The sequence below is a fragment of the Equus asinus genome, chromosome 10, assembly GCF_041296235.1.
Source record: "Equus asinus isolate D_3611 breed Donkey chromosome 10, EquAss-T2T_v2, whole genome shotgun sequence".
Lineage (NCBI taxonomy): Eukaryota > Metazoa > Chordata > Mammalia > Perissodactyla > Equidae > Equus > Equus asinus.
The window spans coordinates 76994502-77138680 of NC_091799.1; the positions used below are offsets into that span (position 1 = coordinate 76994502).

The 144179-nt window shown below is 36.7% G+C and overlaps 1 long non-coding RNA gene across 1 annotated transcript; it reads left to right on the top strand.

Annotated features, from left to right (window-relative positions):
• Positions 1–52556: 52556 nt before the first annotated feature.
• Positions 52557–97864, top strand: LOC123289614 (uncharacterized). Its single transcript, XR_011506589.1, has 3 exons — positions 52557–52695; positions 95563–95690; positions 97618–97864. It is a non-coding gene; the product is annotated as an uncharacterized lncRNA (long non-coding RNA).
• The last annotated feature ends 46315 nt before the right edge of the window (positions 97865–144179 follow it).

A 144179-nucleotide genomic window follows, 5' to 3' on the forward strand; every position in this document is an offset into this window, starting at 1 on the left:
AAGTTATCTTTCCTATTATAATATGTTATTATTTGTACTTTTTTTCTAACCTCTTAGGAGCTTAAAATGTTAAGTTATATTTAAAATAATTAACTTTGAATTGCTGCTTATGTTATAGTCTCTTTTAAAATTGTGGTGTCAACACAAATTCACAAGCGCTCACAGACAGCTCCTTTATCAAAAGTGGTAATCATTGAGTAGATATGTGTGTGATTCTAATGAATGGAAAACATCCAGCAGGATAGCTTTCTCTAAGTTGTTCTTTTGTTTTTGTTTTTTGCTGAGGAACGTCTGTTGCCAATCTTGCTCTTTTTTTTTTTTTTTGCCTGAGGAAGACTAGCCTTGAGGTAACTTCTGTGCCAATCTTCTTCTATTTTGTGTGTGGGTCACTACCACAGCATGGCTGACAATGTTGTAGGTCCAAGCTAGGGATCAGAGCCTGAGAACCTGGGCCATCAAAGTGGGGCACACTGAACTTAACCGCTATGCCATGGGGCTGGGCCCTCTATAAGTTGTTTTTAATGAGAGGAAAACATACTGTAAAAATTATCTTAAAATAAAATCTTAGAAAGTAAGAGAAAACCAGTTTGGGAGAAATAAACTATGTTAAATCAACTGATAGTATCCATTTTGTTTGCAGGACATGTAAGATGAAGTTTGAAGTGCTCGGCATTCACAAAAACATACATAGGAAACTTCTTACCTGTAGTCCACTTGGAAATGATTAACAGTGGTTCAGATCAGTCTGATGCTTGTCAAAAAACACTTTTATTGATTTCTAATATTTTTCCTTAATTCAAATATGTATAAAACCAGCCTCTTTATCTATCTTACCCAGAACATTTCATCTGTCCAACATTTTTATTAACACCAAAGTCTCTACTCTTTTCTCCATTCACTAGGATTATGATAGCTATTTTCAGAAAATGTGAATTTTGCTCACTTGACTTCCATGGCACTAATTCAGTTAAGATTTTAAAATATATACAACAGAACAAAAGATTATGGCAGATGATTTTTAATCAAAATTATGACCAAATGGAGTATGCTGGATCAAATCTAGAATTCAAACTTACCAAAAGGGGAGAATATGTCTTAAAAGACAAGATAACTAGTGAATATTTGTAACAAAGGTAACTTTCTGACATTATGTGTGTAGGTACTTATGAGCAAAAGCAAAAGAGTAATTGATTCTTAGAGAAAGAGTATGTCTTGAAGCGGGCCATGCAAGTAAAGCCAATACAAATACTAATGATTAAAAGGAAGTGGCCTGTGTGTGACTGCGAATTATTGTAATGCTGTTCATCAATCAAGAAATGAGTGATTTGAGTTGACTGAGGATATTATTTACCTGACCTGGACTTTAAGTTCAAGTTAAACGTTATATATTCATTGATTTGTTTCTCCTAAGGACTTTCTATGGTTTTAATTCTTTGTGTGGGGTCCCTCACAGGGTAAGTGCCAGGTAAATGCTTTCTGAGTAGTTCATGCAATGAATGCCTTTTGGGGACATATTGTAAAATGTTGTGAAATCATTTAATTCTCTCACATTTTAAAGAGGACTCATTCAAAGAGACCTGATTTAAACTTCAGTTCTGCCATGGCTTAACTGTCTGTCATTGGCTGAGTTATTCAACTTAATGAGCTCATCATCTTTAAAATGAAATCAATGATACCTACTTCATAAGAATATTGTTAAGATTAAGTGAGGATGTATATATGAAAAAAACAAAATAATATTCCAGGGCAACATGACTTGGGGAAACTGCACAAGTCTTAAAATTAGATAGATCTAAATTTATACTCGGCCAGTGAGAAATTGAGCTGTTATTGGTTCCAGCTCCTCAGTTACAACGCTATGTAATTATTCATCCATGTTTTTTGCCACGTGACTTGGCAGTGTTTCCTGCTATGGCTGGAATAAATTTCCTTGCCTTTTGATGTTGGATTGGACCATGGGAATTGCTTTGACCAATGGAGTGTTAGTGGAAGTGTCTAGACTGTGAGAGGCAGCACGTGCTCCTGCTTTCTCTCTGTGCTTTTGCATTTGCATGGGGAGAGCATGTTCAAGTTAGTCTGCTGTTTCATAAAAAAGTGAGGAGGCATGTAGAGAAAGCTTGAACCCAACCTGCAAATTGGAGCAGAGTGAATGATTCTAGCTGAGCCACAGCTTTTCTTTACATCAATTAATGATAAATGAATGCTAGTAGTTGCTGGCAAGTGAGAATTTTGGAATTGTTTGTTACCTAGCACTATCTTGGCACTTTTGACTACTCTATGGCCCTATTCAATTACCTTGAATGCAGATTTTATTTTTCCAAAGCTGTTCAGATTGTTTTACATTTAATCTCTTCACATATCTGAAAGGTAGTGGCTATAATATTTTCTTTGTACATTTATGGAAATCCAGGGAAGCAAAATATCTTTAACATTAAATCAGGTGCCTTAGCATAATTTTGTATATTTCCCATATAGCTTGGTATATTTTATTATATTTATTTATATAGAATACAAGTTGATTAATTTTATATTTAATTTATCTCTGTGATGGCATTTACAAAATTTACCTGTGACAAACATGATCCTCCTCTTAAGTCATACTTGCTGACACAAGGCAAGAAAAGACTGTCAAAAAATTCTAGACAAAGTCCTGAAGGTCTCTCTTCATTAGAAGAGATCCAAAGTAATGGTTTAGTTGTGTTGCTGAAATGTAGTGATGGGGCTGATGAGGCGGGCTCTCCATCTTCTGCAAGGCTTGGCCCTCACTTGACAGTGTCAGTTTCCTCTATGGATATAGGGTTGAGATAAGCTGAAGTAAAAAAAAAAGACCCCCAAAAAGAAGGCTAAAGAATACAGATGCTAATTTCTCTCTCACATAATGGCTCGTAAGTGAGTAATCCTGAAAGGGAAAACAACTCTGATCCTCATGGTCATTGGTGCAATCAAGTTCCTTCTAAGACATAACTCTGCCATCAAACAGGACACTGTCATCTTAGCTATGGTTACAACTAAGTGACTGACATGCTCAGGTTTCAGCCAGTGGAAGAGAGGAGAGAAAGCAGAGGCACCCCTACCATTTTAAGGCTCCAGCAAGGAAATGACACATAGCACTTCTGTTCACACATCATTATTGAGAAGTTAGTTACATGGTCACCTCCAACTGCAAGGGGGCCTGGGAAATGTAGTCTCCAGTTAGGCAGCCAAGTCCTCAGCTGCAACTCTATTACTACGAAACCCTGCAACACCTACAATGTGTTGGAAGTAAAACGGCCTCTCTCAACCTCCTTACCTAAAGAGAAACCCCTTTCATTCACACGCTGCTGCAACTTCTATATTGGTCCTAACCTCTAATGTATATTTTTTGGATCCTATGTACAGAGTTCCTATTTCAATTCTCTACTTTTTAGCAGGGTGACATTGGACAAGTTACCCTGGAGTCTCAGCTGCCTTATCTTTAAAACGAGAATTAAAATACTCATCTTTTAGAGTTATAAAATATAATGAAATGTTTGTAGAAGCACTTGGAGCAGTGGCTGGGATATGTAAAGCAGCTAGTAATTGTGTTCTATTGTTGTTGTAGTCATTGCCTCATTTTCGTTATAATTGTAATGGCAAGTGACACTCACGGGTTGGTAAGTACTACTAACACTGTTGTTGTGGAGTGGACTGAGGCCTAGATTCCCACACGGTGAGATCCTAAGAAGGAACTCTCTTTCCTCACTTCTACCTGGTTGCTCTTCACACCATGCCCCGGCACTCCGGGAACACTTGCTGTGTCACATGTTCGATTTGGATTTGGCTAGCATGAGCTTCCTTGGACCCTCACCTGTCCTTGAAGACTAGCTCCTGCCGGTATTGTCCCTCCATTCTCCCCAACACCCCCTCTCCAATGATACTAAAGATGCCCAGTGCAAGCCATATAATTCTCTGCCAAGTGTTCAGTTGAGCCTGCTTGTGACAGGAGATTTCTTCTTGCAGGGCCCCAACAGTTTGGCTTGGTGAGCCCCTGACCACCCCATAGAGTTCTGTGGTCAGAGATATCCCACAGCAGGCCTGTGCGGACAGCTTTACAGTGGGCCTGGGCAGGGCTCACAAACCCAATTTGGCTCCAGATACACTCTCTGTCTTGCCAACATTCTAAGAAGTTGGGGTGGAAGATTGCTTAGGGGACTGCCATCCTCAGTGAAGAGGAACCCAAACTTTTAACTGAAAAGGTTCTTGGCCCATATGAATTCACGATTTCTGGTGGGTGAAAACTATCCTGTGCTTTTGTTACCTGAGTTTAGTAAACATATTCAAGCTTACCACTCCTTTCATCCGACAGACTCACTAGAACTACACTGTCCAAAATAGTACTGGGTTATATGTGGCTGTTAGGTCATGTGTGGCTATTGAGCTCTTTAAATGTGGCTAATCTTAATTGAGATGGACTGAAATTTTAAATACACACAGTCTCGAAGACTTGCTTAACATGAAAAAAAATTTAAATATCACTAAATAATTTTTATATTGATTACGTCATAAGAGCATTTTGGAAATATTGAATTAAATAAAGTACGTTGTTAAAATTAACTTCATTTGTTTTTCATTTTTACTTTTTTAAAAAATGCAACCACTAAGAACTTTAAAATGACATATGTAGCTCAATTATATTTGCATTGGACAGAACTGCACTAGATTTTATGGACTCAAGCTATGTAGGCATATAAATTTCAACTCTGTTTGTGTCCCAGTAAAGCTGAGAATAATTTCAAGAGGTACTATTGACCATAAGCGTTTCTTCTTTATGATTTTGATCAACAATGATAAAATTGCCAAAGTCAGCTAGTTTTAGTGAAGAGTCTTTACACACTTCATCTTGCATTGGCAAATTACGTTTCTACTATGTGCTTTCTCTTGAAATTATTGAAATTTCTGAAAAAAATTAATTAATTAAATAGTGACTATGTCTAAGAGAGTCTTAAGAAGATTCCAATTAGTTGAGGATATTTCTTTCCAGTTACTTTCTCTTCATATTCTGATTGATAAAATAGCTACCTTGTCAGATTAAGGGTAGGGGAACTCACATGTCAGAGAATCTGGCTCTGAACTGAATTCCATTAGATAAAGAGGGGTCTGTACCAGTAGGCTATAGCTGTTAAAGATTAAACAATAGGAGTATTATTCCATCAAGTTTTAGAAACTTGAGTTTGTTTTATATGTCTGGATCAGTCAGGATACAATCAGAAAAGCAGAACCACTAGGAGCTATATTCATTCATTCGTTTATTCATTCACGTATTTTTATTAAGGGATTTATTACAGGGGTTTGACTTTATGCAATCATGGGAGCTAATTAACAGGCACTGTGAGGCTGCTGTCCTTGTGTCTGATGCTAAAGCTTGAAGTCCACAAGGATAAGGGAAGATGCATATAAAGTGGAGGAGAGTAGGAGCATGCTGGAACCCACAATCATCAGTTTTATTGCTTTTCACCTTGATGGCATGGATTTCCTGCAGAAGCTGGGGCCCTTCATCATGGTATTTATCTGACTTAATCCATCTGCTTAAAATTGCCAATTTTTAACCTGATGCAGTATTAATACACACACACACAAACACACACACACACACATACACATGTACACACATGAGCTGGAAAAGCAGAAGAAGAATTCAGCAGAAGGTGGAGCAGTTGCAGGCCTGAACTCTGTCTCATACCAAGAGGTGAGCCAGAGGACAAGTGAAGATTTGTGTGACTTATAACAATGAATGCTGCTTGACTTCCATCCTCCAAATCTGAGTCTCTCTGTGGCTCACCATCATTGGAAAGATACAGGGAAGGCAAATCTGGGAAACGTAGCTCAACCTAGCCAGGTGGGACAAAATTCAAAGCCACTAGAGGGTCTCTTCATGTGTGTGTTCTTGTTTTCTGTGCTCTTCAATCTGTCTTCTGTACATAGGGACATTGGGTATATGTGCGTAGCCTTTCTTGTCTTTCTCTCCTTCTCTTGTGTGTGTTTTGAATATGTTTGCGTTGTCTCCTTGGTGTATTTTTCTTTGTTGCTGTTTCTTTGGGGCTCATTTTTCTTTTTCTTTGATGCTGTATCTTTCCCTTCCTGTATCTTTGCCTCTTGGCGTCTTGCCTGTCTGCCTCGCTCTCTTTCTCTTTTATGACCAAAGGCTAAATTGCTTTAAAAAATAGTTTTAGTCCACTTAGTGAATATATTTTTATGGTCTCTATTCTTACATTCAAATAGACTACGGGGCAACTTAGATTTCTTTCTAGAAAAAAAAAGAAATCAACTTAAAAAAAAAGTTGAATGGCCCTAGATTAATGTCTTCTGTGAGTAAATATCCCTGGTAGAAATAGTCTAATCAATATTAAAAGTAATTGATGCCAAGCTTTAATGGATGCCTTCAAGCAGCTCTGACAGCTGCCATGCATCACCTCTTACCACCACAGCAGTTGACCAGTACTCTGTCTGGTTTTTAAAGGGTATTTATCACCCCATTTCACTATTTTGCTTTTTTCAGGTTGGAGATTGCTTCATGCATGACACAGCAAAGAGCCACCTCTAAATTTGAGGGATCTCTAGAAAGTATTATTTTCCAAAAATTTTTCTAGGGACCTTTTCAACCATCATTCCTCTGTATCAATTATCAAATTATTAAACATAAAATTGCCCACATGGATGTTATTATTTTGTCACACTCCCATGTGGAGCAGATTAATGGGATATTTTCCTTCTGTAGTCTAAATGCAGGGGAGTGTGAGCTTGGAGAAAGGGTAATTTGACAGCATCAAAGTTGCTTAGTGTGCTACTGGGGTCATTAACCAACAGGGAAGATTTGGACTTGCTGGAGAACAGCAGAGATCAGTGCGATACTTGGGTGGAGAAATAAATGTCAGCAGATAGGCAAATGGGAGAGTACAAGCAAATTTTCTCTGCTTCTTAGATTAACTAGGACAGGCTGTCTACTGTTGTGTATTTTCAAAAGATCTCACATCTGAAACTTCTAATTAGTTAGATCTATCTGGAGCTTGCCTCTCTACGTAGGTAGAGGCCCTCTCTGGTCAGGAAAGGGCAATGGAGACCTCACTCCAGGATGTAGGACCATTCATGACAGCTGAGCTTTCCTCTCATGCACACATGAATACACCCACACTGTACACACATACCCACGCACAAAACCACATTGTAAAATGATGAGTTATAATTATAATATTGATGTCTGACTTTGGTATAGAATTTTAGGATTTACAGAGTGTTTTCTCATATATTATCTCAGAATGAAGAGAATAATAATGGGAGTCAGTGACCACAAGTAGGAGGAAATGGGGAGAGTGAACAGGAAAGAACAAGAGAAATAGATAGGGAAGAAAGTGCCTGTGGGTGGGAACCAGTTGAAAAGTAGAACATGGAGAATGGCAGTTAACCAAGGGAACTTGGTATCTCATCACTCATCTAATCAACCCATGAAGGATGACGATATTTTCTGTAAATGTGCCTCAGTATCTTGAAAACAGATGCAGTGGATTGGAGAGTATTGAGATTTGAGTCTAGAGTTCAAAATTAGTTAAACACATTTGGAAAAAGTTAGAACAAAGATTTCAGAGAAGGACAGCTATGTAGGCTGCTTTTACTAAATCTGTGTGAACTGTGGCCTGAAAACCAACTTCAAGCCTTGCAGAGTTTGGAACACTGATGAGGGTCCGCATGTGTTTCATACAGCTCTTTGCCCATGGGGAAGCAGAGCTGGACAATCAGGTGGTCCCCTCATACGGCATTCAGCATTTTGCAAGGGTGGAGCAATTTAAGCAGCCCCACCAAGGGACCTGATGCCCAGCTACGCAAAAACCAGAATAATCTAAACTGACCTCACTAACACGCCAGTCATGTGACTTGGGCTGGGTTGGCTTGTGTGGTCTGAACGGACATCACTGTGGGTCCTGCCACCTCGCCCCAGAAAGCTGACATCAAAGGGCAGAGAAAAGCAACCACCAGTCCTCGCAGAGGACTCACATTTACTTCCCAAGGATTAGTTCTTGTATAGATGAAACCCCCCCCTTTTTTTTCTAGTTTATGGTGGTTATATCAAAACGAGGATGATTTTGATCTTAGCAATGAAGTTGTTCTCCCTTCTCCAGGGTTTCCATATTCTGTGCTGTTCTCTTCAGTGTCTCTTTCCAGGCATCCTTGACAAGTAGAATTGGGATGTTCAGAACGATGAGCTTCATGTGACTCTTTCCAGATTTACTGTGACCTTCTCCATAGTGTGGGTACCCCTGATGCAAGAGAGAAGAAAATAAATAAAAACCACGTGCTTTCAGTTCTGACTCTGCCCCTCAATACAGGCATTATACCTGGGCTTCTGTTTCCTCATCTTCAACACCAGGTGATCATTCTGGGTTGTCTCCAAATCTGCTTATGTTTTGATATCATGTGACGGAAACAATTTTAATGCCTTCTGTAAGAACCCACAGACTTTCTTTTTGTAATAAGCACGTGCTTCTTTCCTCTAAAATTACTAGCAGATTGGTTCAACATTTTGAAGGCTGCCAAAACAGGAAGATAAAGCTTTATTCAATTATGAATAATTTTGAAGAGCTTTGGGTGTGTCTCTTACAACAGGTCAGCAATTCCAGTATGCTGTCCACTGACTATCCCTGCAGGAATGTGTAAAAGTCAGGCCATGTGAAGCCTGGGGATCAAAGAGAAAGGCCAGGAGACAAACTGCCTTCCATGTTGGTGGGTGAGGGCCAGAAGGCTGGTAGGACCAACAGGGTAAAGATGGTGCCACAATCATATCTTCTTCAGTTTGAGACTCCCAGAAAGGAGCTCTTAGTGGAAGACAATCTTGGACCAAATGGCCTAGGAGAGACACCTGGGAGGTTTGTAATGTCTTTCACTAATGTAAGATGCCATGAATTCCTTTAGTATCACACATTAGGTTGTGTCTTCATAAATGCTTGATTAGGTCATGTCTACAGGCAAAACTCTTAGTTGAAACTTACAAAAGAGAGTAGAAAAAGGCAGAAATATTGTTTTTCATTCATCTCTTTATCTTCATGATGCTAAGGAAGAATATATAACCAACTTTAATCTTATGTGACTGTTTATTTGAGTACTAACCAATATTTCATGTGTAGGCCTTATTTGGATTTGGTTTACATGTTCACTCTTATATCATTCAGTTTAGTGAGAAGACACAAAAGTAAACTGAATAGGCATATTCTTGAATTATTGTTCTGTGTTATCCATAATCATATTTCTGTTGTTGTTTTTCTTATACTCATGTTCATTATACAGATTTTGAAAGGTACAGAATATAACTTAAAATCATATTACTAATAGTTTCACCCCCAGAGGCCACTGCTATTAAGATTAGGAGACATTTCTTTGTGGTTGTTTTCTTTGGCTAGGTAAATCAGAACGTTATTATTAGCGATTCTTTAAAATTTTAAAATGGGCATGATTCTTATTTCCTCTTATTAAAGAGGCCTGTAATAAGCCAATATTGATTCTCAGCTATTTTCTAAGTAGACCAAACTTGGCTTTGCTGTCTCTAACATTCTCAGCTTTGCCCTCCTGACTTCTCCACTCCAAGGGCCTCATGTGGTGGCGCTTCTGTCCACCTTCCCCATTTCATCGCATCAGCTACCGTGCCTCCATTTGGCCTGTTGTTCCTTTGTAGATACTCTCCCTCGCACTCGGCCCATACAGCAATCTCCACCTTCAGTGACGCATACATCTTCAAATAGGCTTTTCAAATACCTAGAACCCATCGACATCAAGAATTACTCATATGGCCCACTGATAGATGAGATGGATTGAGAGGTCCTCAGATCCCACCATATTGTATTTAGAGTCCTTAGATGAAACTCCAGAAGAGATGATGAGAAAATGTTCACAACATTGGTGAGTCAGAGAGGGGCCCCCTCCCTCTATCCCTGTTAGAGTTAACTAAGCCTTTAATTATAAGTTGTTTATGAAGATATCTTATTTCTATCTTGGAATCTGTCTATTTTTCTCTTGTTTCTCTTCTATAAACATTGTCTTCTCTTCCAGCTGGGTCTCTATATGTTCCAGTCTAATGAAGGGGTTTAGCTGGTAGCAGGTCTCAGGTGAGACTGTTCACAGGAACAAGGTTTAACCAACAAATCTAGGCGTCACCCTTTCCCTCACCTGTCCACCTCACAAGCACGCACAAACACATACCCTTCTAATCCCTCAGCAAGTCCCGTCAGTTAAGATTTGAAGCCATATCTATAATTCAGAGCACAGTTTTCTGCATCTACTATCCCTGTCCTTGTCCAAGCTCCTGTCGGGAAAAATTGTGAAAGACTTTGAAATGAGCACAAAAAGATTACCAGATGTCTTGTCTAGCACATTTTCCTCATTATCTGTTCCTTCCATAGTCTTTCAGCTATTTTACAACTGTTTTAAATTGTAGAAAACTGATAGTAATGCAAGTGGTTCTTATTCATACAAATGCAATTGATTATTGCCCTATGGATATTGGCCAGTTTTGCATCTACTGTATTTGCAATTCATTTCAGCATTTCTTATTGCTAACGTACGTGTGTTCTTTGACTTATCCTTTGAATTAGTTGTAACATCTTACTGTTTTCCTCATTAACTAATGAATTAAATCCCATCTTTGACTCATGGTTTTATGTTAAAAATCACTGTCCAACACTATTTTCAATTCTTTCCTGGACTGTATCTGTCCCCAAACTTGATTGTTTTCTCTTGTTCCCTCTTGCAAATCTTTCTCCATAGAGCAATTTGAATGATCTCTTTTAAGAATTGAAATCAGACCATCTCGCTTCTTAGCTGAAAAATTTCCAAAAGCATCCTATTGTTTTTCTAGTGAAATCTGAGCTCCATTGCATGGTTTACAAAACCCTAAAGGATCTGGTACCTGTGTTCTCTCCAACCTAGTCTTATACCCTTCCCCTGATTTTTCACCATAGTTCATCTAAACTGGCCCCATTTCTGTTCCTGAAATTTATCAAACCTTTTCCCATCACAGGACCTTCACACTTGCCTATCTATGCCACGTTTTATCTTGGACATTTGCCTGGCTGATTCAGTTTTGTTTTTTAGGTCTCAACTTTCCTCTTAGGTCCCCCTGAGACCTCTGGTCTCATTTCCCTGCTCAGATAAGCTCTCCTTGACTAATCTTTGTAAAACTAGCTCCTGCATTTAATATCAATTTTGTAGTAAAACTGGCTCCTGCATTTACTATTTTGTCCTATTTATTGTAATCTGTATTGACTTTACTTATTCCTTTATCTCATCTCTGTTTGACACCTCCACTAGGAAGAAGAGTCAATGAAAGGACAAAATGTATGGTTATATTATCTGTTTTATTACCAGATATATTTCCTGTAGCAAAGAGTGTTTGTAGAATAAATGAAAAATATGGGCCAGGAAATGCTGGAGGAGGAAAAAGTCCATGAATTTCAGAGGGAGAAATCTGAGGACAGATGATTGAGAAAATAGAGGCTCTACCAAATGGCTAGTTGTAGTCAGATGAATGTTAACAAGAGAAATGGTGTGTTCCATGATGACCAGTGAGCCAGGTGTAAGTGTGGGTATATTCAGGAACAGGAACAAGTAAGGATGCAGTGCCCAGATACCAGTATGATGCTCTTTGGAAGAGTAGATAATCCATCTCTTGTTGACTTGTAAGTCAGATATATTTAGTATAGTGTTCTGTCCCTTGTTGTCTTGGGGCTTAGGTAGAAGTTCAATAATTAAGAATTCCCAATCTCACTAATGTAGTAATTTTATTATCCTGGTTTCTAGAACATTATTGGTAATCAATTAATGCTGGATGAACATAGAATGAATGAATAAATACCTTGTATGTGAATATAGTTTCTAGAAAGATAGAGGCATAGATAAATAAGATGCTTTGATACACTGATGATAGTTGTACCGACATGGGAAAATGAAACGTTGCTCTGAGAGTAGTGTGGTTAGAGAGAGCTCATTATCCTGCACTGTTTCTCTTATTCCAAGTCCTTTTAGATCTTGTTTTTCTCCTCAATCTCATTTCTCCTTTTAATCACTTTATTTTTCACTATGGTCTCCTATTTTTTCTGGGTACTTTTTACTTTTTGTTGACATTTTTCCGTCTTCACCTTCTCTAGAGAATGAGTATGGAAGGATCTCCAAGCACCAAATACACCTCACTAGCTCTAGTGAAGCTTTTGAGAATAACGTATGCATGAAGGGCCATAAGTTGATGATGTTGGCCATACTGATGTTTTTAATGATGAGAGTGACGAGATCATTAAAATATTAAAGGCTCCAGGCCATGAAAATTGGGCATTGACCACGAAATTAAGATTATTATAGGTAATGGAAGAAAGGTGATGTCTGAGCTTGGATTCTCCAGAAAGTAAAGCCTGAACCAAAGGCAGAAGTGATAGTAGTTTATTGAGGAGTGAGATCCAAGGAGGTGGAGACAGGGCCAGGTAAGCAGGGAAGAAGAGAGAACAGAACAAAGATGCATTATAAATTTGAAGTTGGCCATTGCTATAGGCAAATAGTTGTTCGAGCTCCCAGGTTTGCCTAAAGCGGCATATGAAATGCTTTTCAAGGTTACCAGCATAAAAGGGAAAGCAAATCCATCAGCTTACATTCCCCATTAGTCAAAGGTTCATCCCACAGCATGATAATTTTTCAGCATTTTCAAGTTGCACATTTGTGAATGCCAAGAGGACTCCCATTGGGGTCTGCTACTACAGTATCATTAAAAAAGCTCCTGGGCAGAAAGTAAGTGATGCGTGGCCCAAATCTGAGATGAGGTGCATCAGGGCTCACCAGCGTGAAGCTAGGTGGTCAGAATAAGAGACAGATGAGGGCAAGAGAACATGAAGTGGGGTAAATAAACGTTTAAAATACAGGGGAAGCAGCAACATAAAAAGAAATAGAAGAAGAAGAAGACAGAAGACAGAAGACAGGCAACAAGACAGAGAATGATTAACCAGCTGTGTGACCTTATACAATGCAATTTACTTCTCGCAACCTCAGAACCTTTGACTGTGAAATGAATTAACATTGGCTGAATGATGGAATCAACTGGTGATCCTAAAAAACAGTAATCTCTAGGTCCCACCCCCAGATTTTGTGATTTAATTTGTCTCTGGTGCAACCCAAGCATTTGAGATTTTTTTTAAAAAACTACCTAGGTGATTCTAATATGTAGGCAAGATTAAAAATCTTTGTCTAAAACCTGTAAGGGTTCATCCACTTCTAACGTGTTATTATTCTATCCGCTGTTTTAAAAACTTCTAAGGAAAAATATTCTCCAATCATCTTCTTCAGTTAGATATGTTTTATAAGAGCTTTCAAACTCTGTGTACTTATGCTTATATTCCTCCATTTGCAAATATATCTCAGTTAAGCAGATTATTGTGGTTTTCTCAATTTTAGGCCAATTATAAATTAAACTAATTGTTTCAATTGGCCTTTGATTAATATGTTTTTGTTTCTCCAGAATAACTCTGTTGCAATTTCTACTGGCTGCGTAGTATAGTTCTTCAGAACGTCTGCCTGAAGATCTTTCTTCTTGCCAAATTCTTTTGGGGAAATTGCTAACTGGAAACTCTTTTTTCCTATTTTGCAATAATTGGACTGATTTTCAGTTACTCTTCTCTAAAAATATGAAATACTAAGTAGATATAAAAATTTAAAAAATATAAATTTATGTAAGATACAAAGAAGGGAGATACAAAAGATGCCCATGCATCTACTGACTGTTTTGGAAAAAAGACTATTATTAAACTAAAATTTCCTGTGGGTATGCCTTTGCATCCTAACTTATTCCATTACTACCACTCAAAGGTAGCCACCGTCATGAAGGTTGTGTGTGCATGTGATTGAGAGAGAGGTAGAGAGAGAAAAAAAGAGATAAAGATGGGGAAAAAAAAAGAGAGAGAGAGTGAGAGAGAAGGAGAAAGAGAAGATTCCTGCATGAGGCATTTGTTACCGTTACTAAAATTGATATACACAATTTTTCTCACATTTTAGACAGAACTCGATTACAGATGGAGGAAGATTGGAAAATGTAGTCTACTATGTGTCCAGTATAAAAATAAAGTGGTTTGGAAAACACGTGACATATTCTCTGCTATACAATAATACTTTGATGAACATTTAAATTGTTTTCTTTTTATTACAGTTGAACTGCTATAGACATTCTAAGTCTCTCAATGTCCACGTGCAAGAATTTCTCTTGTACAGTGACTTTTGAATCTTTTCTTTTTTTTTACCATAACTCCATGGAAGAAAGGTATTTTACATCTTCTTCCAATGTAAACATATGCCCACATAGATACTTGAAACTGGGGGAGAGTTTTCACCAAGAAATACTTATCCATTACTTGTTAAAGAAATTTACCAGTTTGGAGTTCTCAGTTTCTAGTATTGTTTCCAACCTGTGTAAACTTTAACACTAATTCTTCTCGCATGGAAAGAACTGAAAGCTAATGCTGAGATGTTAACTGTTTTTTCCTTTTAGATTCACCAAACTTTTCAATTATAGCTTTTTCACGAAAAACAAGTCACTTATTTCAAAAAATTGGATTTTTCACATTTCTCTCTTTACCAGGGTCGTCTGATCTCTTCCCTGAATCCAGGTGAGGCCATGGATGAACCAATAATCCAGATGGAGGGGTTTACTCATGTCTGACGGGCAAACACCAACTTCATGATCACAACCTGTTTTATTATCAGGGTTTTTTTTCTTTCAATTTTGTTGTGGGTAGGAGAAATACCACATGGCTTTAATCTGAATTTCTTGTGGAGCTTATAAGGATAAGCTTTTTACTTTCCAAATGTTTGTTGACCACTGAATGTATATATGGATGTATTTGCATGCATGCGTTTTTGTTTAATTGTAAATTTTCTATAAAGTCTTTTGCTACTCTCTTTTTTATTAAGTGCTTATATTTTTCATATTTGAGCTCTTTTTATAAACTTAACCTTTAATATTTAAATGCAAAAAATACATTTTATTTTATATACAATTTCATTATATATATTAAATAGAATGTGTATTTCTTCACTTATAATTACTATGATGGAGCCTATAATTTAAGAATGCTAATGAGGAAGTAATATGGAAGATCAGTTGGACGGAAAAGTGAAATTTGATGCTGAGACAACTTAGCAAGTTTTCTCATTAATCCATAAGAGAAGGTAGTAAAATGTGAACTGTAGAAGAGAAAAGAGGAGATACTAGAAGCTCAAGTGAGTTTTTTCCAAAAATGTAGAAGATTTGGCAGTTAATTTATCGCCCATGGGAGGAGATGTTACTAACGTTGATTCTAAGTTATTGTGTCTGTTGCCTGGGAGGAAGGTGCTGCCAAAGAGAAAAGTGGGAGTTGGTTCAGGGAGGAGTTTTATAGAGGAAACGATTGACTCTAGAGATTTAAAAAGGCTGAAGGAGCAGGAAAAATTCCCATAACCTTAGAGGACAACTGATACTAAGATTTTAATATATATCCTTTTAGACTACTCAGAAGTATACTTTACAAAGTTGATATGTTATTTTAGGTAAAATTCTTAAAACCATTTTTATACCTAATATGAGTAGATCTTCATGTTAATAAACATTTTTTATAAACAGCTATTTAAATATGTGCAGAATAGTCTTATAAATATACCATTTTCTCGCTTTGGGATAATTTGATTAATTTTAATTTCTTACTGTTATTTTTTAAAAGATCAGCATAATCTGAAATGTTTTTGTATATAATCTTTCAATTTCTGATTATTCCCTAGAATAGAGTCTCAAAAATGTTATTACTGCAACAATTATGTTTGTGTTAACCTATTTGTTATGTGGCTTCTACTCCTTGAAGAATTATGCTAATATATTCATTCTCAAGCAGTGTATCAGAGTGCCGAATTACCATACCTTCTACATTGAATACTTGCATTAAAACAAATAGGCAAAAGCAAGAAAACTCTGCTAATTTAACACAGTGAAAAACAAAACACCAGCATCACGTTGATGCTTTATTACTTTTTTCATCCATTCAAATACTCTGGGCTTTTAACATTGTGTGCATGTGCATATGTAGAAATTGTTTGTTTATTTTGACACTCATTGAGACTCAATATTTTTCAATCAATTTATGTGTTTTATATTTATCAAGCTTTTCTACTTTCACTTTAATATTTTTTGCAAATACGTCTCTTAAAGAGATTCATGTTTCAATATGCTGATTTTACGGAATTCTTTATTATGATTAAAATACTCATCAAAGAAGTAAATCAGTAGGAGGTTCAAGGGATCCTCAGGTCAGAAGGGAGCATTAGGCATTTGAAGCCCCATTATGGTGGATGGGAGCATTTACAAAGGAAGTGGAACGATGCCAAAGCTGAACGTTGCCTGTGGATTGCCTAGAGTCTGGTAAGCACTTAATAAATATTTGTTGACTGGTTGTTCTAAATCCTGCCCAGGATTTGTCTTACATCTATCTCTTCTTTAGTTAAGATAGAGCAATGAATTTCTATTCTTCAATGAGGGCAAAGCATTTTGGTAATTTACAGTTAGGTAAAAATGAGAAATCTTTCTGACTCCATGCTTTGAGCCCAAATGGTTGCTGGACTTAGATAAGCTTTGGTGGATCATGGCCTTAGCCATATGTCTTTTCTATGTAGTGTTAAAACTTCCTGGCATAGTCTTGTTTCTTCGTATAAAATAGTATCTGGAAGGGGAACCACTGGCTTTTGAGGCTGGGCAATCCTTTAATGACAGTACCTCCTGAGTAGAAGAGGATAAGTGGAACGTAACCAAGAGAATTTTATTAGTGAAGCCAGTAGCCTTGTGGTCTCTCCTACATTGAACTGTGTTTGAAAGAGATAAAATGGTCTCAAATGGTTATATCTCCTTATTAACAGACTGCTCTGCTGAACTTGATGGAAAATTCTGGTTAGCATGATGAACCCAGACTTTCTGCTACTGAATAAGTTCCTTCTTAGATATGGACCAGAATCTATCACTGACCTTCTAAGATTTCGGTTGTGGCGGGTGATTTCCAAAAACCCTAGTTGTGTGAGATAAAAGTGATTTCTCTAGTATTTTTGCCATCTTTACAATTGATTATACACCTAGAAATGGCTGTAAATGTACATTGGAGGAGTACATTAAGGGATGCAGGCTTGGGGACAATCCAATGACAGAGGCTTGATTTCACCACCTACTATGGTGACTTATGCAAGTTATTTTCTCTCTTTAAACCAGAGTTTCCTTATTCTTAAAATAGAGACTGTAACCTTATGATGCTGTTCCCTTTAGTGTCAAAGTTCTTTCATCCTGCAGGCTTTTTTTCTCAACCCTGGGCTTCTGCAGATCATTCTTCTCTGAGCCTCTGGGTCCCCCAAACCAGAGCGCTGGACGTCATCTAGATCTCCTGCATCTCATATACAGGCTTTGGGGAAATAGAAGTGTTGTCACATCCTTAACTATCTAATCGTTTCCCTTTTTGAATGCTGTCCTTATGGTACTGTACCATATTATACAAGGCACCAAGCTGTGTAGGGGACTACTCCCTCACAATGTGGGCCCAATTTTTTTCAGGTGCCCCTATCCTTATTGAGAATTTTCCACAACGTGCCCCCAGACTCCTATAGATCCCAAAAGGGGGAAAATGAAGACGGTAGTATTTGCCCTCTTTGCTTTAACTCTCCATAATCTTCCTGAATGTCTCAGTGTTATTCTCCCTTTCCCCTCTACCCCATCTTTTCCATTTCTTCCCTAGGCTTCTGTATATCTCTCCTATACTCTCCTCTGAGCTCTTTCTACCTGTGTTTTCAAGTCAATCAGACCTGTACCCTGATAATCAATTATAGTAGACTAAATCTAGAAAATCAGTTTATATTTTCAGTAATACCAAGACTTCAAGCCCTTCATTTGCTTTAGATTTAAAATAATCTCTTTCGAAATTGAATCTGACTATTAGCTCTTTGTCTTTGAATTCTTGCTATAAGAACATTTATCATCTTTAAAGCACATGAATGCCTCTGACTGACTAAAAAAAGGTTGGTACAAAGAAATGGAAAGAGAAAAGCATATTAATATTATTGAATAATTATCTCCATTGCCCTTTCTTAAGTTATTATAATAAATGAAACTTCTATAATTATTTACTAAGATTTCAAATTTCGAAACAAATTTTCAATGAAAATGATAAAGTTCTATTGTCATTAATTAATGCACACTGGCTTTTTGACAAACTTACTGTTATCATATTTGATTTTAAATGTATCTGTGCAACTGAACATAATTATTTTTGGGGGGGTGAATAACTTTCCTGAAGCTTTTTTATTATTATTAAATCAGCTATATTGACATATAGTTTATAGAATCTAAAATTCAGCAATTTTAAGTGTACAATTCATCGAGTTTGGGCAAATATATAGAGCTGTGTAACTACCACTACAAACATGATATGAAACACTTTCATCACCCCAAAACATTTCCTTCATGCCCATTTGTAGTCAATACTCACATCCTATCTCCAGCCCCTGGCAAGCGTCAATCTGCTTTCTTTCACTATAGTGTGGCCTTTCTAGAATTTCAGTAAATGGAACTATACATTCTGTAGTCTTTTGTGTCTGATATATTTCATATAGCGTGATGCATTTGAGATCTATTCATGTTGCTGCATAATCATTGGTTTCCTTTTTTATGCTGAGCAGCGTTCCCTTCCATGGGTCTATCATAATTTGATGAGTGTTTGGGCTGTTTCCAGTTTGTGGCCATTATAAATAAAGCTGCTATGAATATTCAAGTATAAACTTTTGTGTGAAGAGATATTTTCGTTTCTCTTGGGTAACTATCTAGGAAAAGGATTACTGGGCAGTACGGCAGCTGGGTGTTTAACTTTTAAGAAACTGCCAAATGTTTTCTAAGTGGCTGTTCTATTTTAAATTCCCACAGTGATATATGAGAGTTCCAGTTGCTCCATATCCACACTAATACTTGATATTTTCAGTCTTTTTAATTTAAGCCATTGTAGAGAGTATATAGTATCTCATTTTGACTAATGACTAATGATATTAAGACCTTTTCATGTGCTTATTTGCTATTTGTAATATATTTTTATAAAGGATCTGTTCAAATATTTTGTCCATCTTTTATTGGGTTCTTTGTCTTCTTTGAACTGCCCTGTAAGTGTTGTATACATATTCTAGGTACAAGTAATTTATCAGATATGTGTCTTGCAAAATGTCTTCTCCCAGCCTGTATCTTTCCTTTTCATTTTAACATGTCTTAAAAAAAGCAAAAGTTTCTCTTTTTTTGATGAAGTCTAATTTGTCAATTTTTTTCATTATATGATTGATTTTTTTGTATGTCCTAAGAAATCTTTGCCAAATCCAAGTTCACAAGAATATTCTTCAATTTTTCTTCTAGTAGTTACATAGGTTCCCCTGATATAGTTAGGTCTATGATCTATTTTGAGTTAAATTTGGTAAATACAAAATTAGGGTTGAAGTTTTGTTTGCTTGTTTGTTCTTTTTTGTTTGTTTCACATGGATAGCCAAAATTTTATTGGAAGGACTATCCTTTCACCACAAAATTACCTTGGCATCTTTGTTGAAAATCAATTGTCTACATACATGTTGATCTATTTCCGGACTCCCTTTTCTGATCCATTTATCTTTATATGGTTATCATTATACCAGTATTACACGTGTCTTGACTACTATAGATTAATAATATGTCTTGAAATTGTGTAATCATTTACATGATTTATCCTTCTAGCTTTGTCCTTCTTTTCCAAATCATTTTGGCAATTCTGCATCTTTTGTATTTCCATATAAATTTAGATAGAACTTTCTTGTCAGTTTCTACAAAAGTCTTGTTGAGATGTGAATCGGGATTGTGTTGAATCTTTAGATCAATTTGGGGAAAACTAACATCTTAACACTATTGAATTATTCTATCCATAAACATGGCTATATTAGTCAGCTCAGGCTGCCATAGCAGAATACTACAGACTGTGTGGCTTAAACAACACGTATTTGTTTTCTACCAGTTCTAAAGGTTCAAAGACCAACATCAAGGTGCCAGCAGGTTTGGTTTTCAGTGATGCCTCTCTTATTGACTGGCAGCCAGTTTTCTTTTTCTGTTTCCTCACACTGCCCTTCCTTTGTGCACATGTTCAAGGGGAGGGCTGTGGGAAAGAGAGAGAGATTGAGAGAGCATGAGCTCTGTTGTCTTTTCCTCTTATTATAAGACACTAGTCCTATTGGATTAGGGTCCTACCCTTCCAGTCTGTCAAATTACTCAAACATCCAATCATGTCTTCCTATGGGAACCAGAGGTCACTCCTCCCTCTTGTTACTACAAAGTTAGCCTCCCACAGCCCTTGCTTCTTCATTCAGTTTCCAAGTGCAACCGTCATGTAGTCCTGTGTGGTGTGCTATATCTTCCTCCTCTGTGCTGTGATTATATATGACTAATAAACTGCTGTCCATCTCATCTTTCCAATGTCAGAGCTGATGTGTTTGGTCCTCCGATAATCCTAGGGTAGGAATCCCTCTCTTACTAATGAGGTGAAGAGGAGGTGATCAAAATAAGAAATATAGTTGGTAGTTGATTTTAGTGTCTCTTCTTTGCTTATGTGGTAGGATAATATATAAGGTTATGCATTTATATGTGTTCTGTCTCCTGTCCTGTCTCCATTTTCCCTCCTTCTCTGGTTTTTATTTTCTGGAGTCAAGAATTCTTCAGGGCAGAAAGCAAAAGCTGTTGGAAGCCAACCTACTTCCTCATGTTCTGTGAAAGTCTGAGTCATAGAGTCGAAGAGAGTGAGCTAGGGTACAAGACAGTGGACTTGCTTGGAGGACAGCAGGGATTGAAAGAGAGACACTGCCTTGAGAGCCTATAGCTTTGAAGTTCACCTACAGACTCTGAAACTTAGTCTGATTGCCAACCTCAGAGAATATTCCATCCTATTCTCTTTTAGTGTGACAGGGAAGCAGTAGTCATTGGTTTAGATGGATGATGAGGGCTTGAATCAGTATGGAGAGGTGACCACTCTTCCTGCATAACTGAAACTGTCACTGGCCCAATGTTATAAATAAAGGACAGATTTAAATTGATTTAAGGAAATTAAAAAGACGTGAATTTCTTGAATATATGAGTTTATGATTTATATCTTTTAAAATTGCCAGAATTGTTTCACATGCTTGGCCTGAGCAATGAATAAGTGGTCACTGGCCATTTTGAGTGAAAGTCTTACAGTTCCACAGAAAGGATAAAATAATAAAAGAAACTCTTGGTGCCACCAAATTGGGGGATTCTATGTCCATTTGTCTCGTCTCAATGAGTGCAAGTCTAGAAATTAATGTGTTGCCATCAACAGCTTCATCAATCAATACACCAGGGTGTTGCCAGGTGACACAGTCTGTCCAGGCCCCCACAAACTGGGATCTAATTTTGGTGATGCATAGAGCGTCCTTGTTATAACAGATATTGTTTTCTTTATAAGTATGAAAACTTCTCTGGTTCAAGTGACAGGTTGTTGGAAATATTACTTTTGTTTTTGGCAAAAGAATGTAAGGCCTAGGCAGGAGGGAATGTTTCGGACACTCAGTACAGAATCTCATCTTCACAGAAGCCAAGTCTACTAATCAACAGAGACAGTTACTGTTTGTCACTACCTTGAGCTGCTGCTTTCTTAGTTTGGAAAAATCTTATCAAACAGCAAAAAAGCTAGCTAAACAATCATAGAATGCCCAAAGGAAAACCCTGGGCAGTGTTTTCCCTGGGGCTTCTTTCTATCTCCCGTGGCTACCTCTTCTATATCTGAGTAAAATTAGGGATAGCAAGTGAGAAATTAAATGCTCCATTATAAAAAGAGAAAATTATACTGGTATTTTAGGTTTCAAAGCCATTATGAAATGTGTCGTAGAATGAGGTACAAGTATTAACATCCATTTGATGAATTTCCTTTCCGTCTTTTACTGTAAAGATCATCTGCAATGTTTGTGAGTCGGAAAGGCAGCTTTTGCTCTTCATCATCCCCCATCCCTCCACTGCATCACATAAAGTAACATTTTTCGCACTCCCTGAAGACTTTCCAGATTAAGGCTCATCAAATTGTAATCTTTGATGATCTTCCTACAAGTGTGAAGAAAATGTGACAATTAGGTGGATTATCTGAGAGCATTATATGTGGTAAGCCTGTCATTGATTTTTAAGTTAACAAAGAGTATATTTCCAGAAAATGTGAATGCATACAACCTACAAATTATTATATTTTAAGGCTCCAAGATAATTTAGAGTTCATAGTCGTAGTGAAATGAGCACTGGATGAGGAGTCAGAACACCTGGATTTGTGTCCTGGTTTCACCATTTCCTATCAACGTGATCTTAAGTGTATTTTCTATAAGTGTCATTTTATGCATCTGTACAATGAAAATCCAATCCCTGCCTTTCTAACCTCATGCATTATTGTGAGGATCCAAGAAGATAATGAATGAGAAGATGCTCTGTAGTTAGTGAAATATTCTATAGACTTGAGTTCTTATCTGCTCCAAAGCTGTCCTTTTACAAACGAGGAAACCAAAGCCCTGGTTTCTAACTCATCCAAAGGCAAATAAACAACTCTCAGAAATAGACAGTTTTAGTATAATATTTCAGAAGCACCCCGATAAGCCCTCTGAATATTCTCCACTCTAGATTGTATATTCTTGCCCCTACACCAAACTTCTCTGTTTATGTAAAAAGTAAGTAAAAGATCTATCATTTTTACAGTGGTTAAGTAGGTCTTTCATACCGTGATTGCTTCCAGTTGTCCACTTGTACAAGAGGAATGAATTTTAAGGGACATATGTGACTTTTAGTTGCAGGCATAAACACACTTAATTCCCTATGCTCTCTGAATATAGAGAAGTCACGTCAGGTTGCAATAAAATATGGGAGATGCCACTGCTATGATTTTATGTAATACTGAAGAAGTTTTCTTTTTACTTTATTTAATAGAGGAGGATCTCTCTCAACTCTCTTTACTGTTAAATCTATAGTACTTAGAACACTACTTAGCATTTAATAGGGTTCAGTGGGTATTTGTTGAATAAATGAAGTCTGGCTTTTATAATGAGAACCAAAACAGGTTACTATTACTGAAAGTCATTCATGTTTATTTGGAAAGGATGTGGTTGATAGATTCAAATATATTGAATAGCAATAATTTTATAAATGATACCAGGAGATGGATAGAAAAAAATTCTTTCTTGTGATTTCCGTTGTTGGTGTCTATCAGGTGGAAGATGGAGTGGGGAGAGAAACACAAGCAACAGTGATAACTCAAGTTTTATAGAGAAAAAGAGCAAAACTTTACCCTGTAGGCCTCAGGCAGCAAAGGATTCCTGAAGGAGGTGAACATATGGGGACATATCTATCTTAAAATTGGTAATAGAAAAAATTATAGGAGATTGTTTCTGAGGCAAGATCTTTAAACAAAGAAAACACAAGGACTGAAGATATGAAGAAGCCCTGGAGAGGAACACATGCAGAATTCTAAAAAGAAGAATTTCACAAATGTGTGGTTTTTTTTATTCCAAAATTCTTCTGTTCTCTGCATGAGCTCTCCACCAATACAAAAAGGCAAAGCAATAAGTTACTTTCTTGGCTTCATGTTTTTCAGCAAATGCCAGGGTTTCATCTGATAAAGAGTATGGCCTTTGAAATCAAATTCTGGCTCATCTGGGTACTCAACCTTTTAGAAACTCAGTTGTCTCATCTCTAAAATGCAGATAATAATGAGTTTTGTTAAGATAGTTCAATAAATAAGTACCCAGGCTAGTCACTTGACATGCAATCTTTCCTTTTCTCCCCCCTTCTCCCTTCCCTTCTAATTGTCGTCTTTCTTTTTCTTCCTCCCTCTTCTTCTGCTCTTTCTCTCCCTCCTTGAGGAAAAAGAAACACTTCTGTAGTTAAAAGGATCATATATCCTCTGAGCACTAAGGGAAAATTTGTTTTAATCATAATTTATTCAATGTCAAGATCTCTAATATTTCCTTGGGTCTCCCTTTATGGGGAAGCAAAAGCAATACATGATGCGATCCCTTCACAATATTTTGGGGGAGTCAAGATTTATTCATATGACACAAAGAGCCATAGCTAAATGATAAAATGCTACATTAAATATAGTCAAACATCACATAGTACAAAGAATAATTTCTGTGTCCTAGTGAGGAAGGAAAAAGATCGACTGTACCTACCAGCTACAGTTAAGAGAACTGGCACTATCAAGCCAAGGCAATCTTTCTGGAAAATACGCTGCTTCTGCAGAAGAGTGAGGGAGGCATTTTCACATGACTTATTTACACCATGTCTGTATTAGACTATGGTCTCATCTGTGTGCCACACTTATAAATAAAATAAGATCAATTGTTATGTTAAGTAGATATTGGATACTGGAAGAGGATATATTAATTTCCAAAGAATTTTCTTAAAAAAATTCTCTGAGTTCTTAAGAATGTAAATTTGTTCAATCTCAAATTTCTTGAAATCTTACCCAATTTGGGAACAGGATATTTATAAGATATCAAAAAATTAAGGCTCCTCATAGATCCAATAAGGGGTTAATATCCAAAATACACAATGAACTTATACAACTCAACAATAAAAAAAACAGACAACCTGCAGCTGGCCTGGTTGCATAGTGGTTAAATTCACACACTCCGCTTCATCAGCCTGGGGTTTGTAGCTTCAGATCATAGGTCATATCTACACACCATTCATCAAGCCATGCTGTGGCAGCATCCACATACAAAAAAATAGAGGAAGCTTGGCACAATCTTCCTCAAGCAAAAAGAAGAGGATTGGCAACAGATGTTAGCTCAGGGCCAATCTTTCTCAGCAAAAAACAATAGCAACAAACAAGCTGATTAAAAAATGAGCAGAGGATCTGAACAGATATTTTTCCAAAGAAGATGTACAAATGGGCAACAGGCACATGAAAAGATGTTCAGCATCACTAATTATTAGGGAAATGCAAATCAAAACCACAATGAGATATCACTTCATGTCTGTCAGAATGACTATTAATAAAAAGACAAGAAATAAGTGTTGAAGGCAATATGGTGAAAAGGGAACCCTCATACACTGCTGGTGGGAATGTAAACTGGTGCAGTCACTATGGAAAACAATATGGAGACTCCTCAAAAAATGAAAAATACAACTATCATATGATCCACTGTTCTACTTCTGGCTGTTATCCAAAGAACATGAAAACACAAACGGGTAAAGATATATGAACCCCTATGTTCATTGCAGCGTTATTCACAATAGCCAAGACTTGGAAAGAGCCCAAATGCCCATCAATGGATGAGTGGCTAAAGAAGATATGTTATACATATATATACACAATGGAATATTACTCAACCACAAAAAGATGAAATCTTGCCATTTGTGACAACATGGATGGACTTTGAGGGTATTATGCTAAGTGAAATAAGTCAGACAGAGAAAGCCAAATATTGTATGATTTTACTCATATGTGGAAAATAAAACAACAACAACAAACAAACAAACACATAGATACAGAGAATAGATTGGTGTTACCAGAGAAGAAGGGGGTAGGGGGAGGGTGAAAGGAGTAAAAGCGTACGTTTGTAACATGGTGATGATGGCAACTAAACTTTTGGTGGTGAATAGAGAAGTTGAAATATAATGATGTACATCTGAAGTTTACATGTTATAAACCAGTGTTGCCGCAATAAAAAAATAAATTTTAAAAAATTTTTAAAAATTAAGACATCTCTGGAGAGAAGAGAGCAAATCAAATATAACCCTAGAGAGATAATTTCCTCAGTTTTAATCTTCATTTCCCTGTCCTTCCTCCAAATTGCACACTACTGGTCAAAACTTGTCAGATTAGAATTCAACCTCCCCCCCTTGGGAAACTTTTGCTATGTTAAAAATGTAACCGAAAATGAAAATATGACTTTCATGTTCTGTTAGTTTCCTATCTCTGCTACAAAAATACTTGAGTATTTCTCCTGCCCACCCCCCCAAGGGTGTATCATGCTTCTTCTTGGGGAAAATTGCAGCTGCCACAGCATCCATCTCTAGGGAAGACATTTAGAGATGCGAAGGCGCTTACTGGGTTTGAGAACATCTTGCTAAGAGAGATTACACAAACTACGCAGAGGTCCAGTGCGCCGAGATCCCGTTATTGGGAGAAATTGAAGCACATGCACGCAGACCTTCTCTGCCAACTTAGGCTAGTTTTTGGAACATTCGTTTTTGTACTCCAAACAACTAAAAGCATGGGAAGCAATAGCGACAGGAAGAAAATATACATAATTTGCACTTATATGACATTTATTTATACCTTATGCTTTAATATTCAAGCATGTGAAAATTATTTTGGAGCCTAAATAGTGTGCCCTATGAGTCAGCTTTCCATGGGGGCATTGTAAGAGGATCCTATGAACCTCATAAAAATACAGGTATGGGATATAGACACAGTGCAAAATAAAAAAAATAAATAAGTTACTTAAAATGTCAGGGGACCCATAAAAACAGATGTTTCTGACTTAGGGATTATTATTCAATTTGCTACTATCATTACTTTATTTTGTAATGTGGATCCAAATGCAAATCATGGGAGTGTCAACACTTTGTTAATATTTTGGTGGTAGATGAGTTGGCAGCATGTGGCATCTGGTTAGCTTGGGGAGAAGCTAGTGGCTATACTTCTTATTAAGTGGCTGCAACTTGACTTGCCACGGGGCTCGCAGGCATTTTTAAAACTGAGTTACTTTCATAACAAATGCCAGATGCCAGCTAGATTTATAAACATGAGCTGGGTTTCAAATAAATCTGGTTGGACATGAAAATATTAATGTGCCACATTGGAAACTCTGTGTTCTACCCATTTAGCTTTCCAAAGCTTCACACGTGCAGTTTAAGGAATGAATTCCTGAGGCTCTGGGGTAGGGAGGGAGCAGTGGGAGCTGGGAGCAGGGTTCAGAGGGCCGGAATGGACGGGGCAAGTCAAAGAGGCTGGAGTGCGAAGAGGGAGTTTTTTCTTGTTTCATTTTAAAACATAAAAAAGACTTTGTGATCCTGAAGGATCATTTTGATGAAATGAGGAGGCTTTATCTCCTATTTCTCTTGATGCCAAATGATAGTGGACTTGAGTCTATAAGACAGGAGTTGAAGACTTTCGTTTTTTACAAATGATGTCAACACTTCACCTTTTTGGGCCTCGGTGTTTGTTTCCACATGGAAAATGAAGATAGTAATTTTTCCTACCCTACATATAGTTCACAAATTATAAAGGGTAAACTGAGATGAAATTGTAAAGGTTTTATCACTCTGATGATTCTCTGGAATGGGATGCCATTGTATTCTCCATGGATATCTATTTGCTTGCATTGTTATAATATATTTTGAAATATTATTTATATCCTTAGCCTTTCATTTTAGATTATTGCCAAAGTGAGATAATGTATGAGCTCATCATTAAACCTGAGTACGTGCATCCTCTGCTTGTTTTCATATATGGAAATAATTGAATAGACATTTAAAGTGGAATTTTACTGCACAGGGAGATGAGTTATTGTAAAAAAAAATCCTTCTTCATAAAATGGTACACTAAGTGTTCTATATATGGTGTAGTATTTGAGGACATCAACTAAACCATGTTCAAATTCTGATTTTGCATTTTGTGGTTTGGTGACCTTGAGAAAGTCATTTAAGTACTCTGAGCCTCGGTCTCTATATCCATAACATGGGCTATGTTTAGAGGATAAAAAGATATAATGCATATAAAATATTTAGTATAGTTCCTAACTTATAGAAAGCATATTATAAATGCTAGCTATTAACACTGGCTAGTATTTAGAAGACTGTTTTCCCCTAAACTTTCAAAAATACTCTGATTGGCCAACTGAATAAAATATATAATCAGCATGACGGCTTTGGTGCAAAGATAAAGAGAATTGATAAATATTTAAATGCAATGTTTATCATTTCTGCCCATCTATTCTGCTTACCACTATGTTTCAGTGTTTCAAAGACAAGTAGGTCACAGTCATTATATGAGGAAGTTCGATGTGCTTGGGAGTACAGCATGAGGCCCAATGACTACAGTGCAACTAGTGTTCTGAGGGAGCTGTCATGGAATTTCAGAGAAGAGACAGCTGAGTCTTATTCAGCACTATCATGAGGCAGGGGTCGGAGTTAAGTGCTCATAAAGACTTCCCGGATTAGAGGATGCTTGAGCTGAGCTTTGAAGGTAGGAAGGGGTGGGAGATGATTTCTAGGCAGAGAAACGGAATGAACCAAGGTGCAGAAGCCTGAAAAAGCCTGGCAAGTTCATCATAAGTAGGTGTCAGAATGCCTCATAGAAGGTATTGCTTTGGGAATGTAGGAAAAGAACAGACTATCCAGGAAAAGAGACGCATAAAAGGTTGTGGGTTCTGTCTTGAAAGCAGATCTTTGGCAAGATGATTCTGATGATTAGTGAATGAAAAGAAGGGGGCGTGGGCAGAGCTGAAATAACAAAACACAACAAAAGCCCAATAAGGACATTTTTGCTGTAATCCAGGTGAAAATGATGATGACGTGAACAAAGGTGTAGCAGACGAGGTGAAAACAAGTGGCAGAAGGAGACAGATGAAGGTGATAGAACCAACTGGCATGTGAGGAAGGACAGAAGATGAAAGATGACTCACAAATTTGTGGCTTGGGCAACTCGGGGCACAAAATAACACAACTTGTTCCTTAACAACCTTCAGGAATTTTTTTTCTGATTTCCTCCACCATCTACGTAATTGATCTAGTGCCTAAAGATTTAAGAAGGTACTGTGTCTTAAAGCAATTTCCAAGAAAACGTGCCTCATTAGATATCAGGTTCAGAAATCTGAGTAACACCTTGCTTCATCCATCCAATCCCAGGTACATTGGTCATGTTCCCTCCACATTAAAATTCAATTTGATCATTCTTTTTACATAAAAGTACACCTAAACCAAAAATGTTTGGGGTAAAAACTATTTTTTTTTTTGAATACTAAGCCTGAATTTAAAGGATGTAGGTAAAACCTTCAGACTGGTGTAATATAACACTTAATCTGATCTTAGTCCAGTTTTCTGCACCTGTTTCCTCACTTGTAAAGTAAGTATACATTGGTCTAAAATTTTGTTCTAAACTATTGGAGCATAGAGAACTCTTGGAGAATGTGCCTCTATTTCCAAGAATATGAACATACCTATCTATAAAAAATATCATTCAATTTCATAGGAGATCCTGGCTCCTTCCTTAAGTCTGCTATGAATTTCAAAATAAAAACCTAAGAGCTAGATGATATATGAAGTCTTTCCTAGGAATAGGAGGGAGAGAGAATGGATGGAGGAAATGATGGCCCTATTCCTATTGTGTTCATTACTATGATTATATAATATATTATTAGGATACGTTATTAATTATCATGTTAATTATTATTATTGCCTTGATTTAGAACACTGAATTCTAATGCAAAATGTATTGTCAGGTTAACCTAACTCTTAGTGACTCAGCCAATTGCTTAATATGGCTCTTTCTTTAACTTATGTCTTAGGGTAAAATCTATTTAGCATATCTAAATTAAAACATAATCAAACCAAACCATTCCTTCCTTTCCATGACAACAGAAGATTCCTCTTCCCCACTTGGATATGCGTATTGTCTTAATAGCATTTCTAACAAAAGCATCTACAGCATTTGTGGCAGGTTGTATTGGTGGAGATACACATTCAGGCTGGGCCAGAATTGTGTTGGATGTGTAAAAAAAGACGTTGAAAGATGCTTTTCATATTGTTTTCTAACTTGATTAATCTGTCTCTACACGTGATTATTTTAGTTACAAATAATAACTGGAACGGTCAGATTGGAAAGATGGTCAGCTCTTGACAATGTAATGCCAGAGATCTTTGAGTTGGTTTTTATGACGAGAAGATGGAGAAATTAAAAAATATGCCTTAAATGTACACTTGTGTTTTCATTACTGCTTAACAAAATAACGATGTGCATTTATTTTTCTCTCCAAAGCATCTAGCTATGAATCATTTTCCAACTTGGGAATTTTCAAAATTGAACCACTTTTAAACAACTCATGTCAAGTTCTTATTTGGTTATTTCTTGAGTAGACTACAGTTTTCATCCTCTCAGTAAATCTAAAGTTAGTTGCAAGTTTGATGTGATATTTGACTCTTGAATAAATGTCATAAACAAATACGGTGACAGAATTATGTATGAATTTCAAAAGTTATATTTAGTCCAAGATTTCCACCAACTGTTTTAGCAAGTTTAATACATTGTGGTTTTTAGTTTAAAATGGAAAATGCACTTGGTTTCTCAGGATTCCCAGTATTTAAAGCAGTTGGTGAATCAACAAAACAAAGGAAGAAAAATCACGATATTTATGAGGAAGATACAATGTACACAAGAATATGAAAATCACCAAGGAAATAAAAACTATTTCGAAACAGCACTTTATATTGAGTGATCTAACTTCAGGTACAAAAATAAGCCATTTGATACGGTAACACTTCCTTAATCTGAACATGTATGTGTTTGTGGAATAACAAAGGTAAAATTTCGCAAACACAAAATTTAGTGGTTAAGAGCCGTGGAGTCAGGTAGAGATGGATTCACATCTTGGCTCCATCTCTAACTGTTTGAGTAGAAGTGGGCAATTTACTTAATCTGAGTCTCAATTGTCTTAATTGTAAAATGGAGATAACATTGCCCCTTTTTTATGAGATTGCTTCAAGGATTAAATGAGATAACGTACATGACCCTCTTTTAATGGTTCTATAGGACTCAAATGCTGTTGAATGGTCTGCTTCATTCCTCTGTCCCTCTTAGAATGTAAACTCCATACACACAGAGACTTTATCTATCTTGTTCACCATTGCATTACTTAGAACAGTACATGCACATTGTGAATGTTTTATAGATATTAAATCAATGGATTAACCTTTAATAGCAGGCTAAAAGGATTTTGTATTATTTTCTGTAGCAATGAGAGCTACTGAAAGTTTTTAAATGTGATGAGGGCTAAAGAGTGATGGTAGTGAAGTAAGATATCAAGGAATGTAAATCTGAAGACATCATTTTAAATATGTGGTTGGGAGATGAGATGGGGATCAACATTACTTAGATCTGATTTTGTACAACTTTGGAACAATAAAAGTGAGTTTCCACAATCCTCACCCTAAAATAAGTAGCTCCACCTTAAAAGCCATGCCTTTTTGATTTGATACTTTACTATGATCTCACTTTTCCTAAAATCTCACTTCAAGATCTAAACCTCCAAACCTTTCTTACTAATTAGAGAACAAAATGGTGGCATGGGAGGGGCATGACTGCTGTTGAACAGAAGTCATCACTGACTCATCAGTCTTCCTACCTTTGAAGAATGAGGGCAATGCTGAATGGCATTTCTATATGCATGTGGTCTTACTTTTGAAGTTTGCACATCCAGCCTGTTCCAGGCTGGCCCTTATTTGGTTTGGACTTGTGTGATCAAAGGACAGAGGAGCCATTTCCCATCTTGCTCATGCATCTGAGCCAAGGCTGAAGTGCCCTTGAGATTTCAACAGGCTTTCTGAATTTTGTAAAGTTATGACAAGTTGAGGACAAGATGAAAAATGAGCCATGCTGAGTAATTGGCCTTCTTATTTCCAGAGTTGCTCAGTGAAACAGAAATATATGTAATACTGCTTAGATACGAAGCTAAAGGTTTTCAGCTACTACAGCAGATATACACTGGTAGGAAACAACAGCTCTTCCTTGTTGCTATATTTATCTGAATAGAGATCTAAAATAGAGACATTTTTTTCCCCGCCAGTAAACCACATGGGCCACACTCTTTTGGAAAATACCTTCCTTAACTTAACCCATTCTGCTACTAAGTCCTTTTCATCCTTTGCATCTCTGGAAAGAGACTTTTACAAAATCCACAATCCACTGTGTGTTTATAGTTTGTTTTGTCATTCCATAGTTTGCTATACATTCCTTGTTCTGTTGACATAAATAAAAGGCGGTTTTCATCTCTGAGCTCACTTATGAAATCCCCTCAGCAATGATCTCCCACCCCACAGGAATCTCCTGTCCCTTGATACTTTGACTTTTTCTTCACTAATCATCACCACCTCATATCCTCACGTCCCTCCCTACCCAGATTAGATTTCATGGAATAGCCCCAAATCACCTCCTCTCAAGCTATCTTCACTCTCTTGCCCCCCCTGCCTCTATTATACTCATCAGAAAAAATGTCACCTTAGTTAAACCTAACAGTCATCTGCTCTACCCCTGCACCTGAGCAGCTGACAATTCTGGAGATAATCTCACTCCCATGCTGAGTGGCCCTACTTCAAACATATGACCGCAAATATCAGGTGGCCATTCAGCCATGTCTGGAAAACCCACTGCATTTATATTTCTCCCACCTACCTAGGTCATTCTTTTACACATCTCAGTCTTTCGTCTATCTCTACTATCTCCCTTCTTCTCATTCCCAGCTGATTATCTCAACTGATAACTCAGTCATTGCAACATTATCCATTGGGAACATGCTCATCTTCCTTCTACAAAATCTGTACGCTACTTGCCTGCCTACTGCCTCTACACACTACACATACGTAATGGACAAAGCGTCTCTCCTTCCCGCAAAGACCTCCTGCCCACCTGGTATCTGGATCCCATCCTCTCTCACCTACTCATTGACATTCCTGCAATTGTCTCATCCCACCCCTCGTCTCTTCCACACAGTCACTTTCTCCTTCTCTACAGAATCAGTTCTCTGGACAAACACCCCTTAATAATCTCTTCTTCCTTGTTCCTGTGGAGTCTCCAGCTGAAGCCAATTTCTATGCAACCCTTAACAGAAAACTTCTTGGAAGAGTTGTCTTCAGAAACTTTTGTATTTTGCACTTCCATTCTTCCTTTCATGGCTCCAATTTGGAAGTGAGATGACCAAGTCAAACTTACATGAACGTAAAACTTTAATAAATTTTGCAAGTCTGCCTTCCATAAAGATTATATTAATGTATATTCTCAACAAAAAGGCTCATTTCCACTATATTCTTGATACATTAAAAGGGTTAAAGAAAAACCTTTTATCTCATAGTGTGGCAAATGCTCTGTAGTCTTGTATTGGATTTAGAAATATTTTTAATAGAAATTAAATTAAAACTAGGAAGGATTCACGTTAAAATGTCTTGCTTTACTTCCAATTTTATTGTATTTGTGATTGCAATATAATACTTGGGGGATAAAAGACAGTAAACTAAGTACACAGAATTTGTCTTCATTTTCTTCTATACAATTCTGAAAATAATAGCACAAACTCAAGAAAGAGTACCCGCATATGTTCGGGCCCCTATCTATCTGTATTCTTCAACATATTCCCTGAGTTTATGGACTTAGAAATTTATAAATAATTTTCTTGAACAAGCATAACTAATTCATCTTCCATCTAGTAGCATGAATGCTAATGAACACATATTTTTGATATTATAATTCCTCAAGAAGTTAAGTATAAAAAATATAACCAAAATTAGCTTACCATGTTGATATTTTATTTCAACATGCTTCAACACATAATTCATAATTGTATCTGTCAACCCACAGATAACATGGGTCCTTTTAATGCGTTTAATAAATTTTTCAATAATCCTGGAAGGCATTAACTCAGTAAAAAATGCAGCTTTTCTTAGCAAATTGAAAGCTGATGGTAGCATCTCTGAAGCTTGTGATCCATTTTTTATATCTAATAAATTTGACAGTTTATTTGTTTGGACAAATAATTGGACACAACTGCTGAGAACAACCTTTTAAAACAAGTTGAACTCTTATCATCTTTTATAAGTAAAAATTTCATAGTACAAAAATCCAGCCTTGGAAGGTGTTTAATAAATGATAATATTAGTTTCAATAATTTATAAGTTTTAAAAGTTCCTTTTTGAGACTTATTGAAAATTTTATTTTCTATGCATTGGCTATTTCAGAATGCCAAAGCACTCTCAGAAGGACATATATTCAAGTTGCAAAGTAATGACAATTAGTGACAGTATGAGTTTTCAGAAGGTTCTCGTGGCCAAAGCATTTGGTCATAAATCTATGGTGACCAATATTCTGATGAATGTTTTACAGCTCTGAAGACAACTGATACACAAATCACATTGGAAAAAAATTTTTAAGTGTGAAAATTTTAAGGATGAGAACATGAAGCAACTGGAATGTTTAAATTTGTTCATCCACTTAGGAAAATAGTTTTTAATTATTGAACAAAGTTGAAGAGGTGCATTTTTTCCTGTTATTCAGAAACTCTGTCCCTAAGGATACACTCACAACTGCTTATTTGTACTAAGATATGATGACGAAGATTCTGTAGCAGTACCACTTGAATATTAAAAGAAATTAAAACAAAAAACAAAGTCCATAAAGAATTGAAAGAATAAGTGAAGTTTTGAAATTTTGATCCATTATAGTCACCATAGAAACAGAAATATTACATAGCAATGGGAATGAATGCAACATAGCTACATACAAGATAAAAATTAATTAATATCAGGGTATATTTTATAGCCAAAGTGCTAATTTCACAAGGTTATATAGAATATAATCCATTTACATGGATATTAAAAATATGCAAAATAAAGAAGTGTCTTGTTTAAGGAACAAATGTTCATGGTACTACTCTAATAATAAGTGAGAGGGAGATGAACACGAAATGTAGAATGGTGGCAGAAGGGAGGGAAAAAATGGAAGAAAACAACCAAAGTGGTACATATTCAAGTGTTTATTGTATTTGTACTTTATACCTTGCATATAATTTGTAAATATTACTTTGTGGTTATTTAATATTTAACTACAATAAATTTTCATGAACTCAGTTGCACACTTTCAGAATTAGCCTTTGGGGAAAAAACATTGTTTTCTATGTACATCTTGGCTCAGTAAGTTTGCTGCTTTAGTTAGAGCTCACTTGGAAACCAATTTAGCTAACTCAAAAAAGAGGTGGGATACATTCTAAAATTACTAATATCTCATGCAAATTCTGTTCAGCCAGGCTTTAGGGGGCCTAGAATTGGGATATAACACATTGGGGAGGGGGCACATCTCGCTCTGTTTCTTCCTTCTTCTACTTGCTTCCTGTCTCCTGCATGTTCTCTCCTGTGGAGCTCTTGCGTCTGTCCCTTCCCCTCTGAGATCAACTTCCTCTGTTACCTGCAGTTTGCTTTCTCAGCGCACTGACTCAGGCCCCCATCATTACATGCCCTTCTCAAGTGTGCCTACTCTAGGTATCCACAATCTCTCTGTTTCCTAGTATAATTCTCAGGAAACAGAATCTAACTAATTACTGGGTAACTATCATTTTGGCTGACTCAGAGACAGTTGCCTACCATTCATTCAATAGCTGTGACCAGAATGCAAGTGGCTGGAGCGAGGCAGAATGTCCACCCAACAGAGGCTGAGGTCTGGAGAAATTTCCTGAGAAGAGAGTGTCGGGTAGGACAGCCAGTTGATACACTGACTCAACGTATTACGTTGAGTCTTAAGCAAGTTTCTCCATTTGAGGTTTGTGATGATTCCAATTGGAGCTGAATATTTTCAAGGATAAATAAACATTTCCTTAATGGATGTTGTGGTCGCCTATCGTTTCTGCATTTCTGATGTCTAGGGTGATGTTCTGATACTCCAAGAACTTCAACTAGATTAGGAGAATGGAATTGGATTGTCTTCCACTGAGATGACTAGTTCCCCAATGAGGCATTTCAGATTTCAAAAAGTTGGCCAGTAGCACATGCTTCCTCCCTAATATTAACCTCTGCTTTACCTTTCCTTTATATAAGTGGGTAGTATGATGAAAGTGGTAAGTTCCAAAATGTCTTTCTCTTCCCTGTGGGCCAACTAGATCAGGCCAGTTTAATGGGAGGGATTGTCCCTTAACTCATCTCTATATGTTGCAGGAAACAGAAAGGACCAGTTGAAAGAGCAGGGGTGGATGAGCAGCAGCTACTTCTCATACTAGATACAAACTCATTGTATCATAGCACGTAGCCTCCTGTGCTGGACATGTGCTTGGAGACTCTCAGGTCACATTCTCCCTTCTGCACTTTTGCTATGTATTTTTGCGGAACAGGAGTGTACTGACTGCATTTACCAGCCTTCTATGTCAACTCAATTCCTGTTAGGTTCTGCCAATAAGAGGCACTAGTGGGAGAAGGTAGAGGATGGGGGTGAAACTTCCTGTTTCACGATTCAATACTGTGCCAGTTACATTGGGAATCGGGTGACTCTTGACTATAGGAATCTGGGTAGAGTTTGCACCTTTGGTAGGTTGCAGCTTTGATGGACATGACATCTCTTCAGCAATCCAGGAGTGACTGTGACAAATGCCTCCAACAGCACAGCAGCAAGTGCAGGCAAATGGGCTCCAGTCCAGTGGTTTTAGTAACTTCACATCCCAGAGTGTCACTCTTCTTCTTTTCTGCTTCTATTGTTCCCTCCAACCCCATTTTACTTCCTTTTGCTCTTGCTCTTCCAAAACCTACGTAGCCAATTCCCTGTGTTAAACTCATGTTTTAGAACTACTGGGAGTATTTTTCTTTACTAAACTCGGACTGATACACCGCCACTGTCATTTCCTGTTCTGGTTAGACTGAGGCTTTTGCAGGACCACTTTGCCCTGGTCTGAGAGCTGAAGCCATCTGTTTGCAACTGAGGATAGGAATTTGTGTGCAAAACTAGAAACTGAAGAGTGCTTCGTTGATGTGGCCTTCTCAGTGCCACTTTACTCTTTAAACAAGATGAATTTCTAGGAAAAGAGAAAGCCATGTACACGGCGTATGTATATTCCAAAGCAAATGGAGGGCAAATATTTGATATAAGATTGGTGTTAATTCTTACAGTATGAGGTTGAGTTTTCAAAAATTCAGATGGAATGGATTTCATGGAACGCTTATTTTCAATTCCATGAAATGTGATTTCTTAGTAGAATGAAGATTAAAATGGCTAGAAGGCTTTGAAACTCTTCATAATTTGGATATCTATGGTAAATAATATTATTTTATGAAATTGAATAAATAATATTATTTTATGAAATTGAATTCTGAGGGCATTATAAAAAATGTTTCAAAATTTGACCTTGAAAAATGCACCACTTCAAGACAAGAATCAATGATTTGTGAATGACCTTCCTCTAGAGCGCTGACAATCAGGCATACAATTTATAAATGATTGTCCCTATTTTTGAATAATCCATTCCAGGGCTGTACTTCAGACTATTTTTAAAATCTAGTTCCACTTAAGTTTGTAAGCACCAAATCCCTTCCCACCACATATAGTAGGAGTCTCATACACAAAGGAAGGACAAGTTGTAAAATCAATCCTTGAATGTGATTTCCATCTCATTTAATGTTTTCTACCGTCAAAAATTTTCATATATCTTTCTATTTCTGCTGGTCAAATGAGAATAGGAGAAATTATGACAAAATACTATTTGTGGGAAAGTGTTGAACAAAGCATGAAAACATGGGTGTTACTGTAGCTGGTACCTACTTCTCCACTCTTTTCACAGAACCGTCCAAAAATAGCATGCATGAGGGTGTATTTCCAAAGGGATGCATTTGTAAAGACGTTCTGGAATTCCATCCAAATTCATGAGAATCATTAAAGATAAGAGATTTCTGAACACAAATGCTTCTGAATTTCCAAACATCGTACTTGGAAGAAAAACTGTCGAGCTGTAAAAGTCAGAACTGTAAAAACTGTGACATGAAAAGTGAGAGCCAATGGATAAAAGATAGCCTAACTTGGGTCAGTGGCAAGAAGCAGTGGCAAGACCCGTTAAGTACCATTAAATAAATAGAATTTCACTGGATTCAGAGTCAAAACAAATCAATAGGAACAACAACTGAGATCATTAAAACCTTCCGGAGTGGTCACATTCTTCCTTTAAACTTGAGCAAGCCAAAACTAAGAAGCCAAAAAATCAGGGAGAACTTGATCTATCACTTTGGTCTCTGAGAGTAGCAGCTGTGCTACCACAGTTTAGATTTTGGACATGGGCTAAATAGTGTAAAAAGACAAATGTCACATCTCTGCCATCCTCCCCATTTCCCGCCCCTAAAATCACTTGTTCTATGCTATTGATGTGAATTCATTCTTGCTGGAGATGCTCAGGGAAGATTTCACAGAGATGGTTCTACTTGAACTTGGACTTTAAAAATATGTGGAACTTGGACAATGTGAGAAGAGGAAAAGGCAAATGAAGTAGCATACACTTAAAGGGAAACATGAGTGGCAAAGTTTTATGAGAAGATACTGTGACTGTTTGGGAAGCAGGAAGTACCTGAGAGAGGCAGAAACAGAAGATAGAAAAGGCTTAGCTTCTTATTTGGGGGTCAGGGCATGGAATTTGGGACAAAAAGATAAACCAAGGATAACCTCAAGGGTATGTTAGCAGCGCAGGGATCATGAAACTCTAGAGGTCACTCTGAGCGTTAATAGAGTTTTAGGGTAAGGAACAAAGAATCTGCTGTGTTAGATGCACTTCCTGAAGGGGAGTATTCTAGATAAGTTACTCCTTTTATAGTCATGGCCACGTGCATTCTTTCTACAGCAATAAACATACATAACACAATGTAACTGAATGAACATGGAAAGTATAAGACAGAGGCCAGAGAACTGAAATGGTGTTTGACTTACCCATCTACATGTTCCAAATATTCTGATTTTATCAAAAGGTGGAAGAAATGTTTTTGAATGTGGAAATGCAAGACCATCAGACTATTTATGTCAAATCATCAAAACTCAAGAAGAGAAATGGCTTCTCAAATCATACCCTCTTACATTTATAATCACAACACTCAAATGCACAGCCTGCTGCGTATGTTTCTTTGGAGATAGGAAGGGTTTACAGTCACATTTTCCTTTCCAAGTCAACAATGGTCTTTCTGAATGAAAAAGCAATTTACTTTTTGTGCCCAATGAACTTCTAGGAGTTTAAAACATGCCTCAGGCACACACTTCTAAATTTTTAACTATCACCCAGAAAAAGAAAGATCTCTATAGGTGAACTTTTGTATCATGTAATGACCTGAATGTCCCAGCATTTTTAACATCCTGGCATGTTACAAAAACAAAACACTCTTTCAACATTCTTTTCCGGTTTAGATTTTCATTTAAATTCTGGAAAAATTATCCTGGCAATCTACAGAAACCGTACTCCCTCTCTCTTTGGGTTGAAATAAACACCAGTCATTTCTCTTCCATGGAAAAACCAACATAGATTTTCCCTGGTCAGTGAATTTCAAGAGCTCTTTTTAGCTATTTGGCTTTGTTCTCCTAAATCAAATATGCCATTTGTTACTAAAATTAACCATTACTTATCATTGGATTGACTAAACCAATTAACCCGGCAGAAATCAAAGTAGGCTAGATGCAAATTGAGTAAAAGCTAACATAACCATCCCATCTTTTTTTTCTGAGAAAAAGGAAAACCAAATTGTCAAAAGTCACTTTCAATCTGAGTTATTTTTTTTTCTATTGGAAAAAAAATCATTTTGTTTTCACATGAACCTTTTCTTTTGCTGGCTTATTCTCTCTACACAGAGATACTCTTATGTCATTCAATGCAGACATGCGTAGTCTCATGTCTCTTTTATTTCCTCTTTAATGCTATATCTAGGTAGTGTTGTATCCCACAGTTTTTTTCTCCACTACATTTTCCACATGTATTTCAGTGCTTTTAAAAACAGTAATAAAGGATTGGGCCTTTATTTTTGTGTATAATTAGACATATAAAATTCTTTACAGATTCTTTGTATCTTTCTCTTTCTCCCTAGTAAATGTAATTTCTCTGAACAACTAACTGACTTAACCATCTAATTTCAGAACCCACCTAATGATAAATATGTTCCCATATATACATAAAAGTGAATAGAAAACCAGTATATTTGTTCCTCTTTCTACCTAGGTAGGTACAGGTCTATGTCAAGGTTCCAAGAGTTTTGAACCAAAGAAACTAGGCCAGATAATAGGAGTGCAGAGACTAGGGATCTGTTTCTTGGCCCTAACACCGGTGTCTTTGTGTCACATCTTAATATCTCAGCTGGTACAGGGAAGTGATGAGCTGAACTAGTTACCATTCCGCTCTCATGAATGATTTACTTCCTCTGTCAGTGGAATTAGACCGTGAGCATCTCAGTTTCCTCTTCCGTGTTCCGGCAATAACAGAATAGCTGCTTCAGCAAGTACTTGGTACTGTGAATGTTAATGAAGGTTCATAAAACACTTAGAGATCTTTCAATGAACAGTACGACTGAAAAATAAAGTGGTACATGACTCAGGCAGGCAGGAGTTGTAAAGTGTCATTTGGTGCATTTCCCACCTATCCTCTTTTGCTTTCAGGGACTAGTACTAAGGCAATTCCATTGGTTGTTACAAATTAAGCTAGAAATGTCATTGAAAAGTTCTTCATATCTTGATAGTGGTTATCTGAGCTCCTAGAATCTACCTCTGAGGCTAAAATTTATAAATTAGAGGACAGAATATCCTTATTAACTGATACTCCCAGAATTACCAAGTTAAGCCTAGCTATTAAGAAAAATAATTTTAAGAATTATCTCATTTATTCAAAATTTGATTGGGGTTATGAAAAATTGTTGGTTAATCTTTGCAAGCCACTTGCTTAAGCTTCCTTAATTGTATTACTTCCTACGTGTAAAGCTTGAATAATATATTCATTAGAAACGACTACTGAAATTTATTAGGCATATACACAATTAAAATGTACCTTTTAGGCATTTGAGGCAGAAGTCTGTAATGGCAATTTTAGGAAAGCTGCATTTGTGTTGTGGTTAACCATTTTTCTATAGAATTTGAAAAATTAGAGTAATGAGATATTGAGCTTTAAATCTCTTGATGGGTTACTCCTTATATAAAAATATTCCTTTCAAACTTGAGAATAATTTAGATAAATTTATATGAAAGAATATTGACCAATCAGAGAGAAAGGTCTATTGCTATACAAATTTAGGGTACTTTTTTATTGTGCAAAGAGACTTGCTATCAACAAAAATGAGAGTACCTTCATTTTAGGAGGGCTCAACCTTTCTTGACCAGTATCGCCACCTCCTTGCTGATGACTGTCACCTTGGGGTGTCCAGACTGCCCACCTCTCCCTGTTCTGCACCAAATATTCAACTCACCATGAACATCTCCGCTTGAATGTGTCACATACACCTTTATCCATCAGGCATAGGGCTAGGAACTTAGAGCTTTTCCTAAGCTTTAGGACAGTTTGATACTAGAATAAAAAGTCACGAAAATACAAAAAAGAAAACTTCAATTTCAGAACAGTATATGGCATGATGCCAACTATCCCAACAGCCACAAACCAAATATTATATAATTAGGTGAATTGCACTTGATGTGAAATGAGAATATTTTAGATTTTTTGTTATAATGTAGGACATGATTTCCAAAAATAAGACTGTCTTGTGTAAATAAATGGCTTTAAATGGCCTTTGCTCAAACTCAAAGTGTCAAACAATTCTCAACTTCCTTCTTCACAACGTTGTTCTCCAACATAGCACCACCAGCAATCTGGTCCCCAGAACCAGAAAACTGGGGCCACACTCCCTCTTCGTCACTCCAAACATTCCCGCCTCATCTCCCCGGAACACAATGCCTTCCTCCCTTCTCTCTGGTCCTCCTGTAGTTCAGGTCCTCATTTTTCCTAACTCGGAGTGGGACTCCAGGTTTCTAGTCTCAATCTCTTTTGCCCTAGTAGTTTTCATCCTTTACTATGTGTAAATAACACAGGGTGCTTTTCAAAAGTGTGGATTTCTAGGCTTCATCTCCCAGTTAGTTGGTGGTTCAGTTCATTTTGGGTGCAGCTTGTTTGTATTTCAAGATGTTCCTCTGGGTAATTTTGACCCATACTCTGAGAAACACTGCAAAATTCCTTATCCAAAGAGTAATTAGAGCTTTTTTCCCCTAGAACTTCTATTTCATTCTTTTGGCTTAAAATAATGCATTGCATTCAGAATAAAAATCTATCTTCTCAGGGGCCAGCCTGGTGGCGCAGTGGTTAAGTTCATGCACTCCATTTCGGGGCCAAGGGTTTGCCAGTTGGAATCCCAGGTGTAGACCTATGTACCACTTATCAAGCCATGCTGTGGCAGGTGTCCCACATATAAAATAGAGGAAGATGGGCATAGATGTTAGCTCAGGGCCTATCTTCCTCAGCAAAAAAGAAAAAAAAATCTATCTTCTGAGAATGATGCTCGAAGCTCTCTGTGCTCCAACCCTTGTGCATATCTCACCTTAGTTTCCCAATATGAACCATACTTATTCTATTTCACATATTCTTAACCTGGCCAGCACCTTCTCTTCCTTCAAGGCTCAGAAAGTGCTATACACACCTAGATGTCATTCCTGACTTTTCTAGTCTGAGTTAGGTACCTTTCCTTCAATAGCATCCAATGCATATTTCTACTGACCTTAAAACTTTTGGTTGTTTAAGTCTTTGCCTTCTAACGTAACCTATGAGCTTCTGGGCATTAGACACCGTTTGTTGAATGTTTAATCAGTAGTATCTAGCATATAGCCTGACAGGTACTAAATTCTCAATAAATTAAGTGAAATTGAAGAAAAAATAAAAGTTAATGGGGTCCTCCTGCTTTATATCATTTTGTGCTTAGAAAATTTACAGCAAAGGAACACTGGCCATGGTCTATTTAGCTAGATTATGCCAAGATGACTAACCCCTAAATCTCAGTGGTTTAACACAATAATAGTTTATTTTTTGCTCATATTACATTGATATTGCAGGTTGATTCAAGCCTTTGCCACATGTGGCCACACAAAAACCCAGGCAGAGAGATGCTATGACATCTCAACATAAGGCATCAAGGTTACTTAGGCAGCTTCTCTTGAATGTTTTAGTATGCATGACCCATGTCAGTTTTTTCATAATCTATAACTTGTCACACACACTGCCTAACCTTTCAAGGAGAGGAAGTGTGTGAGAGCACATGGATGTTTGGTGGGGAGTAAATATCTCTGACACAGGACCCTATGTAAGGAATTTAAAATCGTTCTCGAATTAAGCCCACAATTCTACTTGGAGCTATCATTCTTGAGATTGACTGTCTATATCATTTACATGCATGGCACAGTCCATTGAAAATTGGCAATCAATGAATGAGAAAAGTCTCAATTTGAAGGCCTTCTAAATTATTTCATCTATGAAGGATTGTCAGAGAGGTAAAAAATAGTGTGATTACTAATTTCTCTGGTTATTTCTTTATTTAAAACTGATTGGATTAATGAAATCTGCCAGCAACTTTTTAATCAGTTCTGTATCTTTCATTTTTCATTCAAGTGAAGTTTACTGGTCCTATTTTTTGTGTTTAATTTGTATACCTTTGTGTGATGAAGTATGAAGTGTATACCAGCACATTCAGTTCATCAATAGGAGGCTCTTGGGTTTCTTTCAAATCTAAGTGGCCTTGTTAATCCTTAGGTGTAGTATGCTGGGAATGGCCAATACAAATAGAGGCAATTTCCAAAAACTTGGGATGTATTTCCTCGAGGTATGCCGTTTGACTAATTATCACCTGTATTATAACTCATAGGATATTCAACAGTTTAATTTTATAGGTATTTAAGGAGCTAGAGCTCTATATTTATCAGAACTGATTTTAAATAAAATAGATTTAACTCCTTGCCTGTTAAAATGTAACAATTCCTGGGAGCTTAAGCAGGTGGAGTCACCGTGCTGAAGTTCCACCCACATATTACAGATTAATCTTTTGGGGAATAACAGCACAATGTACCAAGTTTCAAAGAATGATGCAAATTGGAACTAACAGTTGTCAAAGGCATTAATAAATGTCCCGTCTGTTTTTAGCTCTCCACTGGTTGTAATTCAAAGAAATTTTGTCAGTTGAATTGAAAAATGAAAGAGGGAGTTGAGACAGCATTAACTTTAACTTATTGAGTCAACTTACCATCAATTTTTGAACAGAAATGCAGACCAATGCTGTAGAGGTTAATGCTGTTAATTGTCACGTGTGTTCCGTCCTCCCTGAATGAAGTGACTATTCTCAATCCACTCCAAATTATGAGGGAAAATGAAGAACAAGCCAGTTAGAGGATTTGCATGTATGCTACCAGCAAACTAAAATTGGAAAAGACATTGATTTGAATGATACTTTCCTAAAGAAAAGAACTCTCTTAAAAAAACAAAAAAATGATTATATTGCCCATCTTAATGATTATTTCTAGATTGTTTTACTCATCTTTTTCTTTTTTCTTTTGAAAAAAGGGGGAAAAACTTAAGATCTGGAGTTAACATGAAGAGAAATCAGAATCTTTCTTTTGACAACTTGGTAAGTCAGTTTCAGAGGCAGGAAGAAACAGCGGGCCATCATTCTTAATTTATGGCTACACTTAGTTCAGTGCTTTCAAATTCCATTCCAATGTGTTCTGAAATGTAAGTTTTTCTCATAGACAAAGCTCTTTTATCAAGTAAGTGTGAGTCTTGCTGCATGTTCTATTTAGAGAGACATAATATTCATTTTCATTTTCAAGAAATATTAAAGGACTTCTTTGGTAAAGAATCACTTTTAATTTTACTTAACCCAACAAATACAGTTTCTTTTTTGGTTTGGTTACATCTATTTATACTTCCCAGAGCACAGCTTTCAAATGAGGCTCTGCTGTGTGCAGTCAAGTATGTGTGTAAGCGGTGCAATGGAAATTACCAGCAGACCCATTCTTCCTTGGCTTGCGGTCCTCATAGGTGAGGAGTTTGCAGGAATGGACCAGTTGTTGCAGCGAATGATTAGATGTGGAAACAGAATCAATATGTTCTGGGTTTCCATCACTACTCCATCACTTAGTACGACTCAGTTTAAAAATTAATTTACTGCTGTAGTTTCTGAATTGTCACATGGAAGTGGTCCAGCCCACGCCTACTGCTCAAATAGCAGGGTAGGAATATTACACTGAGGAGTTGATATCTTGTTTAACTTGGCATCACAGGCTAACTGACTATCTGAATTTGTACATTTATGGTACTTACAACTAAGGACCCAGGTGGTTGTCCTCAGTATGAATAATCTCATACAAAACTGCCTGCCTGCTTCTCCTTTTGTTCGAAATGAACTTATCATAATGTTCTTTTGCAAAAATCTCTTTTTATTCACAGGAAGTATCATTTGAGTCAACTATTACATTCAGGCTGGTAGTTTCAAGAAAGATACGCTAAGACTCAAATATTCATTAATGTAGTGGGGACCATGTGTCTTTCGCTGTATTCTTACTTCTTGACTGTGATTTTGATGTGGTTTTTAATGAATAAAATCGAGTTACCCTTAATATGTATGCCCACATCCTGGATATGAATATGTGTAAACTGATTTGATCATTAAGTCAATCTAACTTCAATATATGAAATCCAAGGGGATAATTAAAATGGCCTAAGTGGAATTAAATGTTACATCTATCTCTAACACATGAGGACAAAGAAAACTTGAAAAGACCTAGACATGAGTCACTTTGTAAACAAATCATATAATCTGTGAACCCTCTGCCCTGAAGAATTCTGTTATGGACTAAGAGTTTGTGTCACCCTGAAATTCATATGTTGAAATCTGAACTCCCAATGTGATCGTATTAGGAGGTGGGGATTTGGGGAGGTCATTAGGTCATAAGGGCAGAGCCCTCATGAATGGGATTGGCGCCCTTACAAAATAGACCCCAGAGAGCTCTCTTCCCCCTTATACAATGTGAGGACACAGCTAGAAGACAGTCATCTATAAGCCAGAAAGTGATCCCTCACCAGACACAGGATCTGCCCACACCCTGATCTTGGACTTCCCAGCCTCCAGAACTGCGATAAATAAATTTCTGTTGTTTATAAGCCACCCGGTCTATGGTATTCTATTATAGCAGCCTGAACAAACTAAGACAGATCCTGAGTGCTATTTGAGTGTAAATAGGAAAAAACTCAGGGTGGTTTTCACATTTTTCCATAATGATATCGTAACTGATGCCATCCTTTTTTCACATGCAAGGGCATACACATAATTATGACTATATTCTTTAGTATGCTCACGTCCTTGAGGGAAACAACATGACTGTTATTTTACATCCTGACAATGTGCTTGTGTATTAAAGAGCTCTACTAGAGATGAAGTTGGAATCAAGTATTTGCGATTGAAGACCACTAGAATAAGTGATTTCTTTCTTTTGTTTCCAAGAGAAAAGATGCAGAAAAATTTCGCCTGACTGGTTGCCATAGGAAAGTTTTAACAATTGCTTGGTTAATCTATTTCAGGGTTATCATATCAATCGAATTTCATAGTTAAAAAAAGAACAAACAGTGAAAAGCTTGCTGTTTTGGTGCAGAAAAGAGAAGGAAATTTGTATGATTTTTTTTTCTGTTTTAAGAAGTGGTGTACAATTTGATAATAGAGCATGGGAGTCTTATTGCTCCCGTCTCCCAATTTCTGCACATTTGAGACAAACTTTCAAGCAATACCTATTGCAGAGCTTTTTACGTTAGCTAATGGCCTATCAACAACTATTGAACTGTTTAGGATGCTTCATAACTGCATATTCACTGTCATCCAGCCATGACTTGGAGCTGCATCTTAAATTATTGGGAACCTGTACAAGCAGTAGACAGAAATCAATTAAAGTTCCTTGATTTGGAATTTTACTTGTATGACTAATTTCTTGTATTTCTATTTTTGCTTTTTGATTGCTTATTAATTTATTAACAACTTATTTCTTCATACAGTCATCCGACAGATATTTATTTAGGGACTGTTTTGTACGAGTATTTTGTGCCAGGCCTTAAAAATTCAAAGAAGATAGCATTCTTGACCTCTAGTAGCTTCCAATCAAGTGGGGAGCGAGAAATGTACAGTTACTGTACCATGTGAAAAGGGCCAGGACTGTGGAAAGCACAGGGTACCCAGGTGTTAAATTCAGGAATAACACATAATTCATACTAGAGGAATCAAGAAAGACTCTTCAGAGGAAGTGAGGATAACCTTAAGTAAGCTGGGAGGGATGGCGGGGGAGGAGTGTGAGGTAGGAGAGATGCAAATCTAGGAAAAAAATGAGTAGGGACTGAACTGGAGAAGAGAACAGAAAGGTGAGGTTCCACTCAAAATCCTTGGTGACCAGGGCATGAGGTGGAGAAGTTGGTGAGCAAGATACAGAGGAGCAAGGTAACTCTCAGGTTGCCATACAGAACATGACTCCAAAATCCAATTGATTCATTCATTATGGCTCCCCAAAATGGCTCCAAGAATTGTTGAACTCAGTCACGGCTTCAAGTTCCTTATGGAGTCCTAATTAGAATGAATTTACTAGTTCAGTTCTGTAAACTGATCCAATTCTGTACGTGTGTTTATAAAAGCCCCAGGAAGATGGTTCATATACAGAGCTGGAAGGTAATGAAACTAAGTTATTTTTAAAATTGTTTTCAGCTAATTATAAAAAGCCTGGTGGAAGAATGTTCTTCCTTGTTTTGAAGATCAGAACTTCTATTGCAAAAAATATGGTTGATCAAATGATTTGCATAACATTAAAATCCGTATCAAAGTTTTCTATCTGGGCTTACCTAGAACTCCAAGTATAAAGAATACCATAACATGTGGCCCTCCACTAAGAAGTCTTTGGTTTTCACTGAGATAATAAAGGGTCAAAGTTTGAATTAGCAGCAACTGAAAGAACATCTATGATCAGTACATCTCACTATGGAATTTCTTGATTCAGTGCAAATTTTAATCCATGACTTGATAAAATTCTTTCCTTAATCCATTTATCAAATTTGCAGAGTGAATGAGAGATCATTGAATTTACTTTTAAACAACAGAAGAAGCTTCCCATATCCTTTATCTTGTTTGAGTTTGCTTTTGCCGGAAAAATGGACATCAGTATCACATTCTCACAGAAAACTCCAGAACACTACACTCTAGCCAGAATTTAACAGAAGTATAAGAGTTACCTGGAAAACTAACTGAAGAAGTTTAAGACAAAGTCATAGGATGTCTGTGCCAATAAGATGAAGTTGGCAAATATAACATAGCAGAAGAGAAAATTCCAATATCCCTTTAAATGTGCACTTATAGTGTCTTTCAATTGGGCAGTTAATTAAAAGCTAACTCCCGTCCAACTGTACATGAGACATGTGATTTGCCTTTGGTAACTTGCTCAAGTCATAAAGCGAGATCATGGTGATGAGGGGAACATTGTTGTAAAGTTCCACAGTAAGGTTTTACCCATAAGTTATCATTAATATTGCTTTAAAAAGTGACATGTAAGAGTTTGAGGTCATTAGTTATCTTGCACTCTTAGTTATCTTGTTACGTATTCCCTTATCTGCTAAAGAAGTTTCCCAAACAAAAAAACTTTACCTTTTAGTATATTTACAATAATGTAATGTCATATATTTTATTCCTAATATTTGTTTATTGATGAACCAAGAAGGAAAATATTTAAACTTGTAGCCTTCAGAATTATAAATCTCAAGGCTTTTCACAAATCCTTGAGGATTATAAATCTCATTTATTTTCACAAATGGAGAAACTGATATCCAGAAAGACGTCAGATCCAAAATCATACTGCTAGTAAGAGGGCTCTCCACTGCTGGATGCAGGACTCCTGAAATCCAGAACTTTACTTTTCTCACCACTCCCGTGCTTCTCCTTTTTTTGATACAAGAAGCTATTTCCTGGAGCTCTGATGAAACATTACCAGATATATGTTGCTTCGAAACCAGAGTTATTTGCTTTGTTTGGCCTTTGCATTGTTTCTGAGGACCCCAAAATGCTCAAGACCAGATTGGCTTCATGGCCATTTCTCTTATTACATTATATTGATGCACCTACATGAAGAGCGGTGTAAGTGCCTACATAACCCTGTTCTCTAATAAAGTCTGATGTTTCCCTAGTCTCTGTTTTCTCAATCAGTCTGTAATGTAGTGGTCTATCATCAGCACATTGCAATGTTGTGGTCCCTTACCAAAAACCTAAAGAGAAGGTCAAAGGTGAGCAAGTCCAAAGGAGTCCATATAAAATGTAACGTGAAAACATCTTATCTTTGCATTCAAAGCTCTTAATAACCTGTTCCTACTGGGCCTATCCAGGTTTACTTTATATAAGGCATTAGATTCTCTTTGTTACTATTGGAACACATATTTTCAATGTTTTTTCAGATAAATAGCTTGCTCCCCACCCCTGCTTCATCCAATAAAGTTACTACTATGAATGTCCTTGCTCCTTCCATTTTATACCCTGAAGCCAACAATTTATACATGGCCTTACCTTGTCCATACCCTTCCCTGACTCACTCGTCCACATTTATCTCTTCCATCTCTGAAATTCTTAAACGTTTTATTCTCAGCACCACAATCTGAGTCTTAGAACATCTTATACCTGACACTCAACTCTGTTTACATAATTTTTAGATATATGTCTTATTCTGCAACTAGTTTCTAAGGTCTTTGAAAACAGTTGATGCTTATGTGTCATTTGGTTTCTCCTTAGATAGGCCTGTGGTGTTAGGGCTATTCACACATGCTTCTTCCCCATTTGGGCACATGATAGGATTGCACTTCCTTAGGCACAGCCTTATGACTTGCTTTGGACAATGAAATATGAGAGAAGTGATGTATGTCACTTCTAGGCATAAGCTTTGAGAGCTAGTGTGTAGCTCACTTCCTTCCCATCCCCTGCCATGAGACCATGGAAGTAGATATGGAGACAGAATCTCCATCAACTTGGATCTTTGAAAGACTACAGTGGTAGAGCTTACTGTTGAACTGTGATGGATATGTTCTCTAAGAGAGAAATGAACAGTCCCTTTGATATACCACTAGGATTTGGGCATTCTTTGTTTCTGTGGTGTAACCTTTGATATGCTATCTGATTAAGCATCCTAGATAAGTGGCATACCTGTTGTGGATATCCAGTAATTCTAGATAAGTGGCATACCTGTTATGGATATCCAGTAATTCTAGATAAGTGGCATACCTGTTGTGGATATCCAGTAAATATTTGTTGAGGGAAGAACTGGAAGAATTAACTAGACACTATAACTTATAATTCATTTTGGAAAAGTCTTGGTGATAACTAGTAAGCATAATCAGGGATACCAGTGAGAAAATAAAAACAGCAAAAAGAGGATTTCGTGCTGACATACAAAATAAAGCTTAACAATTTCCATTAACTCTGATTGACCTTAGAAGTACTGAGAGAGTCTGGAACAGCCTGAAGTTGCAAATACTTGATGTCTCAATTCCTGGAATATTTATTTCTAAGGCCAGTTAGGAAATGGGGAGGAGGTAAGAAAGGAGAAGCTGGAAAGATGAATGTTTGACAGAGCTGGCAAATTGTGTGAGTGAACAAATTGAACATAGATTTAAAAGAAAAAATATTGGTCTTACTTTGAGGCAGTCTGAGATGTGCTTGTACATATATGTATTGCATGGTTTTAATACATATACATATTATATTCAGAAGCATGACAAAAAGGAAAGGAGGCGGGCTGGCACGTGTTTTATGAAAATTCTTTCAGAAAGATGATGAGAAAAAAAGTAATGATTTGGTTATTTAGATAACTCATACAAAAACTGTAAGTGACATCATCAAGACAAGTTTTGTCTTACTTGCTGTCATCTACATTTTGCATGTCGTTTTCAAATAAATTGCATGTGTTTGTGCAAGGGGAAATCCTGGTGAAGTCCTTAAAAATAATGTGAAACACTGCAATATTCTTTCAGTTCCCTGCACTTTCCACAAATACTGATTGCCAACTTACTCTGGTCTAAGTAGTATTCTAAAGCAACTCTTCTTACATTTTAACATGCATAATACTTTTGAGGAGATCTTGTTAAAATGCAGCTTCATATCCAATGGGGTGGGGACTAAGACTCCGCATTTCTAACATATCCCTAAGCGATGTCAACGAAGCTAGTGTGCACCACACTTTGAGGAACAAATTTTTAAGTAAAGCATCTCAGGTTGCCATTGGTCTGCCTCAAGATACTACTTCCCTTGGCTCTCTGAGAGGTCAGATCTCACTGAAGCCAGTAGCCACTACCTGAGTGCCATCATCAGGCAATCTTCAGAGGTACATTCCATGGTTATTTCATGCAGTTTGTATAAGAAGCAAAGTCCAGCACTCATGAATTTATCCAACTCACTGAGCCTGGCCAAAGAGAAAATCTATTTGGACAGTGAGCTAAGAGCTCTTCTCTACTCCTCACGAGCATGGGACCCACTGAACTGATGGAGAATGTGTGTTCCTGATACCCGTGGAGAAGAATGTGCAGCTCAATCTGCAGCCCATCAGGGAAGGGAAAGCAAAGAAGCCAGATGAGGACTCCAAAGGAGCAGAGCACTAAGTGGCACCATTGAATATTGTTCTTGCATATGGCAGATACTTGTGCTCATTTGTGGCAGATACACCCTTGCAACAGCAGCCTGGTTAGCTGAAGGATGACTGCTCTGATGATACATACACATTCTGCAAATTAAATTTCTTTGTTATTCTGAAATATTGAATATGAAAAAGTTTGAACATTTGCATTATAACAAGATATTCCAATACTGTCTATTAATGAAAATAAGAAAGATCTGCTAGTTGTTATAAATATATTTCTTCTGTTGCAAATTTTTTATCATCTTTGTGAAAAATTTCTTATTGACACTATCAAGAATTTGAAGATATCATCATTAAAATGTCATCAGATGTTTCGCTGTTATTTCAAGCACAAAGCTTAATATAAGATAGTATGTTCGTGAAAGTCAGTTCATGGTTCTTATCAAAATTTTATAAAGATTTCATTTGAAAACTTTACATGAGTTCAATGTTTAATGTTATTTGTAGTATTTGTATCTTACTTGTCTTACCATAATTGTATAACAAATATATTTTTTCATTAAGCCCCATGTAGATGTACCAAATCCTCTCTAATTTAACCAATTGTGCCAAAAAAATTTTATCATTTTTATGTATCCTATAATGTCAAAAAGTTGGAAGGCAATATTATTGGGCCTCTAGCAGGGAATGAGAAAAAGTCCCTGTTCTCATGAAGTTCTCATTCTCGTGGGAGGAAAAGAAAATAGTGGTAAACAAATGTATAAACAAGAAAAATATCTGAGTTGTGCTTTCCATAAAGAAATATAAAATAGATTGTTCTCTTAGGCAGTAATGGTGTGGCTTCTTTCAATTTGTGATCATGAGGATCTCTGTTAGCAGGTAACATTTAAAGGGGGATCTGAAGACCAAGGAGAAACCAGCTCTGTGATGATTAGGGGGATGGGTATTATGGTAGAGGGAACAGCCAGTGCCAAGACCTTGAGATCGGAAATACTTGACTTGTCACAGGAAAAGAAAGGCCAATGTGGTTGCAACATTGTAGGCAAGAGAGAAGCAGAGAGGAGGAGCTTGGAAAGATCAGCAGGGGTCAGACTCTGTGGAGCCACAGTAAGGAATTCATCCTGAGCATGACGGGAAAACTATTGAGGGCTTCCATTGGGAATGTGACAGCATAGAGCTATGTTAAATGCATGGCTGCTGGAGCCAGCCTGCCCGGGTGCAGATCTCAACTCCACCATTTCCTAGCTATGTGATATGGGTAAGTTATTTCACTTCTCTGTGCCTCTGTCTCCTCATGGTGAAATGTAGATGACAATAGCGTCAACCTCATAGAGTAGCTGTGAGAATTAAATGAGTTCATATTTGCAGACCACTTAAAACAGAGCTTGGTATGTAGAGTTCATATATAAGTGTTTATTCAGTTAAGGAAATTAAAATCTGATTTTTGTTTTTAAAAGATTATTCTGGTTCCATTGTGAGCAATAGATTGTAAGGATATGAGAGAACCAGGGAGACATATTAGAAGGCTATTCAAAAGAAATTAGGCTGGTCTAGGGTGGAATTGGGGGTAAACTAGAAACAAATACGTATATCTACATATCAATGGTATGGAGGCTATAGGACCTAATTGTTGATATATAGTTAATATTATTGAGGTCTTCACGTATTTCCCAGGTCCAGATGAAAACAAGTGAAATGTTATGGCAGGAAAATTTGATTTTGTTGATTTTGTTGGTGTGAGTTCTTTTCCTAGAACCAAAATCAGGATGTGGCAGAGTCTGTCTAGATCTTTTTAAAAAATCCAACTTTCTCTCCCTGAGAACTGAGGAAGGCTGTATTTCCCAGCTTCCGATGAAGTTAAATTGGGTTTATGAGACTAGAGCTGGCCAATGGAAGGTGGGTGGAAGTGATATATGCCACCTCCAATCCTAGACTCCAAATTTCCCTGGAGACATTCAGCTACATCTCTGTTTCCATACCCCTATTCCCAGAGCCACACCATGGGAGAATCTGGGTCTGGATCCCTGAGTCATCACTGAAGAGTTGCCCAGAAGAGTAACCTAATTGACATCAGACTGCGAGGTGACTTGGAAATAAACATTTTATTGTATTAACTGAGATTTTGTGATTGCTTGCTACTGCAACTACTGTTGATTATCCTAGTTAAGGTTATCACATGGTTTTAGCAGAAACTAGTTAAAAATTTAATTGAGTTTTTAAAAACCAGGTTGGAAGAGAGCTTTTGATGAAAGTCTATATGACATTTACTTTTCAGTGCAGCTTTTCTAAATTATCTTTTCTAAAACAATAAAAAAAAGTCACTGCAGACGAGTATATCAAGTTTTGTGTTAGATATTTTGCTTTGGTAAGTACCAAGAGGAAGAGTTTCATCCTCAAGGAACTTATAATTTGGTTTAGAAGAAAAGAAATAACAATAATAAAAAAGTCACCACAACTACATAAAAGATTCATTATAAATAGGAAGTATAGCTATTGAGTATTATAGTTGCAGAGAAAGAGATGAGCTGCTGTAGATCAGAGTCTGTTGTGAATATTTAACTTTCCACAATGCCTGCAGAGAATAATTAAGGAGATGGATGGCAAGCAATGCAAAGCGATCAACACAAAGTTAGACAGCATGGGGGGAACAGTGTTCATTAAAAAACAACTCCCATCAGAAAGTAGGGAATTTAGATTCCTTTTACTTATTTTTCAAAAAATGTTTTTGTTTCCAAGCCAACAAAATATACATTAAAATATGCCCACAAAATACGCTGCTCACTTCTTATTAAGACTCAATGCATTACATAATCATCTTTGTTCCTAAAACTTCTTTGTATAATAGCATTTGACTCAGGAATTAAAATATTAGAACACTTTTAACAATGTATTACATATGCTTTACTATATATTGTTAGATTATATGTAAATGTATATATACAGTTGCTATATATTATCTAACATCTTTTTAAAAATTCAATTAAGAAAAGTTAATATTTTCTCTAGCGAATTATTACATCTAAAGCAACAATTTCTTTATAGAATTCTTTTGATGAAGTTCTTTCCCCCCCATTCTGATAGCATACAAATTTTATTTATTACCTCTAAAAGAAGATAGCTCAGGATTGACAAAACAAAATATTGAATGCATAATATCATAACTTTCAAAAATGACTTCCTCTCAAATTTTAACAGTTCTTAGGTATGCATTTCTTCTATAATAATAAATATAGGCAACTTGAGTTGACAAGTTTCCCTTCACAATCAAAATGTGTTGTTCCATATCAAAATCTACTGTATATTTTCCCTTAAGGAATTCATATGTAATTCCTTTTAAAAACACTTATTTCAAACCTACAAAAATATTGGTTTAAAACTCTGAAAATCAACAGAGAATATGCCTAGGAAAACTATAGAAATTCAGGGAAGGGAAAACTTCTTAAAAGGCCCACACATATACTCACTTGACCAGGAAACCAGCACAAAAACACCAGATAGAAAAGGGCATAGTCCATTAGTAAAAGAGACTCACTTGCTAAGCTCTGAGTGCATCTCAGAGAGGCAGTAGGTGGCCAGGCCCATCCCTCAGAGACTGAGACACTGGCGGCAGCCATTATTATGACCTAGGCCAGCGGTGATGACAAAGACACTGGCAGGCACCATTGGAATCCATCCTCTAGCCTGTCAGCACAGAGGTCTACTCTGCCCACTAGTACATGCGAGGCAATCGAGCACAGCCAGGTAGCACAGGCAGCCTGGCCCGGGGACCAGCCTCACCCACCAGCAAACCCTCAGCAGACTTGTACCCCTGGGTCTCACACATAGCCACACAGGTGATCTGCCCTGCCTACCAACACCTGAAACCCTTGTGTGCTGCTACACCTGGGGCCTGCTCCACCCATCAGCATACCTAAGGCAGCTGTGAAATACAGGGCCATATAGCCAGTTCACACCAGAGGCCAGCCCACCCAAAAGTGAGCTGGCAACAGCCATGCACCGTGCAGCTAGCCTTGCCAGAAGCCTGCCCCACCCACCAATACATCTGAGGCAGCCAAACACCACAGGGCCATGTAGCCAGCCACTCCAGGGGCCTATAGCAGTTATGTGTCCTGGACCTAACAACCAGCCACACTGAGGTCCTGACTCACCAGCAAAATCACAGTAGTTGTGTGCTACCAGACCTCACAGCCAGCTGGGCTAGGGGCTTGCCAAGCCCAATAACATGCTCATAGCAGCTGCACATGACCAGGCCTCACACCCAGGTAGCCCAGGGGCCAGCCTGACATGTCCAAGTACCTGCAATAATAATAACAAGAGAAAGGCACATGCAGCACACACAGGGGACACCCCTGGAGCATTTGGCATGGGTAATGAGAGAGGAGCACACTGCTGGGCCTTATAAGACATCTCCTACATAAGGCCATATTACTAAGATCAGGAGACATAACTGATCCACTTAATACATAGAAATAAGCATAGAGAAGTAGGCAAAATTAGGATACTAAGGAATATGTTCCAAATAAGGGAACAGGACAAATCCTCACAAAAAGAAATAAATGAAACAGAGATAAACAATCTACTCAGTAAGGAGTAGAAACTAATGGTGATAAGGATGCTAACTGAACTGGGGAGAAGAATAGATGAACACAGTGAGAACTTCAACAAAGAATTAGAAAATATGAAAAAGAAACAGAGCTGAATAATACCACAATTGAAATGAAAAATTCATTAGAGGGAATCAACAGCAGAGTAGACAACACAGAAAAATCAGTGGTCTGGATGAAAGAGTATAGGAAATCACCCAAGCTGAACAGAAAAAAGAAAAAAATTAAAAAGAATGAGGACAGTCTAAGGGACCTCTGGGACATAATCAAGGGTACTAACGTCCACGTTATAAATGTCCCAGAAGGAGAAGAGGGAGACACAGGGGCAGAGAACATATTTGAAGAAATAATAGCTGAAAACTTCCTTAACCTAAGGAAGGAAACAGACATCCAGGTACAGGAAGCACACAGAGTACCAAACAAAATAAGCTCAAAGAGGCCCATACCAAGATATATTACCATTAAAATGTAAAGAATTAAAGATAAAAAAGAGAATCCTAAAAGCTGCAGGAGAAAGGCAATAAGTTACATACAAACGAATCCCCATAAGGCTATCAGCTGGGTTTTCAGCAGAAACCCTACAGGGTAGAAGGGAGAGGCATGATACATTCCAATGACTGAAAGCAAAAAACCTACAGCCAAGAACAGTATACACAGTAAGTTTACTATTCAGAGTAGAAGGAGAGATAAAGAGTTTTGCAGACAAGCAAAAATGAAAGAAACTCATCACCACTAACCTGGCCTTATGAACTTCTTGGTGACCATAAAACAAAACCTATAATAAATGCACAGAAAATAAAGAGAAAGGAATCCAAATATAATACTAAAGAAAACCATCAAATCACAAGGGAAGAGAGCAAGAGTAGAAGAAAGGAACAGAGGAGAACTACAAAAACACACAGAAAAAAAGTAACAAAATGGTAATAAGTACACATTTATCAATAGTTACTTTAAATGTAAGTAGACTAAATGCTCTAATCAAAAGACACTGGGTGGCTGAAGGGATAAAAAACAAGATCCATATACTCACTGCATACAAGAGACACACTTCAGACCTAAAGGCACTCATAAACAGAAAGTGAAAGGATGGAAAAAGATGTTCCATGCCAATGGAAACAAAAAGAAAGCTGGGGTAGCAATACTTATATCAGACTAAACAAAGTTTTAAAACAAAAACTGTAACAAGAGACAAAGATGGACATTGCATAATGTTAAAAGGACCAATCCAACAAGAAGATATCACACTTGTAAATATCTATGCACTCAACATAGGAGCACCTAAATACATAAAGAAAATATTAATAGACATAAAAGGATAAATTGACAGTAATACAATAATAGCAGGGGACTTTAATACTCCATATACATCAATGGATAGATCATCCGGAGAGCAGATCAATAAGGAAACATTGGCTTTAAATGATACATTAGACCAGATGCATTTAAAAGATAGATACAGAACACAACATCCAAAACCTGCAGAATACACATTCTTTTCAAATATATCTGTACATTCTCAAGGATAGATCACATATTATGCCACAAAACAAGTCTTATAAATTTAAGAAGACTGAAATAATATCAAGCATCTTTTCTGACCACAATGTTATGAAACTAGACATCAACGACAAGAGGAAAAGTGGAAATGTCACAAATATGTGGAGATTAAATAAAATTCTACTGAACAACTATTGGGTCAATGAAGAAATCAAAAGAGAAATCAAAAACTACCTGGAGACAAATGAAAATGAAAATCTATGGGACACAGCAAAAGTAGTACTAAGAGGGAAGATTATAGCAATACAGGCCTACCTCAAACAATCTAATATTACACCTAAAGGAACTAGAAAAAGATGAATAAATGATGTCCAAAATCAGTAGAAGGAAGGAAATAATAAAGTCAGAATGGAAATAAATGAAATACAGACTGAAATGACAATAGAAAAGACTAATGAAGCTAAGAGAAGCTTCTTTGAAAAGATAAACAGAATTGATAAACCATTAGCTAGAATCACTAAGAAAAAGAGAGAAGGCTCAAATAAAATTGGAAAATAAAGAGGAGAAATTACAACAGGTGCCACAGAAATACAAAGCATTACAAGAGAATATTATGAAAAGATAAATGCCAACAAATTGGATAATCTAGAAGAAATGGATAAATTCTTAGAATTATACAACCTTGCAAAACTGAATCAAGAAGAAATGGAGAATCTGAATAGACTGACTACTAGCAAGGATATCAAAACAGCAATCAAAAATCTCTCCAGAAACAAAAGTCCAGGACCAGATGGCTTCACTAGTGTATTCTACCAAACATCCAAAGAATATTTAATAGCTATCCTCCTCAAACTCTTCCAAAAATTTCAAGAGGAAGGGACACTTCCTAACTCATTGTACGAGGCCAACATTACCCTGATATCAATACCAGACAAGGACAACACAAAAAAAGAAAATTACAGGCCAATATCACTCATAAACATAGCTACATATATTGTCAACAAAATATTAGCAAATTGCATACAATAATATATTAAAAGGATTATAAGCCATGATGAAATGAGATTTATTTCAGGGATGAAAGGAATAGATATGATACACCACATTAACAAAATGAAGGATAAAAATCACATGATCATCTCAATAGATGCAGAGAAAACATTTGACAAAACCCAACGTCCATTTATGATAAAAACTCTGAATAAAATGAGTATAGAAGGAACGTCCCTCAACATAATAAAGGCCATGTAAGACAAACTCATGGCTAACATGATACTCAATGGTAAAAAACTGAAAGTTATTCCTCTAAGAACAGGAGTAGGAGAAGGATCTCGCTACTCTTATTCACATAGTATTGAAAGTCCTAACCAGAGCAATTAAGCAAAAAAAGAAATAAAAGGGGTTCATATTGTAAAAGAAGAAGTAAAACTGTCACTATTTACAGATGACATAATTTTACATATAGAAAACCCTAAAGAACCTACCAAAAAACTATTAGAAATAATAGATGCATATAGAGAATTTTCAGGGTGCAAAATCAACATACAAAAATCAGTTGCATTTCTATACACTAACAACAAAATAGCAGACAATCAAGAATACAATCCCATTTACAATCAGAATAAAAATAATAAAATACGTAGAAATAAATCTAACCGAGGAGGTAAAAGACCTGTACACTGAAAACTATAAAACGTAGTTGAAAGAAATCAAAGAAAACACAAAGAAATAGAAAGATATTCCACGTTCATGGATTGGAAGAATTAACAGAGTTAAAATGTCCATACTTCCTAAAGCAGTCTACAGATTCAATTGCAATCCTTATCAAAGTCCCAGCAACATTTTTCACAGAAATAGAACAAAGAATCCTAAAATTTATATGGAAAAATGAAGACCTCAAATAGCCAAAGCAATCCTGAGAAAAAAGAACAAAGCTGAAGTTATCACACTCCCTGATTTCAAAATATACTACAAAGCTATAGTCCTCAAAACAGCATGATTCTGGCACAAAAACAGACACATGGATCAATGGAACAGAATTGAGAACCCGCACATCTACAGACAGCTAATTTTCTTTTCTTTTTTTTTTCTTAATAGATTGGCACCTGAGCTAACATCTGTTGCCAATATTGCTTTTTTCTTTTTCTTCTTCTTCTCCCTGAAGCCCCCCGTACATAGTTGCATATCTAGTTATAGGTTCTTCTGGCTCTGCTAGTGGGATGCTGCCTCAGCATGGCTTGATGAGAGGTGCTAGGTGTGTGCCCAGGATCTGAACTGACGAAACCCTGGGCCACTGAAGCAGAGTATGCAAACTTAACCACTCAGCCACCAGGCCAGCCCTGACAGCTAATTGTCAAAAAAGGAACCAAGAACATACAACAGAGAAAGGAAAGTCTCTTTAATAAAAGGTGTTGGGAAAACCGGACTGCCACACTCAAAGCAATGAAAGTAAACCATTATACTACACCATAACAAAAATTAACTCAAAATGGATTAAAGGCTTTAATGTAAGACCTGAAGCCATAAAACTCCTAAAAGAAAACATAGGCAGTGCACTCTTTGACATTGGTCTTAACAGTATCTTTTTGAATATCATGTCTCTTCAGGTAAGGGAAACAAAAGAACAAATAAACAAATGGGACTACATCAAACTAAAAATCTTCTGCATAGCAAAAGAAACCATCAACAAAACCAAAACACAGCCTACCAATTGGGAGAAGATATTTGCAAATCATATATCCAATAAGGAGTTAATATCTAAAATATATAATGAACTTATACAACTCAACAACAACAACAAAACAACCTGATTAAAAAATGGGCAGAAGATCTGAACAGATTTTTTTCCAGGGAAGATATACAGATGTCCATCAGGCAAATGAAAAAGATGTTCAACATCACTTGTTATTAGGCAAATTCAAAAGAAACCACAATGAGATATCACCTTACAAGTGTCAGAATGGCTATTATTAAAAAAGACAGAAATAACAAGTATTGGAGAGGATGTGGAGAAAAGAGAGCCCTCATACACTGATGGTGGAAATGTAAACTGGTGTAGCCTCTCTGGAAATCAATATAGACAGTCCTCAAAAAGCAAAAAACAGAACCACCATGTAACCTAACTATTCCACTTGTGGGTATTTATCCAAAGAACACAAAAACACGAATTCATAAAGATATATGCACCTCTATGCTCATTGTAGCATTATTCACAATAGCTAAGACTTGGAAACAATCTAAGTGGGTATCAATGGATGAATGGATAAAGCAGATGTGGTATGTATATACAATGGAATACTACTCAGCCATAAAAAGATGAAAGCTGTCCATTTGTGACAACATGGATGGACCTTGAGGGTATTATGCTAAGCAAAATAAATCAGACAGAGAAAGCCAAATACCATAAGATCTCACTCATATGTGGAAGATAAAAACAACAACAACAATAAACACATAGACACAGACAATAGATTTGTGGTTATCAGACGGGAAGAGGAGAGAGTAAAAGGGGTAAAGGCGTACATATGTATGGTGATGGACAGCAACTAGATTTTTGGAGGTGAACGTGATGTGGTCTACACAGAAGTTGAAATATACAGATGTACACCTGAAATTTACACATTGTTATAAACCACGTCACCTCAATAAAAATTAATCAAAGAAACAAGAACTCTTTTTATTTAATTTAAGTTGGACGCTCTTTAAAAAAACCCTTTGAATTATTTTTTACAAAAACAACAAAAAAAGTGTTGCAGTATATGATAACTAAGAAATACATGAAAGGAAAATATTTACAAATATGTGTTATCTGGCTGGTAGGAAATGCTAAAATATTTAAATTACATGGAATAAGTAAGACAAAGCAATCTAGTCTCTGGTTTGGAAAATAATTTAGATATTTCCCGTAATCACTCAAGGAAAACCTCAGAGGATAATGCACAGTCAAATTTCTTAAAATTGTCATTTTCATTTCTCTCAAATATCTACACATAAAGTAACTTCTTCCAAAATCTCTTTTCTCCCCCATTACCTTATAAAATGCAGAATACTCCCACCCCCACCAAATTCAGCTGTCTCAAGCTCTGTCCTTTCATTTAGTGCCGTGTCCATCTGAATATCTGCTATTCCCGCCTTCCCGCATGCACTTGGTAGTCTTCTCTGCCTGGACCAAGCTAGTTCATTTAGTTCTTATCCACACCCATTACCCGGCCCTGCACAACAAATATCCATCAGCTGGGCAAGATGCAGTCTACAGAGTCTGACCACTGATTGGAAAAAAGTTAAATCACAAATGTAAAGGTGAATTTTGGACAAATGTCTTATTTTTACTTCAGAACATGTATAAACTTTTAATGTAATACATAGGAAACCTTCTTGAAAAGAATAAAATAATTTTCCTTATACACCTGAGTCAAATATCATCTCTTAAACCAGATGTTAATAGCAAAATATATTTTGAAAATATACTGCAAATATTAAACTATGTTTATCCATGATAGTCATTATCTTTAATTTTTATACAGCCTTCCCCAACCCAACCCCACAGTAGAGAATTTTTGTTTGTGTCTTCCACCTATCCATTTCTTTCTTTCTTTCTTTCTTTGGCTAGGAAAGATTTACCCTGAGCAAACATCTGTTGCCAATCTTCGTCTCTCTCTTTTTCTTTTTTCTTCCCAAAGCCCCAGTACATAGTTGTATATTCTAGTTGTACGTCCTTCCAGTTCTTCTACATGAGCCACCTCCTCAGCAGGGCTACTGACAGATGAGAGGTGCGGTTCCACTAAGGGAAGCAAACTCAGGCTGCTAAAGCAGAGCGTGCCAAACTTTAACCGCTAGGCCATCAGGGCTTGCTCCATATTAGAGATTTTTGGGATCCAAGTCTCAATATTCTCACTGAAGCCCTGCCATTGAATACAAATAAACTCATTCTGTTTTGCTTTGCAACTGGCTTTTTTCTGTATAAAAACATCTTCGCAATAAATTTAGTTGTAATAACTCTTTAAAAGCAATGTGAATTGGGAAATAATTTACATCCTTTTTTGTAATATATCCCTTTCTAAAAATATATAAACTTTCTAGGATTTTGCCATCACTGCTAAACATGAAAAGAGTTTTGCATGGACTTTCAATTTGGACTCAAATAAAATGTGGTTAATGTTAAATTATTACTTAACATTACTTTTTTCTTGATCAAAATAAGCTATTTTTGAAGAGGCAAAACATCTTACATATTCATGACTGCTGACATAGCCATTTAAATAGAATAGAGGTAAATTATACACTTCCAGAGAACTGAGTTGAGACTTTGTTAGATCTAAAAGTTAGATCTTTGTTAGAGATTTTCATTGTACTTAGACCAGAATATAGAAAAAGACGGGTAGAATGGACACTCAATGAGAATTCAGGAAACTTGTGTTCTATTCTTGGCTGTTATAATAAAATATGTCTCACTAAGAAAGTTCCAGAATCATGGTTGGCCTCAGTTTTTCATCTCTAAGTTGAGAAACTAGGCTGAATGATCTTCACATTTCTTTCCATCTCTAACAGTCTATGTATCAAAAGCAGAATGCATTGAACTTTTTGCTCAGTGCTTTCATGTGATGTAAAATTTGCAGTGTGGCCTTATAATAACCTGCGGACAGTTGAATGCTCTTGGATTCAACCAGAATATGCAATTATGACTTAATCTAATTGCCAATTGTAGATACAGTCACTGAAAGAAAAGTTGCTCAGTTATTCACATAATTAGTTTAACTAAATATAATGCCAGCTGAAACTATGCTTCATCAATACCACAACCCTATAAAAATCAGGATAAAAGTATCATCCTCTGGAAGATGAGCCAGAAGCTGCATTTCTAGATTCAAATCAATATATAGATTTAGATATACATATAGATAGATATGTACAGATTCAAATCAATATATATGTAGCTCCAAATCAATAACTTTAAGGGACAGTTCTCCACCTGCCTCCACCCTTCTGCCCTCTCTCTCTTTCTCTAACCTTCACTCCCTCCTTTTTTCATTAATTTCAAACAGCTTTTATGATCTAAATCTAAAGTGGAAATTTTGAATTTTCTTCATTTCATTCCCACTTTCATCATACTCCCTAACAATTTCCCATAGAATATTATTTTATAACATATTTAATATATACATAGTATATAATATCTATAATATATACATACTATATAACTATCTTTCCTTTTCCTACCTGCTTGAAAAATATCATTGTGATTCTCATCCCTTTCATGAAATTCCTAATAATTTTGTGACTATTTAACCCTGTCTGTAATTAACTCTGACTCAGACATCAAGTGTCTATAAAAATGTCTCTTAGACTCATCATGCTCCACTTTAAAATCTTTGACACATGTCCAAATTCCTACATTTATCATCCTTTGGCTTGAAGAACCTCTGTTACCTTTACATCTATGTATCATTTCTTTCATTTCTTAGTTTTCACTTGTATTATATGAATATATGTACCATTTTCACCTTTCCAATGAGACTCAGTGTTCTTTGAAAGCAGGTGCATGTCTTATTATCTTTATACCTGAGTCCAACCACTTCCCTTTCCCAAGACCCCTATACATGGCTGGAATGAAGGGGAATATTGTGGAGAAGGATGGAGGAGGGAGGTATGAGGGTTTGGAGAGCTTAGAGAACTGAAGTAGAGGCCAGAACCTAAGGTATTATGTCGCTATGTTTCTTGAGTATGAACTTCTCCCTTTGGGCTTAGCTTCTTGAGTATGAAAGGTTTTGGGTAGCAATGAAACATTCTAAACCAAGGAATCACATGATCAAGTATGTGCTTTGTAAGGGATGGAAAAACAAAGAAGCAGACTTAAGATAGGCAGGTCAGTTAAGAGCCAGTAATAATTTGTGTGAAAATTGCCAAAAGCCAGAATTACGACAACGACAGCAACAGTGGAAAGAGATGATGGAATTGAGCGCTTCTAAGGAGATCAAATTCAATGTTGTTTGTCAAACTGCAGATTGCTACCCATTAGTAGGTTGTGAAGTCAGTTTAGTGGGCCTTACCAAATACTGTTTGTTTTTATTTATATTGTTCACTTTTGGATCTTCTATATTTATTTAAATATTAATGAAGTTATGTTTGATATTTACTTCATTATTTCACTTTATCATCCACAATAAGGATACACATCTTTTATGAAACTTTGTTTCATTCATATATGTGGTGTGTGTGTATTTATATGTGTGTGTGTGTGTGTGTGTGTACTAGGTCACAACAGAAAATGTATTTCAGAGACAGAACATTACGAAGGCTGAGTTAAGAGAATGGGCTCTGGAAAGAAGTTGCCTGGCTTTGAATTCTGACTTCTTTATTTATTACCTGTGTGACGTGGGGAAAATTACTTAACCTTGTCTTGCCTCAAATTCCTTATCTGTAAAATGGGGGTAATAATGTCTATTTCATAGAGTTTTATAAAAATTCAATCTGTTAATATTTGTAAAGCTCTTAGATCAATGCCTTATTCATACTAAGGGCTACTTAAATGCTAGCTGTAATTTTTACTATAGGCAACAACAAAAAAAAACAAAAACAAACCCCCCCCCCCAAAAATAAAAATACTGATCTGGAGAACTTAGTGATAGACTAGAAGTGAGAGGTTAATGAGAGGATTACGAATAGGCTTAGCTTTCAGCAGAGTTCTCGGCAAGATATCTCAACTCATAGTTGAAGTCATAGAAAGAGAGGAGTTCATTCAAGGAGAGTGTAGAAACAGCCAAGTTTTTTCTGAAGAAGATTGAAAAAGAAGAGCTCAGAGATGAAGGGAAAAAAATTAAAGGATGGGGCTGGCCCCGTGGCCGAGTGGTTGAGTTCGCGCGCTCCGCTGCAGGCGGCCCAGTGTTTCGTTGGTTCGAATCCTGGGCGCGGACATGGCACTGCTCGTCAAGCCACGCTGAGGCAGAGTCCTACATGCCACAACTAGAAGGACCCACAACGAAGAATATACAGCTGTGTACCGGAGGGCTTTGGGGAGAAAAAGGAAAAAAATAAAAATAAAAATAAAATAAAAAATAATTAAAGGATGGATGGAATTGAACCTAAGGCAGAAAATGGGAAGAATTGGAGTAGTTAGCAATCTAAGAAAAAGGAGTGGTCTGTAGCATCAAATGTCGCTGGGAATTTAAGTAAAATGAATAGATGATTATCTATTGGCTTTTATAAAACAGTGGTTATTAATAAGAACAATTTCTTGGGGAGAAATTGTTCTTAGAACAAATTGGGGAATTAACTAATTTGACTGTTAAATGTATGGGAAAAAAGTAAATTGGTCATATTGAGTTTCTGTTTTCCTTTAGATTTGTGCAGGTAAAGTAATGGTTTGTGTTTTATCCTATGAATTGCATATAAAGCTGAGGAAATGGGAGCCACAGGAAGGTACTGTAGGTAAAAAATGACTGACTATCAGTGATTTCATATAATTTAACCTATTTAATGATGACTGCATATGGCAAGGCAAACAATGACAGACTTAATTTATTTTATCCCAATCCTTAATTAGGATTCCATGGGAATCCTGAAGGGCAGAGCACTGTTGTCTGTGTTTGTGAGTGTGTCTATGTTTTGGGGGCGAAGGGCAGTTTGACAAAGGCCACTCTTTTCTCATCGTTACATCCATGTGAGACAGTAGGGAGACCTGGAGAGGGGGAGGGGAAGCTAGGATCATTTTCCTGATGGACGTGCTCTGGAACCCGAAGAACCCTAGGTTCTTCTCAGACTGACACTAAATTTTGACAGGGAAGTGTGTGCGTTCCTGTTTCAGGGCCAGTGGTAGGATCAGCAGGTGAACAGAGTGATTATGCATACGAAAGATGGAAATTATGGGAAGTAATCAATGTGTGATTTTCCTTCTCTAAGAAGCACCTTTTCCCCTTTCTTATTCTCTTCCTTTGGGGTTCTCTCAGAAGACTGCCACTGCTGGGCTTGAGGAAGAGGGAGGGTCTGGCCTTTACTTTTAGAAGGATTCTGTTTGATAATCTGGATCAGGTCCACTATCCATAATTCCCCAACATTATACAATTTTTCAGTAAGGCATTACACCTATGAAAATAAGTCTCGCAGGAAATACACCTATGAATTTGCCCTAGGAGTTTTTTGACTTAAACAAAAACACTTAAAAACTTACAAAATCAGTCTCCTGTTGAAAGCAGAAAACATAAGAAAGCTATAAAAAACCTTCTAAATTTTTCTAGAAGCAGTAGAGTTCTGAAAAGTCACATTTTTAATGATATAATATCAGAAACATATAGATTAAATTTTACTTGATATATGTGAGAATTTATGTATAAGAAGAAGAAATGATTTTAGCAAAATGTAATTTGAGATTTTAACCATGATTGATGGTCGAGACAATGTACAAAGGAACCTACCTATCTTCCTTCAATATATAAGAAGTTCTAGCTCAAGGCTAAATTTATATTCAGAAAAATTATATTGGTGTAAATTTAGTCTCCAGCTAAAGCTTAACTTCTGATGCGCTGGGAGCAAACAAGTGAGCAGATTTCTTTCTTGTCCCTTGGCTGAATCTGGGTCGTACCTTTGAGGGTGGTGGTGGTGTAAGTGCCTGTGGGTGAGCATGCGAGTGGGAGGGACTGTTCGCTAAGCTTTTAGACCCTCAGCTGTGTGCATAACGCCCTCTGCTGGTCACTCAACACGTGAGTCAAGAACCTTCTATACAAAATGAAGTTGAAAAATATTATCCTTGCAGCCCTAAAATAAGCATTCAATTCTAGACTGGGTATTAAACTTATTTTTCTAAGTCCAAATTATAGTATTAAAGGGACCAGGGGTCTTTCGTTTGTGATACCTAATTTGATTTATCACATAACTTTGGCTATGACTAACGCAAAGATTTATAGCATCATTATAAAAGTTTGTTATGGGGAACTACAACCTTGCAAACAAATAAAATGAGAATCAGTTATTTGAATAATAAAAATATAATGCTGAATTTCCTTTGAATATCCACTTTTCACAGGGACATTTAAAATTTTTAAATTGTTATTCTACTCATATCAAATACTTATAATAATATTTGAGCACACAATTTGGAACTACCTCTATTGGAAAAAAACAATCTAGCTCTCCACATACATTATCATAATTCTTACATGGGGCAAAGCAAAAGCCCAGGAAACCAAACTGAGGAGCTAAGACGGGTTGAGAAAGGATGTCATAGCATAGAGAAGAGCTTCTTCAATGCCTCCTGCCTCAGTGAGAACTGGTTTGGGCATTGGACCAGTATTGAGGTTGCACGTGAGTAGCAAGTACTTCAAACTGTGGGGTTCAGTTGGAAGCACCGATGAACATGAGTCCTATACCTGGAATCTATTCTTTCTGCATCTCTCTGCTTCCCTCTCAAGGAAGCTTGAGGCAAGGCTTCTGAATTCCCCTGCAAGGGGACAGTTGATCAGAATGTTCTCCCATTGCTTATTACAAGTATAAATCATATGTAACTCAGACACTTTTCATTAAAGACCACAAAGAAGGAGAATGTATTCTGACCCTGCCCCTCTTGAGGAAAGTATTAAATTTTTTTGTCTTTAATCATAGAAGTTAACATTGATCATAAAGCATATATTGAAGCTAGGAAAGGAGAGAGCAAGGATTAACCACTCACAGTGGCCTACAGATGACGGATCTTACTGAATGCTGTCCACCTCTCCAGTGTGCATACATAACCACTGTTTCAACTGTTAAAGAATCTTCCAGTCACACAGTGGAGGGGGAAAAAGCCAGAGCAATGTCAGGCAGAATCATGAGAGAAAAACAGCACTCTAGGCTCCATTCTGACCACAAGTCCCTGGATATGGCTGCCACTGACGTGAGTGAAGGAGATTCATGCCAGTAGAAACAAAGTCAGGGTCAGGCAGATGCCTTAACACCAGTTAATAGAGTTGTGGTAGGGAAGTCAGTCACTCAGTCAGTCAACATTTTCCTTTGCCTGTAGTGTAAAAACAAAATCAGATAATACTGATTATTTTTAAAGAAGAAATGAACAAGGAGAAGCTGTGATGTCCATCCTTCTAAAACCTGGGATAGGACAGGGATATACTCACACACTATGTGGTGTGGATGTGTGTGTAAATGTATATGGGAGCATGGTTATACACACCTACACACTTGTAACAGAAACATATAAACTCATAAGCAATGTGTCCAGAAAATCTTTGGGCCTCATTTCCTTGTCTGTAAAAAGAAGAGGTTTAAGCTAGTTAGATGCAATGTCTCTTGTAAGCCCAACCTTCTATGAGTCCGTATATTCAGCCAATTTTACTTGTATATAAAAATGTTTTGGAAGAAAGAAGGGGAAATTTTGGAATTGGCAGAGTGATGAAAATCAGCCAAATCTCCCACAAGGAAGTTTCATGAAGGAAATGGATCTTGTTTAAGTAGATGCTTATCTAAATTTGGCACCTAGTACTTGAGTTATCAGAATCCAGATAACTGATAGAAATGTTTTCTTTGAATTCATTTTTCCTTTTTTTTTCTCAATTGGCAAGGTCTTAATAGAATTTTGAAAGAGAGGAGGAACCAGGCTTGAGAGAATTGGGATGGGTATGACCACAAAGGGAAATTACACAGTTTAACATTTTAGAGTTGGAAGGTCGCTTTCATTAATAAATATGGTTTTCTACCCAGGCACAAATCCAGTCCTGAAGAGTCTTGATAAGTCTTAGGGGAAATTCACGCACAAAGTAGGATAATGTCATAGATGTTAAGTACTCAAAAATGAGTAAGATTTAACCAGATAAACACAGATGAAAAAGAAACTCTAGCAAAAGGGAACACCACGGCCAAAGGCAAAAGGATATAAAAAAGCATGGTGGTGAGGGGACTTTACAGGCATTTCCATGTTATGAGAGCATTAATTGGGAGATAGGGAAAAGTGGCAAATGTGACTGAAAAGATGGTAATCATGTCACATTCTATGCCAAGCTAAGAATCTTGGCTTTACTTCATTGTCAGTAAGGGTTTTAAGCAAACTAGTGGTACAGTTAGATTTGCATTTTAAATAGAGCAACCAAGGTGCAGCATGGAGGGTGTATTTGAAAGTGGCAGGACTAGAAGCAGGCTCTTTCACTAGCCAGGTGGTGACTCTTAAGTAGGAATCTAGGGCAAAGTAGAGGTGATAGAGGGGAAAGAGGAAATAAAGAATAGAAATTTTCGGAAAATGAAAACAGGATTTTTCAAATTGTTTGCTTTTGAAAAATGATAGAGAAGATCCTCAGATTTTTGGTTTGGGTAAACTTTAACATAGGGGAAACAACAGGGTGGTGGATGAAGGGGGACATCCTTCATCCTGAGTAAGCAGATGGCCTTGGACATGTTGAATTTGGGTTGCATGTGAGCTATCCAAGTGAGTAGGCCTAATTGATGTCATGTTTAAGGGAGAAAGGGGCAAAGACAGAGAAATTGGTAATTACCATCAAAGACTGAATAGTACCTAAACACAGGGTTTGAATTATTAGGTAAGATTGAGTTTAAATTTAATAGAATTTAATTTGTATTTACTTATTTTTTTGTCATTACCCAATAGATAAGTTTATGAAAAGATCAGGCAAATCATAGGCAAAACATACACCTTTTATTTTTTGGTACCTATGAATTTTGTGAGCAATTTGATTGCCCCTACTACTTAGTAAAAGCATTTAGCACGTTGTAAATGTTCAAGTAATGGTGACTATGAGTAGTATCATAAGTTAGGATTTAACATCAACTTGGGATTGGAGGAAAAAAACTGGGATGTAACAATTCTTGTTTCTTCCAAAATCAGAGTCCATAAAATGCCATGTGCAAATTCTGCAAATAATTCATGTTCTCATAATTAGGTGTTTGGTGGAGTGAGAATGAGAAGAACAGCCAGACCTGGGGTAAGAAGGGAGGACATTTCTGAAACAGATGGATTTAGTTGGTTTCAAAAGCATTACAAAGAAGCAAATGGAGAAAGTCTGGAAAAGCAGGTGGGGACAAATTGAAAAAGGATTCATGTGAAGCCAAGGAGTGTGGACTCGATCTTGGAGGCAGTGACTGTTTAAGCATGAAGAGACTTGAACAGATGTGAGTTCTTCTGATTTTGGTTACGGCATTTGCGTGAAGAAACATCGAAGCATGGAGAAGTTGTAGTCATAGAGGAGCAGTTAAGGGCCAAGGTGACAGGAATGGAGTGGGGGTGTGATGGAGGAAAAAGCTATGACAAAGGTTGTCTGACTTGATGTAGGGATTGTGGAAGACAGATTTATCTGCAATAATCTGAGACTTCTACCTTGAGATACAGTGGGCTTTTCATGGTGTATATTTACTTCACTTTCCTCAAACTTTGCAGTGAAATATTTAATCTATTCTTTTTCCTATGAGATAGGTGAATGATTGGCACTTTTAATCTCTGTGTTCCTCATTACTAGATAAACTCAAATCATGTCATTGTTCTCATTGATTTTCCCTTACAATATTAATTTTGAACTAAATATTGTTCTCCTCAGCATATGATACTTATTATTGGTTTTTTATCATCTTTGATTCCATTAACATCATAGGTGACACTTTTCTTTTGGTTGCGATGCTTACATTTATTAATATTTGTTTAATGCAGATACGTTCCATAGTGACTCTGAGTGAAAGTTAGCAATATTGGGAACCAGCCCTGATGGCCCAGGGTTAAAGTTCAGCCCCCTCCACTTTGGTAGCCCAGGTGCTGGGGTGCAAAATCATCCCACTCATCTATCAGTAGCCACGATGTAGCAGCTCACATACAAGAACTAGAAGGACTTACAACTGGAATATTCAGCTATGTACTGGGGCTTTGGGGAGGAAAAAAAAAAAAAAACGAGAGAAAGATTGGCAACAGATGTTAGCTCAGGGAGAAACTTCCCAGCAAAAAATAGTTAGCAATATTGGAATAATTAAGAGTTTTAAAATAAACACACTCTATAAGTAGTGATTGTATGGAACTGCTATAAGGGTGCATGATTTGTTTTTTATTCACTGATTCTTTGAAATTTTATAATCTAGATTTAGACAGATTCTGTTGACTGAATTCGGCTTACACGCTCGTGTTTCTCACTGTTTGAAGTCTAAGTGGCTCTGATATATATATATATATATTTCATACATACATACCAGTTTCACATTATGGATAACAGCCCAGTAATTTCCTTCACCTTCTGGAATTCCCCAAATAGCCTGACAAAAAGTCTTGCTGCAATGTTTGTATAGCCTTTAAACGAGTTCCATTTTAAATTGGGGTTAAATGCTTTTCAAGCACAAATATTCTTTAGTCATGCAAAACCCATTTTTCAATGAATTCCCTAGAGATTCAGTTCTTAAACTTTTTGTCTCCAAACTTCTTCATGCTTTTTACATTTTTTCAGTGCACATTTTTAATGGTTGACTCAATAAAAGATAGCTGAATTTTCCTATCTGCTCTACATTCAATCTGTTTTAATATGTTGTTTCGTTTAAGTACAGGGAAAAACATCTGGCTTTACACAGATATACAGCTGAAAAAGGGTAATGCATTTTAATAGACTTTTCAGATAACTGTGTATATCCTTTCATACAATACCAACACTTGACAAGGAGTAGTTTCTCGAAGATTAGTTGCAATGCGGAATCTGAAAACATCACGCTGTACTTTCCATACTCTGTTAGGTGAAAATCCATCAGACTATCTTGCACTCTGAGTGGATCTTTTATCCATGCATGATTCAGTCACAGCATGCTTTGGTCATTTGGAAAATATTGGTTGACTGAGTTATGAAGATCTTCCAAATGTGGATTTCATGATTAAATATCATCATATGTCATGTAGCCTCTGGAAATCTCCACTGTACACTTGAGTGAGAGTGGGTGTGAAAAAGGCAAAAAATGTTTGACTGTGATAGGAGAACCTCTGTAAAGGTTTAGGAACCCCTAAGGGTTTGTGGACCACACTTTGAGAATTAATATTCTACAAAAATTGGCTTCCTTTTAAAAACGAAATGAAACTTGGCAAAATTTTATCTTTGGCTCATCTAGCTTCTCTCTTTTCTTGCCATTTACTAATAAAATGAAAATAATAGATGTTATTAGGTTTAGGAAGCCTACTGGAAGATATCTATGAAAGTCGAGTGCATGTGCCCATGCGTGCGTTCCATTTCTCATGATCAAATACCTCATGATTCTTGCATGAATGAGTCAAATCACCTAAGTTATACACACTCTCATTTCATCACAGCAAGCCTAATAAGTATTATTATTCACGTGTTCTTACAATCATATGTGAGAGATCTACTGTGTAAGAAAATAATTTTCTTTAAAAATATGGGAAATGTAGAGAATTCAATAGCCTATGTGCAGAGAATAAACATGAAAGAACTAAGACAAAATGTATAATTATGACTCCTGTAAATCTTTTAGCCCTTTAGACTGTAATCTAACTTGGATATAATTGACATGGACATAGTTAAATTCCATTTTTTAATTCCTTTTCTTTGGAGACTAACTATGAGCTCCGTACTGAATAGGGTACGATAAGTTTCAATTGTCTAATATCTTATTTAATTCTTAGACAAATATAGAGCATTTACTAAGTATCAGTTGGCACATAATGTTAAGTAAACTAATCATTCCAGGAAACTAGCTATTCATTTTGGTCCTTTATTGATTAGCTTATATGCAAATATTGAATGATTTTTAAAAGCATACCCACATGTATAGGAACTGAATTATTAAATGAGATTTTTTTCTCTCTGAAGCAAAACAACAGGTATAAAGTATGTATGCCTGGTTTTTGGTTTACTGTTCTGAAAACAAGAGACTCATATATTCATTACTAAAGAAGTAAATTTATCAAACTGGGGAGAAAAATGTTTTCTATAGTTTTCAGATGGGGTCTATTTAAAGCAAGACCTCATTTCTTGCATAGTCTTTTGGAAAACATTATATTTTAAACTGCATAGATCTTCCCAAAAGTTTTGAGACTCATTTAATCTAGTGATTTGCAGACTTTTGGAGTTCCTGGACAATAAAATGCACTTTGATACAAAAGAAAAAAAGAATTAATTTTATTGCTGACTCCTTATTTTGCCAAAAAGGACATTAAAAACTAACAAACGAGAAGCAAACAAAAACCTATTGCATATTACTACCATTAATCATAATGTAAAGAACTTCTTAATACCAAAAATGCAAAAAGACAGTATTAGATGTATGGAAAATTCGATATATTTTCTTTATTTCTCTCAGCTCTATACAAACCTTATTATGAGAACTACTCCTGGTGTTTGTAAATCACTGATCTAATGCTCTATGTAACTAATCCAGATAATGAAATGCCTTCTACTTTAAAAGATCATTAGGGAAAGCTTTCTAGAACAGGTAAATCTTTGACAAAAGGAAAAGAAATTAATTTTTAATTTTTTTCCCATTTTTCTCCTGCCCTTCAATTCTTTCTTTGGATGAGGGGGAAAAGGTAAAAATATTCTGCAATTATTCGTCTTCACAAATGCTTATTTTTATTTCTGGAATGTTCTTGTGCTTTTTGTGTCCTTGGAAAACTCCCATGCATCCTCAGGTACTCAGCTCATGTATCACCTTCTCTAAAAAGCCTTCTTTCCTCTCCTTCATATTAGTTGCCTCTCTTCTCAGCAAGTTGTGTATAGCTACATAACAGCAATTACACTAAGTTGTCATGATCTGTTATTCCTGTCTGATAGCTTCTGACAGTAGTTGTCAGATGCAGCCAATTTATGTTTATTGTAATTTTTTAATATATTCAGCTTTAATTTTACATCTTGTTTGGTGATTTCTGTTTATCTAGCTTTTCTCATGTTTTTTTTTTTTTTCTCCTTTCCTGCTTTCTTTTGGAATGACTAAATTTTTAAAATGCTATTTCCTCCTTTATTAGCTTGAAGTTATAAACTATTATTGTTTTGTTGATTCTCTAGACAGCATAATTTACAAAAGTCTAAATTTAATTCATTTCTCCCCTCTTACAAATTACAAGCTTTCTGGAATACTATCTTCATAAATGTTAAGAAGGGAGTACACCATATTAGTTTTATCTTGTATTTTAACATCCACGATTAATCATTACTATTTATTGCTATTATTATTTTACAAAAAAGTTGTTTTTTGCTATTTCCCATGATTTTACAAATTATATTGCTTATCTTTTTTTTAATATATTATTCCTTTCTCTTTGCTTTCATTCCTTTCTTCTTCAAGGTTATTTTTGTTTGGTTGAAAAGTGTTTATTTTATCTCTATTACTTAAAAATAATTTCAAAGTACATATGTTTCTAGTTAGTCAAGTATTTTCTATTTGTTCTTAGAGGTATTACTCTACTCGTTCCCAGCTTTCATTTTATGCCAAGATGACAAATATAAGTCTGTCTTTTATTTTTTCTTTCTCTTTTGCTCTTTTTAGAATTTCCATGTTCTTAGTATTCTTCAGATTCACAGAAATGTGCTTAGAAATACGTGTTATTGTATATATCCTACTTGGGATTCACTCTGCTTTAAGAATCTGAAGACTCTTGTCTTGCAGCCATTCTGCAACGCTCTCAGTCATCAATCCCTTTGAATATTGAATTTCCCCGTTGTCTCTATCTCTGTTTTCTCATTTTCAGAACTCCAATGACACCTTTATTAGGTCTTCTCTTATCTTCCATTTAATACTTTCCATGTTTTTATCTTTTTCTGTTCCCTCTGAACTTATTATTCTTTCTCCAGCTACATCTTATCTGCCATCTGACCTATCTAGTACATTTCACATTAAAGTCATCATATTATTATTTTAGAACTAGAATCTCTATTTTGTTTCTTTTCAAACCTGGTCTTTTATAGAGTAATAAACAAATGAAGAAGAGAAACAAGCATAGTGTTTAGACCCTGAGGACCCCCCCAAACTCATTACTGGTTTGTGCCTGAAGGAACACTAGAGTCTGGTGGTGGTGGTAGTGGTAGAGTGGTGGACAGAGGAGGATAGATCAGTTGTGAACAATAAAAACACAAGCCCTGGTTTTATGCATTACCAGAGAGGGTGGCCAGAGCCAAATAAGAAGATGATGGGGGTTTCCGTGTGTTCTCTAATAAATTTTATGTGTGAGCAAACTTGAAGAATTCTCTAATGAATGCCCAGAAATAACCCTGAAGGGTGGCATTTACAGGGAAATGATGGTCTCACAGTAGCAGGCAGGAGTGAAAGTTAGTGGGTGGGGTATTACTATTAATATGTGCTTATTTAAAACTCCAGTTATCATGGTCTTGGAAAAAACGTTATAAAACAACACTTAAGAGAAGTTTGGAGAGTGACTCTGGACAGTAACATTAACACTGCTAGAGGAACAACAAACTAGTCTCAACAATTTGTGAACCTGTTAAGAGGAATATTTTGTTATTAGCTTATTAATATGATTTCACTAATTTCATTGGTGATGGAATCCTGGCTGAATCTTTAATCTCCTATACAGAGACCTCATCTTCCTAAACCTCCCCTCACCCTCACCATGCCACAGTGGCAATCAATAGTGAAATACTCAATCAAATAGCTATTGTTGATATGTAATACACTATAAAATTGATTTGACTATTTCAGCTGAATCACTGGTGATTTTTTCCACAGACAAACTCATCATGACATTGCTGTATACATATATACTGGAGCATAGATCTATATGTAGATTCTAAGGAAATTTTCTCTCTCTCTATATATTGCATTTAGGTTACCTTATGAAAGGAGAATTAAGTCAATGAGCAAAGTAGGTTTGGGAAAAATGATATTCATAGAATAGTTATGTACTGATCAAATGAATATTAAAAAAATGTTTCTATCAGCCTGAAATCTTGCCTAGGCAGGGATTTGCGTCTGTATACAGAAGTTAGAGAAGTTTTGGGTTGGCTTTGCCAATATCCATAGGTAAGAACTTCTAGGACTTATTCTTTCCGTGAAGGAAATTCAATAACATTTAGCAATTCAACTAAACAAAGATTGGTAGATAAGTTCTTTTTGCGCTGAGTCCCTCTAGTCTGCCTCTTTGTCACATAATCTTCAAAAGCACTCACTCATCATTGATTAATTTCCTGGAAAAGGCATTAGTCCTCTATCTCCTGTTTTCCAAATGGATAGGATTCTTCATATTACTATGAATTATCCTACATGTGTTGCAGTGTATTTTGTTTCATGTAATGCAACATGGAATGTTAAATTATCTCCAATAAACAATAAAACTCAGGTATCAAATGTATAATTTCATATGCAGAACAATGTTTAATAAAACTGAGCGCCACAGGTTTGTCTGAAAGACTTATTACGATCCAGTGGAATCTTTCAAACCACTGGTAAAACTTGAAGTTCAATGACAATCAAATGACTGAGTAAAATAAACAAAAGATGAGGGAAAGGACAATAGCAAATTGAATAGTTTAACATCCTGGGTCAAATTTGAATACAGTAATGCTAAGTTTTTTCTTTAGCGCTAAAAATGGTATCTTGTGTATTTTTCTTTCTTCTTTTTTTTTAATGAATTCTTTAAGAAGGTACATTTACTTAGTGCTCATGAACTACTTTTGGCTAAAGATACATGCCATGTTTGGGGTCATTTAGGATTGTCATACTCCAGTCAGACAGCTTCCTTCTTCCTCTTATCGCCAGCCATCCTCTATTCTTTCTGTGGTATTTACCAATGTGGTTAGAAGCAATTATTTAGAATTTCTTGCCTATGTTTTGCTTCCTGGTTGAATTTAATTTGTTACTGGTATTACATAGTGAACATCCCCAAATGTAAACAGAGTTATGTCAAACTGCCTTGAAGTAGCGACAGAAAAGGCTTTTACATTTATTTGTGAGAGTTGATTAGGCCAACACTTTCCCGTCTACCAAACACTTATTCATCATTGTTTCTGCTCACATTCATTCCTATACTTTAACACCTCTTTGTTTTCCCAGTTGTCTGTGGGCCTCCCTTTCTCTGAGCACAGAGGTTCTCATTTCAGTATTCATTTATTAATCCATTCATTCAAGCAAACCAATATTAATTGAATGCATATTATGTTCTAAGCATAAAGATACAGTGATGGAAAAGACAGATATGGTCCTTGTCCCCAGAGGGCTTTCTGATTCAGACAACTCAGTATTATTATAATTTTTAGATACCATGATTGAGATGATGTGAATGCACACAGTACAAACATTTAAACAGCCTAGGAAGAGCCAAGAAGTCTTCCTGTTGTACGTGACCACCAGGATAAATAGGTAGAAGGATAAGTAGAAGTTACTTATAAGTTCACAAGGCAAAAGGCGTCAGGTGAAACTAAAAGAATGTTCCCAGTAGTTGAAACAAGCTATGGGAAGGCTATGAAATAAAAAAGAATATGGTAGGTTTGAGGAAGGAATTTGGTAGGACTGGGAATAAAGTGCATGAGAGAAGATGTTAAGAACAATAGGTGAAGATCTAGGATTTAAGATTAATTAATTTATTTGTTTTATTTATTTTTCGCTTGAGGAAGATTGTCACTGAGCTGAGATCCATGCCAATCTTTCTCTATTTTACATGGGACGCTGCCACAGCGTGGCTTGATGAGAGGTGCTCAGTCCATGCCCAGAATCTGAACCTGTGAACCCTGGGCCACCAAAATGGAGCTTGTGAACTTAACCACTATGTCACAGGGCCAGCCCCTATGTGTGTGTGTATATATATATATATATATATATATATATATATATATATATATTTTTTTTTTTTTTCCATTTATAAAGAGTTTACCATTTTAAAGAGACTCTATCCTAAGAGCTGGGAGAAAATATTGAAATGTTTTAAGCAGTATACTGGTAGAAACTATTTGATCTTTAAGAACAGTAATCAGGCTGCAATGTGTAAAGTGATTGGAGGAGCCATTACCAGAAGTAAGGTGATTAGACTATCAAGAGTCCAGGTAAAAAATGACAGAGGCTGGAGTTAGGCCAGTGGAAATGGAGAGGAGGGGAGAGTAGGAGTAATATTTAAATATTTAAGGAATAACATCCACAAGATAAGTAGGCAAGAAGGAAGCAGTCAAAGATGATAGCCAGATTTTTGTCTCAGAAAACTGAATGAATGGACAATTTATCAATTGTCATAGAGAACAATGAAGAAGCACAATTGGAGGGCATGGAAATGTATAAATACAAATTTGGTAATATTGATTTTTAGTTTCCAGTGGGCTACTTTAGCGGAGCTCATGGATCAGAATCTCAAGACACATCTCAGTGTTGAAGAGACATGTTGGCATTAACCAATGCACATGCCACTAAATATAGAGGCTGAATGAGGTGAGATGCCTCCTGGGGTTTGTGGAGTAAGGGAAAATAGGTTTAGGATTGACCCTCAAGGGACACCAATATTTAATGGATGGAAAGAGGAAAAATATTAAAGATAATTTGGGATAGGGCAGTCAAGAAGGAAGGACAAAAGTCTCAGTGAGAGGAGATTAAATTGTTTCAAGAATAAGGCAGGGATAACACCATGTGTTGTACTAAAATAAGACCTAAAAGTATTTCATGAGTATAAATCAGTTCAATTTTTCTTTCTTAGGGAGAAAGCACTGTTATTGAAGTGCAAGTGGCACTGTTCAATTTCAAGAGTAAAAGTGTAAAATTCACACAGAACCTAAGACAACATTATCCATTCAATAGACGTTTAAAATATTATTTCTACCAGCAATGTGTAAGAGTTCCAGTTCTTTCTTGTTATCACCTGATGTGGTCAGTCTCTTTAATTTAAGCTGTTCTAATAGATGTGTAGTAGTACTCATTGGGGTTTTAATTTACATTTCCCTAATGACTAATCATATTGACCATTTTTCATGTGCATATTTACTATCCAAATATCTTCTTTGGTGAAGTGTCTGTTTAAATATTTCATTCACTTTATTTATTGAGTTGTTTGTTTCTTATTGAATTTTGAGAGTTTATATATTCAGTGTATGTCATTTATCAGATATATGATTTGCAAATATCTTCTTCCAATCTGTGGATTATCTTTTTATTCTCTTAACAATATCTTTTGAAGAGCAGTTTTCAACTTTGATGAAATTAAATTTATTAGTTTTTAAAAGTTTACGGATCATGGTTTTGATGTTGTATCTAAGAAATTTTTGGCTGACATGTTAGTGGTAATGTAAAATGATACAATCACTTTGGAAACCAGTTTGACAATGTCTTAAACATTTAAACACTCACCTACCATATGATCCAGCCATTCCACTCCCAAGTGTTTACCTAAGACAAATGAAAGTGCATGTCCACATGAAGACTTGCATGTGAACACTCATAGCAACTTTGTTTGTAATAGCCCCAAACTGGAAATAACCCAAATATCCATCAACAGTTGAATGGATCAACAAATTGTGGCATGTCCATACAATGGAATATTACCGACCAATAAAAAGGAACAAATTATTGATACATGTACCAACAGGGTGAATATTAAAATAATTACATGGAGTGAAAGAAGCCAGACAAAAATTTGTATGATTTCATTTATATAAAATTCTATACAGTGTAAACTAATCTAACAGAAAGAAGATAAGAGGTTTCTTGGAGAGAGGGGTGGGACCAGAGAGGGATGGGGGGATGATTATAAAGATGCATAAGGAAATTTGGGAGGATGATCAAATATGTTTATAGTCTTGACTGTGGTGATGTTTTCCTTGGTGTATTCATAGGTCTAAAATTGTACATGTACAGTTTATTGTTTGTCAATAAAATCTCAACAAAGCTGTCAAATATTACTTTTACACTCCAACATCACAAATACACCAACTGAACTGAAAAAAGTAAAAATACACAAAGCCACACTGCCCATTCTTGTGATTTGATCAGATTGTTTACTTGAAATCAAAACATCACCAGTTTCATGAATTTGTCCAGTAATTTTTCACTTGGGGTAAGAGAACTCTGAGAACTGATAAACAAGCCTTGAGAATGTGGTGGCAAGTTGCAAAATGTGTACCTTCTGCCTTAAACTCTCACACACCAAGTTGAAATCACTGCCTTCAACAAAAAAATACTCCCTAGTTTCAAATTAAACTTCCAGGAAACAATATTAAATATACTTTTTTTTTTCTGGATAAAGATCTGTTTTTTATGGATTTTGAAAATTGATTTTTTTTTCTTACTATGTTTTGTTTTCTAATAAAATTTTCCCAGAAACAGATGTCTTAACAAAATCAGCTATTGGAAACACTTGAAAAATGACTTCACATCTGCAACTTCTAAAACATATTTTAACATTTCACAACTCTTTTGAGTCCTTTGATTTCTTGAATGGAGTGTTTTTAAAAGAAACTTCAGCTCAGTTTTTTTCATTTTTAACATTCGTTGTGACCTTAGCACTTCCAATGCCATTTTTAAAAGATTTGTCACATTTTTTTCTTTTGATTCCGGACATATAATTTAAAAATATTAAATTGCCAAAGTGTATTTTGCACCGTGGGCTTGAATTTATTTTATGTTCAAGTGAAAAATAATCATTATTTCTCTGATTAAAACTTTTTAACAGTTTTGTATAAAGCAAACAATTCTCTCCCTGGTCCTGAGGGATTGTGACGAGGAGGAGTAAATAAAGGAAATCAATCTTTTCCTCTATGTCCGCCCTTATACCAAGCCCAGGCCCCTGTGGGAAGGTTTATAGAAGAGATGTGAATACTTTCATCCCTGGACCTCCAGTGGAGAAGGCTGCGTGTCCTTCAGAGAAACCCGGCCTTTGTTCCATACAGCAAGGAGTTATAGGATGGAGGTATGATGACCGTATATTCCTGTTTGCCTGGAACAGTCTTAGTTTACTTGACTTTCGGGGGATAATTATCAGTAATTGTCCCTTTTTCTCTCAAGATTATCCTGGTTTGAATGATGGAGTAGCCCAGCCTGATCTCCTTCACTGGGCTGGTTCACCTAGCCCCCTGTAGTCACAAGGCTGTTTGCTAAAAACTCACAGCTGGTCCTTCCCAGGAGAATTGACCTCAGCTGAATGAGATCCAGTATTACAGAGGAGGTTATGCTCCACTTCCCTACTCTCTACCCGCTGTCAGCCTGAGGCTGAAACTGATTAATGAGGCCAGGTTGACTCCCTTGTTCAAGGTAGGTGGGGGGTGGCCCAGTAGTATAGTGGTTAGATTCAGTACACTCCACTTCAGCTGCATGGGGGTTCAAATCCAATGCATGACTTACACCATTTATCAAGCCATGCAGTGGAGGCATCCCACATACAAAACAGAGGAAGATGGGCATAGATGTTAGCTCAGGGACAATCTTCCTCACCAAGAAATAAAAAAGAAAAGGTAAGACCAACTCTATGATGCAATTTGTGCTCCAAACTCCCCATGGAATCAGAAAAGCAGTTTCTAGCTAAGACCACTTCCTATGTGGTTTTGGTTGTTTGCTACCTTATATTGCTTCACTTACTTCCTTTCTCCTGAGAATTCTTGATCAATAAATTATTTATACAAGAATCTCCAGCGGTGCTTCTAGAGAAGTTCACCAAGATAGTGCTGGAGTTGGTGCCAGGAAGCAGGCTTTAAGGATGGGACTCTAGAGTTAGATAACTCACTGGCTGGGAGACAGTGAGAGCCCACCCACTGGTAGTAGGTGGAAAGCTGATAGTCTGTGGCTTGCTTCGGCTTAGTGATTGCTAAAACTTTCACCTGTGGTGAACCTAGATAAGATAAGTGGAAGAACATATCAACGTCTATGATATTTGAGAAGTATAGGGAAACTAGTAACTGTAAGTGTTATTGGCATTGAGTAGCTATTTCTAAACACCATTTGTGTGTTGGAAAGAGAAATGACAGGCTCAATCTATTTATCATGAATTTAAAGCAAAGTATGAAAGTTAGAGAATCTACTTGGTAGTATTTAAAGAGACTAATCTTTTGAAGCCAGAGCTGAAAACAAGACACAGTACTTGACTATAAAAGAGGCAAATCTATTCTTATCTTACGAAAGTGTCCTTCACCAGTCACGGCTATGACAGAGAGCAAGTATGATCCTGAGACTTGAATGGGCCATATTTGGCCCAGATGCACTTGAAATCCTCGAATTCCCTGATTGCCCAAATCATCCAGATCTGCAAAATTGCCCTTGTTTGAAGATAAAATCTCCTTCACTTAAAGACCATTCAGAGTCCCCCAGTGAGGTAAGTGCCTTACCAGACAATATTCTTCTTCAGCATCTACCTTCATACACTCCCATGACCACCAGGATCCACAACTAGGGTCAAATCTCAGGATGATCCGACTAGGAAAGTGTCAGGTCTGATAGGGAAGAAGAAAAATTATACACCAAAGAAACTGTAAAATCTGGCTAGCATGGACTGGCAAGAAACTCAGCTGTCAACATAATCATATTAATCGTTGTGATTTTGGAAGTGTAAAGGAAAGCGTGGTTAAACAAACGAACTTCAGGGTATCTAAAGATTACTGATGTTTTGCACTGTTTTTACTACAGTGTTTTGTTTCCATTTTAGCAACAGTATTTTTACATTTCCCAATTGTGACTTAGACAAAGTAAACTTCCAAGTCACTTTTAAGATCTTACCAATAAATGAAAAATTTAAACATAGTAATCTATTTGATAACTTTAGTTATATTTTTATCAATGCCTATTAAAAATGAAAATTACTTTATTCAAAGGAAATCGTAGTTAAATATAATTTTATGTCTGAGTATATTCTCCCAATATTCTATTATTTTAATATTCTGAAGTTATTTTAATCATATCAAATTTGAAGAAACTTTAATTCATAATTTGTAATTGCTCTGAGGTCCTGAAATCTGGAACCAATTAAGGGGTCTCTTTTCCAGGATCATAGTCAACATATTTTCAAGAAGATCCCTGAAGGTTAGGACTATATAATCAGATTTTCATAAACTGTGTCCACCTGATAGAGAAAATAATCTGATATATTTTTAATTTGATTCAAAAAGTATTTAGCTGAATGCTAAACATATTATCTCCATATATATTTCTACAGAGTGGTGCCAGATAATCATTTTATGGATAAAGAAAAAATTTAAAATATTTCTTGACTAAGACAGCCCCATTTGGTCTAGAAAGTTCAGGTGGAAAGTTCAGACGGTGGTTGTGTGCTTTGTGTGCAGATTGATATATTAAGGCATAGAGATAGGAGGAGAGAACAGCATATAGGCCATTACTGTGGACCTTTCCCATGAAGAGTCACCTTTTAAAGCAGTAAAAGCTGTGAGAACCTCTTCAGCCTGCTTGACAGTACAGTAGTCCCCTTATCTGAGGTTTCACCTTCCACTGTTTCAGTTACTCCTGGTCAGTCCAGAAGCAGGTGATCCTTCTTCTGACCATTCCTCTACAGGTCAATAGTAGCCAAACACTATGTCACAATGCTTATGTCCTTCACCTCACTTTGTCTCATCACATAGGCATATCATCATCTCACATCATCACAAGAAGAAGGATGAGTAAAGCACAACAAAATATTTTGAGAGAGAGACCACATTCACATAACTTTTATTACAGTATATTATTATAATTGTTCTATTGTATTATTAGTTATTGTTGTTCATCTCTTACTGAGCTTAATTTATAAATTAAACTTTACCATAGATGTGTATGCATAGGAAAAAACATAGTATAAATAGCGTTCAGTACTATCCACAGTTTCAGGCATCCACTGGGGGTCTTGGAATGTATGCCCCATAGATAAGGGGGGTGCGACTCTAGTGATCGTCCATCTATGATCCTTGATTCCTAGGGCTTCTTCAGCAGAATGTCAGTGGTCATATCAGTTATAAAGACAAGGCAAGAGGCAAGGCTCTAGGCTCCTCACTCTATATTCAATGCGAGCTTCCTTTTTATCTACTGTATACATTGGGCTTCTAAATAGGATTACATTTGAAGAGGAAATAATTACATTTGAAAATTATTGCCTTAGTTGACAGCTGGTTGAGAGAAAGATGATTATAGATTTTTGTCCTAACTGATTTTATCTGCTAAGGTGGGTCTTTTGTTTGGAGGAGCAAGTTACCTCATCACCACACCTTAGTATCACTTTCGAGGACCCCTGTGTTGTATCTGTCTTTGCTTTATCTTCTACTACTTTCTGTTGCGAACCTTCTGCTTTTTGTCAAGTTGGTGTCCTGACTACCCATTGCCAAACCCGTGCTTACTCTCAACTCTGAAATCCTGCCTGCACTGATGTTCTCACGTGGAGCCCCTTCCAGGTCACACAGGTCACTTTCTTCTTGATAGCCTATCACATATATTTCCAATACTACCTATATCCAATGATCCACCATTTTCATATATTGCTTTCTTAATTTTGATTAAAGAGCAGCATGCTGGGGCCAGCCCAGTGGTGCAGTCATTAAGTTCACACCTTCTGCTTCTCTATAGCCTGGGGTTGGCTGGTTCCGATCCTGGGCGCGGACATGGCACCGCTTGGCAAAAGCCATGCTATGGTAGGTGTCCCATGTATAAAGTAGAGTGAGATGGGCATGGATGATAGCTCAGGGCCAGTCTTCCTCAGCAAAAAGAGGAGGATTGGCAGCAGTCAGCTCAGGGCTAATCTTCCCCCCCCCCCGCGACAAAAAAAAAAGAGCAGCCGTGCTTTGTCATGTAGACTGGTGTACCCAGAGCAGACACTAAATAGGTAGATATTGATTGGCTGATTGCTGTATTACACCTCTTTCCATTTATTCTGAGACCCTCGCTTCATAAATTAGGTTAGTAGATCTTCTCTCTTTTTAAAAACTAAATGCTAATTTTGCAAACATATTAAGGTTACAGAAGAGCTGAAAGTACAGCACAAGAACTTTTACTCTGAACTATTTGAGGAAAAGTTGCCAACCTGATATCCAATCACCTCTAAATATTCTAGTGTGTATTTCTTACAAAGGTGTTCTCCTACATAATCATAATGCAACCACAAACATTAGGAAATTGACACTGATACACTTCTACCATTTAAACCTTAGATCCCATTCCAGTTTTGCCAATTGTCTCAACATTGTCTTTTTTAGCAAAGGTTCCAGTTCAGAATCATGTGCTGTATGTTGTTTTCATGTCCCTTTGTCTTTATGACACTTTAGAAGATTATAGTCCTGTTACTTTGCAAACTGTCTGTCAATTTGGGTTTGTCTGAAGTTTCCTCATGATTTGATTCAAGTTATGCATCTTTGGGAGGAATATCACAGAAGTGATGCCATGTTCTGCTTATTTCATTCTGTTATGTGGCACATGACTTTATTATTTCCCAGTATTAATGATATATACTTTGATCCCTTGATTAAGGATAGTATCTGCCAGCCTTCTCCACTGTAGCGTTATTCTTTTTCTCTTTTTAATTAATAAGTGTATTATGGAAAGGTATCTTTAACTACGTAAATATCCAGTTCCTTATGAAAGATTTCATTTGTTCCTTTAGGTAGATTGATATGGACTCATGGTTTCCCATTTTATTCAATCGCTCCTGAGACATTACTATCATTATTTATTTTGACGTTCAGCTTGTTTCAGGTTTGTCCAGTGAAGACTCTTTAAGATGACTTCTGTGAACTCCTGACACATCCCTATCATTCTTTGAGTACTTCCTTGTTTTCTGGCATAAAATGATGTTCCAGATTTATCTTGTATTCTCCTTGCCCAAGCCCTGAACTCAGCCATTTCTCCAAGGAACCCTAGTTCCTCCAAGTGGAGATTGATAATTAGAAGCCAGATTAGAGTGGAAGGTTTACTCATGACTATTGGGCTATCATTGCTTCCAGACTATCTTGGTGGACAGAACAAGAGTCGATGTCTATACATCCATATGTATTTCATATATATGTGTATACGTGTGTGTATATATATCTATATCTGAATCTATGTATATAATGAAAACCACAAATTTCATACTAGTATCTTCAATTCCAACTCAAAACCACAAAGTTCATTTTGCTTTTCTCCAATGCTGTATTTGCAACTCCCTTCTCTCACAATACCAATCTGGTCTCCATTATCCTTAATATATTTAATTTGCTTAATATCCGTGTATGTAACCAATTTCCCATTGCTGTTTATATTGCATTCCCTGCTCACAGTTCTCTGGCTCTGATTTTTTACACTGTCCCCTGCTACACACACACTCCTAACTGGGCTCATGCTCTGATTTCTCTCACTCCAGGCTACCTCCAGATAGGCACCCTCTTCACACTGTTTCATCTGCACTACTGGACATCTCCTCAACACAATTGTCCTCTGACACCCACACCTAGCTCCCTCTCCATGTGGACACCTCCCTTACTGTTTGGGCTCTGTCACCCCACATCAAAGCCTTTCTCCTGTGTGATCAGCCTCATCTCTCCACCTGGACTCTGACACCTAGTGACAAGCTGCAAAGATCCCCTCCTCATCCTGCTCAGGCTCTAAAACCCCAAGCCAGGTCACCCCTCCATGCGGATTATTTCCTTCTCAGCGTGTTCAGACTCTTGACTCCTCACTCCAGGCATTCCCACCTTTCTCTTTCTGTTGGGCTTCTATAGCCTACGCTGGTCACTCCTGACATGTACCTGCTTGGTCCTCAGCACTCTAGACCCTGCGATGCCTCCAACTAGACACCTAATTTGTCCTGCCTGACTTCAGGGCACTGGGATTGACTTGTTTAGAAAGGAGAGAGAAAGAGGGAGAAAAAGGAAGAAGAAGAAAGATGTTTGATCCTTTTTCTTACTTACAGTCACCAAAATTTTCCTCTTTCTATTGTTTGTCTTTTATTGTCCAAAGAGTCACTTTCAATTTAATTTGAGACTTTATCCCATTGGTTTTTCCAACCAATGATCTCAACCCACACTTCTCTACTACGTAGTCTAATTAGAAAGTCATTGCACTTGAAACTCAACACACTGAGTGTTTAATAAATACTATTTTATGTAAATTCATACCGGTGTAAGAAATTATTAGTTCAGCACCATAAGCTCTGATTTGCGTACACTTATTTAGAAGTAGACTCTACAGGAATTGGTAATATGTATCATTATTTTATTCATTTTTTTTCAGGTTGTTATTATATAACACTGCAATAATACTCTAAAAGTAAAAAAAAATAATACTTTAAAAGTAAATATGGTTTTAATGAGCATATGACTGTCATCCCCCCTGGACTGACTAAAGTCATTTATTATTTGGCATTATCTACTTATGTCCTTTTAGTAGTGAAATGGTAAGCTTCATTTTGAAAATTAAAATAAAATATAAAATAAAAATGTAAATGTGACACAAAAGGCAGTCTTCTGAGGCAGGCGATATTCCTAAGAATGTTTTTTTACTAACTGTGTTTATTCATCATATAATTACAGTGGAAAAAAATACATACATAAAACCATAAAGGTTCATAATACGGTTTTCATGGCGTTTAAGGAAGTATTTGGGATTCTGATATTAGCACATGTTCCATCCAGTCCAGTGTTTATTCATGTCAGAAGTAACAAAGACACTGCATTCTACAAAGTTTTCCATTGTCTGGCACAATTACCCTGTAGATAAAGCAGAACTCTAATGCGATAAATTAAGAAAATGAGGATGTTTGAATAGATACGCTGCTTTAAGTAGCAGTGATATGATTACCTAAATGCATATAATCTTTTTAATGGAAAGACAACCTTTGTTAGCTTCCTCTGCTACGAGTGAACAGGATTTTTTTCTGACTAATTTTAGTCAAAAATAGTCCAGCGACTGGCTGAGCTCCAGTGGCTGAAACAAACCAAAGATTCCAAGCTATTTGAGTTGCATCTGGTGGTAAAAGTAATAAGATTTGCTCCACTAGATGTAGGCATTCTGTAGGAATGAGTGGTGAGGACAGGTGCTAGTTTGGGGTACATTCTTTATGTCAATCACCATGGTAACTATTTTATATTTTATTTCGTTTACTTCTCAGACAACCCTGAAAGAGAGTTATCATTCATCTCAAATAACAGCAAATTAAAAGAGAAGTTAAGTAACTTGCTTGATCGTTGTATTTTATAATAGATACTGTCTGAGGCATACAGAGAAAACAGTGTAAATGGCAAGTCCTGGGGTTTGGAATATGGTGGTCCTGCGTCAGAGTCAAGAAAAACTTACTTTCTTCCTCAACTTTCCAAGACATCATTTTCCTTCCCAAACAAGCTTATTGTGATAATGTAAGAAGGTTTATAGACCTTCAGGAATTTAGGCAAAACTAGAGTCAGAAGCTATATTTCTACTTGAGTTTGCATATAAGATTTCTTCAATCAGGAAATTGGCTAAAAACAAGAAATGATGTTATATGGACATAGCAGAAATTCACTCAGAATTTAGTTATTAAATTTCCTAATTTATATTAATAAAATTTCCCCTTTAATATTTTCCTGATCTAGAAAAATGATGACATTTCATTAGGATTACAATAGTAAATGTAAAGTTTTAGTTTTATTTTATTGTCTTACATGGCCAAAATTGTAAACATTTTCATTTTATTCAATATGGCCTTGATGAGTTTCATTATGTTTGCCACTGATCCTATCTTAGTGTCAGTGATGATGTTTGATACATGCATGATACTGTCTTTTAAAATGTTGTTAATGATAATCTCACCTGGACTTAATGGTTATGCTTCAACTTTCACTTTACTTCTTCCAGACTCTTCTTTTAAACTGACAACACCTAAAGCTATCTCTAATTCAGCATCCTAGGATCAAATTGTGAAATTAATGTTAGTTAAGGAGATATATCCAAGAGCTTCAAAGGGAGATGAAATTATTAGAGGTGGAATAAAAAGAAGAGATGGCCGTTGTCATCTGTGTGCGATTTTTTTGTATTTTATCTGCTTGTGATTGTCTCCCCACCACCCATCTATGCCAACACGTACTCACACAATATATCCATACATAGACACACACACACAAACACACACACCACGCTTGGATACCTGCTTTGAAGTCCCCTAGATTTAGCCATCAAGTTGCCTGGGGCAAGTCACTTGCACTTCCAGAATTTAATTTTATTCCATTTGGACTAAAAATTTATGGTTAACAGAAGAAAGAATTCACTAATTCATATTTTGGTATTATAGGTATGTAGTTAGAGACATTCGAAAAGCCTAAAAGATTTTTGCTTGCAATTTAATTTGGACTTTAATAGCACAATTTAATGAAATCAGAATTTAGGGGTGAAAGTTTGACTGGTTTAGTAAACATTGATTTTATGAGATATGACAACATATAGAAAGTGTCCAAACTTATCTAGATGCCATCATTTACCTCAATTCTCAATCTGATTTGACCATGACAGAATAGATATGCTCTTGCTGCCAAGAAAGCTCTGTTTAGATTTCTCCAAAGAAGATATACGGATGGCCAACAGGCATATGAAAAGATGTTCAACATCATTAGCTATCAGGGAAATGCAAATCAAAACTACAATGAAGGATCACCTCACTTTGGTCAGAATGGCTGTAATGAACAAAACAGGAAACAAGTGTTGGAGAGGATGTGGAGAGAAGGGAACTCTCGTACACTGCTGGTGGGAGTGCAAACTGGTGCAGCCACCATGGAAAGCAGTATGGAGTTTCCTCAGAAAATTAAGAATAGATCTACCATATGATCCAGCTATCCCACTGCTGGGTATTTATCCAAAGAACTTGAAAACATAAATGCATAAAGATACTTGCACCCCTGTGTTTATCACAGCCTTATTCACCATAGCCAAGACTTGGAAGCAACCTAGGTGCCCATCAAGGGATGAATGAATAAAGAAGATGTGGTATATATACATAATGGAATACTACTCAGCCATGAGAAATGATGAAATTTGGCTATTTGTGATAACATGGATGGACCTTGAGAGCATTATACTAAGTGAAATAAGTCAGCAGGAGAAAGTCAAATACCATATGATCTCACTCATAAGTAGAAGATAAAAACGACGACAAACAAACACAGCAACAGAGATCGGATTGGTGGTTACCATAGGGAAAGGGAGGGGGAGGGGAAAAGGGGTGATTAGGCTCAGATGTGCGGTGATGGACTATAATTAGCTTTTGGGTGGTGAACGTGATATAATCTACACAGAATTAGAAATATATTACGATGTACATCTGAAAGCTATATAATGTTATAATCCAATGTTACTGCAATAAAAAAATAAAAAATAAAAAAATAAAATGCAGATGTAAGTGTAAGGGGTAAAATGACAATATTAAATCAAGAACTTAAATTATGTAGAAAAAAGAAAGCTCTGTTTAAATGTGTATGCATTAAAAGATTAAATTTTATGACTACCTTTTGTTTTTCCTATTTGGGAAGAAATATCCTGTGATTCTGTAACTCAACACAGTAAATTTATTTAATTATTTCTTAGATGCAAATCCTCAAAATGAATCCCCAGTGACGTATCATACTACATGATTAAACAACTTCAAAGGCACTTGTTGAATTGATTCTCCTTTTGGACTCCCTATACTTGATGATAGTAATGAAAATATCGTTTTAGTTATCCTTTGAAAATTATCAACCCTCAGGAAATAAAAAAATAAGAAAGTATTGAAACACAAGATAAGTATATCCACATAAAAGTAGTATAGCTTTGTAAATATATATAATATTGATTCTGCTCTAATCATTTATTCGTAACAAATATTCCTGAAGACAGGATCAGTATTACTGATTTTTCCTTTTGCCTCAGGCTTCAAGATGACTCAGCAGGGCATTATTACTGATTCTATCTTCATTTAACCTTTTGATATTTTGTTTATCATGTCTTGTTTGGCATTCATTGGAAAGCACATTGCATTAAAATATTAATTATATTTATTACTGAGGTAACTTCAATTTTCTTAATCTCCTCCACTCCCTGTTACATAGATCCCCAGTACTGAATACTGCCATTATTGATCGTCACACTTGCATTGAAACACTTGGTCCTCTCTATTATTGATGACTACCTTCCTGGTTTCTTGCAGGCATTTGAATTTGTGATCTCTGGTTTGTTCAAAATTCAGGAAGTTTCCTATTCCACAGTGCAATCTTGTAACTGGTGCTTATGATTGATCTCATGGTTTCTTTGTTCTAAGTTCTATCGGTGATATCTACCAAGTTTACTGGATAAGCAAAACAATTTTTCAGAAAATTCCAAGTATGTCTTCTTCTTAAGAATTTGCGGTGGACCTTATATATCATACATACCAGCAAAAAGATGGTGATATGTTTCCATGGAAATACAACTTCCACAAAAATTCTTCTATGTTACCTTTTCACTTGGATACTTAACCACTGAAGATTATTCTTTCAGGAGTTTAATGGTTTAACTTCTTGAGATTTCTAATGACTAATTTTAATGGAGATTTTAGAAAAAAAAATCATTGCATAGCTGTTCAATAAGCTGTGAAGTAATAAAGAACCAGCATTTCAATAAGTTCTGTTGTATTAATTACTTGTTCTTTGATATTTTGTCTTGAAATGGCCTCACTGTTAGACTAATCACCTTTGGAACAATTGATATGGAGATAAGATGGTGTAAAATAGATGACGTTGATATTTCCTATTTGCATTGTAACTGAGTCCCTCACTTTCATCTCTTTTTAACATCGATTAATATCACCTGCCACCTCCACAAACTCACTCTACTCTGGTGAGCAACATGGTTCAAACGTGTCATTTTCCACAGAAATTAGGAAAGGAGATATTTAAATGGGGATAAGGTCAAAAGCGTTAGAACTTTAACCTCTAAATGCTTCTTTCCATTTGAATTTCATATAAAGAGGAAGGATGTGTGCCGGTGGGCTTGTGAGAATTCATAAGAAGGGTTTAAAGTGGTGCTTAACCTTAGACACAGTTAAGGAAACCTAATTCCTCTCCAGTAAAATAGTTTAAGGCACTGTGGGAAGTCTGGCCCATAAAATGCACTCTGTCTTCCTTTGGGATGTTCTGAAAACTCACCAACCAACATGACAAACAGCAGGACTTGCAGTGATTGCAAAATACACGGTTGTATTTTAAACCACATATGCTGAAAACTTTACCTCCTTTAGTAATAAAAAAGTAGTAATTGTTCCTGGACATTGAACATTATATTTAGAATATTTTTCTGCACCTTAACCTTCTTTCTTTCTCTCATCTCTACTAACTATAAAGACTCCTAGAGTTACCTCTGACAAGGCACCCAGTTTGATAACTAATTTATGGTGGCGTCTTTCTGAAATTTAACTTGTAAAAATATTAGATATGTTGGTCACTTCTTCCTTCAACAAAGGTATTTTTTTCAATGCTTTGGGTTACTTTATACAGTTGGTTTCCCTTTGACTTCCTTGGTTAAACTTGGTTGTTTATTTTAAATGTGATCTTTCCTTAGATAATAGTTCATCAGAATTTTGTCTTAGGCTCTGCTCTCCACCACTTCCCTTTCCTCCACTCCCCTGATTTCCCCACTGTCTACACTATCTCTTGGCAATCCGATTCTCATGGGCTATATGTTCATGACTATTTAATCCTAGCTCTGGCTCAGAACCCTCTCCCTGGATCTAGCTATCAGCAGCTGTGTACAAAAATCTCCCCTTGGATGTACTGGGAGCACCCACATTCAACCCCACTGTGTTCCTCCTCTGAGTTCTTCCATTTTAGTAAATGGCACAATTCAAATGCCCACTTTCTCAAACCAACAACCTGAAAGCTATCCTGAATTCTGTTCCTTAATCGTTCCATCAAATTCTATCCTTTTTGCTCCTTGATAATCTCTCAAATGGTTCTGCTTTTTGTAATTACCACACCACTATTTTAGTTTTGTCTCCACAGTTTCTCAGATTACTAGAACAGTCATCTTACTCTGAAACCAGCAAACAGTTAGCCATTGATGATTAAGTAGCTAGGAACTAAAGTTTTTTTCCTTTTTTGCAATTACTGATTATGGCATTTAGCTGTCTAACCCACCCGTTGTTGACTGTGCTGCTTAGGCAATATGCTATCTGACCCCGACTAGGCTCCTATAGATAACATCTCCCTGGAGCCTGGGTCACCATGGTAATGGGTGTTTGAGCTGTTCGTCAGGGATTAGAACCCCTTGTCCACTCCAGGCCAGTTGGGACCACCAACTCATCAACTGGCCCATGCAGACGTCTGATAGGCCACCTTTTGATGTCAAGAGGCTAAAAATTCCACCCTCAATATTATGTTAAGCGAAATAAGCCAGTCAGAGAAAGACGAACTCTATATGACTCCACTCATAGGTGGAAGTTAGTATATTGATAAGGAGATCTGATCGGTGGTTACCAGGGAAAAGGGGGGGTGGGGGGAGGGCACAGAGGGGGAAGTGGTGTACCCACAACATGACTAACAAAAATGTACAACTGAAATCTCACAAGGTTGTAATCTATCATAACATTAATAAAAAAAAAATACATACAGAAAAAAAAAATTCCACCCTCAAATCATGCTAACACCACCATTTTGTGAGCATGAATCCTATGAAGAGGCATAGAGTCTTAAATACGCTTGTGCAGATCATCAATTACCTCACCTCTCCTCACCTCCAATCACCTATCTCCACGTTTCAGACCACCTTGCCCCCCATCCCATAAATATGCCTGAGTTCCTATTTTCCGGGAAGCGGATCTGGACTCATGCTCTTGCCTCCTCATATGGCTGCCTTGTGATTACACCCTCTCGCTGCTGCAATCTTGTTGTGTCGGCGTTTGGCTTTCAAGGTGGCGGGCAAAAATAAACCTGATGCAGTAACAACTCTAGCCTCCCTGTGTTGATTCTTGTCACTCTCCAAACCCATTTCCACACAATACCCAGAGCAATGCTTCTAAACGGACTTCATGGAGGCCTTCCTGAACTTGGAGGGTTTCCAGCGTTTGCAAAATACACTCTTGTATTTTAAACCAGGTATGCTGAAAACTTTATCTCCTTTAACACCTCTCAGCCTTATCTCTTCTATCCATTCAAGATCTCCTTATCTCCTACCTGTCAAAGCTACAGCCAAACCTATTGTTCTCTATCACTTCCTCTAGGCCTTTGGCCATACTCTTCCCTTGCTAATAACATGCTCTCCGTCCCTCCTCCCTGGGATAACCTCTACTTGTCCTGTAGATTCAGCTTCAGAATCCTACTTTCTGGTGAGAAACCTTGACCAGTAATCTGTAAATGCCTTGGCTGGCCCTCCTCTCGGCACCCATAATACTATGTGCTTCTTCTTGTTATTTCTTTGTATCTCCCAGATTTCTTGTCTGCCTCTCCAACAGAAGACCATAAGAGTACAAGACAGGAAAGCTTCGGGCAGCAATTCTGATCACAAAAATAAACTCCTGCCAAACTGCTAGACGAAAGAATTTGAAAGACAGGATTCTCAGAAGACGACCCCCAGGAATGACCCCTAACCATAGCTGGGGCTCAAAAGATTGTGTTTGGGGCCCTGCTGGAAATGTTATGTATTTGTGCTCAGCAACGGGTAAAGCCAACTCACATGTTGTGTTACATCGTACAGCACTTTTTTAAGCATTTTGTTCCTTGATGATTGTTTTGAAATATTTGCCTTGTTCCCCTCATTCATTCTAAGCTCCCTGTGGTGGAAAACTTTAATCTCTACCAGATATAACATCAGAGGTCAGGCTCCAGAGTCTGCGAGTCAGATTCTAGACCTAGCAATTACAACAACCCTATGTGAACATGTCAATAATGTGACTACAAGATGGTGATCAGCAATATAAATGGATTATAACTGAGAAATACAGTTTTGGGAGAGCCTAAAAAATTAAATTGGTATGTTTTAAAGAAAATGAATTTGAAGATTTGATATTGGGAAAAAATTGAAAAGGATATAATAACGTTAGAATTAAATTGCACATATTAGTTTTAATTCATGATTTTTAAAAATAAATGATCTTTTTGGTGTTGTGACCAATGTGGTCCACCATGTTAGTAAGATCCTGACCATCACTGGTGTTCACTAGGAACAATCACATATGGATTCTTTGGCCTCCATATTTGATCTCTAACACTATTCTCCCTTTATAGGAACAAAGAATCTTTGGAGAGTAGCTGATTCCTTGTCTTAGGCTGAGGAAAAATCGACATGGATTTGAAAATCTTATTTTTGCTGGAAATCAAGAGTGCTTTCAGAAAATCTCAAAGAGTACAAAAAGGTAAGACAGTCAGCTTGAAGTGCTCCCAGGTCACTTTGTGATGGTTGAACACTCTAAACAGGATAATAATTATAGTTAAATGGAAAGCTGAGGTTGTGATATGAATCATAATGATGTTTTAAAGAGAAAAATTAATAGAGCATTTTGCAAGGTTGTTATAATAAAAAAGAAGGATGACTATATTAGGATACACTTAATCTAAAACTTATTTTTAGTGAGCAGAAGAGTTTTAACATATATGGAGATTTTGTATCTTTTATTAAGTATGTACCCATTTATAAAATGTAGAGTCAATCTCTAGCTGTTAGATAGGGTTGTGAAAGGTTTTACTCATCAGATACCATGTAAAATGGCTGTAGAATTCCTGGATGTGCCAGATATTTAAAGCTGTTGTTTTTTTTTCTTTCCTCATTGGTGCATTTGGGAGTTCCTCCAAGGCCCATGCTGAGAACATTAAGCTATTTGTGTGTGTGTGTGTGTGTGTGTGTGTGTGTGTGTGTGTGTGTGATGTTGGTTACCCATCTTCCTCCAGCTAGCTACTTCCCTCATCCTTAGCCCTGCATTTCTGGTGTTCCAATAAACAGAGACTGTCTCCTTCAGGGTCCCATTGTCACCAGGTGCCCTCCCTCTTAGGCAGTATTTAAAATGGCTCCAGAACTGTTTATCATCACCTATATGGCTCTATAGGAAATGGCCATCCATCCTTGCCTTGAAAAATTTGGGAGTAGGGACTGCCCGATGCAGCCACCATTGCTTTCTCCTTTGCTTCTGCTGCTGAAGCTTCTAGCCACCTATTGCTCACTTGTAACTTTTCTGACAGGTTTAACAGTAAGCCACAATACCCCCCTAACTGCAGGTAGCATATGGCAACCTCTCTGAGAAATCCCATTGAAACCCCTCTCTCTTGACTTGGGGCAAAGGAGGAAGCACACTCAACTCCCCCTCTTTGCTGTGCTTGATAGGACCCAGAGCACAGCTGTGTCTTAAGAACTCCTTCTCACACAACTCACCAACCTTTTTCCCATTTTCAGTCTCTGAATCATTTTTATGTCCTCAATCTGGGCAAGGTCTGTAACGTGTTCTTCTTTGACCATCCTTTTTGAATGACCATCTATCTCCCACCTCATTTTGGTATTTGAAATCTATTGCCTTTGGGAGTCAGACACAATTTCATTTTAATATCCTATTAGACACAAATGTTTCCCATAATGCTAGCACATTGAGACAATACCAGGGAATAGCAAGGGATTGGGTTTTGTAACACTGACCAAATAAAACTTTAAAAAAGTGATTCAAAGAAAGGCACCAGGATCAAATTCATTATGAGTATCTCAGGTTTGCATCACTGTGATCCTATGTGGTGACCCTGAATTGACTGACTGGCGACACAAATCACATACCCTTGGCAGGTTTGAGACAATATAATTGTGTGTGTGTTGGGGGCTGGTGAAGTCTCACAAGACTGTTAAAATCCAGAACGGTATTGAGATATGTATTATTGTAAACAGCCTAAAAATTGTAAGGGCAGAAATAATGAAGAAATAAACCTACAACATTGATAGTTTTAAACAGTAATGCATTTTGTAATTATTATATTTGTATATGTTTTGCCTGCCATTTTAAATGTTTAAGAAAAATGGTCATGGTAAATTTCCAGGTTTTCTTAAGGACGTGGTTAGTGGAAATTGCCAGCTTTCCTCAGTATCTGTTCTCACTTTCTTCTTCTTTTTAGTAGAATCTTTAGATTTTAAGCTGGCATGTGGCTGCCCACCTAGAAACTACATTTCCAGTCTTCCTTGCACCCAAGTGGAGCAATGTGATTAAATTTGAGTCAAAAGCATAAGAAAAGATTTATGTTTGCAATTTATGCATCATCTTCAACTTGAAGGCAAGCTACTTACCATGGACCTCTTCTCTCTTGCTGCAGGCTGGAACACAGATGCACAGTGACCCAAGTTCTGTCACATAGCAATGGACAATACCCTAGTCCTTGGAGAAGAGAGGAACTCATATCCCTGAATGGCCTTGTGGAAGAGCTGCCCTGTTAGCTAGAGCAGGTGGAATGTCATATGAGAAAGAAATATACCTGTATCTTAATTTAAGCCGTTGTATTTTCAGATCTCTTTGTTATAGCATCTTTGCTTTTACCCTTAAAAATATAATAGAATTTAATTAATTAAGTGTTCTGGTTATCTGTTGTTCTATGACAAAACTACCCCCAAACTTAATGGCTTAAAACAAAAATTTCTTATTATCTCTTGTAGTTCTGTGAGCTGATTGAGCTCAGGCAAGGTAGTTCTCCCATGGGAACTCTTATATTGCCATCAGATAGATGCCAAGACTAGAGTCATCTGAAGGCTCAACTGGTTTGGCTATCCAAGAAGGCTTACTCATATGCTAGAAGTTGGTGGTGGCTAGTTCAACTAAAGTTGGTACTGAAAGTGGAGCACCTGTATGTGGCCTCTTCATGTAGCTTAGGCTTCCCACAGCATGAGGTCTGGATCCCAAGGGTGAATATTCCAAGGGACATAGATGGAAGTGCCAAGGCTTCTTATAAACCGGCATTGCAAGTCCCAGAACATCACTTTCACTACATTCTACTTGTCAACAAGGACTCAGTCCAGTTGACATTCAAAGGGAAAGAGATTAGGTTTTACCTCTCAATGGAATAACTAGCAAAGAATTTCCAACCGTCTTTATCCACCGCATAAACCACATGAGAACTTTTTCCCCAGAGATTCTTTCTAAAGGTTTTTTTAAATGTCTTAATAAATTACTTTTCTACATCAAACCTGTTATATATAGCAAAGTTTAATAGATTGATCATTAATTACACTGCAAACAAAGTTCATATTCCTCTTCACAACACAAGTGAGTCATAGACATTAAATAATCTTAGCAGCAGTTAAAATGATTAACTTTGTATCAGAGGAAAGTAAAATACAGGGACATAAAATTATATGAATGAAAACCAGAGAGCTCCTGTCAGGGAGAACCTGCTACTATTAGTTAACCTTTTTAAGAACTATGTGCAAGACATCAGAATAAGTACTTTGCCCACATTATCTCATTTACTTCCCGTAAAGCCCAATGAGATATATTCTATTATTGTTTGTACAATTGCATAATTGTACAAATGCATATTTACAATTGTGCGGAAATTAAAACTTGGATTAAATAAATTGTCGAAAGTCACAAAGATCAAAAATGGCTGAACTCAGTCCAAGGTGCTGGGGCTAAACCACAAGGCTACACCTGATTCCTACAGCTCTATTTTGAACAAAGATTGTCTTGTGCGCTCTCCTGTATGGTAGTAACATGATTAAGGAAGTTTCTGCTTTGTGTGTGTGCGTTTTTTTAATATTGACTTTTCATATCAATATGTGGGTACTTTCTTCCAGTTCTTTCTTATGAGTAATAGACACATTGAAGTTTTTCAATGCTTCCAATTATATGTTGTACTTTTTAAGATTAAATTTATAAAATTTAGAAATAATTATATAGAAAAAATAATGACCCATTATTTCACTTTCAAGAGCCAATTATTATTTATGTCTTAAACTGTTTTGGTTCTTTTTCCTCTTTCTGTTTTCTACATTGTTTATTTTGCATTTACCGTTTTGTGTCCTGTTTTGTATTTTTGTTTATCATATGTTAAACATGATCTAATGTTATCAAAAACATTTTAAATATCATATTAAAAACGTGTACTAAGTAACATTTCAAACATACAGAAAAATAGTACAGTGAACTCCACGTACCCATTACACAGCATCAAAATGACTAATATTTCACTTGAAATTATTCCTACTTCTCTCTGCTCCAATGACTATATCATTTCATCTAAAAATTATTTTCAATATTTGAGTGTTTTTTAATCTCATTACGAACCATATTTTGCTTATTAAAAAATCTGGTTAAAATTGGAATCTTATCACGATGTTCCTGACTAGATTATCCACACTGTTCTATGATTATATTAAGAAAAAAAAGGTATCGGCACTCTCATAGGAACGTCTGTGCCATATGAGACTTCCTCTAATTAACTTCGATGCTGCTGAATCTTCGACAAGATTCTCCAGCATGCACGTGACACACTGACGTAACAAATATACCAGATTAATGAAAAAGCGAAGATCTGGTATTAATCACTTTTGAAACCATAAAATCCACAACTGGTAACTTTGAAGACACACAATAAATTGTAGAGAGAAAGACAGCTGAGAGTTCAGAGGCAAGCATCAGAAAGTGAACACAGCCTTCATCCGAAAATATTAACAGCTCTGCACTGAAAATCCTTCTTTTCAGCATAGACTCAATTTGTTTTAACACTTTCTTTGGCCATCCCCTTTGCCCAAGAGAGTATTTACCAGGTTGATTTATATCTTTTGTCCACATGATGAAGCTAGTGGAAAATGCCTGCCCGCCGAAGACTGCCTCAGAGAACTTGCTAAAGTTTTCTCAATAATCCTTTGGGAAACAAAAGCATCAGTAAAAATAATTTAGAAAAAAAAAGTCTCTGTGCCAAGAACCAGGGATTATTTATGAAGTAAAAGAATGTCTTGGAGGCAAGTGCCAGGACACCTGGTTCCATGACCATAAGCAAGAGTTTGTCAACAACACCATTTAAAAACTCATTTCTAAAAGATTTACAGCTCAGCTGATTCAGTTCCCATGGGTCCTAATCTGACTTCCTAAAAAAGGGTGATCTTAAATAACATTTGCCCATCCATTTGAGCTGAGGACTTAAGAAAAAAGACAAAAGTAAAGTACTTTACTCTGGAGCATATTTACTCTTTCTACATTAATTACCTTTTTGTAAATATTAACAGCTCTGCACTGAAATACTGGAGACACAAATCAGAAGTTATTTTTGTATTGTTGGTACACTTTGCATTTAATTCTCACCCTTTTTCTCTTGGCAGTCCACCAAGTACATAAATGTTAAGATTGTGCTCATCATGTCGCATGTATTCATCAGTATTATTTGATTCTTAAGATTATTATTAATAAAAAAATAATATTAGTTTTCATTTATTGAATGCTTATCATGTGCCAGGCACTTTATAAAATTTACCTCAAGTCTTCACCCCACCATCATGCAAGGTAGATGTTACTGCTCCTTATAGTAGATAAGTTCACCGAACATCAGAAACATTAAGAAACCTGCCTGTGGTCACCCAGGTACTTGGGTTTGGCGGAGCATGGTTCTGTCTGAATACAAAGCCCATCTGTTCTTGACTATTTTCTGAATGGGTGATAGAAGTAGCTTGCTCTAATAATATCCAGGTCCTCATGCTGCTTTTACTATTGAAATATTCTTAATTTCAGTTATATCATTGGCTACTTTGAGTGGAAAACTGATAATTTGACTAAAGTTTGTTAAACTGTGTCTTTATTTACAGATACATAAGAATTTAATTTAGAAGCATCTTTAAAAAAGTTTAGCTCAGGGACTGGCCCAGCAGTTAAGTTTGCATGTTCTGCTTCAGCGGCCCAGGGTTTGCCAATTCAGATCCCGGGTGCGGACTTACGCACCCCTTGTCAAGCTACACTGTGGCAGGTGTCCTATATATAAAGTAGAGGAAGATGGGCACGGATGTTAGCTCAGGGCCAGTCTTCCTCAGCAAAAAGAGGAGGATTTGTGGCAGACGTTAGCTGAGGGCTAATCTTCCTCAAAAGAAAAAAAAGTTTAGCCCAATGCAAAAAATGTTCTTTATTCTTTCAATATTTTATGTTTCTAAGTCTAAAATATTCAATATCCCTGTCCTCTGCCAGAGGAAGACCTGGAACTTAGTAACTATCATCTGAAATCTCCCCCTAAACTGTCTTTCCATGTCTAGAATTTTAATTCCAATTTTCTAAAAGCGAAAAAAGTTTAACTATTCATAGTGATTATCACTTTTTATAAAAAAAACTAATTATTTCACTTGCCATTGCTCTTTGCATTTCTCTTTGAGTTCATGGTTTTACTGAAGCACTTCCTCTGGCGATTCTTTTTACTGAGGTTCTGTGGGTATCAACATCCCTCCACCTCTCTCTCTCTGAAATGTCTTGGTTTTGTCATGAAAAGTTTGAACCGGTTTTGGAGTTCTAGATTGACCGCTATTTCCCCTCAACATTTATGGTTGTTACTGAGAAGTCTACTGTCAATCAATTGACTTTTCTTTATAGGTAAAATTTCTTTGCTGGAAAATATTCCAGAGGTAACATTTACTAGTTTTTGCTTTTCTTTGATGTTTTGAAATTTCCCTGCAATGTGTTTAGATGTAGATTTATTTTATTTACGCTCCTTGGCATTCTGATATTCACTTTCTATCTGAGAAAACATCTTTTTAAAATCCTGAAAAACACTTTTAATGTTGCCTTCTCATCAACTCTTCTTTTCTCAAAATCTAGAACTCCTCTTAGGCATATGTGGACACGTCTCATTCCAGCTGCCATGACTATTCACTCTGCTTTCAAGTATTCAATAAATATTGTTATCTCTCTCTCGCCTTCAGTACTATCATTCAGTTTAGTGGTTATTTATTCATCCTCTATTTTATTTTTTGTCCATTGGCTTTCTTTTATTTCAATGTCAAAAATATTTTTTATCCCAGGATTTTAAAACCGTTCTTTTTTGTTCGTTTTTGATTCATAGCCACCTGCTTTTTTCCCCAGAAAACTTTTATTCTTTTTTTTAACGAATATGGTTGATATCTTTTCTCTGTTAAGGTGTCACATGCATTTGGTTTTTAGACTGCTGTGGTATTTCTAATTCGTCAAGAGTAAATGTCCTATGTGCAAAATGTGTAAAGTATCTTTCGCGATTTTAATTTTCCTCCTGCAGTATGGGATCTTTAACTTGCTAGATTGTTCCAAGTCTTTCTCTTTAACCCCATTCATGTCCCTATTTCTCCACACCTACTGGTCTTTCAGTTGTTTCTACTCAGCCAGTTTTAGATGCAGGTCTTAGGTTGGTGATTGGCCTGGAAATCTTTGTTCCCTTCCCCACTGGGTCCTCTCTCCTCCTTTCTCTTCTGACACTGGTCCATTGAGATAGTGATTTTGGTTTTGAGTCTGACTATATCTTTTAAATATCCAAATGAGATGAAGATGTATTTAATATTATTTTAAAGATTTAAATCTATTCAATTAGATTATCTTTTCTAAAAGGAAACAAAAACTCATAAAACATCTTGAGCAGAAATTTGACAGTGACACGTTGATTGGAATCATAAGATCACACCATGTCACAGGAAACCCTTTCATTTTACAAAAAATAAAGTTCAAATTCAGAAAACGTGTGACATACAATGCCGTACGTTTGGTGAGTGGAAGATAGAAAGCTATAAACCAATTTTCTTGATTTCTCACTTCTCTGCTACATTTACTTGATCCTCCTGTACAAAATACTCGTTGACTTTTGCTGAGAGTAAAGACTGACATTATTTTCATTGGCAGAATTAGAGAAATAGTTGTCTCAAAATATCTTCAATTATAGATTAGTGGTGGCCCATAAGGCTGATGTAGCCTGTACATTCATTTGTTTGGCCCACTTACAGTTAATATTTCATATGGTTTCTACTACTGAAAATCAGAGATTAAACGGCAACAGCAACGACAAGAACAACAACCAGACTGCAACACTGGGAAACAGTAGGTCACCTTCTAGTCTGGGAATTACCACTGAGATGAGCAGCTACGGTGTCCATTCAGTTGGAGGGTTGTTCCCAGTTCACCAGTCCCCATCTAGCTGCCTTACTCATTCATACCACTTGTCATATCCCCTGAGTTAGTGACACCTGATCTAAACACTCACAGTGCTGTAAAACCATCACTAGATTTTCCTATCTTTGGAGTAAAACACAAAGTCTCTTTTACAACCGTGCCTTATGAATATCTACCATAAATACCTTATTACACGTTAGTTTTATCAGATTAACTATTTTCTAGCAAAGCAAAATAGTTTTTAAGCAAACATATTTCCGAGCACTCTGGGGAGTACGGGCAGGTGCAGGAGTCCTGCAGAGTTAGACAGCAGCAGAGAGGGCTTGGGCACCTGGGAGCAGAGGGCGAAGAGAATTTGGGAGCCAGACAAAGAGGGAGCAGAGGTTGCTGCTGGTGCACGTCACTTTCTTCCTAATTGTGCTGGGCACTTACCTTAAAGCCTTTGCGCTACCGCTAGACAACCTGAGGCCTATGGCATTCCCCTGCCCCTTTCCCATCAGGGTGTGAGTACTCGTGGGACTAGGGGTCTCTCTATCATTGAATTCTGGGTTAATGCAAACTACTCTTGAGCTGAAGAACTTCCTCATTCACCCTCGGTACCTATATAGCTGCCTCCCTTGTTTCAACGGGGGCAAACTGACTGTTCAGTATTGAGGGAATTATAATGCAAATTGGACAGCAGCCAGAAAAATATCACTCTAGTGGTAGCTGTTTAAAGAACTGCCCTGTTTGCTGCAGAAGTAATCAATAAAAAGAGTTCTAAAATGATTCTTTCATCTTTTTCTGTGTAACTCTAAGTAAGACCTTGCAATCACTGATCTGTTCTCTAAGTTTCCGTTTGTGCAGTCCAGGTCCTACATTCAGATTCTGAACGCCATCAACTAAACTTGGCTATCTTTAGCTCATTATCTTGGAAAACACCAGTCTGAATTATAGTATATGTGTGTATATGTACACAGAGAGATAAATTTCCACTGATATCCAGTAATATTTCTCAGAGAGTACCCAGAGAACGTGCAGGAGAATGTAGAGGGAGTTTTCTTCATGGCTTTGTAATATACTGCAAACCATGTTAAGGCTTCCTTGTATTGCCCTTACAGCATTTTATGCTTACACGCAGTGTATTAGTTTGCTAGGGCTGCTGCAACAAAATGCCACAGATGGGGTACTTAAATAACAGAAATTTATTTGCTCACAGTTCTGGAGGCTGGAAGACCAACATCAAGGTGTTGGCAGGTTTGATTGCCACTGAGGCCTCTCTCCTTGGCCTGTAGATGGCTATCCTCTCATTGTGTCCTCACATGGTCTTTTCTCTGTGCTTATATAGCCCCGGTACAGCTTTGTATGTCCAAATTTCCTCTTCTTATAATGACAGGAATCAGATTGGATTGAGGGCCCACCCTAGTGACCTCCTTTTAATTTAATCACCTCTTTAAAGTCCCTATCTCTAAATACAGTCACATTCTGAGGTATGGGGGAACACAATTCAGCCCTAACACCAAACATTTTTCATTTGTTCACTTGATCTCTCTTTCACTAAAAATGTACTTCAAGGCAAGAATCAAGTCATACTTCTCTTTCTGTTCCTTGTATCTAGAACTTTTGATTCTAAAAAAATATTCATGGAACTCAACAAGCTCAAGAATATAGCTGTGATGTTTTGTGGCTTTTCAAGAAATTTTTTCTGGTACTAACATATTTGGTTAGGAATGATGGGTGCCAAGGGACTTATCTCCAGCTAAATTACTCTTATAAAGAAATTCCAGATCTACACATATATTCAGGGATAGCTGAGGGATATACTTTTCTATTTAAAATGAGTGGAGAAGAAACAACACAAGGAAGGAAAGCATGACACAACATGTAAGGATAAATATATATTGGGAGAGGCTGTCATTTAGTATATAAAATAAGCCACAAAGAGCTCGTAACTAACTTAGGAACAAAAAGTTCAAAAGTTTAGGAATCCTTAGTAACAAAATATGGACAAAACATGTATCAATGAGAAGATGCTAACAAGTGCCACCAGGATTAACACAGACCAAATTCCACTGTGGTTTACAAAAATGCCTGTGGGTTTTGGTGACCAAAAGCGGTGACTTCATTGAGGAGACTAGGTTAGAATTGGGCCTTTAAGGATAAAGGGTATAAAACAGCACAATTTAAATGATTGATTCCAGAATATGGAGATCAATGATGGTGAAATTATCAGGAGGCAGTTGAAAACAAAAAAATTCACATAACTCTCATAGCACAAAACTTGAAATTATTTTATTGACTAACATATTGCCTTTTAAAAAATGTTCTTCCAACTCTGAAAAATGATCTTTCATGAACATTTCAATGATAGCATAAATGAAGTCTACCCAGCATAAACTCAGTGTTTCCACTGGATAACGAGCTAATTAGTTACAACAAAATGACTTATCCCTTTGTCTAGCTGTCATTGGAGTTAAAGTTCTGAGATTAGGTAATAAATTATCAGCTGATGGGTTTATTTCCTCCAGATAACAAGCAGGGAAGAAAAAGAGGAAATGTAATAACACTTCAGATATCTTGATGTCAGTAATCTACTATTCTAAGCTTATAGGAAAATTCCCGTTAGCTGATAATTGGCAAGTAGTTTATGTCACTTTATCCTATACACATTCCATGGCATTACTCAATTTTTTCCTTATCTTTCTAGTTCTAGGTGTTGTTTCCAATTCTTCATGGCCTGAATGACAGTTTATATTGTCTTCAGCAGAAAAATCAGCCCAGACTTTAGGTAAACCTCCTGGAAAATGCGTATCTATCAGTTGACTTCGCCTGCATTTCTTTCCTTCTTTGACTTAGTATAGTTTGCATTCCTCTCATGTCTATCTTAGGGGATATACGTCCTAGCACGGAATGCAAATTATGAGTGAAGACAGTTCTAAACTAGTTTCCATTTGACATTGTTTCATAACAGATTACTTTGATTGCTTCGAATAGTTTAAGACGTGTGCCTTGGGACTCAGGTTTTAACATTCATTTATTGTAGTTTTCCCAGACTTTGTCATAGAAAATAGTAACTCAGGTTATTCTAAATGTTTTACTAAAGGTGAATTGCAAGCTGATTAAGAGGTAATTAGATTCTATGTATTTACTGCATGCTTTCGTATAAGAAGAAGTTGAAATCCCTTCCCTCTGAATGCTATTCCTTGGTGGGTTTGAACTCAGATCCATTCCTTGTCCTACTTCCCCTCTGATACCATGCTCTGCTCTGTATTTTAGGAGGGCCCAAGATGACATTCCTCATTCATGTGTCAGATAGCTTCTGGATGGGTTTGGCTAGTGGGAGGCACTATCAGGAGATTGGAAAGCGAGGTAAGGGATAGTCCAAGGCATTTCTTCACCTCTCTCTTTGCCTAAAATAACATTTCCATCTGTACCTGTGCCTCTTCCAGACTCCAGCTCCCACCTAACAGGCCACCTAGCTTCCTCCAGGTGACTAAACTTCCTTGTTCCAATAATCACATCTATCCCTTTGTCCCAGTTTATGGGTGGTAGCAGCTTCTGCTATTTCTAATCTCAGGGTTAGCACACTTTCCTCTTGTTTGGAGTCTCAGTTCTATCTATTAAATCAGTGCCACTTCTATTTTAACTATTTGAAGTGATTATCTTTTCCTGGTTGGATCCTGACCGATTCATTCTATTTCCTCTTTCTTCAGCTGACAATAGGTAAAATCACACAGTCCTCTTACTTATCACACAACGTCTGTTGTTATTGTCACTGTCATGATCATGAAGTATGTGTATTGCTCCACAGGGCGCAGTGCTCAGTGCTGCAGATGGATCGAGGTATAAGACCAGGTCCGAGTGGTGGAAATGGCAAGAATGGAAGGAAGATGCCATATTGGGGTTCTGAGCTCACAGATGGCCCAAACTATAGGTCTCGTAGAATGAAGATACTAGTGAGGAGTGCTGGGGCCTCTGATTTGACAAAGCTTGAGGACATCACTTCTTTATTCATTCACAGACAGGTATAGCCTCTAACCAAGTGCCAGGCTCTTTGCCAGACACTAGGATGAGACACTCAGCAAGACTAGGAACATCCAAGATGCAGTCAGGGCTGCATTCCTTCAGGAGGCTCTAGAGGAGAATCCATTCTCTGTCTTTTTCAGCTTCTAGAAGCTACCTGCATTCTTGGCATGTAACCCCCTTCCATCTTCAAATCTAGCAATCATATCACTCCAAGACCTCTGCTTCTTTGACTCTGACTCTCCTCCCTACCTTTTTTAAAAGGATCCACATGATAACATGGGGCCAACTTGGATAATCCAGGATAATCTCCCCATTTCAAAATCCTGAACTTAATCACATTTGCAAAATCTCTTTCCACATAAGGTAACATATTTACTGGTTTCACGGATTAGGATGTGGCCATCGTTGGGGGGATCATTATTCTGTCTACCACACCCCTGATCAATAAGTGAATTTGAATTTTTTCCCAACACCTGTCTATTTAGGAAAGACTTTTCAAAGTCAGAGAGGCAGTGAGACCCTCAGCAGAACTGATGAAACCACCAAGTTCCTGGATAATCAATGGAAAACTTTTATTTGAGAATAATTTTGCAGCATGTATATATTTTTAGGAGGATTTCTCTGAAATTCCAGTTCAGGTGACCTTATAGCAGCAAACAAGTGGGCAATAATGAGTCGTGGTAATAGTCTCTTCTAAGCAACTGGAAATAGGTGCATGCTGTATGTGAAATGAGGGCAGCTCTGGGATCTTCCAGCAGCGGCTGGACACACACACTCTGGGACATCACATCCACAATGATAGTCATTAAGTAATGCCCGTTCATACATTCAAAGGATAATGGCACATGCATGAAAACTCCATGTGAAAGGATATTTCTAGACAATGAATTCACATATTCTAAAGAGCTCTTCCCAATTTCCCATTGACGATTTTGAGCAGAAAAGTTGAATTTGTGGGAGATAGAATGTAATCAAAATAGTAAGGAATCAGAGGGATGTTTCTAACCAGAAAGAGAGAAGGGAAATGGATGCTGTGACCTCCCTGTGTTTGGGTCCCATGTGTGCAGTGAGTTATAGGACCTCTACAGGGGAACATTCTGGGAAAGCAGAAGACCTTTTTTGGGGAAAGACATTATTCCACAAACCTGAGAGCATCCTACATTTCCCAGCTCTGTTCAGACAATCAGTTAAAGCCTGGTTTCAATTTTATTTTTGTTCATGATGTCCATTTATCATCTTCCTCACACTCCATATAGGATTTTAGGAATGACACTAAATGACACATCTGAGAAGTTTCACTCAAGTCAGTTATCTAAATGTGGGACTGATAAAGAACTATTTAAGTAGCACTGATAACTGACGACAAGGATTGTACTGCTTTTTTTTCCCCCCAAGGCCTGAGGAAGCCTTTTAATTATCAAAGTGTCATGATGAATTATTTCACAAGAAGATTAAGATTTCACATCTAGTTCCCAGTTCTAAATTTGTGCATGCTGAGGGTAGGGATCATTATCTTCAAGCCAAGAAACAAATTTCCCAATAAATAATTTATCACTTTTTAAAGCATACTGTAAGAAATGGAGTAGAATATAAGGTCTATTTTTCTCAGCAGTTTAATTCACAGGACTTGGCTTAATTTGAAAGAAAAAGCTCTGTTTTCTTTTGTTTGCTAAACAATCTTTTCCAAAATCTTTTCATGTCTGGGGATGGGGAGGTTTAGATCAGTGACAGTCATCAGGGGAGACACACAGGAGTCTATGCTAACATAAGAAATGGAACAAGTAGGCTATGACTATTACACAGGATATGTTTGCATCTTTTCAGATAACAACCTTGATCTTTTTTCATGTGGAAATGCATATTTTCATGCTCATTTTCAAATTTACTGTTTCTCAATTGAAATAGATTTCTGCTCAACATTTTCCAAGACTGTGCAAAGAAAGGCCAATGATATTAGCTACCATTCATCTACCACGTAGCCAGCATTTTTCTTGCATTATGGTTAATATTTTCAAAGAACTAGATAATTGATGATATCATTTTCTTACAAAGAAATCAAAGATCAGATACATTTCTTGTAAATAACTGGGTTGGGATTTCAATCAGGAGAATTTACTCCCAAAGTGTGTCTTCTTTCTTAGTGATCTGTTGTCTCTTTCAAGAGATATCATTGAAAATATTCTCCTACTGCAAGAGGTGCAGTCAGCAGTGAATTATCCAGGGACGGAGACTGAGTTACACAGTTGATGTGTTAAACTCCCTTCATTTTCCCCTCTTCTGGCTGCATCTCTTTGGACTGCATTAGACTGCTATTTGACTACCATTGGATTACCCTACCTTAGACTTCTTTCTCTTACCATTTAATCAGATTGCTTTAGGCAGAGCTGTTTTCTCCTTCTAGGAAAAACTAGAGCAATTCATCCAAAGTCATAAGTTTTCATAGTTATACTTTTACCAATAGAACAGAATAGAAAAGTATGCAGTTATAATTTTGCAATATTATTGTCACCACATTTTCTGTTTGTGGGAGTATTTGGATATAATATATGCGAGTGACTATGTTGGGGATCACAAATATGTGCACGGATGCAGCAACTCCAACTTGTAGATGCATATTAGAATTCAACAACTCAGTCATAGCATTCTCATTATTCTGAACCCAGGGGTGTCATGTGGTAACTAGTAACAGAAAGAATTAGCACTCAACATTGCATGTGTGTACCGTGCCTGATGTACGCTGCGGTTTTCCTACTGAAGTCCATTGATTTGCTAATATGCTGGCAGACTGCATATTTGAGGAAGGCACACATAATTTCCACACTTAGAAGATATCAAGGACTGATCAAAGTTGAGAGGTTTCCAAACTGTGGTGATCAGCAATCTCTGTGAGGCTTTGGGAGGAAAGAGGAGCAGGTGGCCTCAACGCTGGCAATCTGGCTTCAGACAGAGCATTTACATAATGTATATTGTATATTGGCTTCCACACAGGATTTTACTTTAAAAAATGGTTTTACTGCTAAAAACATTTTTAGAATTGGTGATTTTTGCCCATCCCATTGAAGATGCAGATGATCACTCTGAGGCCCCCAGGCATTCAACCTAAACCAGAACACACATTTTTATCCCTGCCCCCTTTTCCTAGGCTAGCTGGTATTGGTGAAAAATATTTTATAAAACTTTATTGATTGAAGTTTATTATTTTTCTAAACACTTCCTAATAGATTTTTGACAGCAGAGTTCCTCTTTTTTCTCTTGGACGCAGCCTTCTCTTTGGAATTGTGCTGGGAAATTTAGATTATAAAATCAAAATCTTTTCAGAGAATCTCTGAGTAAACACTTTTTTCCTGGAAGAGGTTTTCTAAAAATAAAAAAATAAAATAAGAAAATGCAGGATTAAGCCTTGCTTTCTTGCTCTTTGATGCAGCTCAGACATGGCAAGACAGAGTTTCCCCAACCTAAAACCAACCATAAGCTTACATTTGTCAAATACGCTTTTTCTTGCATTGTAATAATTTTTACTTCCTCCAGGATGACATCTAGAAAAATCAATAACGTTGTGCTCAGAGGAGCATTCTGTGTACAAGTTTTTCTTTGTCTGTAGAACATATAGCCTCTTGAAGTAAGTTTGCTCATTCCTCCAAGTAAGCAAACTGCTGAGATGAAATATATATGAGATTTGTTCGACTGAAGGAATTTAAATAGGTGTCCTTATTTTTAGGATGCTGTCCAGATGTTACATTGCTATGCGTTTTAAATGGCATTTATCCTAGAAGAGCATCCAGGACCTCTTGTTTACAACTAGAGCCGCTCTGATGCCTGCTATTTCTTGCCACATTCTTAGGCTTCCAACCAATTTTTGTATTTCTCCCCAGGGATGCAAGCACAGAACAGGGAATGGGATGCAGAAAAGAAAATAAATACTTGGTTTCAGTATTTTCTCTTTCCTTTCCCTGATCTCTACCAATATTTATAAACATACTGGGACATCAAAGTGAGAGACAGTAAATTATCATAATAAAAAAAAAAGAACCTGGATCAGAATTTGAATTTGAATGTCAACTTCAGTATTTTCCAACAGTACTACATCTCTTTAAAACTTTTATTTTCCCCTTGTAAATTGGAGATATGTAAAATGGGCATTAAAATTCTTGGATATTAAAATTCTTAGGTATTAAAATTCTCTGTCTAATGAATAATAGGTATTCAGGAAAATGTTAACTACATATGAATGTGATTTTAGTAAATAACAAAAGATAATGTTACTCCAAAATATCTTTTTTCAACAGTAGAGATAGAACTATAGGAAGTCATTTATTTGCATTACATGAAAATTGCAATGCGAGTTAAGTTATAATTACCTAGGGAATGAAGCAGTAAGCACGCAGAAGCGAACGTACCTTATATAGGATAGAAAATTTGTCACATAAGATAGCAGAGCCTATCCCGGAAAAACTGGGCACCAGGACATGCATCTTTTGATAAAGAAGTGAAAGGTCAAGAACGATGTGACTTGAAACTGATAGCGTCTCAGTGGTTAGAGCTATGGCTTGGTAACGAAATCTAAGAGCATTAGTTATTTGGGAAAAGCTTACCAAATGAGAAACAGGGTCACTGAAAAGAAAATTTAACAAGAGCTTCACGATAAATTATATTAAGTATTTTTTCCCCAGGTTCTACCTAAGCATTGACGTTTTGTAAAACCGTGCAGTAGAGGAGGAGAGCAGAAAGGGACCAACACATAGGGAATTATATGTTCCAGAAATTGTGCTAAGCACTTTTTACACATAAGAATAAAATCATTCTGGAAATCATCTTCTAATCGGTAACAGAAAAAAATAATCCTCTCCTTCTACCAGGAGAATGCTATTGGAAATATAACTTGTCTCATTATATGTGTATTTAAAATACTAAGTAGCCTAAATTTTATTCATTTTTATATCATATTCATGGATATAGAAATAAGTAAAAGATCTTAGTGAATGAGAATCATGACTGAAGTGGCATGAGTTTTCTAAGGCTGCCAGAACAAAGTGCCATAGACTGGGGGGCTGAAACAACAGAAATTTATTTTCTCATCGTTCTGGAAGCCGGAAGTCCAAGATCAAGGTGTCAGCAGGGTTGATTTTTTCTGAGGGTCATGAGGGAAGGATCTGTTCCATGCCTTTCTCCTTGGTCTGTAGATAGGCGTCTTCTCCCTATGTCTTCCCTCCATCCATGTCTCTGTTCAAATCTTCCTCTTCTTATAAGGATATCAGGCATATTGGAGCAGAGCCAATTCTGATAATGACATTTTGACTTAATTACCTCTGCAAAGACCCTATATCTCCAAACCACACTCATATTCTCAAGTCCTGGAGGTGGAACTTCAACATATGAATTCTGGGGGTGGGAGATACATTTCAGTCCATAACAACTATATTTCTCATTTTTATTTGTCACAATTCCTACCAGGCTGACTTGTTTGTAATAGATGCTCCATAAATATTTGATAAGGATTATTCAAGAACTCTTTGGCTTTGCATCAAATATACAAAATAAATTTTGTTGTCCTCAAGATCCCATAAAGAAATAGCTTTCTAAGTTAAGTCAAAACAGAAAGCCATCCACATTGGAATACTTTGAGTATTTGAACCAGGCCAGACCACAAAGCTACTTTGGATTGGAAGACTGAACAGAATGGTTACTCAGATACAGGGTCATTTCCTCTTTGGTTTACAACCAAACCAGAAACATACAATCAAATATATATACCAGATCAAGGATGCAAATGAGTAGACATGGTTTTCTTTCACCTCCCTTTATTCCTCCTGAAAGCATGCCCAAAGTTTGGTGGGCTCACCAGACAGACTGAAAATCTATCACTTCAGAAGATTCCCAACCATAGTTTACTTACGCTCCATTAAACTGAAGATATAATGAGGATGATGGAAATGTGTAGCTTCAATATTTAAGAATCCACGTTGTTGGGACTGGCCTGGTGGCATAGTGGTTAAGTTTGTGTGCTCTGCTTCAGCTGCCTGGGGTTCACAGGTTCAGATCCTGGGTGTGGACCTACACACCACCCAGCAAGCCATGCTTTGGTGGCATCTCACATACAAAATGGAGGAAGATTGCCACAGATGTTGGCTCAGGGTCAATCTTTCTTACCAAAAAACAAAAAAAAGAATCCCCCCTATTTCCAATAAGGAAATTCTTACTGAACCACAATTATATACTTCAAGTTCTATTTCTTAGTGTGTCATTGGGTCTTCTTGAGGTTTTGAGGGAACAGGCATGACCTGCAACCATTTTCCAATGAAGCATAAATTTGACCATGTAATATGTGAAAAGCACTTTGTAAAATATAAAGTGCTATGTCAATCATCCATTTTGAATGTTGTAAATACATAAGACAGCTATAACTTTCATTCTTCATTAAGGAAGTGTATATATGTTGATTACTAACTATGTTCCAGGTACTCTGCTAAGGACTGAGGATACAGAAGTCAAAAAGACAGGTGTGATCCCTGTTACATGGAATGTACCATATAGCAATTTTGACAGTTTTCACAATGCAGGGTTTATCAAAATTATATACTTATTAGTATAAACAGTTATAAGAGAGAGGTTCAGTAAGTCTCCAGAATTTGGCAACAGTTTAGTGGGTTGGCTTCCATAGTTCCAGGACGCTAAAATAAAATGTATGTAGTGGTGCCATCCCATACTTCTCTCTTCCTTATATACAGAGAACACACTCTGTCCAAGTCCAAAAAGAGGGAAAGTTTTCTGTGCCATTTTCTGCAGTCCTTTCCATGGCTGTAGATTGTCAAACTTTTCAATCTCTTCTTCACAGGGGTAGGCAATTTATAGAACTAGTCCTTTGAGGAGAATCTAAATGATCCTAGGTCTTGGCCTAGGAAGTGCCAGCTGGAGAATGGAAGAGTAAAGATTTTGTGTCATGCTGTACCAGTCATGCAAGAGTGGAAAATACTCAAACTCTCTCCATTCTGTAGTCACAGAGATTCAGCTGTACATGTAAACTTTTTACTCATATTGGAAAACTGGGCTTTTTACTGTTGTGGTTATCATTTTAAGGAGTTAGATAAATTTATCTTAGTATCTGGGAAAGAAAACAATAAAAGATTAAGGGTAATTAATTGCATTCATTGTTTTAATCCTACCTTCAACCCAACTGACACTCAGAAAACATCTTCTCAGCGGTTTTGGCTTTAGTTTTCTCATTGAGATCTGGTGAACTCTTTCTGTACACCTCCTGTCAGGACAAAATAGTTATAGCTGCAAAGAACGTGCACCAATGTCATTAACCCTCCTCCCCTGCCAGCAAATGAAAACTAAAGAACAAAGTCCTAATTCCACACAGACTGAAGGATGAACCGTAAGTAGAATCGTGTGGGCTGTGAATTATCTTTTTCAGTAAATTATTGTACAAATAGGCCATTAAAATCCACTAAAATGGGAAAGGTTTGGACACTAAAATGTGGAATTTTTATCCCAGTCTTAAGTGTTAGCGATAGCTCACTGCCCTGTGGTAGCCTGAAGCATACATCATGTGCCTTATGAGAAAAGGCAAGCTCTTGTGGTGTTTCTCTTTCCCACTGCACTCTAGGGCGATCTGAGCAGCAGTCAAAAATCCCTGTCAAAAATAAATACTGAGGGTTCGAGAGTTCGTCTTCTGTAAAGATCCAATAAGAATAATCTGTTTTACTGCTCTTATTTGGGCATATATTAGAGTTGTTAGAGATTACTCTGGTTAAGTCTTTTGACTCTTATGATTCCTGAAAGAGCTTTCTGTAAACATGATGTAAAGAGAGACATTTCAGTCTACTATATGAAATTTGTTAGATTCGAATCAACACCTCTCTTCTCAGACGGACCTCTATTAGATGGAAATTATTGTCATGTCCCTGGTAATCTAGGGTATATTCATATGGGTAAGCAAGGGGTTACAATGGTGTGATAGATGGATAAGAGAAGGAACTGATTCCTTTGTGAGGGGTATTCTTCATGCAAAACAATTTTCCCCAAATTTCCAAAAAGTGGTTTATCACCAAGAATTTTCCAGACAAACACCTAGAGTTTAAGGTTCTCGTTCAATTATTCAGCCACCTGTCCTACCTTGAGCCCCTTCTCTCTCCCTTTAGTGCCTCCCTCCATCAGGATTCACCCTTTTCATGGACACCACCTCCCTCACTCCAACCATCTTACTCCCTTCCTAGGTGAAGCAGGATCCTCCCAATTTCATGTTCTCCTTGTCGCTGATGTCCCTGGGTTTCCTGTTTGGCTTTTCTGTCTGTTTCTGACCTGTTGTCTCTGCCTATTCTCTTCTATTTGAGTATTTCCAAATTTTGAGTGCTTGCCCAATCCAAGCATCCTCTAACTTCCCACTATGTTCTGTGATCTAGTTTCCTGACTTATCTCCAAAATCAATTGCCACATGCTGCTCTGATGTGACAAAAAGTAGCTGTCTAAACTTGAACAAATCTCTTTGGTCTCAATTTTCAAACTAAAAAATAAGAAGCTCAGCAGTACTTGGAGGCCCTTCACTTTGCTTTGTTGATTGCATTGAGTTTCTAACACTTGATGTGCAAATTCTCCAGTTTGGGCTGTGGTTATAGTGACTTTCAGATAAATGAATATCGATAAGAGATTTAGACAGTCTTTTTGTTGTTTTGTCTTCTCTAAGAAGGCTGACTTTAGAGTAATATTTTTAAAAATAAAGACAGTATTCTAAGAGATGGCTATTTCAGCAGCTTTTAAATACACCGAACAATGTATTTTGGCATTACTTATTTGCATCTTATATAAGACTTGATTCTACCTAACTATCCATCTTACACAGTATCAGATTCCAAAAGAAATATAAATGCAAATTTCTAATTTTTTTGATCCCCTAATATATGCCAAGGTTGTTCTAAAAATGTTTTATAATATATTAACTCATTTATTCCTCAAACCCTATAATGTGGGTATTGTTACTTCCGTTTTACAGATGAACTTACTGAGGAAGAGAGGTTAAAAAATTTGCTCAAGTTTAGAAAAGTTAGACTAGAAGAGCCAGGATTTCCACAAGCCCGGCTGTAGAGCCCGTGCTTGTAAACATCACACTATTCTGCTTTTCATAACCAATTCGAAGAAAGGCCTTGAATGGAGTGTATTGAAGTAGAGACTCTTAAAAAGGTAACTAAGGCTTATATTTATAACACAAAATCTTCTAACACTCCCCCTTACCATCTTACTCTAAAAAAAGTCATACAGAACAAAAACTATTTATCAATGTGCTCATTTTCATTTTTTCTCTCTTTCTCCCCCTAAACACAGTCTCAATGGCTTTTTTATATCCTCCCCATCTGTCCTTTTCCCACCTGCCAAATATATTTTATTCTTCCCCGGAGGCTATCTGTCCTCGTATGGGTTGGTTTAATTCCTCTGGCTTGTCCAGTACAGCATTTCTACATGTTACTAAACACAGGTCAGTGTGAAGAGAGCCCAAGAAAGAACTTGCAGAATTCTTCTTGGAGCAGGGTGGCACAGTCATATGATCTTGATGTTTATTGTCCTTATATATGTCTTTATAAGCTCAGTTGCAAATGTCATATATGGAATTCAATTATGAATCACTTAAACTTTTATGGGTTTCTCCACACTAAGATTTCAATCTTTAGGTTTAATTTCAGCTCTAGAATTCCCTGGATGATGAAAATGAGGGCATATTTAGGGCCAATATTTGGGCCTGTGTCATGGAGGCAGATGAGTCTAGAAGCCAAAGAAATGAAAAATTCTGGCTATTATCTAGACATCTTATTTTTCTGAAAACTCACAATAACATTTCAAAAGATAACTTCTGCTTTGAAAAAATGTGTTATGATTTGATTCCACATGTATAAATTTCTGGCTTTTATTTAACTATCTCACTTTTCTCCTGATGTCAGGGGAGAAGGAAGTACAAGCTGAGGCGGAAGATGGCCTAAGACAACAGGTTTGTCTTAGAAGAAAAAGAAAATAAATTGGGTTTACCAAGGGAGACATTTGAAAATTTTACACTGAATTTTAAAGCTATAGAGCTTCTTTATTTCAATGATGGCACATTCGAAATTAGACTTGCAGTGGAGGGACAAAACTCGCTCTTAAAAAATGATTTAAAATTAAATTTTAAGTGGGCAATTAGCAAAGGACTTATAAAACTGAGTTGTAATTTATAATCTCAAATTTATAATGCTGGAAACTGATATTTTTCCTTGAAGCTTTAGGAATGAGTTAATCAGCACCTGCTCATAAGTGAGTGTGTGAGCTCATATTTGTTATAAAGGAAGAGGGGTAAGTCAGGCCGACTCACTGTTAGTGCAAGATATTTTCACTTCTTCCTGCGTCAAGAAGGAAACTCAGATGCGTTTGCATCTGGACACCCTGCCAATTCATTACTATGATGACATTTAAATAGTCATTCTGCCTCGTGAATGTTTAAAACAATGCTTTATTTTCTCAAGATGAAACTTGTCAGTTTTGGGGTTTTTTTCTTTCCAGGTACTCACTGAACTTAGTCCATTATGAGCTGAACTATTAGGAGTAAACTATCAAAGACGCAAGGAAAATTTCCAGTTCCAGGGAACTAACACATTATTGGTAGATTAGAAAAATATAAATAAACAGTCAAATACAAATAGAATAATCCAGCTCAGTGGTACTTCACAGTTCCTGGAACTTTTCTTATCTGGATAGATAAAATTGCTGGTTTGCTAAGAATAAACAAGAAAAAATTTTTAGACGAATTAGATGCCAAATATTAAGTATTGAAACACACGTATTTTGTTCCTTGGATACTTCTCAGGCTTTTACTCAGGACCTAGGTGCACTTAGCTTACATGCAATTGTAATAAATTTGATCATATCTTATTCCAACCCTTAGCAGATTAAAAGCGACTAGTTAGAAAGTAGAGGGCCGTCTACAGGCAAAAACTTTAAGAATATCAAGGAATAAAAGTAGACTACTTAACAATCAGAAAATAAGCAGGATAATTAAAGATTTAAATGCTCACAGGAATCACATCCTAAATGCTCCCTCAGGCTCCCTTAGGCCATGCAGAATCAACCTTTTCGAGCACAGGCCAGAAGTTTAAGGGCATAGCAGTGACCCTGAGTTATCCAGAAGAGGTTTAACTACATCCTCTATGTGTGAATTTATTTTAAAGCGTTTCAATTCAAAATAGTTTACCTATTGATATTTATTTAGTTAAATCTCTACTAATCTCAAAGACTGCATTCTCCAAAATGGTTTTTCCTAATTCCATTTAAGGCAAAAATACAAGAATCATCACAAGGCATTGCAGAAGCTAAGAATCAGGTATGTGGCTGTCATCATATTCTTGTTAGAGCCAGAACCGTCTCTAGCAGATGCTGTATCTGGGGTGAACGTTTACAACTAAGCACAATTTTGCAAGTTCCACAACAACGCTTTCCACTGAATTTCTCCAGAAATATCATAAAAAAACAAACTCAAGAGAGGAATGTCTCGGATGACCTCAGGACCCGTTGGGTGATCTGAGATGGAACAAATTCAGATGCTCCCATAATTCTCCTAGATAGAGAAAGGAGACATGATCTACTCAAACTATGAAGGTCAGAACAGGTTTAAAACAGATGATCTTAAAACTTTAGTTGCTGCCAGAGTTGCATCTCTAGCCCTACCCAATTCCTCCCGGGAAATGGTTATTTCAGAGAATAGCGGAAGGAATATCTACAGTCTGTACATTTGCCCAAGATGTCAAAGATGATTCATTCTCCTATAGCAGAGAGAGGCAGAGAATTTGAAGCAATAATGGCCCTTTGGCCAGACTACCACCTGCTGCTCCCAAGAAAGGCTCAGGAACCATCATTTCCAGCATCGCCTCTCTGAAGTTTCTGGTATTTATTTCTCTTAGAGCACGCCAGCGCCTTGGTAGCTGGATAGCTGGAGGATTCTGTCTCGATCATCTCAGTTAACAGCTTTTATCAGAGTATCTGTTCAACTGTATTTTGGCAGCATTGATGGTACACCGTTCTTTTTAAGACATACCTCTAAAAGAAGCTAAGAACTACATGAGGCAATATCCCTCTGCCACATCACACACATTGAATCTTGACCATCTCTTTCTTGAAGGAAAGTTCCGAGGTTAAAGAAGGAATTGTGTATTCATGCAGTATTTGGTATTTTTGTTAGTTATTACAGGACATTTTCGTTTAAAATTAACTTCTGTATCACCGACTCAATTTAGTTAATTTGTTTCTATTGTCTGAATATGAGTAGAGTGCCCTATATTTCTCTGTCTGTTTGAGAAATTCATTAATTTCTAGGAAGAAATCAAAAGGACTCATGAAAAAGCACACAGGAGAAAAATATTAAATTAGCTAATAAAAATGCTGAAGATTTTATGAAGGTCTCAAAAATTTTTCATTTAGGTTTAATCTGAATTTGGGGGAAGGTTTATAATGATTTTACTTGGTATTTTTCTCTTAATCATAGTTATAAAATTGTTCTCACATGAGAAACTCATCAATTACTAGTTCTCAAATTATTTTCATGTCATTGCTATTTGTTTATTTTCTGTTTGGTAATACAGTTTGAAGGCCTAAAGAAAAATTTTTTAGCTAATTTATATTTGGTGATAATCAGAATATTATAATTGATATTTTAATAGAGAATTATTTTTCTTTTATATTTTCTAAAGACAGAATAGTTTAGCTTCCTTAATTTTTATATTAGCATATTTGGGGGCCATTTTCTAAAATAACACAGTATTGCCTCATAATAAAAGTCAGTGAGTAGATGAAATTTAATAAAAAGAAATAAAATTTATGGAAAAGTATATTACAAGAAAGATGCTTATGATGTGGGAATATATTTTTATTTAGTTATTGTATCCATTGCATTCAGCAGTTTATTGTTTTATAGCACATAAGTATCTAGGACACATTTTTTCCCCCCAAAGCCCCAGCACATAGTTGTCTATCTTCCTTGTAAGTCATTCTAGTTCTTCCATGTGGGATGCTGCCACAGCATGGCTTGATGAGCGGTGTGTAGGTCCTTGCCCAGAACCCTAACCAGGGAACTCTGGGGCCTCTGAAGCAGAGCACACAAATTTAACCACTCAGCCATGAAGCCTGTCCCTAGGAGACATATTTTTAGGATATTTAACAAGATACTGAAATTCCTTGAAGGCTGAGAAATGCCTTTGATTTCTCTGGAACCTAACACCATGTATAGTCCCTGGCAGACAAAAATGGCTGTATTTTCAATGGATACAATTGCCAAGGTAATTTAAAAATAAATGGATCCATTTATTCATTCACTCATTCATTTTTTTATCCATGAACACATATTTCTTGAATATTTAATATATGCCAGACATCGTATTTTATGTTAGAGCAAAAAAAAAATCAATAAGGATACATCTAATGTTTAACCTGTTTAGAATGCTTAAAATAATAACAAAAAAATGCTCTGTTCTCTAAGACACTCCATCAGTCTAGCATATGGCTGATACAAAACAGGAAGGGAATAGCATAAATAAAAAGAAAACTATAAATTCACTTCCCTTATAAATAAACAAAATTTATAAACAATAATTAAGTACACAAAAAAATCATTAACAGTGAAATATCAAATGAATAATTTATCATGGATGAAGAGAGTTTATTCCAAAAAATGCAAGCATGATTCAACATTATAAAATCTGTTACTGCAACTTACTACCTTATGATATTAAAGAACAAAAAGCACATTAATGCAAAAGAGTCTGGGTAAATTAAAGGGTTTTTTTTTTTCCTGAGGAGGATTGGTCCTGAGCTAACATCTTTTGCCAATCTTACCCTTTTTTTGCTTGAAGAGGATTGTCACTGAGCTAACATCTGTGCCAATCTTCCTCTGTTTTTTTGTATGTGGGATGCTGCCACAGCACGGCTTGATAAGCAGTGTGTAGGTCCACGCCTGGGATCCGAACCCATGAACCCTTGGCTGCCAAAGTGGAGTTCGCAAACCTAACCATTATGCCACCAGGCCAGCCCCAAGATTGTTTTTCAATCTATGAATGAATTAGGAAAAATAAAAGAGAACATGTTTAAAAACTATGGTGGGAAAAATGCCCTAGTGCTATATTCAGAAGACATATAGGGGAAGACAGATTCACTTACTTGAAATTTAAAAACAAAAGACAGTTTGTACAGAGAAAGATACCAAAGTAAAGTTAAAATATAAGTTATAAACTTTTGGTTCTGGATAAGATGGAGTAAACACCCCTTTATCTTCCATTGAACTCAATTATAAAACCTGAACAGAATGCATGGCCAGCCATTTGAGAACTCTAAAAAGTCAAGATGAGAAGGAAGACTGGGGAAAAATGCAGAATTCAAAGTACCGGTAAGCCAACTGTGAGGTTGCCATTTTCCTCCTCTTCTGGTATGCGCTGGCCCGTACTCAGCACATTCCAAAATTCAGAAATGAGCACTGTTGGGAAGACAGAGGTCTAGAGAAAACTTGTAGTTTAGACAGCGGGGAGGATTTCTTAGATTTTTTTTCCCTTCTTTTTTCTTCATTATCTTAAGGGAAATGGGAGTGGCAAAAGCTTTTTTTTTTTTTTTTTTTAATTGCATTAATGCTTCCTTGAAGAAAAAAAATTCTTTCCTTGAAGGAAAAAAGGTTGCACAAAATCCAATCTGTTCTAGAAATATAAGCGACCTTTCCAGTACAGAAGACTTCAGATATAAAAATGTACGGCAAACATACACATAAGGAGAAGCTGACTTGCCTCCAGTGTACAGGACAGTATTTTAAATCGTAAGATAAGCTCCATACAGTACAGCTGGCAAGTGAGAAACCAGCAGGAGCCAAAACTTAGAGGGAAAGGCACTTCCTCTCCTTCAAGAAGGTGTCACCAGACCTGTTGAATTTATTTTTTCTCTTTCTCTCTGTCCTTCTGTGCTCAACCCTGAACAGAGTAGAAGTGGGCAGTTTCTGGTTGGAAGTCTGGAAAGGGCAGCTCATGGAACTGGAAAGTTCCTGGGCAATAATAAAGAGGAGGAGCTCAGGAAGACCTTTCTGTGAAGCTGTTTATGAACTCCTGGCCTCGCCCCCAATTTGTATTGTACCAGACAGAAGTAACGTGACATCTTTAAAGTGTTCAAAGAAAAGAGCCGTCAACTCAGAATTTTCTATCAGTAAATACGTCCTTCAGGACTTAAGGAGAAATAAAGACGTTCTCAGATGAAAGAAAACTAAGAGTAGTTTTTGGCAGCTGACCTGCTTTAAAAGAATTGCTAAAGGAAGTTCTTCAGACAGGAGGGAAATGATACCAGCAGAAAACTGGAACACTGGGAATGGAGAAAGAGAAACACAAATGGAAAACATCTAGGTATATATAACTCATTATTTTTCTCCTCTTGAATTTTGTAAAATGTGTTTCATGGTTGAAAGCGTGAAATATAACGTTCTCCAATGGGAGTTTCACTGTGTGTAGAGGTAATATACAACACAGCTGTAGCATAAAGGAGAGAAGTCAGAGGAATTTATGGTGGCAACATTTCCACATTTCAAGTAGGTGGTAAAATATTGATTCCAAATAGACTGTGAAAAAATAAGTATGTAGTTTGTAAGTCCTAGCATAAGCTCTAAAACAATCATACAAATATATACAGTCAAAATGACTAGGCGAACAGTGAATAAGAAAAGTATCAAAAGAAAAGATGGAACCACCAGTGGCCAAATGACGTTAAATTTAGAAAACATATAGTCTTTCTTCAGAGTCTCTGTGGAAGTTTCACATAATATATTCTTGATATGTAAAAAGCATTAGCCAACATCTCTTAGGGATGTGTTGTGTTGAACACGCACACAACAAAGAACCGTGGAACAAGTTGAATGAAAAAGCTATAGGATTTTTTTAAACTTTCCTATTATTGCAGCTCTTGATTTAAGAAAAAGACAAATGCTATCATTTAACCATCAACCAGTCACAGTAAATAATAATAAATAATCATTACTATTTCCCTTGAATGATCAATTATTAAAATTTGAGCTGTGTGTGTGTTTGGCTAAATTTGAGAAGTGGCTATTATCATTTATTAAAGTTTTCTTTGTTTTACATGAGAAATGGAATGCTACATTTCACTTTTAGTTTTATTTCATTAATAATTAATACTTAGACATTAAACAGGCAAGTTTCCACTAGATGCTTTATATTTTATGACTGTACTAAAAGTAATATGTTGATTTTATAGAGAAATTGAAACTCTCATACACTGCTGATGAGAATATAAATTGGTACTTTGAAAAACTGTTGGTAGCATCTACTAAAATGAATATATGCAAACGCTATTTATTAGTTTTCTATTACTGTGTAGCAAACTTCTACAAAACCATTATTAGCTCCCAGTCCTGTAGGTCAGAATTCTGACATAGTGGGCTGGCTCATCTGCTCAGGTATCACAAGACTGAGTCAAGGTGTTGGGAGGACTGAGTCCTCATCTGGAGGCTCTGGAAAGAAATCCACGTCCTTGCTCATTCAGGTTGTTGGAAAAATTCAGGTCCTTGAGATTGTAGGACTGAGGTTCCTGTTTCCTTGCTGGCTGTTAGCTGAGGGCCATTCTCAGCCCCTAGAGGTTAGGCCACTCTCTGGTCCCTGCATGTGGATCCTTGTAGCATCAAACTAGCAATGAAGCATCAACTATCTTTTGTGCTTCAAATCTCTCTGACTTCTTCTGCACCTGGAGAACACTCTGCTTTTAAAGTGGCTGGTATGATTAGATTAGGCCCACCTAGGCATTGCACTATTGTAAAGCCCACTTGGATAATCTCCCTATGATTAGGGCATGGAAACTTGGGGGCCATTTTCAGTATCCTGCCTACCTCCTCCTATGACTGAGCAGTTCCAGTCCTAGATATGGGTATATACGTTCACCAAAATATGTGCACAGGAATGCTAATAGAAGAACTACTCATATTAGCCAAAATCTGGAGAAATTATTCAGCAACAATAGGATAAATTGCCGTATATTCTTATCATTTAAAACAGAAATGAGAATGAACAAACTACAACATGAATGAATCTCACAAACGTAGTCTGGAGTAAGCAGGTAACAGTGTTTCATGGGAGCAAATGCAGGGGTACGTAGCCCAGTCCAGAAAGTCACAGAAAGCTTCCTGGGGGAAGGCGCAGTTCTCACTGTAAAGAATAAGAGTGAGTGTTGGGGGGAAATGGGGAACAGGACTGAATTTTAAATCGAAAGAATAATATGAACAGAAGTAACATACCTGTAAAAATTATAAGCAGGTGCGTATTATGAATAGACAGCAAAATGGTGAAAATGGTGAGGTAAAAGGTGTGCCTGGAGAATTTGGCAGAGGTCAGAACGTGGGGAACCTTGAAAGCTGTATTAAGAAGATTGACTTTAGTCCTGTGGGTGATGGGAACATGGGAGGTCCTCGCAAAAGGAAGGGTAGGAACATATTTGTACGTGGATTCACCGACCCTGCGAAGTGGAAGATGAAATTAAAAGAGGAAAATAAGGAGGAAACTAGACGAGTCAGGAGGCTATTCAAGGAGTACAGGTGAAAGGTGATGGGAGCCTGAGTTAGCCGGAGAGGAGGCACAATATATGAAGCATGGATGGCTTGTATCTGCCTCTTCCAGAACCTCTTCTTAAAGTCTTAACTCAGTCTAAACTATAAAAGTATAGTCAACTAATAGTATAAGTGTTAAATATTTTCACTTCTCCCAAGAGAAGGTGAAATTACCAATAAAATAGGGATCTAGACCCTAAGTTGAAAAGATGACTTCTAGTTGTGCAATATCAGGTATTTTCCTGAAGAAGGTTTTATTTTTATTTCTAAGTCAACAGGACTTTTCCAAATGCACCACACCCATGAATAAGGGAACCAAAACAGTAGACTACAAGATTGAGATGTCAAATCCCTGCTTTCATTCTATGTCCTTCACAAGGTCAGCAAGGTCTGAGACAGAAATTGTTCAGGATTTTCGCATACAACTATGACCAGTGGGACAGTTGTGTAAAGGAAATTTCCTAAACTTCACCTTTACTATTTCTGCTAGAAAAGCCTTACAAAGTCAATTCCTGTGGATACATTATAGGTCAATAGAGGGGCCAATGACATCTGAGTAACTGTGTGCATTTTGACTTGTATATAAAACTGCTATAAATATAAATATAAATGTCCTTTTATTTTTTAAGTTATCATTGTGATTGTTCTCTGAAAGCCTTCCCCAAGGTTTTAACCCTAATTAGCTTACAAAGAGAATGGAATTGGCTTTTGAAATAAAGCAAATGTGTCAATATGATTAATTTCACTCAGATTCTGTATAAATTTAATTGTAACTGTTTTCAATAGAGAAATAAAGAACTAATTTTCTGTTACTTTAATTGAACTAAAATTAGTCTCAAATTAGTATTTGGGCTTATTCCATTGGATTTTCCATCCCGTCCCTCCCAGACACACACACACACACGCTTACATTTTGCTGTGAATTACTTGACAACATCAGACATTTCATCATCCGAATATCCCAGACTTAATCTGTAAATAATTTCCCTACCCACAATGGAGCTTTTACATTTTTTAAAGAGAGGAAAAAATAACAATATCTTTCAGCAGAAAATTGCTTTTTCAAAAGTTTTAATTTTTCTCACATTTCTCATCATGGTTTGATTATCTGAATAGATCTTTTTCTCTACGTCTAGGTCTTTTGCTTAAGAAGGCAGAAAGAATTTAAAAACTGCTTACAATATTTCAGAGGCAGTCTGGCCAAGGTGATGACAACAGGTCTATTGCCTCCTCTACTAAATGTCATATTCTATTAATGCATCCAGAGTCACTGTAGAATTTTGGTAGCTCTAGTACACACATGACCCATTCTGAGCTTATACTTAACTAAGGCACTAACATACTTAGTGAATATAAACCATATTTATACAGTCTATTCTTGGACATTTATTTGAATTTTTGGAACCAAATATGTCTTTAATATGATACATGTAAATAAATTTAGGTAATAAATGTAACTAAAGTGACTTGAAGGCAGGGGCTCTCCTAATGATTTTTTTTCGCCATTGCCAGGTACTAATTAAGGGCTCAATAAATGTTTGTTGAATTTAGTTCATTATTGCAGCTTCTTAAGGATTGTTTAATTCAGATTCTGTCATCTCAAGTATTGCGATCCCTCCAAGCTTTATGTAATCTATATATTTAAAAGATGTCTTCAGTTCTGAGTCATTGATGGATGTGTTGAATTTCAAAAGATCAAGAGCTGAATACTGTGATACAATGCTTGAAACCTCTCCTCAAGTTTGTAAAAGTATTTCTTTATGTTTAAATCAAATCATTTAGCAAGGTGCTAATCCACCCAATTCTACCAACATCCGTTGCAACTTATTATGACATGGGGCTATGATAATACATTAGAGCTCTTTCCAAATGCCTTGCTAAAGTCTGAGTTCTCTATGTGAACTAAATTTTCTTGAATAATTAATCTAATATTATTAGTAAAGGGTATGCAATTGTTTACTCTTAAATTGGAAGACCCCTGGCTTAGGAGTCATTAGAAATCTGTATGGAATCTTTTCCCTTTGCTGCTTACAAGCCATCCATGTATTAACTCCGCAGCAGGATAATATTTTGAAATAGTAACACTTTTTATACCTGGAAATTCCTTGTGCCCTGAGACATATTCCCCACTAAAACTAGACCTGCAAGCTAAGAAATCCATTGCCTTAGACCTCAGTTCTGCAGGAGTTAAAAGAAAAAAAGGCAAAGAAGTAAATTTTTGCTTTGAGTTTCAAAATATGTGGTTGAAGCTCATTTATGAGACAAATTTTAGAATGGTTTGGGGATTTGAGAATAGCAAAGAATGTTCTTAGATAGACACAAGCCGGCAGAGACCCTAAAACGCCTGGCTGTAGACGCAAGGCCACAGAATAGCACGTGGAGACACAAGATGCCATATATCTTTGGATAGAGCTGAGAAGGGAGGGGAGTAGATGCCTTTCTTTGGGACCCAGAGAATATAGAGAAACATGGTGGAACTGAGACATTTAAAGGACTCTGATTGCATTGGGCCCACTGAATAATCCAGGATAATCTCTATATTTTACAGTTGGCTGATTAGCAACATTCTTCCATCTGCAACCTTAATTCCCTCTTGCCATGTAACATAACATACTCACAGGTGCTGGGGATTAGAGGTCTGACGGACATCTTTGGGAGGTAATTATTCTGCCTACCACCCCGATATTAATTTCTTTGTTTGTTTTTACCTAACAATGTTCTTACCAAAAACCCTGGGCACCTCTCGTTTTAGCCCTTTGTTCCTGTCACCACTTATGTTCTCCATAGTCACTTCCTCCCCAGATTTGTTTGGGAATCTTCTGTCTCTCTTGCATCTACTTGAAAGCTTTGTTTGGGTAAATGATTTGCTCCCAGAGCTTGAGAGATTCTCAGTTCTAAGAAGGACCTGGGGCTTCAGTTGTACATTTGGCCACACATTTATTTCACATCTCACCCATTCTCCTTTCTTGTTAAAGTGTCAATGTTTAGTGAAAAATAAAAATAACATTTTTATCATTCCTTGACATTTTTCCATTTCTCTTCTGAGTTCAGAAGCTCTTAATAAACTTCATGATCTTAATGATGTATTTTTGGTAGGTTTCAATCATGAGTCTACAAATAAGAAGTAGCAAGTAGCAGACAAGTTTTAGTTAACTGACAATCTACTTAATGTCACATTCTATTTCTTCATTTCTGGTAGACTGTGTGTGTGTGTGTCCAGCTAACACCAGTTTCTGTAATAAGCTTATTTATTTCTACCATTTTCTCACCTTAACATAGGTTTCAATCTTCTTCAAACTCTCATGCTTCTTAATTGTATTACTTCATATTTTGTATCCACTACCAGTTCATCCACTCTGATAAGTCAGATTATACTAAAAGCCTTTCCTTAAGACCTTAACTTTCTCCTCATGCAGAGCAGCCAATTTGAATAAACATGCAAAGTTTCAATGATTGCCTCTCGCGAGAGACTTGGGAATATTTCCCTGAACTTCTATGTGGTCAAGACTGATTTCTCAACTATTTCCTGCGTGATAACTCTTTTGGTCAACGACATGCTGCATATAATTGCTAAAATTTCATGTGGGTGGTCAATCCCAAAGTTGGCCATTCTCTGGGTTAAAGTAACTGAATTGAGAAAACAACACTTGCAAAATAGTTTAGGTGTCCATTTTCTAGGGTGGAAAACACACAGTAGGTTTGGTTGCTATATTGTTTCCTAGATTGAAAATAAAAAAAAAATCTTTCTTTTTTTGTTAGGGATTGTAAATTTTACTGTTCTAGATTTTTCTGTAAAACTGACCAAAGCTATGGCTCATCACTGCAAAATCCCAACCTCATCCCCATCAAATATGTGTAGGTATAGTTTTACAAAATTCTTGGCACAGATTCAGGGGGCTCAACATTTTTCAAAGCACGTAAAACACTATTTTAGACTTATCTCGAGGAAGTCTAGCACCTGGGTCAAGATCATAGCCTCTGGAGTGAGGACATCCAGCCCACAGGTTTTGTGAACTTGAGTAAGTTTCTTAATCCTTAGGTAGCTTAGTTTTGTCTTCTTTTACATAGAGATAAAAATACTAGATCCTATCTTATAGGGTTATTATAAAGGTTAAATTAATTAATGTTTCTAAAGCAATGCCTGCTACATGATAAACACTGTATAATTACTTATTGATTAAATAAACTTATAATAAATTAACTTATCAGATATTTTCCTTCTTGGGTTCAAGGGCTCAGATATAACAGGTCATCACTATCATCCCTCTTCATCTAATTTCTGATCACTGAAGTCTTAATGGAGCCATTGAAGAATCTATTAAAATTATTACACTGGCTAATATAGCCTTTCCTATGTTTTTTGTTATATATTCTTACACTGGTTTTAATTATTTAAAGAATCACTGTGTGAATTAGGTAATAAATAAAAAATTATATTATCGAATTGTACTTGGAGGAATTATATCATTATTATTAGAATAAATGAACTAAAAATTCTAAGAGAAATTCTACTTTGATAATTTACATATGCTTTCTCAAGAAATGGATTAATTACGGGAGAACTTGGTGGTCCTGCATGTTGGGGATATGGCGAAAGAACTAGAATTAAAAAAGAGAAAGACTGCGCTATATTTTAATTTTCCCCTAGTTTCAGTCTCACCTGATTTTTAATAATAAAAGATGAAACACTGCCTATAAATCTGTGACCAAATGGTACCTGTTATTTTGTTTGATATTGCTACTTTTTTTTCTTGTTTTTCTCACTCCTGCTCTGTTTTGCTATTAATTCTTGATGTAACCTTTAGCCCCAACTTCACTAAAACTTAAAAAGTTTCTTTTCTTTTGAGTAGGAGTGTGTGTGTGTATGTGGATGTCTCTGTGTTTGTGTGTGTCTCTGTGTGTGTATTGGTTCAAGGGATGTCTTAAGACACGATTCATATTCAAGAGGTATAAGAAAAAAATTTCCTTTTATTCAAAACGCTGCCAATTAGCCGTGATTAGCAACAAAGCCGTGAGTTGTAGAACTTACTGAGGGAAAATAGAAGCAGTTCACTGGTGAAAACTGAAAGATTGTATTACTCTAGGAGGAGAAAAAAACTCTTGATGCCCAGGTATTTTAGTTCACGTAAAAAAAAGAAATGTCTGTCTCCTCAATGCTAAGTGCCATTCTGAGCCACCACTTTCTCATTCGGTTCAGATGATCACAATCCTGCAGGAAAAGGCAGTTTGCTTTTGCATCAGGCATTAAATGAGCTACTTCCTTCTGCCATTAGGAAAAGGGATCAATGTTGGACGTGGCACTTGTGTTTCTTCTTTAATGTTTCTGGGAGTTTTATTTAGTGATTTTTATCTTGTAAGTGATGATTTCCAGACCCTCACCTGTCCCCTGTCCAAATAAAAGGTGATTTGAGCTACACTAAGTTGTTATCACATTTGGTATGAAAAGAATTTAAACCAGTATCTTGAGAAAAATGGATTTTATCCATATTGACATCCAGTAAAATTAATTAAACCAGAAGCATATTTTTTGGCTGTAATAATGCCAGCCCAACAGATGAAATAGGCATTAATTTAGCAGTAAATTAATACTCTTATTAGTGGTTTAACAGCATTTTGTTTGGTTTTAACTTTTTAAGAGATCCAAAGGACTGTTTCAAACAATGTATTATCGCTTTCCGTAGAAAAACTATGAAACTATAGAGCCAGTCTGATAGGAGTCTGTAGGGAAAAGGGCACCAGCCTTGGCATAAGAGATCCAGGTCCTGCTTCCCCATAACTCTTGGCTCTACTGACAGAAGTCAAAAGAGGATCCACTCACTGAGTAAATTCATGTCTTTTCCAACAGTGGTTAAAAGTTAACCACACATGGGTTGGAGCATGCCTTCCCAGAGTGTAGCACAGCACATGGAGGACGGCTCCGTATCCTCCTTGCTCCTCATAACCATTTTCTAATTTTTTTCTCTTTTTTCTCACCATGTCCAAGGAAAATAAACAAAGCAAAAAACCACAAAAATCACCAACCAATAACACAGCTTGACTCTCACGTCATCTGATTGAACTGCTCTCAATCCTGTAAACTTGACTGTCACCCTATTTTAGCCATTCCCTCCCATGGTCATATTCTAAGCCTTATCAATACCAATAAGTACAAGGCATCATAATTCCAATTTCATGCATCCTACACTCTGACAACAAACTCCTAAATTTTCAATTCATTCACTCATGCTTTTCAACTCCTCCACGTACTCCACTGATGGGATCTGTGTTTCAATGTTGTTCATCCACTTGAGAGGCACTTACTCTCCTCAGCAAGCTTAAATTCCAGGCTCGATCATTATAATTAGTCTCTTGTACATACTATTGACTCCCTCATAACTCTTTCCTTTTGCTTTACACACTTGGCAAAACCATAACCCTGGTTAAATCCAACTCTGCCCTCTCTGTGCCAGACCCCGTGCAGCTTCATTTTGTGCAGAAAAATGCACAACCATGAGGAGCTGCTTCTACTTTCTATTCATGAGGGTGAAACTCACAGTGGGACCTTAACATTCCCAGGATCATTTTAGCGGAAATGAAATTTTTTTTTTTTTGAGGAAGATTAGCCCTGAGCTAACATCTGCTGCCAATCCTCCTCTTTTTGCTGAGGAAGAATGGCCCTGAGCTAAGATCTGTGCCCATCTTCCTCTACTTTATATGTGGGACACCTACGACAGCATGGCATGCCAAGTGTTGCCACGTCTGCACCTGGGATCTGAACTGGGCAAACCCCAGGCCGATGAAGCGGAACTTGTGCACTTAACCGCTGTGCCACAGGGCCAGCACCGAAATTTCCATTTTAGTAGGAAATCATTTTAGTGTTCCCCAATCATTTCAGTCTCTTATCGTCTTCGATGACTATTTCGTATCTTCTCATTTCTCTAGAATCTCCCAAAATCTCATCCCCTTTTTTCACTCTCAGTTGATGACCTAACTTCTTATTTAACTGAGAAAATTGAAGCAACCAGATAAACTACATTTACCCTCTGATTGCCATCTGTACACACAGGCTCAGCCTCCCTATTGACAAACTGCCCATAGGCCTATCTAAAGCCACTGCTCACTATCTTTATTTCTGCCATGTTGTCTGAGCCAGCCTCGTCATCTGGATTTCAGCCTAACCTACCTCATCTTCCCATCTTTTACCCTTGCCTGCCACCCTTATCTAGTCTCATTATGAAGTGATCCTTTGATATGTAAGCCAGATCACTGAGCTCCCCTGCTTAAATCCTTTCGATGGCTCCTCATTTACTCAAACTAAAAGCCAACAACATTATAATGGCTTACAAGCCTCAATAGACTCAGAACCCCTATTATCTGCCACTCCCTTATCTTTCCCCTTTGCTCACTCCTCTCCAGCCCCCTTTCCTCTTTTTTTGTTCCTGGAACATTTTAGGAACACTCTAATACTAAGATTTTGCATTAGCTTTTCCCTCTGCTCAGACCACCTTCCTTTATACATCCACATGGTTCACTCTCTCACCTTCTTCAAGTCTTTTACAGATGTCCTCTTCTCAGTAAGGCCTTCCTTGACCACTTTATTCAAATTACAACCTGCCTTCCACTTTAGCATTCTTAACACACTTATCTTGCTCTAGCTTTATAGCACTCATTGACGTCTAACACACTATTTATTTATCATGTGTATTGCTTATTGACACTTTCTGTCCACCAGAACATAAGTTCCATAGGGCAGAAGTCCTTGATTTTCTTCATAGATGGATTTCAAGTGCTAAGAATATTGTGCTGGCTCAGAGTAGACCCTCAAATATGTTATATAAATATTCATAAATATTTGATATTAGCATTTATGAATGAACCTCACTATTAAATTTCTATATGTGTATATTTGACAGAAATATTTAGAAGCATTTAAATGAGCAATCTAAGATAGAAAATATAAATTATATGTAAGATTTCATGTACACACACACATAAACACAATCACTAAATAATTTTAGTGAAGAACTTTTTTCATTTCCATGAATAAATAGATTATTAAGCCTGAGAGAGAAGATAGCTCTTTAACTTAAGTCCTTTGGATAATACCTTGTTCTTCAACTAAATTGTTCCATTGTACAACTGGCCATAGGGCACTTACTTTGGAGGGGTGAAACGTTTTATATAATTATTTCAACTACTACCTTGTGCTTTCAAGCAGCAGTTGCAGGTATGACAAACCAATATATCACTACACGATAAATCTCATACTAAAGAAGTGCAGCTAGGAAAATAATAGCCTTAAATAAAAATCACGCAGCTCCTATTTAGTCTGTTGGTATATGCGTAGCTTTAAACATGATAAATTAGAAAATATGCAATAGCCCTATAGAAAAGAGTTTGGGGAAAAATATCAAATCTTATAAAAAATTGAAACCTTAATCCCTTCCTCATGCATAGATTAGACAATATGACAAAGAATAAAAAAACGCAATCCTAAAAATGCTGTTTTGAAGTCAAATTTGTCCTACATTTTGATATTTGTAGAAATGCTGCGTGTCTTAAGCCCTATAATTATGTGGTTGGGTTAGTTCTTGAAATTACCTGAAGTATTTAAGGTTTACGTATCAATGAAGAAAGATGCTCTAGAAAAAAAAAATATACAATAAGAAAAGATACTTTTTTACCTTTAGAAATTTTGACGTAGAGATATGAGACCTTAGGTATTACTATAATGGTGGGGGTTTTAGACAGAGACCAAAGGTCTAGTTAAACTGAAGTCGAATTTTAAAAGGAATTATTTTTAACTCTACTTGACTCAATTTACAACCATGAATTCCAGAGCCATGTCCAGGGCCTGAATCAGAGTCTGACCTTTCCTCTCTCTGCTTTAAGCAAAGCAACCAGCCTGGCCCTGAGTGTTGGCAATAGAACAAAGTGGAGGATAAATTGATTTTGAATAATGGTGCTTTATTGAAGTCTCAAACTATTCTTGAACACCTCTTTAGTGCTATTTATAATTATACAAGCTCATGAGGTCTAAATACCACCAGACTCACAGGAATCCAAACACAATGATTGCACCACAGCACCCATTGGCAGCTTCCAAGAGGGGAGAGCCTGTGTTTTAATCACTGAGCCCCTGCCTGGAATTCTGGCCCCACTCGCCACGCTTGAGCCCAGGCCAACACAGTGAGCGGGAAGAGGACAATGTTCACAGCCAGAAGTCTCACCTCTTTCCATCTATCCTTTTATCAAGGAAGAAGGGTAAAGAGTAAGGCAGAAAGCTGAAAGGGAGAGGCAGGACCAAACAGATAGGAGGAAAGTGCACAAATAATAAACCCGTGTTATCTGCACAGAAGTGCGTTAAAATTTTCCAGAAAGAACCAGCATACCTCTTCAAGTCACTCCACCCATCACAGTCTTGCTGAGGCTATTTCAACTTAATGGAAAATGGATAACCACATGAATATGCACATCTGTTTGCCAAGTATTTATTTATAAAAGACTTACCTACTACTTTAAGGCTGTTCCCTGTTCCCTGGCTGATCCTAAGAAGGTTACCAGGATTTGGAAAGGAGAGTCACAAAGAACACACAAAAATAAAAAGTGACAAAGACATACAGATGGAGCTTGTGTGAGGATGCAGTAATAGGGCCAAAGTCAAATATTCAAATCTTTTCTCAAGTTTGGGCATTTGGGAAAAATTAAAATGAAATTTAGTTGAGTCTTTCCTCTGAATTGACGCATCTTTTTGCATTGAGGAAAATTTTACTTGTATTCTTTTGTGTTTCTAATGAGATTTGTTTTCCTTGTTTTTATGGTAGATTGGATATTAACCCTCAAGTTATGGATTCTATTGCTGAGATAATAAAATTTAATTACATCTTCAGCTTTTCTCTGGGGTTTAGTAACAAAATAAAATACCTGAAAACCCATGAAATCTAATTTATCCTTAGGTATGATAATATACATGTCACTTCCTTAGAAAATGAGGCTAAGGTAAACTCAAATCACTCTTAAGATGTTTATTTCCTTTCATTTCCCCCAAATTAAAATTGTTCAAAATAGAGTTACATTACAGACTTGGAAACACAATATTATTTTAGATCCATGCTGTGTAAGGCAGCCAAAGGAGCCGTTAGCAACACTAATAATTAGGATTCGGCCAGAGTTTTGAGGAGCAGAAATATAATATTATAAAACAATAACAATAAAAATGAATAATGATTCTGACTATTATCCAATAAAGTATTCATAAAGATAATTAATGTTATTTAAATAATATTCAAAATAAAAGATGATAAAGGACAGATCTTCTATCTTCAAACATTTCCTGCTTGAGCAGCAATAATGCACTGTGAGTGGCTCTGGGACTCGGAGTATCTGGGACAGACATGGGGAGAGCAAAATACCTCTTTACTAGCTTTTTTAATTTAAATAACTTTACTTCTCAAGGTCTTTGTTTTGTGATCTTTAAAACAAGAAGGTTGGAGTAGATAATCTTTGGGATTCTTTCCCTGTTTGAGTTTCTATTCTTCCAGTTTGAGGAAAGAACTGAAACGGATGGCGAGGTAGAGAGTTATCTTCCATGTGGTGTTTCCTTTGGAAGAAAGTGAAGCTCAGAGGGTTTAAAGAGTTTAATCACAGTGAAAAGGGTTCAGATCTTGTCTTCAGGTCCAGATCAGTGTTATATGACTTCCTATCACCATATCCCTTCTCTTTTGAAGTCACTATTATATATCTTACATTTTGTTCTCCTCAAAGACAGAAATAGTGAACTGACAGATAAGTTAAGGAGGCCAGTATTGCGCATTGTTCTTTGACAAGAACTCCCATCATCAACCTTTAATCGGGCTCCTTGGAGCCCTTTTCTCCGCCAGACCTGCTGAGCCCCATTGTAGCAAAGAATCCTGCTAAACCAGTTTATCACAAATGCCCCACCCCCAAATCCTGCTATCCAATTATACTCCTTTTCCTCCACCCTTGATATCCAATCACGCTCCTCTTCCTCTACCCTTGATGGCTAATCAAGTTTGTGTTCCCCCTCACCTTTGTTCCTCTTATTAACCAAGAGGAACCAAGTTCCTCTTGCTAATTTTCCACCCCCTCCCTCATCCTGCCCCCTGGCTATAAGTCCGCACTGGTCCCTGTTGCATTCAGAGCTTAATTCAATCTGTATCCTCTATTACAAGAGTCTTGAACCCTATTGCCATAGTCTTGAATAATGGCTTCCCTGACATTTTTATCAAGTGTCTGGTATACAAGTTTAACATTATTAAAAAAGAGGTAACCCAGCAAAGCTCAGGCAATGCCAACATGTCTCTCCTTCCACTTCTTCTAGAAAAGCAGAGGTGCTGGGAGAAACTGGGAGCCAGAGCCTGCTCTTTCCCATTCAGAGGGAGGCAGTGGAGGTGAAGGACCAGGAGCAGGAACTCTGAAGCCAGGTACATCAGGAAACAAATGCTATTGTCAGGGCTTAATTGCTGTATAACTTTGGACAAAGTTTCATTTCCTCACCTATAAAATGAGCCTAATAATAGCACCTGCCTCCTAAGATCATTATGTGGATTAAATGAGATAAATGTTAAACTTTTACTGGTACTTTGTAACTTTTCAATGAACGTTGATAATAGTCACAAAACTTTTCTGCTCAGAGCAGGGTATCACTCCTGCTGGTCTTCTGGGCACCATTCCAGCCCAGCTCAGACTTGCAGGGATCAGGCAGACCAAAAGAACCACGTGCAACTGGCAACACTGAACTCCAGGTTTAGACTAGCTTCTAAAGTTTCATTTGTGTCCTGACCTGCTGAGTTTGCTACTGTTACTAAGTTAGCAGATGTCTCATATATTGCTGCTTAGTTCTAGACAAATGATTAAATAAAATGGCAAAAAGGGATGTTCTGGATACTCTGGGTACTCTGCATCCATAGTGAAATGCTCTACTCAGCAATAGATGTGGCATTTACAAAAATCTCTTAGCAACTGGGGAATCTGAATTACAAAAGCAAGAGGTTAGGTATGCAGTCCATAAACAGAGACAGGATTTCAGTTAGAGAGAGGGCTAAAGTTAATTTAGCATGCTTCAGGCCCCACCTAAGCTTTCTGTGTTTCCGTGGTGTTGACCAGTCTGCAAACACAGCCACTGCAGTGACAATTAGAGAGATGCTAGTTTTGAACTATATGGTTTCTGTGTTCATGTGGAAATATTTCTCTCCCCAAGATCTAGTACTTTATGAAATTCTCAAAATTTTTTCCATTATCTTTATGCAACAATAAAATAAGAGCCTCAAATGTGGGAAGTTATAGTACAAACAAGAAAGAAATTTTGCTAAGGTATTTTAAGCCCTGAAAGATTTCTTAAACCTTTTCTCCCTATTCTATGAGCCAGGGCATTCATGATCTTCTATTATTTCATTCTGACTTTTGTGTGTGTGTGTGTGTGTGTGTGTAATTCACAAGTCTCTGAAAAATCAGTCTCATAGAAAATGATGTATCAGGATTCCCTCTTTAAGAAAAGGTCCCGACTATCAGTTGTCAATCAGAAGGTGTTTATTTAAAGTCTACTATATAAAGCACTATGTTAGGCAAAAGAATTCAGAGGTGCTTGTTAAAAAGAGAAAACACTACAGTGTGTGACGTGTCAGATGATTTTCTCCTCTCCTCTCTTTCTTCAGTCTAGAACATGCTCATCCCTTTGCCAGAGCCTGACATGCTCTGATTCAAGGCATACACCTGGGAGCATGAGATGATGATCTTTAGAACAGAGGGAGGGAAAGATACTCTTTTAGAATAAAACCCAAGAGCCACATGAAGAGAAATATGAAGGTTTGTTTTTCTTATATTCTCTACATACAAAATTCAAGTAGTTTCCTATCTTCAATCTCAGGCCTAAGGGGAAGCAAGATGGAGGTAACCAATTCACAATTGTCCCAGAGGCTGAGGGGAAGTGGCACCTGGTGGGTCAAGCAGAGAGATTCAAATTACTCAAAAACTATGAAGGAGAACGAGAAAAGAGAGAGAATCTCAAAGGCTGAGAGTTGTCACTTAATGATCACAGAGTAATGGTCGTGAAGATGGCACTGAATTCTAATTCAAAGAGTTCAAACCTGGGGAGAAGCGGGAGATGTGGCGGCTGGAGGAGCTAGAGGAGGTCTTCCTCTCTCTGTTTGGACTGGGACAGATGAGGAAGGCAAAGTTCTTGAACATTTATCTGAATTAGATATTACTATCTAACCATAAAGTTGTTTGAAAAAGGGCTGTACCAACCTTCCCTTTCACTATTAAAGGACACACTGTCAATAATAAAATAATAGAAAGACAAAGAACTTGTGTAAACTTTACTTGTGTAAAGTATGTAGTCAATACACAAGCAATAAATGTGCAGAGAAGGAAGAAACCTGTGTGCCATAGTCAGAAATATCAGAGAAAAAATGCAACTGAGCCTTGAGGGTAATTAAATAAATCAAATGGGATGGGGTAGAAGCATGGTTTATGGTAATAGTGCAAATAAAGACTTAGGAATGCAAATGCAGATGGCATATGTAGGGGATAGTAAGGAAACCAGCACAACTGAATGCAAGATTTCTTTCTATATGAACAATGACAGAAATAAGACCAGCTGGGAAGTGCCATGCTACAAAGACATGTAAATTTGGGTAAAGAACTTTACACTTGTTAACCAAGTTTCAAAGAGATATTCAGTTGCAAATTAGCAGGTCAACAATGACCCTGATGTCCAGAAAAGGAAACTTATCTTCAGGAGTACCAATGAGGGGCGTCACGTATAGGGCATTACCGATACTGGCATTATAGAAAGGGAAGTATGCATTCTTACCTTAAGAGGGTGCATTCTTTACTCTAATGGTTATTAGAGTAAACTTTAGTTGTGTCAGATTAGTGCACATACTGAACATCATAATGCTGACCAAGGCTTAGAAAACATGGTACTCTAGTCAATCAATCAATGCTTCTATTTTCTTTTATCTTTTGCTGTACACCACGGACCAATTTTTGATGGCATGAATTGCTATCTATATATATATGGCTATAATTTAGTATATTATATAAATATACTATACATAGACAGTATATATCACTATGTTATATGGTTGTGTAATATTCTGTCTAACCAAGGGACAAAAGTAATTTGAATTTAAATATACAAACTACTCTTTTCTAACTTTTTGAATTGCTTTTTTCTTCAATTCAGAGGAATTTTAAAACATTGGTAGGATCCTAGGCAAGAATGTAAAGTTCGCTCCTACAACTCATTGAGTCTGAGGCAATGGGAATACAAATAATATCACCAAAGATAATAGTAACTAAGATTCAGGTAAGTTGGGAAGCAATTTACATGCATCATATCTTTTAATATTCAGAACCAAGTTTTGCGAATTATGTACTAATTTTACCCTATTGTTATAGCTGATAAAGTTGAGATTTAGCAAAGTTACAGTTTTCCTAGTCATAAAGTACTTAGCAGTGGAGTTGGAACTATATCTTGAGTTTTTCTAATCCCAAAACTGATTTTCTTTACTCCTACATCATATTGTGAGTGAATTAAAAAGATTGTGAGCTCCTCCAAAGGATAAATGAGGTTTCGTGGATTGAATGAACTCAAGAAATAGAGCCGTGACAAAGCTGTTAGATATTGGATTAGCATCCATTTACCTGCCACCGTGCTGTGTTGGTGGAAAATAAGAATACTTTACAGCTCACATTTGAGAATGAAAATTAAGGAAATGAATCAGAACCCTGACTCTCTACTCTTTCCTTCATAGCGGCATAAAGCAGGCAAAGAGATATTTCCTCTTTACTCATCTCTGCTACACAGCAATTTAGCATTTTTTGCACCTTATTCTCCAGTGGTCAGAATATTAGACATGGAGATATATATAATTCACTGTGACATATGTGAAATCTCAAAATATCCAGTTCAGCAATCATACGGTCAGAGTTTACAGGAAAGGTCATCAGAAAGAATTTTTCTCAGTAAAAATGCTGTTGCAACTTAATAGGTAATTATCAATATTTTTATCCACATGTCATAAAGAATTTAAAGAGTTGCTCAAATTGTGATATAATTTTTGAGCTGGTGATGAAACAGGAAGAAAAATCACTTTCCTCATTAACAGCTTCTGTGTTATGACAGATTCTTCATAATTGTGTATCGTGTTTTCCCTTAACTTGTAAAGTGTTGATTAAGTACTATTGGGTAAACAGGGCATGTTAAAGCTAAGCTTTCAGGTGAAAGAAAAAAATAAACAGGGACTGAGACAGAAAATTTGTTCAAAGTGTAATAATAAAAAAAAAAAACATTACTAAGAAAGAACCAGGACTGAAAACTCCTTCCTTCTATCTGTCAACCTTAACTTAGGTTATTGTTTTTCTTCATCATTTGTCTTATAAAATGTTTGTACATTTTCAGTCAAGTTTAGAATACATGGATTAAATATATACAATAAACATGTGAAAGAAAATTCACTAGAGGTTTCATTATCAGCTTGTGGCTGAAAATGCAAAACTGGGGGATTTGTCAGTTCATTTATTTGTTACACAATTTGCTGAGTATACTATGCACCTGCCACGGTGCTGGGAGCAGGACATCTAAATGTGGTGCACAAACATACATTACCGTTGCAGAGCTTACGATCTAGTGGCTGAGAAACACATTAAATAAGAAAGCACACAAACCATTCTTTAACAGAATACTCCAATAAGTGCTTAAAGAACAAAAAACACACGGGTGAAGTAAGAGACCGACAATGGAGGGAGAGGAGTCAGGAAGATGTAGTGAGGTGTCGGGGAAGACTTCGGTGAAGAAGACAGATGAAGACAGCAAGTTAGTTGAGCAAGGAGAGGGAACTATAGTACTCTGGGCAAGGGAAAAGCTCGTGTAAAGATTCCTGAGGAAAGAAAGTGCTGGAAAAAGGTCAGTATGGCTCAAGTGCAAAGACTGACTAGGAGCTAGACAAGGGATGAAGGTGGAGAGGAAGCTGAGATCTGGTCATGCGGGGTCTTGTAGACTTCAGCAAGGATTCTGAATGGGCTGAAACAGGAGAGTAACAAAACTCAATTTATACTTTTGAAAGGTCTGGCAATCTGCTTTACGAAAAATGGACTGAAGGGGAGCACTGTTGGAAATCAGGAAAATGTCTGGAAGGCTTTTGTAGAGGCCTAGCAAAACAGAGGGGATAATGAGAGGAGCAACAGAAAAAAAATGAAAACCGAGTGAAGACAGACTTGGTCAGACTTGTTATTGTGTTACATGTGGGAGGGGAGAAAAAGAGAAAGTTTAAAAAGGATCAGTAAAAATATAGCAATCAGAACAACTCTATCATATTCTACATCTTGACAGTAGTTTGGGTTACACAGGCATATGCATTAATCAAAACTCAGCAAAAATGCCCTTATAATTTGTACATTTTTATATTAAAAGAAAAACTATAAATAGACATTGAACACTAGTTAATTATGTGTGCTGAGGTATTTAGGAAATTTGTACTGATGTCTGCAATTTACGTTGAAATACTTCATACAACAAGATAGATTGATGGAAAGATAGAAGGATGCACAGATGAATAGATAATTGATAAAACAAGCCAAGTAAATAACAATATCACTAAAAAGTTATACAGCTAGTGAAGACAGTATCTTTGTAGAGGTGTTTGGAAATATGCGTCAAAAGCATTAAAAATGTAAATTTCTTTGACCTAGTTATTTTAAAGATTTTTTTATTTTTTCCCTTTTCTCCCCAAAGCCCCCCGGTACATAGTTGTGTATTCTTCGTTGTGGGTTCTTCCAGTTGTGGCATGTGGGACGCTGCCTCAGCGTGGTCTGATGAGCAGTGCCATGTCAGTGCCCAGGATTCAAACTAACAAAACACTGGGTCACCTGCAGCGGAGCGCGCGAACTTAACCACTCGGCCACGGGGCCAGGCCCTGACCTAGTTATTTTACTTCTAGAAATATGTCTTGTGAAATAATCAGAAATACACACAAAAATATATTACATAATGCTTTAAGATAGTAAAAAATAAACATAAAGATCTATTAAATAAGGAGATGGATTAAATATATTATAGTACAACCATAAAACTAAATTCTATTGTCCTCAATCTGTGGGAAAAAATTTAACCAACTGAGAAAAATTCAGGATACATTTCTAAGCAAAAAAAGTAAGTTTGGAGCCAGCCCTGATGGCCTAGTTAAAGTTGAGCACACTCTGCTTCAGCCTGGGTTCAGTTCTTGGGCACAGAACCACAGCACTCGTCTGTCAGTAGCCATGCTGTGGCAGCAGCTCACACAGAAGAGCCAGAAAAACTTACAACTATACACATCTATGCACTGAGGCTTTGGCAGGGGCAAAAAGGAAGAAAAATAGAAAAAAAGGAAGAGGATTGGCAATAGATATTAGCTTAGGGAGAAACTTCCCCTGCAAAAGAAAGAAACAAACAACAAAAGCTGTGCTCAACTGCTATTTTTTGGTTTATCAATTAAAAAAAAGTAAGTTTGCAATATGTGATCCATATCTTGTAAATGTATTTTGTAAACAGTGTTTGAAACATCATTAGATATTTTACCAAAATACTAACAATTTTAACAATTATTTTCATCATTATATTTTCTCTATTTTCCACAATATTAAATATGTTGACTTCCTTAATAAAAACAAATATGTAATTTTAAAAGAATTTTACAAGTTATTTATAATAAACTTAGACACCAAAATGAGCAATATTTATCTATTATTGTTGAAATAAGACTCAAATGTAGAGGGAGATTATGGCTTACAACTTTTTAAATGTGATCAGAATATTAAATGGGAACTTTCTTAATTTTTTAGCTACATCCAGTCCCTAATTATATGTAGTATGGGGAAGCAAACCGTCTCCATGAGGTTTTAGAAATAACCAAGGGGAATTGGAGCCAGAAAAAGAAGCCAAGAAGATTGTTGGCTGACATTTAAAATCTCAAAGCAAAGACAGGAAAATCACTATTTGCGTAGGACAAGCCTTGAAGTGTCTGGAAAATATTGTTGATATTTTGTTTTGTTATGTTGTTGGGGTTTTGTGTTTTTGTTTCTTTTGTTTTAGTTTTGGTTTTGGTTTCTTTGGTTAAGGTAATGGAAGTTCTATGACCCACTGACCTTCTTAGACCATTAAGTTAACCTTTGACTGAAAAAATGGTGGCTTCTTTCCCTGTGGTTAACATATTCCCCCTAAGTCGCAGGCTTTCTAGAGTTTCTATCAGAAACCTCAAAAGTCTCTAATGATAGGCTTTACTATAAATAGTGAAAAGTGTAATTTAGATGAGTTCTATTAGACCACTTTCTGAATAGTTAAACTAAAAGAACTCAAAGAACACTAAATTCTCTATTGACATCGAGCTGAATAATTCTCGAATTTATGTTTAGTTCAGTGCTATCTGATGTCTTAATAGATAATTTTTGTTGATATCAAAATAAGTTAAATTTCTAAAGAAAGGAGTGATTGACAATGCATTCGATAATAGAGTGAAAGTCTTAGCAATTAATACAGTTCAGACCAATGCTATAAGCTGAGATGAAATTTAAAATATATAGGTGAGAAGTAATATATTTTCATTGCAAATATCAATTGCATGTTACCAGGATTGGAGAGTATTGGCTTAAGAGTTGTTCATAAAATCCAAGGATAGATGACTGAAATCTCATTATCTGCCAACATCAAGATTCAGTTGCCAGAGAAAGTTCATGCCACTTTAATATGACCCAGGGTCAATTGTGTCCAGATTAACTATCCAGTTCTTATCAAATTATGATTAAGAGTATTTGTTTCTCATTCTTGTCACATTTTAAGAGCTCACCATACAAAAGACTATGTAGGTAACAAAAGATTTGTTTTCCACGTTGAATATCTTAAAATTTTAGATAGTTACCAGAAAAATGAAATGGAGGCATAATAGGTGTTTTCAAGTATTGAAGAGCTGACATCTTTTTAAGTGAACTAACTTTACTCAGTGAGGCATCAGAAGGCGAAATGAGCTCTAAAGAAAGTGATTATTGGTGTCTTTCTATAAATACTCTTGTCTCTTTGAAGGCTAGGACTATGCTTTATTCTTTTATTTCTAGCACTTGGCCCAGTGTCTGTAACATTTAGCCAGAATTTGTGAATATTGGTGAAATGAATAAACGAATAGAGAAAGAAGGAGTTTCCTAAACATTAG